At 36.8% G+C, this 113,866-nt stretch overlaps 6 protein-coding genes and 1 long non-coding RNA gene across 13 annotated transcripts; 4 read left to right on the forward strand and 3 right to left on the reverse strand.

The window, feature by feature from the left end:
• Window positions 1-49,735: 49,735 nt before the first annotated feature.
• Window positions 49,736-55,807, forward strand: havcr2 (hepatitis A virus cellular receptor 2). Its single transcript, XM_067376806.1, has 7 exons — window positions 49,736-49,789; window positions 50,266-50,604; window positions 50,702-50,770; window positions 50,904-50,972; window positions 51,063-51,112; window positions 51,671-51,755; window positions 55,393-55,807. The coding sequence occupies exons 1-7, from the start codon at window positions 49,747-49,749 to the stop codon at window positions 55,434-55,436; spliced, it is 699 nt and encodes a 232-aa protein (XP_067232907.1). The 5' UTR covers window positions 49,736-49,746; the 3' UTR covers window positions 55,437-55,807.
• Window positions 55,808-56,145: 338 nt separating this feature from the next.
• On the forward strand, window positions 56,146-62,631 carry havcr1 (hepatitis A virus cellular receptor 1). 7 transcript variants are annotated; one of them, XM_067376027.1, is made up of 9 exons: window positions 56,146-56,269; window positions 56,550-56,891; window positions 57,277-57,363; window positions 57,636-57,722; window positions 57,946-58,041; window positions 58,135-58,187; window positions 58,278-58,353; window positions 58,463-58,499; window positions 61,316-62,630. In XM_067376027.1, exons 1-9 carry the CDS (start codon window positions 56,215-56,217, stop codon window positions 61,443-61,445), a joined length of 963 nt encoding a protein of 320 aa, XP_067232128.1. In that variant the 5' UTR covers window positions 56,146-56,214; the 3' UTR covers window positions 61,446-62,630. The 7 variants fall into 7 exon arrangements, with proteins under 7 accessions (XP_067232128.1, XP_067232129.1, XP_067232131.1 ...); XM_067376028.1 differs by having other exon boundaries at window positions 58,138-58,187; window positions 61,316-62,627; XM_067376030.1 differs by lacking the exon at window positions 57,277-57,363 and having other exon boundaries at window positions 61,316-62,631.
• A 2,853-nt stretch (window positions 62,632-65,484) lies between these two features.
• Window positions 65,485-72,544, forward strand: timd4 (T cell immunoglobulin and mucin domain containing 4). Its single transcript, XM_067376627.1, has 7 exons — window positions 65,485-66,303; window positions 67,892-68,230; window positions 68,319-68,384; window positions 69,556-69,647; window positions 71,877-71,988; window positions 72,066-72,099; window positions 72,180-72,544. The coding sequence occupies exons 1-7, from the start codon at window positions 65,964-65,966 to the stop codon at window positions 72,259-72,261; spliced, it is 1,065 nt and encodes a 354-aa protein (XP_067232728.1). The 5' UTR covers window positions 65,485-65,963; the 3' UTR covers window positions 72,262-72,544.
• Window positions 72,545-74,552: 2,008 nt separating this feature from the next.
• On the reverse strand, window positions 74,553-75,332 carry LOC137013095 (uncharacterized). The gene is made up of 3 exons (XR_010893658.1): window positions 75,199-75,332; window positions 74,924-75,103; window positions 74,553-74,669 (listed from the first exon to the last, which is right to left on the reverse strand). It is a non-coding gene; the product is annotated as an uncharacterized lncRNA (long non-coding RNA).
• Window positions 75,333-84,694: 9,362 nt separating this feature from the next.
• Window positions 84,695-100,510, reverse strand: fam53c (family with sequence similarity 53 member C). Its single transcript, XM_067376407.1, has 5 exons — window positions 100,232-100,510; window positions 92,704-92,908; window positions 92,514-92,571; window positions 89,555-90,399; window positions 84,695-85,591 (listed from the first exon to the last, which is right to left on the reverse strand). The coding sequence occupies exons 3-5, from the start codon at window positions 92,518-92,520 to the stop codon at window positions 85,319-85,321; spliced, it is 1,125 nt and encodes a 374-aa protein (XP_067232508.1). The 5' UTR covers window positions 92,521-92,571; window positions 92,704-92,908; window positions 100,232-100,510; the 3' UTR covers window positions 84,695-85,318.
• A 2,641-nt stretch (window positions 100,511-103,151) lies between these two features.
• On the reverse strand, window positions 103,152-105,349 carry slbp2 (stem-loop binding protein 2). Its single transcript, XM_067376865.1, has 8 exons — window positions 105,298-105,349; window positions 105,063-105,191; window positions 104,881-104,949; window positions 104,703-104,786; window positions 104,385-104,531; window positions 104,126-104,293; window positions 103,901-104,045; window positions 103,152-103,719 (listed from the first exon to the last, which is right to left on the reverse strand). The coding sequence occupies exons 1-8, from the start codon at window positions 105,345-105,347 to the stop codon at window positions 103,543-103,545; spliced, it is 969 nt and encodes a 322-aa protein (XP_067232966.1). The 5' UTR covers window positions 105,348-105,349; the 3' UTR covers window positions 103,152-103,542.
• Window positions 105,350-105,973: 624 nt separating this feature from the next.
• On the forward strand, window positions 105,974-113,596 carry zmat2 (zinc finger, matrin-type 2). The gene is made up of 6 exons (XM_067376318.1): window positions 105,974-106,013; window positions 106,430-106,520; window positions 106,771-106,894; window positions 108,236-108,309; window positions 108,583-108,728; window positions 112,631-113,596. Exons 1-6 carry the CDS (start codon window positions 105,996-105,998, stop codon window positions 112,772-112,774), a joined length of 597 nt encoding a protein of 198 aa, XP_067232419.1. The 5' UTR covers window positions 105,974-105,995; the 3' UTR covers window positions 112,775-113,596.
• Window positions 113,597-113,866: the final 270 nt, after the last annotated feature.

Genomic DNA, 113,866 nt, shown 5'->3' on the forward strand with positions numbered 1-113,866 from the left:
AGCATGTTAACTATTGCCAACTTTTCTGAGACATGGGATAGCACTTGCTGAATTAGCATAACAAAACATTAATCACTACTAAATCTCACATTAATCTTGCATAAAAAAACATTATATAACACTTATTTTTCAACATTTACTCTCCCTTTTGAGTGCCATAGGCAAAGCATGCATGGAAAATAGGAATCCCTGCCCAGTTTCAGTTAAAAGTTTGTCTAAATTAAAATAAATAAGTTTATAAAACTAAAACAATGAAACACCGAACTGGTGAACTGGAAAGAAAAAGAAAGTGCTAAATACTCATAAAAGTTAATTTGACTGAACTAATTTGTTTAATTTAAGTTTGTCCTACTCAAAACCAATTCATTCTTTTGAGTGTTAGGGTTTACAGTGTACACAAAGTTGTTGTTGTTGCTGCTGCTGGATTCCTCTTTATCTTCAGTTGAATCATTTCCAGCTTTACTATACTTTGTAACTATTCAATCTTTGATTTTCCTCTACTGAATAGACTAGTTCCAGTGTATTTACAGTTTATTTGGCAATGGTATTATAATTGTTAGTTACATTTTAATAACATTGAGCTCAAATGAGCCATTTAGCGATTCTATTTTCAAATGACAAGTAAAATAAAATAATTTGTAATGGAGATGAGGAAAGTTGCTGGTTACAATAAAATCTAATCGCAAAAAATTGTGATCTGAGGAATAGTTAGGCATACTTTTCTATGAAGAGAGTAATGATGAATCTAAAAGATCACTACTGAAATAAGTAGTACCTAAAGAATAGTTTGTAGTGAAAAGATGCTAGTCACTACTGCACTGCTTGCAAGATGAAAGACACTAGTCCATTTTAAGGAATAAATGTCACAACAGCTTGTCATAATACATATTTTGTCATAATTCTAACACATGCAAATTAAAATAAAGGGGTCACTAAAGGCCCCACAGCATGCTGTCAGGTAATGTAATACAATGTCAACAGGACAGCATGCCAATGCATACCAACCGCTCTATTCTTAGGATCATTCGCGATTTAAAATATGGAAAACTTGCAAACAATATCAAGGTTGTGATGCATGGTGCTATCTAAGTGCAAATTTAAGTCTCAAGGACTCTGTTACTGTTCATATATACAATACCAAAAATGTCACACATGCCGCTTGTCCACAAGTTTCTTTAAACGTTTATTTTTAGGCTTTAAGTACCACTTTTATTTTCTAAAACACATTTTCTTGTCTCTAGTCCTAGACAAATGAACTGCAGAAAGCACAAAGTCATTCACTGGCAAAGGTCTCCATGCTGTGCCATCTTTAAAGACTGCAGTGAGTGTCCAAATATTTCCACAAATCATCTGTAATTTTGTAAACTAGCCACTAACTCAATCTCTTAACAAATGCCAGCCAAACAGGAATATACTTTGACAGTGATGAAGCACTTAATGGATTGCGCCAAAAAAACAAAAACGGAAAACAGATAACTCAAACAGATGGATGAAAACATCCAAAAGTCAACTAATTTATACAAAACTCAAAGTAAATTACAGCTAGCGAGAGCTGTGTAAGAGGAACCAAGCCTGCTGTCTTGCAGAGGAATATCCTTGTTTTGAAGAAATTAAATAAGCCTTTTCATTTAAAGATCAGAGCACAGACTCTGAGTTTGCAGAGGCATAAATGTGAGTCCAAACCTTAAGGATTGTTCATTACAAATTGATATAGAAAGAGCCGATAGATTATGGAGTCCTAAACTGCACTCTCACCAGAGGCTAATTGGAAACAGCAGAGCATGTGACATGAAGGGGAAAGTTATATCCTTTGTAGATGGGTCGGTAGGCGATGGCATTAAATGTATGGCTGATGCATTTCAACACAGACGCCAGTGCTGATCTCAGGAGAAACAGCAGCCAGACCGCCGTGTGACCAGTGCAATAAATACACACATGCACACATACCCCACAGCACTGTATAGCTCTTGAAAACCATCCAACTTTTAGCTCAAACACACTCCAAGTGAATTAAGGCGATTACATTTAATACCATCTCCGCTTTGAATGATGAATAGCATAAGGTGATGTGAAGTGAAAGGTGAGATTTGAAGGCAGAAAAATGCTGAGCTGTCATCCACACCAAACTAAACTGCGCCATCTTCTCCCAGCGTGCCGGCAAGCGTCTGTCAAATGGCAGAGTGACAGTATATATACTCCATATGAGAGAGAACGCATTTCTTTATGAATAAATCTCTTGAATGAATTTCATTTACATTATAGCCACATATATGTTCTCATTCTTAAATAAAGAATTGCTTTTAAAATAATGAACTTAAAATGTTCATTGTTATGTGAAAAGATAATGAAAAAGAAAAGCTAGAGGTGTTTTGCAATTCTACGCAGTGCGCATAATTAAGTGGGAATAATAAAGCATGGGAAGGAAGTGTAATTAGTTGGCATCCTGTGAAGCTATAATATCACAGATGTCATATTGTTTTTTTTTTTTTTTCATCTTCCATAAGGATGAAAAACACTTTTGTCTATAAAATGGGCTTATTAAAATGCATGTTGAATGACTAGTCTAGTGCGGTCATATATCCTTTTTTATACACGAATGAATAGTCTATACCAGTGGAGCTGATTTTGTTTCAGACCCATATTTTTAAATTGGACATCAAATTGAGGCCCAACACAGTACCAAATAAAATATTATTATTTTTTAGTTTATTAGTTTATTGTACAAAATTAGACAAAAATGTCCTTAGATTCAAACACTTAAGTGTATTAATATTATATCTTGAGTCATTAACAACAAAGACTAAATATAAAATTGGTTTCTAAAATTTTGGTTTCAAACACGTTTTGGGAAGTTTAAGTCTCAAGAGCGGTGTTGAGGAAGGTTTTAAAAAATAATGCATTGCATTACAATATTGTGTTACTCCTTAAAAAAGTAACTAATTGCATTGCTTAGATACTTTTTATGAAAAGTAATGTGTTACATTACTTTTGCTTTACTTTTTCCTCACCTGGGCTGGGCTTGTTTTTTATTTTTTTAATAACAACAAAAAAGTTCTATTTTTTTGGCAAATGTTAAAGTGCCCCTATTATGCTTTTTTGGATATAACCTTTCATGCAATGTGTAATGTACAACCCGAATTCTGGAAATATTGGGACGTTTTTTAAATTTGAATAAAATGAAAACTAAAAGACTTTCAAATTACATGAGCCAATATATTATTTACAATAGAACACAGATAACTTAACAAATGTTTAAACTAAGAAATTTTACACTTTTATGCACAAAATGAGATCATTTCAAATTTGATGCCTGCTACAAGTCTCAAAAAAGTTGGGATGGGGGCAAGTTTACCATAGTGTAGCATCTCCTCTTCTTTTCAAAACAGTGTGAAGACATCTGGGCATCGAGGTTATGAGTTTCTGGAGTTTTGGTGTTGAAATTTGGTCCCATTCATGCCTGATATAGGTTTCCAACTGCTGAAGAGTTTGTGGTCGTCTTTGATGTATTTTTCTCTATAAGTGAAAGATCTGGACTGCAGGCAGGCCAATTCAGCACCCAGACTCTTCTACGATGAGGCCATGCTGTTGTAATAGCTGCAGTATGTGGTTTTGCATTGTCCTGCTAAAAGCAAGGCCTTCCCTGAAATAGACGTCATCTGGAGGGGAGCATACATTGCTCTAAAACCTTTATATAGCTTTCAGCATTCATAGTGCCTTTCAAAACATGCAAGCTGCCCATACCATGTGCACGTATGCACCCCCATACCATCAGAGATGCTGGCTTTTGAACTGAACGCTGATAACACGCTGGAAGGTCTCCCTCCTCTTCAGCCCGGAGGACACGGCGTTCGTGATTTCCAACAAGAATGTCAAATTTGAACTCGTCTGACCATAGAACACTTTTCCACTTTGAAACAGACTCATTTTAAATGAGCCTTGGCCCACAGGACACGACAGCCCTTCTGGACCATGTTCACATATGGCTTCCTTTTTGCATCATAAAGCTTTGGTTGGCATCTGCAGATGGCACGGCGGATTGTGTTTACCGACATGGTTTCTGGAAGTATTCCTGGGCATTGACACAATCATGCCAATGAGTGAAGCCGTGTCATCTGAGGTCCCAAAGAAGCTCTCAAGAAGATTTGCAAAGCCTTTGCAATTTGACGTTGAGGTACATTGTTTTTAAAGTATTTCACAATCTTTTTACAGACTCTTTCACAGCTCTGCCCATCTTTACTTCTAAGGTCTCTGCCTCTCTAAGACATCCTTTTTATAGCTAATCATGTTACAGACCTGACATCAATTAACTTAATTAGTTGCTAGATGTTCTCCAAGCTGAATCTTTTCACAATTTCTTGCTTTTTCAGCCATTTGTTGCCCCCGTGCCAACTTTTCTGAGACCTGTAGCAGGCATCAAATTTGAAATTAGCTCATTTAGTGGATAACAGTTTAAAATTTCTCTGTTTAAACATTTGTTATGATATCTATGTTCTATTGTGAATAAAATATTGGCTAGTGATTTGAAAGTCTTTTAGTTTTCATTTTATTCAAATTTAAAAAACGTCCCAACATTTCCAGACTTCCGGTTTAGATGTCTGTGAATGTAAACAGTAAAAAGATGTGAAGCCGAAAGTGCACAATAAATAAAGTTATTTCCACAAAAAAAGAAAGAATCATCTCTGAACCGTTTAAATGAATTGTTAGGAATTCGAATCCCACTTCTGTGATGGCTACACATCACTGGGTAACACATTTGCCTAATGCCTGCCTATGTTCTTCATTGGCTGCCCATGAACAACGTCTACTTTGACCTGCCCTTAAACGCTGTAGCTGGTTCTTGTTCTATAGATGTGGAGAAGACGCTGTTTTCTGCTCTGCAAAAGCAAATTCTCATTGTAAACACTTCCAAAGGATGAGGATGTCAAGAGTCAGTGGTTAAAGGGTTAGTTCACCCAAAAATGATAATTCTGTCATTTATTACTCACCCTCATGTCGTTCCACACCCGTAAGACCTTCGTTTGTCTTCAGAACACAAATTAAGATATTTAAGTTGAAATCCGATGGCTCCGTGAGGCCTCCATAGGGAGCAATGAACACTTCCTCTCTCAAGATCCATAAAGGTACTAAAAACATTTTTAAATCAGTTCATGTGAGTACAGTGGTTCAATATTAATATTATAAAGCGATGACAATATTTTTGGAGCGCCAAAAAAACAAAATAACGTCTCATTTAGTGATAGCCGATTTCAAAACACTGCTTCAGGAAGCATCGGAGCACAATGAATCAGTGTATCGTACTGATTCATATTAATATTATCACAGCGATACAACAGCAGAATAACTTTTTCACAATTGCTTCTCAAATCTCCATGAGGTCTAAATGGGATTTACAAAATGCTTATTTATTAAAGATGGGACCATACTGACTTTATTTGGACCAACTTGCTCCTCACAGCCTGGAAGTTTGTTTAATTATTGCTGTATATATTTTCTACTGAGTGTTCAAAATGTAGTTTTGTGTATTATAGTGTGCTAGGTCTCTGGCTAACCAGCTAACCCATGTTATTACTGTCTTACTGAAATACTTCTGCAAATCAGCTGTGGCTCACTATTACCTAAAATTGTGTTCATTAATGCAGATGTCTTTGGTTCTTACTACTCTAAGTAATGATAAAAGATGGACTCGCGGTCAGATTGATATGGTAAAATCGACACCATTGTCTTTACAGTGTGTACAATCGCTTAACTCTGGAAACCTCCGGAGCTGAATCAGTTATGGTAAAAGGGCGTTCCAATTCCGCAAGCACTGTAGCAGTAGATCAATCACAACAGACTGGGCCAATCAGAGCAGAGTAGACTCATGGAAAGGAGGGATTTAGAGAAACTGAATCTGATTATTGTACCTAAACCTTTCAGCTGTGCTGCCATTCTGGATTAAAGAAGAATAGGGACAGGAGAAGGAAGTTCAACACTCTTATTTCTAAATCTAATCTAAAGTAATTTTTGCTTATTAGTGTGGTTGAATTAGATCATTGAAAGTCAGCAACAAAGACTTTCAATTGGTTAAGAAAATGAGATTAAATACATAAGGTATATGTGTAATTTAAATATAGTTAATTATTACAGGTTTGCTTAAAAATCTGAGATTGCATTTCACTGTTTTTATTCATTTTGAGGAATATTTTCATGCAAGTGAGATGTTCACTTTTAGTCTAGAACTACAATAACCATCATGTTCACACAGCGCACACAACACCTATGCACTTTATTTCTCTCAACATGTAACTTGTGTTACTTGTTTGAAAAAGTAACGTATATTTTGTTGTAAATTGAAAAAGTAAATTGAAAACTTTACTTTACTATTTACTTGAAAAAGTAACCTGATTACGTAACTCAAGTTACTTGTAATGCATTACCCCCAACACTGCTTATGAGAAAATGCGATTCATGTGAGAAAATTGGCGATTTCATGTGAATTTTTATGATTTGATTCAAACAGAAGCATATGTTTTTTAGAAAAAATAAATAAATAAATACAGGTCCACCCCTAAATATAATCCTCAATGGGGGTGTGAACAAATCATATGAAACGTATGAATAAGATTACACAAATTCATTCGAATTCACCACCATTTCGCCAAAACATGAGAATGTGTTGCTGTCTTTTAACAGAAAGTTGCATGGGAATCCAATTATTAAGCTTTTAGTAGGTATTTTAGTAACCTAAAAGTACCAGTCTAGGCTCATGTAAAAGAAAACGTGCCTCTGCAAAATGATTTAATGTTGTTTCTTAATAAATATGTATATACATTTTTAGAGTTTTGCAAAAATTTAGGTATAGAGGCATGTTTTTCAAATGTGCCTATGTTGCAAAGTACACAAGGGTATTTTTAGGCAAAAACTCATTCTACATATGACTCAAACCATCTACATCATTGCAAATCCTGTAAGCCTGCATGTTTTACCATCTTATGTCCCAAAAACGCACATAGTGCCTGTGAAAGGTTTATTTAGGACTAAATGCTGAAATAATTTCATGTATGAATTAGACAGCTGAGAAAGATGATAATGATATTATTGTATCCATTAGGATTTCAACATTAATCCCCCATCTTCTATGAAGGGCACAGTTATGGAATCCAAGCTTTTCTGAGCGACTCCTGTTATGGAAGAAAGAAAAACTCATCGTAATTCATCTGTCTGGACTGTGGCCAAGGGTACAAGGCATTTAGCTGCAGAGCTGTGAGGCTTTTAGTGAGACAGGCAAACAATATTATGCTCAAATCCTGTGGCTAGCTACACAAATAAATACAAAGGTTTGTTTAATAAAGTAAAAGTGATTGTAAGGTTTTTTTTTTCGCTATGAACATTTTGCCGGTTTAAGCGACAAGCTTAAACTTTAATCATTGACAGTGAATTCCTCTTGAGCATTGCTTACACTCTGTGATGGAGATAATGAAGCTAGACAGTTATGTAACTCAGAGTCACAATATAAAAATGTTTGCTTACATGTGTGGGAACGTTTGAATTTTGCTGTCGTCCTACCATTTCAAAACCCTCCCTTCGCCACTTAAAGGAGTTGTAAAGTGACTGGTGTATAAATATATAGTTATATACATTCAGATGTATATTAACGATTCCCCAGAGGACCATTAATTTACTAGAGGATCTACATATGCCACATATGGTATTTTACTGCAATATACTATTGTTTGTTCTCATGTCTTATTCCCATGGCCTTTTTAAACTGACTATTGAAAATGTTTATTCTAAACTACGGAAGAGGATTAGTTGTTACATTTTGAGAAAAAAACTCGTTAAATTTCGAGAAAAAAGTCGAAATAAAATGTTGAGAATAAACTCATTAAATTACAAAAAAAACCTTGTTAGATTATGAGAACAAATTCATTAAATTATGAGAACAAATTCGTAATTTAACAAATTTGTTCTCGTAATTTAACGACTTTTTTCTTGTAATTTAATGACTTTATTCTCAACATTTTATTTCGACTTTTTTCTTGAAATTTAACGACATTTTTATCATAATTTAACGAATTTGTTCTCGTAATTTAACAACTTTTTTCTTGTAATTTAATGACTTTATTCTCAACATTTTATCTTGACTTTTTTCTCGAAATTTAATGAGTTTTTTTCTCGCAATTTAACGAGTTTATTCTCAACATTTTATTTCGACTTTTTTCTCGAAATTTAACAACTTTCATCTCGAGATGGTTTTATTTTTTTATTATTGCTTGGCCCTAATCCTCTTCCGTACTAAACTTATAGATATTCAAAGGTTTGATTTATTGATTTAGGATTTGTAACAATATTGGAAAATATTAAAGTTTTTACTGTATTTTGATGAAATAATGGCAGCCTCGTGAGACCTTTGTACGAGACTTATTTCAAAAGTATTAAACCAACTCCAAACTTTTGAACGTTAGTGTAGATTTATAATTAAATCATTCATTTATCAAGATATTTTCCAGCATGTCTTGTCTATAGGCTTTCATAATGTCTTTGGTCACAGCAGTCTCAGCAGTCAAATATACTGTTTGTCAAATGGTAATTTTGTAAGATTAATGCGAATACCTGCAAAATTGATATTGCTCTTGACGCCTGTGGAATATGAACATTATTTTAAGACACTGGTTTGGAAATATCACACAGTCTCACAGGCAGAAGAGAATAAAGCCAAGGGTTTATCATGGGACACAAGCCATCAATCCATGAGATTTATCTTAATATTAATATCCTGGATATTATAAGGATAGCATCTCTTACCTTTGCTTTTGTGCTTCACATGCTGGAACATAAAATACCAGACGTCGGTATAATTTACCCATTGCAGGAAGTGGGTCCTTTTGAATTCCATACTAGATATGAGATAGAATGAAAATACATACCCAGACCCTTTGTTGGTAATGTAACAAGCTTTATCTAAAAGTAATGCATAAAAATAAGTAAATTACCATAAACTGCAGAATTGTATTTCTATAAATGTAGGCTATTTTTTCTTTTCCTGCATTTCAGAACCTTTTTCTTCTTCTCGCTTTGGGAAATGTACTTAATCTATCACTCTTTCCCCCAGATTTTAATGTGGGACAGAATGGAGAGATGCGGGATAGAGATTGCAGGAAATTATACAAGGGTCATATTGCCCTGATAAAGGAAAAACTCCAGAAATGGAAGATCACAGTGAGCACACGCATGAATACTAATTCTTTAGACTCATTAGAAAGCATCCACAGCTAAGGAAAAGAGTACTCTAAAGATAAAATTAACAGAAAAGAGTCATCAGATCTGCACTGGATTATACATAATTACATACTGTAGCAGACACTTTTATCCCAAGCGACTTACCTTGAAAATCACAAGCAATCATATGCAATTTCATGAATAATCCAGAGTAAACTGGAGCGTGACTGGAAAAGTTGAGGAAAGAGGGGAGAAAGGAGGCAAAAAAGACATGCCTTTATTTAATATTAGATTTATATTTGTATATGCAAATTAAACAAGTAGGATGGTCATAGATATTCTCAATGCAGTCCATAGACATACTGCCATGTCCATGTATGTGTGTCCACTGATGCATCTGTGTTCAATAAACAAGAGGGACCATGAGGCTCTTTGACTTCCTTTTAGATATTTATATATAGAGCAGTGGCTTTATTGAATAGCATAAAATAAATAGACAGCAGATAACTATCTAAAATGGCAATAAAACACAACATTTATTCTGCATTAGTAAGGTTGCTATTTTCTTCTAACTAATAAGACATTATTTTATAGTGGTAGCACCCGGTGTGTTTTTCTTTCTACTATAACTTGAGACTTCTGCTGCATTACAATGATGTCCAAACACTAGATCCATTTTAAACAACTGTCTCCTTCGTAAATAATAATAACTACTATTTACTTTCTGTTAACATCTGACTTAACCCCTTAGCCCTTTGTCCACATTTGTAGCAGCTGGTTTCACAGTGCTGTCCTCCCTTGTGCTCTAAAACAGAGCTACAAAAATCAGGACAGCAGTCAAACTCTGGCTGCAGCTTATTATTGTTTATGTAGATGTTTTATTTATTTATGGTTATTATTAAGCTCATAAAATGCGAGTTGTAATTGCTGGATATATATATATTTCAATGTTTGTCGCTGCTTGCTGTGGCCAAAGCATTTTTTTTACTTTACTTTAAAATGTAACTTGAGAATTTAACAAAGTGAAAGAATGCACATATGCGTGTCATTTATATTTAATCCACAAATTCCCAGGTAATATTTTGATAAATGTGTCCCGAAAGAGAGCGTACAAAGTTTAAGTAACTTTAGTTTATGACCCGTAGGGACTGAAGAAGATTCTCCATGCTTCCGAGTTTAAATGAGTTTTGCACATTTTCTCAGCTCCTGTGAGACTTTCTGGAAAAACAGCAGAATTTCCCAGTCTGCGACCCTGAAAAGATGTGATTTCACAGTGATTTAGCGTTCTCAGTTTGTATCGCTCAGCAGGTCTCTGTTGTCACTAGACTGGAATGAATGACGCTGGATGTACGTTAGAGCTGGAGGGTCAGCGTGCATCTCAAGTAAATGTGGAGTTGAGTTTCGTCACAGCTCGATGTCCAAAAAAGACAATAATCTATCAAAATCAGCGACTTCGATTGGGTAGCCTGAAAACTGCTAACAGCACAATCATTTAAAATGAAAAATAACCTTATCCTGAATAGACAGGTTTGGCCAAAAGACATGGAAAAGTATTAAAAAAATGGACCTTAAAGCTCTTCCCACTGGAATCGGCACTCTGTATTTTCACACCCAAAATAAAGGCAGGCTAAGAGAAGCCTAAAGCAGTCAATTATAAATTGGCATCATTTTGGTCCAAACTGTACTGTAGAGACAGAACTGTTTCACAGTCAATACTGTATGATCCAAAATAACACACTTCTACTCACCCATTGCTTATACAGTATATTTCTATCATGACAACTCTCTGAAGATTTTTAGTATGGTAATGGATACTATGCTGATGATTATTACCGCTGCTGGTGATGATTATTGCTGGTGCTGCTGATGATGATTATTGCTGCTGCTGCTGTTGTTTATTGTTACTGTCCTTGACATTGTTGCTGCTGTTGATTATTGCTGCTGCTGATGGTGATTATTGCAGCTGCTGTTGATATTGCTGCCGCTAATCATTGCTGCTGCTGATGATTATTGCTGCTGCTGCTGTTGTTTATTGTTACTGTCCTTGACATTGCAGCTGCTGTTGATATTGCTGCCGCTAATCATTGCTGCTGCTGATGATTATTGCTGCTGCCACTAATTATTGCTGCTGCTGTTGATTATTGCTGCTGCTGTTGATTATTGCTGCTGCTGTTGATTATTGCTGCTGCTGATGATGATTATTGCTGCTGCTGTTGATTATTGCTGCTGGTGATGATTATTGCTGGTGCTGCTGATGATGATTATTGCTGCTGCTGCTGTTGTTTATTGTTACTGTCCTTGACATTGTTGCTGCTGTTGATTATTGCTGCTGCTGATGGTGATTATTGCAGCTGCTGTTGATATTGCTGCCGCTAATCATTGCTGCTGCTGATGATTATTGCTGCTGCTGCTGTTGTTTATTGTTACTGTCCTTGACATTGCAGCTGCTGTTGATATTGCTGCCGCTAATCATTGCTGCTGCTGATGATTATTGCTGCTGCCACTAATTATTGCTGCTGCTGTTGATTATTGCTGCTGCTGTTGATTATTGCTGCTGCTGTTGATTATTGCTGCTGCTGATGATGATTATTGCTGCTGCTGTTGATTATTGCTGCTGCTGTTGATTATTGCGGCTGCTGTTGATTATTGCGGCTGCTGTTGATTATTGCTGCTGCTGTTGATTATTGCTGCTGCCACTAATTATTGCTGCTGCTGTTGATTATTGCTGCTGCCACTAATTATTGCTGCTGCTGTTGATTATTGCTGCTGCTGTTGATTATTGCTGCTGCTAATGATTATTGCTGCTGCTGATGATTATTGCTGCTGCTGATGATTATTGCTGCTGCCACTAATTATTGCTGCTGCTGTTGATTATTGCTGCTGCTGTTGATTATTGCTGCTGCCACTAATTATTGCTGCTGCTGTTGATTATTGCTGCTGCTGTTGATTATTGCTGCTGCCACTAATTATTGCTGCTGCCACTAATTATTGCTGCTGCTGTTGATTATTGCTGCTGCTGTTGATTATTGCTGCTGCTGTTGATTATTGCTGCTGCCACTAATTATTGCTGCTGCTGTTGATTATTGCTGCTGCTGTTGATTATTGCTGCTGCTGTTGATTATTGCTGCTGCTGTTGATTATTGCGGCTGCTGTTGATTATTGCGGCTGCTGTTGATTATTGCGGCTGCTGTTGATTATTGCTGCTGCCACTAATTATTGCTGCTGCTGTTGATTATTGCTGCTGCCACTAATTATTGCTGCTGCTGTTGATTATTGCTGCTGCTGTTGATTATTGCTGCTGCCACTAATTATTGCTGCTGCTGTTGATTATTGCTGCTGCTAATGATTATTGCTGCTGCTGATGATTATTGCTGCTGCTGTTGATTATTGCTGCTGCTGTTGATTATTGCTGCTGCTAATGATTATTGCTGCTGCTGTTGATTATTGCTGCTGCTGTTGATTATTGCTGCTGCTGATGATTATTGCTGCTGCCACTAATTATTGCTGCTGCTGTTGATTATTGCTGCTGCTGTTGATTATTGCGGCTGCTGTTGATTATTGCTGCTGCTGTTGATTATTGCTGCTGCTGTTGATTATTGCTGCTGCTGTTGATTATTGCTGCTGCCACTAATTATTGCTGCTGCTGTTGATTATTGCTGCTGCCACTAATTATTGCTGCTGCTGTTGATTATTGCTGCTGCTGTTGATTATTGCTGCTGCCACTAATTATTGCTGCTGCTGTTGATTATTGCTGCTGCTGTTGATTATTGCTGCTGCTGTTGATTATTGCGGCTGCTAATGATTATTGCGGCTGCTAATGATTATTGCTGCTGCTGTTGATTATTGCTGCTGCTGTTGATTATTGCTGCTGCCACTAATTATTGCTGCTGCTGTTGATTATTGCTGCTGCTGTTGATTATTGCTGCTGATGATGATTATTGCTGCTGCCACTAATTATTGCTGCTGCTGTTGATTATTGCTGCTGCTGTTGATTATTGCTGCTGCTGTTGATTATTCCTGCTGCTAATGATTATTGCTGCTGCTGATGATTATTGCTGCTGCTGTTGATTATTGCTGCTGCTGCTGTTGATTATTGCTGCTGCTGATGATTATTGCTGCTGCCACTAATTATTGCTGCTGCTGTTGATTATTGCTGCTGCTGTTGATTATTGCTGCTGCTGTTGATTATTGCTGCTGCTGTTGATTATTGCTGCTGCTAATGATTATTGCTGCTGCTGTTGATTATTGCTGCTGCTGTTGATTATTGCTGCTGCTAATGATTATTGCTGCTGCTGTTGATTATTGCTGCTGCTGTTGATTATTGCTGCTGCTGTTGATTATTGCTGCTGCCGATGATTATTGCTGCTGCCACTAATTATTGCTGCTGCTGTTGATTATTGCTGCTGCTGTTGATTATTGCTGCTGCTGATGATTATTGCTGCTGCTGTTGATTATTGCTGCTGCTGTTGATTATTGCTGCTGCTGTTGATTATTGCTGCTGCTGTTGATTATTGCTGCTGCTGATGATTATTGCTGCTGCTGTTGATTATTGCTGCTGCTGATGATGATTATTGCTGCTGCTGTTGATTATTGCTGCTGCTGATGATGATTATTGCTGCTGATGTTGATTATTGCTGCTGCTGATGATGATTATTGCTGCTGATGTTGATTATTGCTGCTGCTGATGATGATTATTGCTGCTGCTGTTGATTATTGCTGCTGCTGATGATGATTATTGCTGCTGCTGTTGATTATTGCTGCTGCTGATGATGATTATTGCTGCTGCTGATGATTATTGCTGCTGCTTTTGATTATTGTTGTTGCTGCTGTTGTTTATTGTTGCTGCTGATGATGATTATTGCTGCTGCTGTTGATTATTGCTGCTGCTGATGATGATTATTGCTGCTGCTGATGATTATTGCTGCTGCTTTTGATTATTGTTGTTGCTGCTGTTGTTTATTGTTGCTGTCCTTGACATTGTTGCTGCTGTTGATTATTGCAGCTGCTGTTGATATTGCTGCCGCTAATCATTGCTGCTGCTGATGATTATTGCTGCTGCCACTAATTATTGCTGCTGCTGTTGATTATTGCTGCTGCTGTTGATTATTGCTGCTGCTGATGATGATTATTGCTGCTGGTGTTGATTATTGTTGTTTCTGCTGTTGTTTATTGTTGCTGTCCTTGACATTGTTGCTGCTGTTGATTATTGCTGCTGCTGATGGTGATTATTGCAGCTGCTTTTGATATTGCTGTCGCTAATTATTGCTGCTGCTGATGATTATTGCTGCTGCCACTAATTATTGCTGCTGCTGTTGATTATTGCTGCTGCTAATGATTATTGCTGCTGCTGTTGATATTGCTGCCGCTAATTATTGCTGCTGCTGATGATGATTATTGCTGCTGCTGTTGATTATTGCTGCTGCTAATGATTATTGCTGCTGCTGTTGATGATTATTATTACTGCTGCTGCTATTGCTGCTGATGATGATGATTATTGCTGCTGCTGTTGATTATTGCTGCTGCTGTTGATTATTGCTGCTGCTGTTGATTATTGCGGCTGCTGTTGATTATTGCGGCTGCTGTTGATTATTGCTGCTGCTGTTGATTATTGCTGCTGCCGTTGATTATTGCTGCTGCCACTAATTATTGCTGCTGCTGTTGATTATTGCTGCTGCCACTAATTATTGCTGCTGCTGTTGATTATTGCTGCTGCCACTAATTATTGCTGCTGCTGTTGATTATTGCTGCTGCTAATGATTATTGCTGCTGCTGATGATTATTGCTGCTGCTGATGATTATTGCTGCTGCCACTAATTATTGCTGCTGCTGTTGATTATTGCTGCTGCTGTTGATTATTGCTGCTGCCACTAATTATTGCTGCTGCTGTTGATTATTGCTGCTGCTGTTGATTATTGCTGCTGCCACTAATTATTGCTGCTGCTGTTGATTATTGCTGCTGCTGTTGATTATTGCTGCTGCTGTTGATTATTGCTGCTGCCACTAATTATTGCTGCTGCTGTTGATTATTGCTGCTGCTGTTGATTATTGCTGCTGCCACTAATTATTGCTGCTGCTGTTGATTATTGCTGCTGCTGTTGATTATTGCTGCTGCTGTTGATTATTGCGGCTGCTGTTGATTATTGCGGCTGCTGTTGATTATTGCGGCTGCTGTTGATTATTGCTGCTGCTGTTGATTATTGCTGCTGCCACTAATTATTGCTGCTGCTGTTGATTATTGCTGCTGCCACTAATTATTGCTGCTGCTGTTGATTATTGCTGCTGCTGTTGATTATTGCTGCTGCCACTAATTATTGCTGCTGCTGTTGATTATTGCTGCTGCTAATGATTATTGCTGCTGCCACTAATTATTGCTGCTGCTGTTGATTATTGCTGCTGCTGTTGATTATTGCTGCTGCTGTTGATTATTGCTGCTGCTGCTGTTGATTATTGCTGCTGCTAATGATTATTGCTGCTGCTGATGATTATTGCTGCTGCTGTTGATTATTGCTGCTGCTGCTGTTGATTATTGCTGCTGCTAATGATTATTGCTGCTGCCACTAATTATTGCTGCTGCTGTTGATTATTGCTGCTGCTGTTGATTATTGCTGCTGCCACTAATTATTGCTGCTGCTGTTGATTATTGCTGCTGCTGTTGATTATTGCTGCTGCTGTTGATTATTCCTGCTGCTAATGATTATTGCTGCTGCTGATGATTATTGCTGCTGCTGTTGATTATTGCTGCTGCTGCTGTTGATTATTGCTGCTGCTGATGATTATTGCTGCTGCCACTAATTATTGCTGCTGCTGTTGATTATTGCTGCTGCTGTTGATTATTGCTGCTGCTGTTGATTATTGCTGCTGCCACTAATTATTGCTGCTGCTGTTGATTATTGCTGCTGCTGTTGATTATTGCTGCTGCTGTTGATTATTGCTGCTGCTGTTGATTATTGCTGCTGCTGTTGATTATTGCTGCTGCTGTTGATTATTGCTGCTGCTGATGATTATTGCTGCTGCTGTTGATTATTGCTGCTGCTGATGATGATTATTGCTGCTGCTGTTGATTATTGCTGCTGCTGATGATGATTATTGCTGCTGCTGTTGATTATTGCTGCTGCTGATGATGATTATTGCTGCTGCTGTTGATTATTGCTGCTGCTGATGATGATTATTGCTGCTGCTGTTGATTATTGCTGCTGTTGATTATTGCTGCTGCTGATGATGATTATTGCTGCTGCTGATGATTATTGCTGCTTTTGATTATTGTTGTTGCTGCTGTTGTTTATTGTTGCTGTCCTTGACATTGTTGCTGCTGTTGATTATTGCAGCTGCTGTTGATATTGCTGCCGCTAATCATTGCTGCTGCTGATGATTATTGCTGCTGCCACTAATTATTGCTGCTGCTGTTGATTATTGCTGCTGCTGTTGATTATTGCTGCTGCTGTTGATTATTGCTGCTGCTGATGATGATTATTGCTGCTGGTGTTGATTATTGTTGTTTCTGCTGTTGTTTATTGTTGCTGTCCTTGACATTGTTGCTGCTGTTGATTATTGCTGCTGCTGATGGTGATTATTGCAGCTGCTTTTGATATTGCTGTCGCTAATTATTGCTGCTGCTGATGATTATTGCTGCTGCCACTAATTATTGCTGCTGCTGTTGATTATTGCTGCTGCTAATGATTATTGCTGCTGCTGTTGATATTGCTGCCGCTAATTATTGCTGCTGCTGATGATGATTATTGCTGCTGCTGTTGATTATTGCTGCTGCTAATGATTATTGCTGCTGCTGTTGATGATTATTATTACTGCTGCTGCTATTGCTGCTGCTGATGATGATTATTGCTGCTGCTGTTGATTATTGCTGCTTATGATGATGATGATTGCTGCTGCTGCTAATTATTGCTGCTGATGATGATGATTATTGCTGCTGGTGTTGATTATTGCTGCTGGTGTTGATTATTGCTGCTGCTATTTCTACTGATGATGATTATTGCTGCTGCTGTTTGTATTACTGCTGCTGTACATTATTGCTGCTGCTGCTGATATTGCTGATGATGATGATTATTGCTTCTGCTGATGATGATGATTATTGCTAAGACTGTCCTCCAAAAAAAAAAAAAAAAAAAAAAACCCTATAGGTAATTTTTTCAAGCACCTTATTACGATCTATATTTACATTTTAAAGTCATGCGCCCTCTAGCTGGTGTAAAAATAATGACAGTGTCATGTTACGTCTGTCGTCATGAAATGATGTATGACTGTCATTACCAATCAAGATGTGTGTTCATTTAAATGCAATGTGTGGACTTTTTACACCATTTCTCCTGTTTCCAAAAAATGAGCAAAACTCATTTTTTGTATTAACGACTGGATGCTCAGGTCAAAGACCAGTCATATAATTAGCTTAGATAAATATAAACCAATCACCAGAACAAATCACAGTGAAGAAGACATTGATTTTTACTCAACTGTAAGACTTAAATGTGCATGTATCTTTCTATTCAGGAAGACTCTGTTGTTGTGACAAGTGACCTCCCAGCCGTAAATAAAACTTAATTTCTGCAAAGAGCAACTTGGAAGTCAGGTATATGCCTGTGCAGATTAAATGAATCTCCATGACACCTAAAGAGTTGTGGGAAACTGAACAAGGGAACACATGTGACTGAAAATAACAAATTAAAAGTCCATGAAAACAGAAACTAACTGAACATAACATAATACCATGCCATTGCATGGTTCAGCTCATAAGAAGCTATTGTAGTGGGTTTTAAATTTGTTTTACTTAATGGATTCTGTGTACTTTACTACAATCTACACTATCTGGGAGGACATTCTTTGGTAAGTTCCCCACAATGATGAAATAAGGGATGCTGGAGCAATACAATGCATAACAACCAAATCACATTCCAGGAATGAGATAAAATTCAATTTGGGCATTCGGAAATAAATCAGAAGTTACAAAAATAGGCAGGCTAATTTTGTGCCATGTTGCATCCACGTGCTTTCTTCAAGACATTAACAACAGAGATTAGAGGGCTGGGAAAACATTTTTAAGCCACTATTTTAATGGCCATGTTTATTTTGCTAAAAAAAAAATTATATCATATCACTACAAGATAAATGCAGTCATGTCTGGAAATCATGAGACCAGCTTGTGATTGAAGAGTTAAGTGTGGCTGCATTCTGATTCATCACCCAAACAAACCATTGTTTTCTATTTGTAGGAGCGGAGCAGCAGATGTTCATCTGTACATTGGAGACCTCATGTTTTGAAAAAAAAACAAAACATTGTTATTGTTATGCTGTAATGTTAATCCACAGAAGAAAATCAATGACATTTTAAAGGCTTTCAGAGTTTTATATAAAGAGATATTGGATGATATTTTTAAAATTTAGACAATCAGTATTATTCAGCATGGGCATTACTGACCTTAAAGGGATATGTCATCTTTAAAAACATAGTTTAAAAAGTTTAAAATAGTAGTATGTTTCACTTCAGAGGACACTGAATCATCAAATTGAGGTTGTATGGATTACTGTCCACAATGGGATTAGATGGATTTAGATGGATTACTGAATACAACTGTTGGTTTCATGTGGTTTTTGAGCCTGAGATTGTCAGTTTGTGTACAGTATTACTTTTACAAGCTAGCTCAATCTTCTTCCAAACATTTCTTCCCTAAAGGTGAGCATGCAAACCTTCCTTCAAAGTGAAATTTTCCAGGAAGTCAAAAAGTCACCTTTAAAAAGAAAGGAAGACTCTAATATTAATACAATATTCTTTGCCATGATTAATAATATTTTATTAAATTCACTCAGCTCTGCTTGGGCTAAACACCATAATGGTTACTGTGTCTGGCATGACTAATTTACGGTGAAACAAATGACAGAAATGCACAGATTCTAACTGTCTGTATTACCAGACAGGCACGGTTTGTATCTGTGAGGCTGAAGGGGTTCTGGAGTGACTTTGAAACAGGGACAGAGATCAAGCAAAATTAAGGGTTAATCTCCTGAGGATGCTAGACTCATCACACCATACTTCCCTCACTACCTGCGGCTTTTAGCTCTGTGAATGGTCCCCTTTCCCAACATCACCTGTTACCACAGTGCTGAATTGTGGTACCGGTGTTATCATCAGAAAATCAATAGTGGCTGTTAGACAAGTAAACAAGGTCAGGCTGAACCACATCTGATCCTTCCAGGTCTATATAGTCCTAAATGGACTCATTGGAAAATGACAAGTGCTGGGTTTTAGTTAGATTAATAAGCCTAATTCGTCCTCACAATGCCCTGATAGAACTGGTGACGACAATAGCACCCAGTCAATACGGCATGCATGATCTGTTACGTTGGTTGCTTTTTTTAAAAGCAAACTGATTCATATATTTAATTGAATAAAAATCTAAAGATAATTGGTAATATTGGATGCACACAGTTTGCTTGGGAGGACTAACGAAGCTTATCAATGGTTGCATTCAAAATGCATGTAAAATGACTAATTGAATGAATGAAACATGAGGGCTTCTGAATATGCATGAGACATAAGAATAACCCCTTAATTAGCCCTGGACACTGAACAGTCTGAAGTCTGAAGTCTTTTCACAAGCTCTCAAAGCTCTGAATGAGCACTCACATAAAATGACTGCATATGCATATCAGGACTGAATACATTTTTTAAATATATCTTACAGTTTATTATTATTAATACTAATAATAAATTTAATTTAGAATACACTTTAAAAATGTTTTAAATTCAGTCCTGATTATTATTATTAACACTTGCAAGTGCAAGTGACAAAGCCGATTAAAAAATAAATTACTTAAAAAAAAAAAAAAAAAAACATGTGGAAGATCTTGGCCATAATAAACCTCATTCAAAATACATTTTTAAACAAAAAGTTTTAACTCAAATGAATCATTATTAACATTCAAATAATTAAAAAGACTAATAATAAACTTAATTAGATGTATTAATTGAAATTCAATTTCAAAGAATAGATCAACAATACGTTATGAAACATTCAACAATATTTTATGAAATTTTGCTTCTGAAATTTAAATCGATTATACTTCAAGTAAGTCTAAATTCAAACAATGTGAGTGGAGTGTCCTTATATCTGGTGCTGTGGTGATGATGTGATTGATGACAGCTGGTGATGATTGTGAAATGTGTGCAGGTGGTGGACCAGGAAGGATTCTGGGAGATGTAGTGCTGAAGGTATGGTATAACAGGCATGGTATTTGGAGATAGTTGACAAATGAGAACCCATATGCAGTTTTTTTTTTTTTTTTTTTTTTTTTTAACAAAAACAAAAATAAACAGACGTGGCTTGACGATAAACAAAACATGAACTTAAACTTACCAACAGCAGTAACAGGGAACAAAGCAAGACCAAAGAAAAACATGAGGGCTATTTACACAAAGACTAATAAGCAACAAGAAACAACTGAACCTAATGAAACAATGAACCAACCAAGGAACAAAGAACACATGATTTATAAATCGAGTGAACAAAATAGTAAATCGCCATGTCATGTGCGGGACTCCGTAGGAACATAACTGATAATATTATACAAAATAAAAGACATGAAAACATGAAAGTGAATACAAAACCAAATGTGACAGATTGTTCATTGTTAGTTCATGTTATGTAGTTAACTAATGTTAACAAATGAAACCTTATTGTAAAGTGTTACCTACTTAGGTTCCATTAGTTCATGTTAAAAAACCAGGGCTGGGTAAATATAGGACAGAACACATGTTGGGTTAATTTTACCCAGCAAATTGGGTTGTTTATTTGACCCAGCAATGGGTTGATTCATTTTTATTATAATACTAGCTATTTTTTCTTTTACTTCATACATGAATAAATGTTTATGGATTAATTTAAACCCTCTAAACTTTTTTTAAATACTCCACACAACCACTGGCATAACATAGCATATAGCATAACTTGCACACAGCCACTACAAAACTGTTTACAAGCTTCTAGGGATTTGATTTTGGCTGTCTTGTGTGGAAATAAATTGATGAATGTGACCCACACAGGCTATTTATGAACAGAGCAAAACAAAGGGAACTAAAGAGTTAATTAACAAGACACAGGTGAATATAATGACTAATAAGACAACTCTACTATTTCGTTCCCTCAATTTAGTAAAACGTGCGCACAATTTACTATTTCGTACCCTCGATTTACTAAAACGTCTGCACAATTTACTATTTCGTACCCTCGATTTACTATTTCGTTTCCTCGATTTACTAAAACGTGTGTATGATTTACTATTTCATTCCCTCGATTTAGTAAAACGTGCGCAAAATTTACTATTTCATTCCCTCGATTTACTAAAATGTGCGCACAATTTACTATTTCGTTCCCTCTATTTAGTAAAACGTGCGCACAATTTACTATTTCGTACCCTTGATTTACTAAAACGCCTGCACGATTTATAAATCATGCGCATGATTTATAAATCTAGGGAACGAAATAGTAAATCGTGCACACATTTTAGTAAATCGAGGGAAGGAATTAAATCGTGCGCACGATTTAGCCTACTATTTTTCTCCTGCATGTCATGTCCGGGGCACCGTACACACGTCACAAGCAGAGAGCGATTCTCTTAAGATGGAGACGGCTCCCCAGAATGCAAAGCAGAGTGACGTAGCTTCACATTCTCTAATATACTGTATGTAACTAACCCTAAACCAAATCCTAATCTTAAACCTAACCCATAGTAAGTACATGTAGTTAATTAATATTTCCCAGTTCTTGAATGTATAATTGAAGTGTAAAAAAACATTTTATTGAAATTAATTGCAACCATTTTTTTTTTTTTTTTTTTTAATACAGATAATGGATCATATTCAAGTAATACATAGACATAGGTTTGGTTTTAGAGACAGAGTTTAGATTAAGCCAGGATTAGGCTTAGTTCAATAAGGACAACTTCAGACTGCCGCCTTGCATTTCACTCGTAGCCAAAAAATACTGTGACTGACTCCATAACCTGTCCATAAATAATCAGTGTACAATTATGAAAACATATTTTAACATCCTAAGTATTTATATTCTGCATTTTTTTTAATAAAATCATAAAATTTTATGCAAGGCGCCAGGCGTTTCCAGAGACAGACGCAGCACATCACGCCCCTGTATGTTACTATTTCGTACCTTCGATTTACTATTTTGTTCCCTCGATTTAATAAAACGTGCGCACGATTTACTATTTCGTACCCTCGATTTACTATTTCGTACCCTCGATTTAATAAAACGTGCGCACGATTTACTATTTTGTACCCTCGATTTACTATTTCGTTCCCTTGATTTACTACAACGTGCGCACGATTTACTATTTTGTACCCTCGATTTACTATTTCGTTCCCTTGATTTACTACAACGTGCACACAATTTACTATTTCGTACCCTCGATTTACTAAAACGTCTGCACGATTTACTATTTCGTACCCTCGATTTACTATTTTGTTTCCTCGATTTACTAAAACGTGTGCATGATTTACTATTTCATTCCCTCGATTTAGTAAAACGTGCGCAAAATTTACTATTTCATTCCCTCGATTTACTAAAATGTGCGCACAATTTACTATTTCGTTCCCTCTATTTAGTAAAACGTGCGCACAATTTACTATTTCGTTCCCTCTATTTAGTAAAACGTGCGCACAATTTACTATTTCGTTCCCTCTATTTAGTAAAACGTGCGCACAATTTACTATTTCGTTCCCTCTATTTAGTAAAACGTGCGCACAATTTACTATTTCGTTCCCTCTATTTAGTAAAACGTGCGCACAATTTACTATTTCGTTCCCTCTATTTAGTAAAACGTGCGCACAATTTACTATTTCGTTCCCTCTATTTAGTAAAACGTGCGCACAATTTACTATTTCGTTCCCTCTATTTAGTAAAACGTGCGCACAATTTACTATTTCGTTCCCTCTATTTAGTAAAACGTGCGCACAATTTACTATTTCGTTCCCTCTATTTAGTAAAACGTGCGCACAATTTACTATTTCGTTCCCTCTATTTAGTAAAACGTGCGCACAATTTACTATTTCGTTCCCTCTATTTAGTAAAACGTGCGCACAATTTACTATTTCGTTCCCTCTATTTAGTAAAACGTGCGCACAATTTACTATTTCGTTCCCTCTATTTAGTAAAACGTGCGCACAATTTACTATTTCGTACCCTCTATTTAGTAAAACGTGCGCACAATTTACTATTTCGTTCCCTCTATTTAGTAAAACGTGCGCACAATTTACTATTTCGTACCCTTGATTTACTAAAACGCCTGCACGATTTATAAATCATGCGCATGATTTATAAATCTAGGGAACGAAATAGTAAATCGTGCACACATTTTAGTAAATCGAGGGAAGGAATTAAATCGTGCGCACGATTTAGCCTACTATTTTTCTCCTGCATGTCATGTCCGGGGCACCGTACACACGTCACAAGCAGAGAGCGATTCTCTTAAGATGGAGACGGCTCCCCAGAATGCAAAGCAGAGTGACGTAGCTTCACATTCTCTAATATACTGTATGTAACTAACCCTAAACCAAATCCTAATCTTAAACCTAACCCTATAGTAAGTACATGTAGTTAATTAATATTTCCCAGTTCTTGAATGTATAATTGAAGTGTAAAAAAACATTTTATTGAAATTAATTGCAACCATTTTTTTTTTTTTTTTTTAATACAGATAATGGATCATATTCAAGTAATACATAGACATAGGTTTGGTTTTAGAGACAGAGTTTAGATTAAGCCAGGATTAGGCTTAGTTCAATAAGGACAACTTCAGACTGCCGCCTTGCATTTCACTCGTAGCCAAAAAATACTGTGACTGACTCCATAACCTGTCCATAAATAATCAGTGTACAATTATGAAAACATATTTTAACATCCTAAGTATTTATATTCTGCATTTTTTTTAATAAAATCATAAAATTTTATGCAAGGCGCCAGGCGTTTCCAGAGACAGACGCAGCACATCACGCCCCTGTATGTTACTATTTCGTACCTTCGATTTACTATTTTGTTCCCTCGATTTAATAAAACGTGCGCACGATTTACTATTTCGTACCCTCGATTTACTATTTCGTACCCTCGATTTAATAAAACGTGCGCACGATTTACTATTTTGTACCCTCGATTTACTATTTCGTTCCCTCAATTTAGTAAAACTTGCACACAATTTACTATTTCGTACCCTCGATTTACTAAAACGTCTGCACGATTTACTATTTCGTACCCTCGATTTACTATTTTGTTTCCTCGATTTACTAAAACGTGTGCATGATTTACTATTTCATTCCCTCGATTTAGTAAAACGTGCGCAAAATTTACTATTTCATTCCCTCGATTTACTAAAATGTGCGCACGATTTACTATTTCGTTCCCTCTATTTAGTAAAACGTGCGCACAATTTACTATTTCGTACCCTTGATTTACTAAAACGCCTGCACGATTTATAAATCATGCGCATGATTTATAAATCTAGGGAACGAAATAGTAAATCGTGCACACATTTTAGTAAATCGAGGGAAGGAATTAAATCGTGCGCACGATTTAGCCTACTATTTTTCTCCTGCATGTCATGTCCGGGGCACCGTACACACGTCACAAGCAGAGAGCGATTCTCTTAAGATGGAGACGGCTCCCCAGAATGCAAAGCAGAGTGACGTAGCTTCACATTCTCTAATATACTGTATGTAACTAACCCTAAACCAAATCCTAATCTTAAACCTAACCCTATAGTAAGTACATGTAGTTAATTAATATTGCCCAGTTCTTGAATGTATAATTGAAGTGTAAAAAAACATTTTATTGAAATTAATTGCAACCATTTTTTTTTTTTTTTTTTAAACAGATAATGGATCATATTCAAGTAATACATAGACATAGGTTTGGTTTTAGAGACAGAGTTTAGATTAAGCCAGGATTAGGCTTAGTTCAATAAGGACATTTAGTAGCTTTTATAAACATGCCTTAGAAAAAAAAACAATACTGGTGTGCATCTTGAGACAAAACAATGGCACTGACATATTTTAATATATGTCAGTATAAGTTGCTTTCAGTTAAAACAGCTCAAACATGCATTTTAGTCTGGTACTAGCTTAAGCCTTGTCTGTGAAACCAGGGGGTAGTGTGCTTAATTTACTCTCTCCATCCCAAAAACAACATTTACAGAAATTTAGAGTATTAAAAATAAATAAAACGGGCCTAGTCATCAAGCAGAGGGAAAACTGGAATGTTTCATGAGTGCTGACAGCTCTGTATAAACTGCACAATTGTTATGAGTCAGTTTTTCATCAAAGGGATCATCCCACAAGAACTGGATGTGTCCTCTGTCAAGAGCAGCAGATATGGATCAGCTAGGAGGAACACTCAAATGTTGTGCGTCTATGAGAATTAGGCCAGCAGGACCACGTCTTCCCATCGAAACATCTCCCCTCTGAGCTCCAGCAACTCTGCTAATTCCCATGAGATAAATCCCATCATGGCTCCCAGCCAGGTGGAACCACGACCCATCTGTGTGGAAAACACAATTTCTAATTGCTCTGTTTATATTCTCAATAAGCTTTTTAGCTTTGTCCAGCCCATAAATATACTTTCCATTACTGTAACTAAGGACAGATAAGAGTATAGTGCACTGTTTTGGTTCATTTATTTTAAAGATAGAGCATCCCCACGCACTTTCAGATAAGAAATCTTTGGGAATTGTGATGATTAAATCCTTTAAAAATAAATAAGTGGTCTCAAATGAAATGTCAGAGCCTGGCAGATTATAATAATATTTTGTAATGATATAAATGTAGTGTTTTGATCAATTTAACACATTCTTGCTGAATAAAAGTATTGATTTCTATTGAAAAAAATGGTATCAGCATAATGATCTAGCTTTGCTCTTTTAGTAATTTTTTTAACACAGTCCTCAGTTAGAAGCTAATGTTCATATTTCTGTTTGCCCACAGTAAACCAAATTAAAGAGAGACCACACTGAAAACCCACTGCGTTATCTCCATGAACTACATGAAGCACGACTCACCGAAACGGTCTCGAGTTCAGCTCAATTCAACAGATGGAGCCGTTGTGTAACAGGATAGCCATGGCATTTTGTGTTCAGTGGCCATTAGAAGAAATCTTCAAAAGAACTTTTTAAAATCTCGTGTCCTCTTCCCAGAATCCTTTTTATAGTCAAGCACTTACGCTTTGCCCATCATCAAGTGGTGTTTAAAAAACAATGTTACTCCAAGTGTTGACATACACAAGACGAATCACCACTTGAATCTCGATAAGCCCCAAAGTCTTCTGTGTAAACATTAGCCTGTATCTGATCTGCTCGGTTAGGGCTTAATTACTTTGTTTAAATATCAGCATTGTAATGCAGGTGTGTGTTATGGAGTTTAGGGCCACGGCCTCAAGAGCACTGAAGCTCTTCATCAACTGTGGAGATTTTTTGTGCAAGGGGTCGTGAACCTGCAGTGTCATTGTAACTCACAGCACGGGGGAACTGAATCAGCACTCCCTACTGCCAACTTGGCTCGATACCTCCTTTTTCCTTCCCACTCGGGCTGATTTACTTTCATAAGAGGTGTAAAAATCCTAATCGCTGAGGATTCATTTTTATAGACAGCAGGGTGTATGCCACCCCCATGTTGTTCTGGGTTTGCCTGCTGGCTCAATATCTTTCTGTCAGCATTCACACATGAACAGACTTTTACATAATCCACAGAAGTGTGGAAAAATTCATTTTATTTATTAATTTATTTCATGATTCCAATCCAATTATCAAATCAAGTAAACCTAATTATTTTGCTGGCTAAAATAGCTTGGAGACAGCAAGATCTACAAGTTTAGTATGAATATAGTAAGTAACTTTGTTTAGGCGTGAAAAAGAACAGAGAAACTTAAATGCCAGATCATTAAAATTCACTGTGATAAATGAATTTGAGTAAAAAATACATGGATTTGAAAAATATGGAGAGAGAAAAAAACCTTTCTGCCATAATGGTCAAAACAGCAGGAACTTCAATAATTACTACTACTAATACTACTACTACTACTAATAATAATAATAAATAAATAAATAATTGAACTTCATGGAAACAAATTTGCTGGCTCTTTTAACTTTTTATTATTTATTTTTAACCCTTAAATGCATTTCTCGGTTCTTTAGTGTTGGTAAAAGTTACTTTTAAAAGTAAAGCATTACAATATTGCGTTACTCCCTAAAAAAGTAACTAATTGCATTACTTAGTTACTTTTTATGAAAAGTAATGTGTTACACTTTTTTAAGTTCTATTTTTGGCAAATGTAAAGGTCCTTTCACACCAAAACTGAAATGAATAAGCTTCAGGCTGAAGGAAATGCATATTTGTGCCTGTACAGTAGAGGGCGCAGCTCAAACAAACCTTTCAGCTGTGCTGCCATTCTGGATTAAAGAAGAATAGGACACAGGAAAAGGAAGTTCAACAATCTTATTTCTAAATCTAATCTAAAGTAATTTTTGCTTATTAGTATGGTTGAATTGGATCATCGAAGGTCAGCAGCAAAGACATTTGTTAATAAAATGAGATTAAAGTAAAGTATATTTCTGTAATTTAATATAGTTAATTATTATAGTTTGCGTAAAAAAAATATTTTTTATTCATTTTGAGGAATACTGAATTTTTTTGTGCATGTGAGATAAGTAAATGCGTGTTCATATTTAGTCTAGAACTACAATAACTATCATGTTTACACAGCGCACACAACGCCTCAGCACTTTATTTCTCTCAGCATGGGGGCAGAAGAGCTGTGCGTTACTTATTTGAAAAAGTAACTTAGATATTTTGTTGTAAATTGAAAAAGTAATGTGTTACTTTACTAGTTACTTAAAGTAATCTGATTATGTAACTCAAGTTACTTGTAATGCATTACCCCCAACACTGTTTGTGACCCAAGTTATCATTCACTACCCTCCTCCTCATTCATTTGTTAAAGTTAGACATAAACCATCTTAGTATTCCTCAATTAATTATAAACAATATAACAAGAAAAAAAATGTATTATAAAAGAATGCCTGTTTTCCTATTCATTTTTTGTAAAAAATAAATAAATAAATAAATAAATAAATAATGAAAAAATTGAATCGCTAACGACCCAAAGTGTTTAACAGTGTAAGTATATTTTTCTGCACAACAATAATTGAAACTTTGATGACTGAATAAGTGCAATTCACCTTTATTCCACAAGGTGGCAATATCTGATACACAATGATGAAGTGACGTTTCACTTATAGTTACCGCAGGCAGTAAACAAAAGAATAGAAAAGTATCATCAGCAAAACTTGAAATGGCTCAGCATTTACTGCAAAGCAAGTACTGAGCACAATCAGATAATGTTACTGTCACTTGATGGTGGATCTGGTGAAGAAGCTGTCAGCTGTCACATATTGATTTTGAAGATGAAAATGATAGTTTTGAGAATATGTTTGAGATCACGAATATAAGCCAGATTCTGAATATACTGGCAAATGAGCACAGACTGCTCAAACTGAAGGTAACACAATGTGCTTTATTTTATTCTTCTGTAATTGTATCAGGAGAGTTTTATATTATCGCAACATATAGAGATCCATCCGTGTTAGATATAGATCCGGGTCGCTAAAGACCCGAATATGTAAGAATGATTGGCGAAACTTTCATGCATTTAAGGGTTAAATACTTTTATTATTCATTTTATTGTAAAATGTAGGCTATGTTCTGTTTTGGTTTAGTTTCATTGTGTTTTGGTTCTGTTTTCCCTGTTCTGGTTTACCTAGTTAGTCTCATTGGCTGTTAATTAGTTTCTGTTCAGTTGATTACTCTCTCATATATGTAAGCCCTCAGTTTCTTTTGTTTCATTTTCCAGTATTGTTTATGTTAAGTTTGGTTATTTCCTGAGATTCTTCCCTGTGATTCTCCTGAATGTACTATTAAAGACTCCTTTTGTTATCCTTTGTGATTGTACGCTTACTACAGCCTACACAGCGCCTCACGATTTTCTTTTTTTATTATTTTTAATATATTGTTATTTTTGTATTAAATAATATTATTTAATTATTATTTTGAAGCCTTTTCTCCTGAGGTCCATGTTACTTCAGTTATTTTTAATCAAAATTTTTAATGACCATTTACCACCTTCTCTCTGACCTTTAAAATGGTTGCTGCTGTGCCCTTTTAAGAAACCCCTTTACATGTGAAATGAGCAACAGCAAAGACACATGACACAGGGTTGCTGTCGAGTCCAATATAGTTTTTAACTGCCCCATACTTCAATAACAGCCTCTTTGCAAAGCTTGTATCACATTTGTGATAGATTCGTAAAACAATCAGAGTTGAAAAGGAAAATTTGATTTCTCACAATATGACATTTATTTGTTGACAGCTAGTCCCTGTTCACTTTCATCGAGTAAACGGTTTAAAATGACTGCAGTAACTCTTGGGTTTTACCTCAATTATTATGAATTTATGATGTTATAGCTGTTCATGCAGAAATGAGATCTGTCTCACTGTCTATTATTTTGTTTTTTGAAATCTATAAAAACTTGTTCATGTCATGAATTCCTTACAATGCTCACAATGTTGAGACTAAATATATAAGGGTTATTAAAAAAATAAATGCTATTTGAGGTAGCAATGTCCTTAAAATTCAAAATCTGACCAGTGAAAAGAGTAATACATTTCAAAATGAAACTTAGCAATTAAAAAAAGGAATGAAAAAGTGCTGAGTAATTTATTGAAAGGAACTGTTTAAGATGGAGGCTATTTCCAATCAAGGTTTTAGATTTAAAATATTAGCCCGCGAATGAAAGAGAGCGAATCTTGTTGAATTGTACATGGACAAAATTAAGGATAAATTAATTTAATGGACTGAGATCCAAAAAAAGGCACTGAGGAAAAAGTCTGCACAGATGAATCATTCACAATAAGGCCAGGAACGTGTATTAAAAAAATAAATAAGCCTACTAATATTACTTAATATAACAGTAAATTCATTTTGATTTTTGGTTACCCGAAGCCCCTGTGATTCAAGTATTCCACTGATTCAGGTTCGTCTCCTTCAAGATCTCTAACACCCTATGGGAGATAAATCTATGCGAGCGGAGATGGAATGTCATGTCCGCTCGTGTGATGAAATGAGTCACGTGTTCCTCTCCGATGAAGACCTCTAACCACTGACTCATGATGAACGACTTTTGCGAGTCTGGCAGAGTCTTGTTGAGCATACAAAGACTGTAAAAAACAACTCAGCAATCAGCAACAAATCACTATGAGCCATGAAATACATACTATAAATATCCCTGGGTCTGAAGATGGAGCCCACTTTATAATCACACCGCTCAATGACATCACTGGAATGACCGGTTATCGATTTCCACCAAACAGGAGGTTTTGAAGAAAACTGTTGAAATTATTTGGTCATAACGTTCATGTATTTGTGCCATATAAATGTAAGAATGTCTTGTAAGAATATTTTTTCTTGTTCAACCCACTTCAGTTTATTTCCAAACAAGAAGTTTCCCTTACAATCGACTCAATTACACCTTTATTTTAAATATATGAATGATTTTTTTTTTTAAAAAGATACTCCGTTATGAGTATATATATATATATATATATATATATATATATATATATATATATATATATATATATATATATATATATATACCCTCATTTTAAACAGGTTTAACCATAATCAAAACACAAAACACAAACACATAATATAATTAAACTAATGACACACCAATCAGAATCTCAGGATAATATGTGACCCTGAATCACAATACCAGTCATAAGTTGCAAGGGTTTATTTGTAGCAGTAGACAGCAATACACTGTATGGATCAAAATTATAGATTTTTCTTTTATGCCAAAAATCATTAGGATATTAAATAAAGATCATGTTCCAGGTAGATATTTTGTAAATTTCCTACTGTAAATATATCAAACATTTATTTTTGTGAGTGGATATGCATTGCTAAGGACTTCATTTGGACAACTTTAAAGGCGATTTTCTCAATATTTTGATTTTTTTGCACCCTCAGATTTCATATTTTCAAATAATTGTATCTCGACCAAATAACAAAGCATACATCAATGGAAAGCTTATTTATTCAGCTTTCAGATGAAAAAAATTACCCTTATGACTGTTTTTTTGGTCCAGGGTCACATACAGTGGGTACAGAAAGTATTCAGACCCCCTTAAATTTTTCACTCTTTGTTATATTGCAGCCATTTGCTAAAATCATTTAAGTTCATTTTTTTTCCTCAATGTACACACAGCACCCCATATTGACAGAAAAACACAGAATTGTTGACATTTTTGCAGATTTATTAAAAAAAAAGAAAAACTGAAATATCACGTTTTAAGTATTCAGACCCTTTGCTCAATATTTAGTAGAAGCACCCTTTTGATCTAATACAGCCATGAGTCTTTTTGGGAAAGATGCAACAATTTGGGGATCCTCTGCCATTCCTCCTTGCAGATCCTCTCCAGTTCTGTCAGGTTGGATGGTAAACGTTGGTGGACAGCCATTTTTAGGTCTCTCCAGAGATGCTCAATTGGGTTTAAGTCAGGGCTCTGGCTGGGCCATTCAAGAACAGTCACAGAGTTGTTGTGAAGCCACTCCTTCGTTATTTTAGCTGTGTGCTTAGGGTCATTGTCTTGTTGGAAGGTAAACCTTCGGCCCAGTCTGAGGTCCTGAGCACTCTGGAGAAGGTTTTCGTCCAGGATATCCCTGTACTTGGCCGCATTCATCTTTCCCTCGATTGCAACCAATCGTCCTGTCCCTGTAGCTGAAAAACACCCCCACAGCATGATGCTACCACCACCATGCTTCACTGTTGGGACTGTATTGGACAGGTGATGAGCAGTGCCTGGTTTTCTCCACACAAACCGCTTAGAATTAAGGCCAAAATGTTCTATCTTGGTCTCATCAGACCAGAGAATCTTATTTCTCACCATCTTGGCAAACTCCATGCGGGCTTTCATGTGTCTTGCACTGAGGAGAGGCTTCCATCGGGTCACTCTTCCATAAAGCCCCGACTGGTGGAGGGCTGCAGTGATGGTTGAATTTCTACAACTTTCTCCCATCTCCCGACTGCATCTCTGGAGCTCAGCCACAGTGATCTTTGGGTTCTTCTTTACCTCTCTCACCAAGGCTCTTCTCCTCCGAAAGCTCAGTTTGGCCGGACGGCCAGCTCTAGGAAGGGTTCTGGTCATCCCAAACGTCTTCCATTTAAGGATTATGGAGGCCACTGTGCTCTTAGGAACCTTAAGGCCAATTCACACCGCCCCGACGACAGCCAACAAACACCAACAAACGCCAACGAACAAGTTGGCCGTTGGATTTAGAATTCTATGAGAAAAAACTCATGTTCACACCGCCCCAACAAACACTGACCAACGAGTGACGTCTGACTGGGAAAATTCCACAACTACACAAGTAACCATGTTAACAATATGTCAGGTTAGTTTACTATATTAATAATATAGTATCATATATATTTTCATTGTATTAAAGTATTGAGGCAAAACAAAAATACTAACCTGAAATCCGAAGCGCTGTATCGATCTGATCGTAACCTATTGCGCTGCAGTTGGTATAACGTTACCGGTTTTTACATTTTTTTTTAGCGGGACCCTTTTTATTAACGAGACCCATAAGCATATAAAACCATGTAGCTAAACAAGTTATTAAAATTATTAAAAAACGAAACCTGCGTTGCTCTCATGGTGGTTATAACGTTACCTCTCTCTTTCGGTGAAGTGGAGCAGCTGCTCTTGCTGAATGGCACGGATTGCACTATGGACTATTGTACTTTTTGTGTATATATGTATTTTAACTGTATTTTATTTTTTATAACGAACAAGCTGCGATGTCACGTTTCCAGTGCTTTGTTGTGTGTGCGTGAGGCGCGGGCGCGATCAAATAGCTGTCTTTGCAGGGGACTTTCCCTCATCGTCATGGCAACGGTTCGTTAACAGGTCAGATTACGTCAGAGTTGGTTGCCGTCTGTTGGAAAACTGTTCACACCGCGCAGACATTCCACGACCCGACAAACGCCGATTAAACATGTTCAGTCGGGTGAAAACCAACTCTGACCAACAAGGGTATCACACCAAACCAACAAACTCCAACAGACAAGTTTGTTGGCGTTTGTTGGCCGTCGTCGGGGCGTTGTGAATTGGCCTTTAAGTGCAGCAGAAATTTTTTTGTAACCTTGGCCAGATCTGTGCCTTGCCACAATTCTGTCTCTGAGCTCTTCAGGCAGTTCCTTTGACCTCATGATTCTCATTTGCTCTGACATGCACTGTGAGCTGTAAGGTCTTATATAGACAGGTGTGTGGCTTTCCTAATCAAGTCCAATCAGTATAATCAAACACAGCTGGACTCAAATGAAGGTGTAGAACCATCTCAAGGATGATCAGAAGAAATGGACAGCCCCTGAGTTAAATATATGAGTGTCACAGCAAAGGGTCTGAATACTTAGGACCATGTGATATTTCAGTTTTTCTTTAATAAATCTGCAAAAATGTCAACAATTCTGTGTTTTTCTGTCAATATGGGGTGCTGTGTGTACATTTATGAGAAAAAAAAATGAACTTAAATGATTTTAGCAAATGGCTGCAATATAACAGAGTGAAAAATTTAAGGGGGTCTGAATACTTTACGTACCCACTGTATATCTCATAATTTGGCAGCTGCTGTCGCTTTAAGACCTGATGCACAGATCCATTATACTGTTACACATGCGTTTTCTTTCTCAACTGTTTTTGTTCACTTAAAACATAAATGTGTTTACATGAATACTTGCAAAGAATGACATTTTGACATTATTTTGTGTGTATTTGACTGTTTAGGCACAATAAGCAGCGAAAAAGAACTCAATTTAGTACTGAAGGAGGCTTTATGTGAGCACATTTTGGGTGTGAGCGCAAAATCTGCGGGAATGAGTAAAAAATAAAAACACCAATATTCATCCTGAGCAAATGAAACGAGTTAGTGAGGGAAGGCAGGTTTGTGTGTCAACTAGCTGTCAGAGAGATGAAAGAACGAGAAAACACAGCTGGTATTGTGTATCTATTTTGTGCTTTTCATCTACTGTAAGATCACTTTACAGTAGTGTAATAAAAAATAATTTTCCCTAAAGCTCATTCTTGTATTCTGCACTCTTTCATTCATGTTGTATGCTGTGATAGACATTGAGCTGAAAAATCATTCCTGATCCCTAATAAGAAGTTTTTGTTACAGTTTTGTGAATTGAACTAAATAGTATGTGTATTTAGTGTGTATTAGCGTTACCTGTAGATTTCAATTTCTGTACAGTCTAATCTCTAACGTTAATTTGTCATACCATACAATCCACTATCAAAATGGTAAGTTTAATTATTGCAGCTGCTGTGAGAAAAGGCTATAAAGGATTCACTACAAGCAGCATCCTCACATGATATAGTCTAGCTGGGACTCCTTCTTTATGTAAACAGATAAAGAGACGTGACGTAATGATGCAAAGATGAACGGCAGCATGCTTGAATTTCCCACAGAAACTTACCAGTATACCACCTGAATTAGAAAACATTATTACACACTTAACGTTGTGAATCAGGCTAAGGTACACTGGTTATGTACTTTCTCAAAAAATAATTTTGGATCATTTTTAACCTAAAAAAGTTACAGAGAGCAGCTTTAAAATAGCCCCTTATTAGTGTGAAGAAGTTTTTTCCATGGATGTTCTTTATGAAACAATAGATGCCAACAAAGAACCTTTTATTGAGTACTCTTTATGATCTATATGCCATAAGAAAAAAATTTCTGTCATACCGTTAGATTTTTTTTAGATCTTTTTGTTTGTGCCAACTATACGGCCCACCCTGAGAGACTTACACAGATAAAACTCTTGCAGCGCCACATTACTGTCTTTCCTCTTGCTACTGCATCATGTTCTCTTCCCAACACCCACGTCTCAAGGGTTTATGTGTTTGTCCCTAAGTAATCTGTTTCCTCTGCGTGTGGGGACAAGTCTTTGGCACATGGTCATATCTCCAGCAAGGGCCTGCAGACAGAAGCTCTTTCCACTCTCCAGTCATGCTTGGCTGATAAAGGAGGTGGCTATAGGAGCACTGGACACTCCAACTGTACGACGTCAATGATGCTATTAGAAGTGTCCTTAGCGGTGCTAATCCATCTAAAACAGGAGTTCTCCTACAGTATTCTCCTTTTAAGGTCTCTGGCTGAGATTAAACACATCATCTGGGATCAAAATAGAGAGTGGCTTATGTCATCTCAGACAATCCACTGATTTGGTGATGCCCTTTTGTGTTTTTTCTTCTTTTTGCTGTGATCTCTCAATGGTTCGGTGCAAATCGACAACAGAATGTATCTTTTTCAAACACATTCAAGAAGAAAACAGATTTATGGCTAGATTCATAATCTCACAATAGCTGTCAAAGCAGGTTTTCTGTAGCAGCTGTGAGCCTGTTATCAGCCTGGTCCAGGTTGTCCATGTGTCCAAGTTCAGCCGCAGCCAGTTGCCTATTGAGACATTACGAAACGTGCAGGAAGTGACAATTGGCATCGTTTTATGTGAACGCTATAATCACACGTTCAAAAATTTAAATAGAAAAGCACAAAAAATGTCAGAAAAGCACAAAAAAAACCATCCTCATGCATACCAACGATTTAAAAGCTGATGTTTAACTCGTTATTGTATAAAGGAGGTATTTCTGCTTAAAAATCTGTGTTGTATTTACTACCTTAAAGACAACAGAAGACTATATACCTCTGTTCCAACAAGATTATCAGGGAAAACATATTAATATTAATTAATTAAATTCAAATATCAATAATACATTACAACTAACCATATAATGGAATAGTGTATGGTAAAATAAACAGGACTATCACATTTTAAAAGAGAGGTTTATTATTAACATCAAATGCCGATTTTTAGAGCAAACTCTACAGTATTTTGGCACAGATTTATCTGTCACTTGGTACAAGCTAGTCATACTTCATGAAGCTTGGAGACAGTACTTGGAACGAGGATTAACATGATTATGCCAAGAACAATGTGTCAATCGATTACTGTTTCTAACAGTATAAGACAGTGTAAATTATAAATTAATTATAGATTAATCCTTATTGAAGCTACAATTTTCTCTGTTGCCTTTGTTCTTTGATTAACATTAATGACAGACATCACAGCAACTTTATTAGGCTGCTGTGACTTTAAGAGCTGCCGCTGCCGAACATGACGCAGATCTGATGCACACTCATTTTCTCCAAACCATTAAGTTCATTTAAGACATTATTAAACTCATTTAAGACTGCTGTTAGGATACTTGACAAAATGGGCATTTTGGCATAATTTGTGTTATTGTTTGTTCAAGCGTGAAAGAGAACTCGATACTGGCTTGTTGTGGCTTGTTTGGGCGCTGCGCAGACCGATCAGTGTATGACATCAAAGTACCACGAGAGTGATTCAAAAAGCATAAGAAGTTGTATGCTCTCCAATCGCTCTCACGGTACTTTGATGTCATGCGCCGGGCAGTCTGCCTCTCGAACAAACCGCACATTCTCGTTTGTCTTGTGGCGCTTGAATAGTTTAAAAGCATTTGCGTGAATAAGAGCTCGATCATATAATGTAAATATTGCTGAATTATGCATTAATTGATAAATATTTTATCATACTAACTTTGACAGCACTATTAATAATGCCAAAGTCCCTTTAAGACAAGTCATTTCACTCGGCGGCCATCTTTGAAACGCCTCTCGGGCATCCAAGTGCAGCTCCTATCTCATTAAATGGGGAAACATCAAATTTCGTATTTGAAATCACCAATGAAATCTGACAACAACTGTCTCATAAATTTTGTTTCTAAATGATAATGCACTAAAGCGTAGGCGCAGTCCTAAATCCTCATTTTGGAGGCTCGCGTCTGACTGTTTCTATAGAAACCGGAGCTTCAGTGACACGATGACTTTACCAATCAGTGATTGGCTATTATTTAGAAGGCTGGACTTATTCCGCCATATTGCGCATTGCAGTTTCTCCCATTCATAATAATAATAATAATATGAGTGAGGCAACTTGTGTTATTCTATAGTCTTTGATAATACATTGTAAACATTTTCACATTAGAATAAACAATGAAAAAACAGGTAATGGTGAGATCAAATTCAAAATAGTAAATATGTATGTCATATAAAATCTCATTAAGCAAATACATTTGAAATTATGAAATATAGTAAAAATTCAACATTTTTGTATGTTTTTGTACAATAAACAATTTTGGTTCTGTGTTGAGTCAACACTTGAAGTTCAATGTAAAATTTGCGTCCCAAAAGGTAAAACAAACAAGGACCACTGCCCTACAGGCTATATCAGGGGTGTCCAAACTCGGTCCTGGAGGGCCACTGTCCTGAAGAGTTTAGCGAAAGAGCTTAAAACCCAATAGGCGACACTTTGATAGTTTTTGGGTAACAGCTATTAGATGGTGCTCCGGTAGCGCAGCCGCCATTATGGGCTGAAAATACTAACTGGACCATAGAATCCTTCACATCTTACGCACCCAAAATCTGTGAATTTCACTGCCAAATCAGAAGCACAATAGAACAGTTTTTTAAATTAAGTCACCAGTAAATTGTATGGCTACAGTAAATGTTGTATTGTCTTATATATGTTTTATTTTACCAGTTGTGGAATGCAACCATTCAACCTTCTGAGGTAACATAGTTAGCCTACTTTATTGAATATTTCCATTTTATGCAACTTTACACATTTGTTAAAGGTGCCCTAGAATTGAAAATTGAATTTACTTCTGCATAGTTAAATAATTAGAGTTGTGTACATGAAAATGACATACAGTGAGTCTCAAACACCATTGTTTCCTCCTTCTTATGTAAATTTGATTTGTGCAAAAGACCTCTGAAGAACAGGCGAATCTCAGCATAACACCGACTGTGACGCAACAGTTGGGATCATTAATATGTACGCCCCCAATATTTGCATATACCAGCCCATGTTCAAGGCATTAGACAAAGCAGTATTAACATCTGGATCTGTGCACAGCTGAATCATCAGACTTTATACAGGTAAGCAAGCAAGGACAACAGCGAAAAATGGCAGATGGAGCAATAATAACTGACATGATCCATGATAACATGATATTTTTAGTGATATTTGTAAATTGTCTTTCTAAATGTTTCATTAGCATGTTGCTAATGTACTGTTAAATGTGGTTAAAGTTATTATCGTTTCTTACTGTATTCACGGAGACGAGCCATGTTGTTATTTTCATTATTAAACACTTGCAGTCTGTATAATTCATAAACACAACTTCATTCTTCATAAATCTCTCCAACAGTGTGTAATGTTAGCTTTAGCCACGGAGCACTATCAAACTCATTCAGAATCAAATGTAAACATCCAAATAAATCCATACTTACATGATCTGATATGCTGCATGACGAACACTTTGTAAATATCCATTTTGAGGGTTATATTAGCTATGTGAACTTTGTTTATGCACTGTATTATAGAGTTGTAAGCTTGGGGCGGGGAGTGCGAGCATTTAAAGGGGACACGCACTGAATTGGTGCATTTTTAATTATGCCCCAAAATAGGCAGTGTTTATAAGCCTTTTAAAGAATTGTAACCCAAACTGACTGGGTTTCTAGAGAGCAAAGGTTTTGTGAAAAAAGTAGAAGACTTAAACACAAAGTGTGTAAAATAAACTGTTAAAAGGATTTGATGATCACTAGTGATAGTATTTCATTCTGTGTTGTCATCATTCAGGTTGGATTTCTGCTTTAATGTACGTTTTTTTTAACAAAGCAGCTGATATTGCATAGAAACTAGTGGACTGACGACTCACTTTCAACACAAAGTGGCGGAAACGCAGGGCTGCTGCTGGGCGCCGGTGTTGCAATAAAACGTTCTATTGACTGTCGCTTCTTTTTAGTGTATATTCTTTGGTTTAGCTCCAACTTGCCTCAACACACCTGCTTATATAAACAAATTTCTAGCCCAGTAAGACCTTGATTAGTTGGTTCAGGTGTGTTTAATTAGGGTTGGAGCTAAACTCTGCAGGACAGTGGCCCTCCAGGACCAGGAATGGACACCCCTATATCATCCCCTCAGGATATAGTAAATTGAATTATGAGGTCTTCAGTAAGGAGCAATAAGTCAGGCAGATTAGAAGCACATGTTATATGCTAGATCTGCATCCTTTTATTTGTCACATATGCATTCGGTTCAATGGCACAAAACACTCTCTCCTACAAATCCCCTGGAACTTTAACTAAAGTTATGAGAAAGTATCAACATGCTGGAGTCACAAAAGGTCAAAATATGTAGAAGTCTAATACACAAAGTTGTGCAAGTAGGAAGTGAAACTGATGGTGGAGCGTTCAAAAAGTGGCAGATGTATTTTTACCCTTTAATGTGTTTCTAACAGGTCTTTTTGATACAAATCAATGGATAAACCACCTCTGCCCTGCATGGTGCTGCTCCTCTGGCAAAACACAGTGAGAGCTAATTCCCAGGAACAGCATAATTAATTCAGAAGCATGGCAGCATTTAGGAATACAAAATGTTCAAGATTAAGGACAAGAACAGCCTGTTAGACTGAGTTCAATGTTTCATTTAGGATTCTGTTTGGTGAAGCGTATAAGACATGACTGTACAACAACAGGTTTGCTTCAACCAAAATAATTACTCACAATGAGCATACAGAGAATCAGAAAAAGGCCTGTTAAATGAGAAAACGCAAATTGCTCCGGATGGTAATGTCTGTGTTAAATATATCCATTTTAAAAAATGTGGTGGAGTTTCAATTAATATCAAGCACCAATCTGTGTGGTAAAATATGGACGTCCATGCCTGACATTCTCACAAGATGCTGACAGGGCACAAAACACTGTAATCTTTGAACTAAACACCCCTAGATTTATAATATGTATAAAAGTATTAAGTGCACTGCAATTTTTTATCAATATTGTCTGCCATGTTTGGTAATAATGATACTTGTGATCCTCTTGAATGCATCAGTAAGAATGTGCTGAACACCAATCAGTAACATTTTACATCATATGCCATTGTTTTCCAATAAAACTGTGTTTATGAATTTATGGAGTTACATTATCCACCTCATCTTGCAAAGTGGAAGTAAACTATTTTCTGTGAATGTGTGTGAACTGATTCATTAGCCACTATATAACTGGAAGAATAACAAAATGAAGTAAATAGTAAAATAATTTGCACTACAAAACAGTGTGTTTTTGATTACGATAATAAATTAAAATAATATAACAAATAACAGATTGCAATATTAAGCAGCAGACTTAAACAAAGTGGATGAGACTAGAAGTCTTGACACATTGAAGTTACAAATGACCTGCTCCTACATTAAAAGTATGGTGAATAACTGTTATTTCCCAGCTTGCTGCATATTTTCTTTATGTGAAAATAAAATAAAATATTTCTTCAAAATAAAGAAATGCATTGCTTAAAAAAAACATTTTCGCACTAGATCTTTTTTTGTGTGTGTGGGGTAAGTGAAAATGTTGCAGGGGAAGTAATAATCGGAACTACTGGCCAGATTTGACAGTAGAAGAATCAATCCTTACTGTTTAGCCCTGCAAGTGTGCTCTGAAAGGCATGATGTCTATGTAGGGGACTTTAAAGCGAAAACTATCATGGCATCCATGTAGTACACCAGGAATCGTTCCAAAACCAAGTTGCTTAAAATAACCACTTAAAGGATTAGTTCACTTCTGAATGAAAATTTCATGATAATTTACTTACCCCCATGTCATCCAAGATGTTCATGTCCTTGTTTCTTCAGTCGAAAAGAAATTAAGGTTTTTGATGAAAACATTCCAGGATTATTCTCCTTATAGTGGACTTCAATGGACTCCACTGTTGAAGGTCAAAATGACAGTTTCAGTGCAGCTTCAAAGGGCTTTAAACGATACCGGACGAGGAATAAGGGTCTTATCTAGCGAAAAAATTGGCCATTTTTGGTAATTTCAGTTTATATGCTTTATATAAACAAATGATATCCTTCCAACTTATGGAACGAACGCAGCACCAGTTCCATTTCTTTCCGTAAGTAGACTAGGGAAGGCGTAGGACATACAGCGTAAGCTTTGTGAAGAACACAAAAGTGCTGTTTTGGTGGAACCACTTGGAAGGCGATCATTTGTTTATATAATACATTTACATTTTTTCGAAAATGACCAATCGTTTCACAAGATAAGACCCTTATTCCTCGTCTGGTATTGTTTAAAGCCCTTTGAAGCTGCACTGAAACTGTCATTTTGACCTTCAACTGTTTGGTGCCCATTGAAGTCCACTATAAGGAGAATAATCCTGGAATGTTTTCATCAAAAACCTTCATTTCTTTTCGACTGAAGAAAGAAAGACATGAACATCTTGGATGACATGGGTGTGAGTAAATTATCAGGAAATTTTCTTTGAAACTGAACTAATCCTTTAAAAGGTGCAGAAAGTGACAAGTTGATCAGACCGAGCACCACAACAAACTTGTTGCCAATCACCAGTAGAGGGGCGTATCCACCCATGATGGGGGAGGAAAGAGAGTGTGCAAGAGGGAGATTTAAAGAAAGACTGTAGAAAGAGAGATGGCTGAGAGACAAAAGAGCAAAATCACTGGAAAAAGAAGGGTTATGATCAGACAAGAGCTTTAGGGCCCATGTTAATATTTGAAAAGCGCAGGAGAGACACTGTGGTTACATTGTTCCTGCTACATGAGTACAATTGGTTTTGCTACTTTTCACAGAACCAAGGGCCCTTGGAATTTAATGGTTTTTGTGGGGTATAACTGATAGACGCTCTCAGCCGTTAAGCAATTTTTTTAGCATCAAATATTTGCAATGTCAGTATATTAAGTATTCCAGAGGCAGCTAATCATGAAAGTGCAGCTTGCAAAGCTTATAATGCAAAAACTCACCACTAAAATCTGACAGAATGCTATAAACTGCCGTTCCAAAGTCTGGGGTCGATAAGATTTTTAATACTTTTAAAGGTACAATATGTAAAATTTTTGCAGTAAAATATCCAAAAACCACTAGGCTAGTGTTATATATTTTGTCCAGCTGATTATTAACAATATCTCTAATGTTTTCAACTACTTGTAAATCATGAGAAAATTCCCATTGTAAACGGTGACACGGGGCAGTGCAGTCGCCTGTCAATGACGTCAGTTACCTTTGTTACCGCCTTTACTGACGTAGAAACCACATGACAACAGTGCCGTGGACAAAAGCGGAAGTAGAGTTAACGTCCAGCAAACCACTAGCTTGCTTCAAGCAGTTCCTTATTTACTTCTTGCACGTTTTATGGTGGATTGTGTTACTTATTTATGGAACATAACTACTTTTTACCATCTGCCGCTGGTTCGGTCGACAAGGACAGCTCCCGTAAACTCATGACCGGAAAAGCGGAAGCGGCGCCGGCGGCTGTGTCATAATAAAAGTCCCGCTGCTCGTGAGGCGTGTGTTGATCAATCGCTTCAGCTCCCGCAACACTCGGTCCTGCTCTGCTTCATACTACAGTAACGTTAATAATCGCATCCGCAAACATGAGTTCTTCCAGACTCCAATCCCTATTCTTTTGCACCGTCCATTGAGATGGAGACCACATGTCCCAAGTTTCCGCTCTAAAACTTGGCGTCATCAAACTACGCCTTTGTTTTGAATAGGCTTCTAGCGACCTCTAGCGGAAAAAAATATCACAAATTGTACCTTTAAAAGAAGCCTTTTATGCTCACCAAGGCTGCATTTATTTGGTTATTTACACAAATTATGTATTTAATCTCACATTATTAACCATGTCTTTGCTGCTGACCTTCAATAATTTAATTCAACCATACTAAGCAAAAATTAGGCTACTTTATATTAGATTTAGAAATAAAAGTGTTGAACTTCCTCCTCATGTATCCTGGGCTGCGTTCAGCCCCGACAAAACGTTGCAAAACGTTTTTTAAACGGAAACGGCGGTGCGTTGAACACCCTGTTATGATGACGCAGGAGTTCCAACCATGGCAGCTGAGAAGGCCATTCTTTGTGTTATTTTAGAATATTTTTTGGAGCCCGATGAAATCGGTACGTGTTTAATACTGCAAAATATGCTCGATGTTACAGTCACTGCCCTTGCCGTCCAGAATAAAAGAGAACATCCCAGTCGAGTGGAGGGATTTGTGGAACTTCTAATTATTGTGATACAACACTTGCCTTGCATTTCAGCATGAAAAGACAAACATTTCAGACAGGGCCGGCTCTAGCCCTAGGCCCCTCTTGAGGCCCCCACATGTTGTTCATCCCGGAAAACGTAGCAAAACGTTGCGCGCCGGTTTGAGCTTGAACATGCCCCCGTTCTTCTTTAATCCAGAATGGCAGCACAGCTGAAAGATTTGTTTGAGCTGCGCCCTCTACTGTACAGGCATAAATATGCAGTTCCTTCAGCCTAATTTCACTTTTGGTGTGAAAGGGCCTTAACATTTGCCAAAAAAAATTTCTTGTTATTAAAAAAAAAAAACAAGCAAGCCCAGCCCAGGTGAGAAAAAGTAATGCAAAAGTAATGTAACACATTACTTTTCATAAAAAGTAACTAAGTAACACAATTAGTTACTTTTTTTAGGGAGTAACGTGATGCATTACTTTTAAAAGTAACTTTCCCCAACACTGCTGATCTTAAACTTTTGAACGGCAGTGTGAATTGAAAGGCATTACATATTTCACCAATTTTGTATATGCTCCCATCCCTCAGAATTACATTTTATAATATGCACATTTGTATGTAAATATCAATAGGGATATTCACCTGAAGTCTCGTTTGTCTTTCAGCAGATTAGCTGCATATCATAAATATATTGGGGCACATATAGAGCACATTACTGGCATAAACAACACTGATACTATACGATTTTGTATCCCAGTAATGTATTGGGCTTTTAATGGAGACCTAAGTTAATGTTTAAGTATTGATTAATCAACAAAAGAAATGTTGAGGTCAGTTTACATTGACTGCTATTGATTCGTTTAAAGATCCATAAAGCTAATTAATTTTTAACCATTAATTTAATGGGTTTGCTTCGTAATATGTTTTCACACAGAAATCTATAGAGAAATGTTTCTTATGCTTATGTAATACCATTGTGACCCTGTTTCAAGTGTTTAAAACTGCAGCTATATTCTAACAGTATTTTAATCACTGTATTGTAAATACCAACCTACAAAATTCAGCTTACCAATTGGCAAATGTGTTTTTGGCTGATTCTTAAATTATCCCCACCCCTCAAATCTAAAATATTTAGAAGCCCATCTCAACAACATAAAAAAATAAATAAAAAAGAGATAAAGTTTAAAATTAGAAAGTCACATTGTGAGTTTATAATTGCAATTGTGAGGGGGAAAAAGGTCTCTATTGCAAGAAATAAAGTCAAAATTGCCATATATAACATCAAAATGCAAGATATATATAGTCACAATTAAGAAACAAAGTCGCATTTGAGAGATATAGGAGGTCTGAGCATGAGTCTGAACTCAATTTTTAAGTTCCCTCCAGCTGGACATAATTAATTAATAAGTTAATTTATATAAGGGAGATAAGATGTGTATGCAAAATTGTAATCAAAGCAACTTAATTAATCTCCTTTCAGTCTGAGAAGACCCATAATGAGCAAGATGCTAATTACTACAGTATTTCAAAGGTGTAAACACATTTTGTCATTTCTATTTATTGCTAAAAGTGCTTGACGGTGAATGGACGACAAGACAATAGCTAAAGCCTTGAATGCCAAAAACGTGAGTGTGTACAGATGTGGAGTATCCACAAATGAGCAAATGGTGCTTCTCATTTATTATTAAGATAGGATATAAAAAATAATATATGTAAAACGAGTCATATATAAGCCCATGCATCTGCTTATGTTACATGAAAGAGAGAGATGCCTGAAGCCTTGTCCAGCACATGTACCAGAGCATGACCCGTGTGAGCTTTTATATTGCATTTACGTGCGTTTACAACCTCAAATAAACCTCCTGTCCTGTCTTCGGAATGTTCCTCTGAAAAAAAAGTCCAATTACCCAGCAGGTTCGTGTCATTCTGGATGGTGGTCAACCTGCAGTCAACTCAGATAAGAGGTGATCTGAAATTGAATCACACGCCAGAGTGCGCCTGCATTTTAGATTTCCACAGACGTTTTGACTAGGTTGTTTTCTCAGAGGAAAGCAGAAGGTGCATGAAGCATTCAATGTCTACAAGATTAGAAATAAACCTGTTTACTTGCATCTGTTATTACATTAAACAATTACGACATGCTGCCCAGCGAGTCAGCATGTTCAACTTTTCTTAACACAACAGGGTTCAAACTATATGCCTCTGAAATAATACTCTCCCACTGAGATTCTGATCGGTTCATCTTGTTATATTACCTTAAAATGTGATTAATGATTACAAAATTCAAATAGTCCCCCTCATGGTTTTGTGAAGCACTCTCCAGATCTGCTGGCAATTAGAGAAAATGAAAAGAGAGCTCTTAAATGACTGGGGGTTATGCAAAATAATTATCAGTACCATAAAAAATGATCATAATGAATGTCCACCGTGTGTTTTCCCTCCCAGCTGTCACAGTTAAACAGCTGTTTAAGTGCCTTTTTGATTTCACATTATATAGGTTTTTTAGATTGTTTTGACCCCCAGCCAGGCGAATGGCCAAGCTGGCATTATCATTTAGAGGAATTGTCTCCCAAGTAAAATAAAAAGAGTAAGCAGCACCATTACAGTAATGACCTGAAAGAGACAACAGAACAACACTGCCAACTGGGCAGGACAGCAAATAATTAGATTTTGTGAATGTGCAAAGCTTATGTCTCTGTTCAAAAGTAGTGTTTTGGTCTTCTTTTGAATACTGGATTTGATTTGTAGAGTTAGAGAGGATTGTTGTTGTTTTTTTCTCTAAGATAATACTAGCAAACATGCAATAAAGCAGGGCAAAAAAAGAGAATTTTCAATTGTCAGCGGGACCCTTACAAAAAAGAAGTTCATTTTATGATGTATACTTCAAGGGTTAGTTCACCTAAAAATGAAAATTCTGTCATTTATTATTCCCCCTCATGTTGTTCCACACCCGTAAGACCTTCGTTCATCTTCGGAACACAAATTAAGATATTTTTGATTAAATCTGATGGCTCAGCAAAGCCTGCATAGACAGCAATGATATTTCCTCTCTCAAGATCCATAAAGGTACTAAAAACTTAAATCAGTTCATGTGAGTACAGTGGTTCTACCTTAATATTATAAAGCGATGATAATATTTTTTGTGCCCCAAAATAACAAAATAACGACTTTTTAACACTATCTAGTGTTGGTCAATTTCAAAACACTGCTTCATGAAGCTTCGGAGCTTTATGAATTGAATCAGTGGATCAGAGCACCAAAGTCACGTGATTTCAGCAGTTTGATACACGATCCGAATCACTGATTCGACTTAAAAGATTCATAACACTCTGAAGCAGTGTTTTGAAATCGGCCATCATTAGATATTGTTAAAAAGTCATTTTTGGTGCATAAAAAAGAATTCTTATCGCTTTATAATATTAAGGTAGAAACACTGAACTCACATGAACTGATTTAAATATGTTTTTAAGTACATTAATGGATCTTTAGGGAGGAAATGTCATTGCTCCCTATGCAGACCTCACTGAACCATCGGATTTAATCAAATATATCTTAATTTGTGTTCCGAAGATGAACGAAGGTCTTACGGGTGTAGAACGACATAAGGGTGAATAATAAATGACAGAATTTTCATTTTTAGGTGAACTAACCCTTTGAAGGTTTACCACACTTATTCAGATACTCAGAATTAACCCTTTGATGCACAACATGGGTCAAAAATGACCCGGCTGAATTTTTGTTTTCTATATCTTTGCAAGAAATTAATTTCATCATTCAGTATTCCAGGTATTCCTCAATTAACTTGTTTTTGATCATCACAAATCCTCATTTTCATTTTTTTTTTCTCTTTTTTAATAAAAAATCATTTTTGTATCACTACCCTTCTATACACAACATGGGTCAAAAATGACCCGTATTCATTTCCTATGTAATTTCAATCAAGACTGAGTGTTTCTTCGCTGAATCTTTGAAAGAAATGTATTTTGTCATTTATATATTCCAGGTATTCATTAAATATCTTGTTTTTGATTTTCTACAAATAATTGTTTATTTTTTCTTTCTTACTTTATAAACAAACGCAGTTTCTACATCAATTCAGTAGGAATATATTTACTGCAGACAACTGTTCATCTGCCACACATTTCACATCTTAACAAGGCTACTTTTGTATATTTGATGGATTTAAGTCTTATTATATTTAATATATTAGGCTATATGTTTCATAATTTTTTATTTTTTGTCATAAATCAATGCAATTGGTCACCCTTTAAGTCTGTCAGTGTTCCTGAAATGTAAGATTTGGACTTATACAACATGGGTCTAAAGTGACCTGAATTAGTTATTTTCTATATCGCATATATTACAATAAATTAATTTCATCATTCATTATTCCAGGTATTACTCAATAAACAAATCTTATTTTAATCTTTCCTTTCTTTTTGAATGAATTTTTTTTGTGTCAATACCTTTCTAAAGGCCAAAGTATACTTCACTTTTTATGAGGTCAGCATACAGATTTTTGTAACTTTTAAGTAGACAAAGTATACTTTCTTATTTTTAGTTTAAAATAAGTATACTAATAGAACACTTGGAAAAAAAAAATCTTTTTTGTAAGGTGAAGCCCAGGATGTCCAAGAACAAGGGGGTTTTACACATCATGATGTTAATAATTGAGACCCCAGACTCATTCTTCAATAGAACCAAAGTGGATGAATGCTCATTAAGATATTTTGATGAGTTAAAGAAAACCTCATATAACCGTCATAATGTGTCTTAAAAATAATGGCTGCCCACTGTTCGGGGTGTGTTCACAGTATATGTGTTCACTAATGTGTGCTTTTGGATGGGTGAAATGCACAGTACAAATTCCGAGTATGGGACACCATACTTAGCCTCACGTCACGTCACTTAAAAATAAATGCAGAATTGCTTTTGTGTGAAAAACAGAAATTGAAGTCATAATTCTTCCAAATACATGAGAACATCTGTTTGTTAATGCAAGCGCTGCTAATTGAGTGTGGTGTGACACCATATGAAAAAATTGCTCACAAACCACATTTGTTCTCGTAAACGCAGTAGTTTTTAACGAAAATTAGGAAATTCTCTTTTGAGAACCAGCCACAATAACAATCAAGTAATGGTGAAGTGTGTGATATTTAATACTAATGACTCATGTAATTAATTTAATGTTACCCTGTGATTTTTTATTAAAAAACCAGTCTCTGTAAAAACCTACTACTTTGCAGCTATATATCCAATTGATGCCATGGCTTTTTTCCCCTCAGGTCACTGCATTTGTGAGAAGGGTACTTAAAAATGGAAAGATGAACATCAGAAATGAGAACATTTTTTTCAAGCTGGTTGGACACATGCTCTTTTGCTCTAAAGTTTGGGGTCTGTGGTTGTGCCATGTGAAGCACTGACACTGGCACAACCTGTTTGAATGCGATTTGCAATGAAGTTAGCTTTACCAAAAACATTACGTCACCTTTCCTCAAACTGAGCTTCCAGTCTCAAGGAAATATGACTGTCTAGACTCTCATGAACTGTATTGTCAGCAATGGTCAATGTAAAAAAAAAAAAAAAAAAAGAAGAAAGAAATTCCCCCTTTAAAAGGAAGTTGACGAGGATACTTTGTGGCCATTGTGGCATTTCTTGTTAATTTTTATTAAATTAGAGATACTACATTGATGCCCAAGGGAAAATTATGGGATTTTTTTATTTATTTTTTACAATGCTGCCTTCTTGGGAACTGAAATATAAACTTTATACATTCAGTAAAAGCATAACCACTAATCTTCAAACCCATTAATCATTAATAAATCAATACATGCTTTTCATGCATGTACACAAACATGACACATGGAAAAGTTCCCAACAGGTTTTAAATAATACTTGAGTTATTTTATCATTAAAGATTATAATTATTATTTCCTAGTATCTCTCTCATATACGCTATACTATACTTTTTCAATATTTCTCTTTATTTGATCAATCATTTGAAATCTTTTATATATGCCGTTACTTTTGATCAATTTAATTCTTGCTTCTTGAGCCCTTGCCGAACAGGAGTATTAATTTATTTTTTTAAACAACTTTTGAACAATATATATTAAAATACATCACATTAACAATTAAAAGAATACAAATTGTCTCTGTCTGGCTTTGGAACCAATAGCATGTTGAAGTTTTTCCTATTGGAGAACAAACTTGATAAAAAAAGAGAAGTTGTATTTTTAGTATATGAGCCATCTACACGTGAATTAGTGACTTTGTGAGTGTACCACAGCAAAGAAAATGATTGTTTTTCTATTTGTTATCTCAAGTATACATGTAGCAAGTAAGTACAAATAATACTTTTTTCACTAGTGCTATAATATGTATATTTAATTTCTGTGCAGTGCAAAAATAGTATCAGTATTACCTGAGTTTTACCTCTCTTTTACAGTTTTGCTTCTTAAGCATAACTCTAGCAATATTTAATAAAGCTTATGCTTAAATGAAGAAGGGATACAAAAAATACTTAAGATATAATAAGTCAATTTCTTTAAATGTTTCTTGTTTTAAGGATGTTCAGATATTTGACTGTAAAACAAGAAAATGTATTATATTTATTGTTGTGTATCTTTTCCACCAAGTCTCTGTCATGATTCACTTCAGCTTTATTGAATTAGTTTTGATATGTAGCCTGTTGTGAACGTTATGCCTTTATAAGAGGAAAAAATGAGTGAAACGCATGAAGAATCTAATAATTTGGTTCCTTATATATGATGCAACTAACAAGTGTTGAAACTTCTCTCTGTTTCTGTGCTGTAGCCTGCAGCGGATCATCAAAACTGGTGGTTGGACGGGTTGGGGAAACAGTTATTCTTCCATGTAAATACGACATCAGCGCCAATGGCCTATTGAGCATTTGTTGGGGGCGACATCAGTCAGCGTTCAGCTGTGAGAACACTGTTATCTCCTCCGATGGCTTGCAAGTGAACTACAGAGAGTCCCCTAGATTCAGCTTGGCCAGTGGACTCGACCGAGGGGATGTTTCACTTACCATAAGGGCTGCTCAAAACAGGGATGCTGGGATGTACGTGTGCCGTATCGAGATCCCTGGACTTTTCAATGACATTAGTTACAATGTTTATCTGTTCATCAGCAATGGTGAGTAACCACTCAATTTTTCAAAAATCTTTTTTTTTTATCAATGTTGTTATGTTCAGACACGATGATGGATGCTATTCATGCTCTTCCATATAAGGACTGGATCCAAACAGAGTCATCGCAGAAACCCAACTAGTCCCTACAACAGTAAAGCAGGAAAAGCAAGGTATGAAAACCTTTCAGTGCACCTTAAAAAATGCTGGGTTGTTTCAACCCATGTTTGGGTCAAATATGGACAGACCCAACCAATGTAATTTAAAAAATTTAAACAAGACTAACCATTTTTGTTTTACACACAGTCTACTATGTATCAGACCCAACCACACTCATTACTGAGTTTTATGTCATATCAGAAACGAAAACTGCAGGTATAATCATGACCACACTTAATCAATTGAAAGTGATTAAGAAGTATGAACCAGTATCTGACAAGAGTAAATGCAATTGATTTATTTCAGATGTTACTGATATCTACATAGATGAACCCAGTGCAGTGGTCCATACTGAGGTATTGCAAGCATCTGTTTACAAAGACAGAAACATTAGCAGTTCTGCTTTTGATGTCACTATATTTTGGCTTGAATGTGTTGTTCGTTATGTATGTAAATGCATATGCATGTTGATTTTATTAGTTTTGAACATGGTTAAAGGTGCCCTAGAAACAAAAATTGAATTTACCTTTAGCCACGGAGCATAGCCTCAAACTCATTCAGAATCAAATGTAAACATCCAAATAAATACAATACTCACATGATCCGACGCATGCATGCAGCATGCATGACGAACATTTTGTAAAGATCCATTTGAGGGTTATATTAGCTGTGTGAACTTTGTTTATTCACTGTATTATAGTCGAGAGCTTGAGGGGGCAGGGAGCACAAGATTTAAAGGGGCCGCAGCCTGAATTGGTGCATAGTTAATGATGCCCCATAGTTAATGCTTTGAGCTGAAACTTTACAGACACATTCAGGGGACACCTTAGACTTATATTACATCTTGTGAAAGAATGTTCTAGGGCACCTTTAAGGTGTTTCACATGTTACATACATGATGTGTGTCATTTTAGGAAACAATGGAAACATTTGTCTTAAACACTGTAAAAGTGGGGGCCATTGTCTTCATCCCAGGTTTAATCATCGCACTTCTGTTCAGTAAGTATTAGCAAGTAATTAATCTAATGGTCTAGCTCTGGAAAAATATTAAATACTTGTAAGAAGCATATATTTGGGAATCTCACGAAACCTCTACTGAACATGTCCAGATCCCATTTTATTCTAAAATCCAAATAATGAAGATAAGAAATTATATTTTGCATTAAGAAAATTAAGTTTGTTTTGCAATGTGACATTATTTTCCTAATTAAGCATATTTTAGTTTGGAATTCTTATTACTGTAACATTTATTGCTAATTAACATTTTTGTTCTGTCTCAATTGTGAATCTCAATGTAATTAAAACATTAGTGTAATACAATCATTATCTTTTAATTCCACATAAGCTTAAATTAGAGGCAGTACAGCAAACTAGCAACAGTATTGTACAAATGTAAATAATTAATTAATTTTCTTGCAATATATATTGTTGAAGGGTTAGTTCGCACAAAAATGAAAATTCTGTCATTAAGTAGTCACCATGATGTCATTCTACACCCGTAAGACTTTCATTGATCTTCGAAACACAAATTAAGATATTTTTGATGAAATCTGAGTTTTCTGTCCCTCTATTGACAGCTACACAACTATCACCTTCAAGCCCCATAAAGGTAGTAATAAAGATATAATTAAAGTACATCATGTGACTCCAGTGGTTTCTCTATTTTATGAAACAATGCGAGTGCTTTGTTTGCACAAAATAAATAAATAATAATATTGGATTACTTTAACGATGTCTTTACTACCTTTCTGGGGCTTGAAAGTGGTAGTTGCATAGCTGTCAATAGAGGGACAGGAAGCTCTCCAATTAAAACATTTCTTCATTTGTATCCCAAAGATGAATGAAAGTCTTACAGGTTTGAAACAACATGAGGGTGAGTAATTAAAGGATTACTTCACTTTAAAATGAAAATTACTCCAAGCTTTACTCACCCTCAAGCCATCCTAGGTGTATATGACTTTCTTCTTTCTGATGAACACAATTGGAGTTATATTAATAAATATCCTGACGCGTCCAAGCTTTATAATGGCAGTGAACGGGAAACAACAAGTATGAAGCTGAAAAAAGTACATCCATCCATCATAAACGTACACTGTAAAAAAAATCCCATTAAAATTTACAGTAAAAAACCGGCAGCTGTGGTTGCCAGAACTTTACCGTAAAAAATACAGTAGCAACGTAAAAAAAAAAATCTGTAAAATACCGTATTTCATTAACTGATATAATGTTAATTTACCAACCTAATGAAGTACTAATATCTGTTTTGTACCTTTATAATACACTGACAGTCACCAAACACAGTGGTGATAAAAGTCACATGATGAATCAAAGTTCATCACAAGCAGATTTTCCACAAGCTGAGAAGGACAACACTAACATATAGAAGGAGCACACAGTCTCATTCACACACACACTAAACACCATCATGGTAACATGCATGAAATTTTAAAAATGCAATAAACATTAATTTAACAACATTAGATGTAACATAAAACCCTAATGTACATAACTGATTAGAAAAAAATGAGAAAAACTAAGAAGAAACAGAGTTATTTCAACGAAAATATATCAAATGTGAAGTGTCACGCAGGTCACGTTTTTTCACTGTAAATTTTACAATGAATTGTTATTTTTCACTTCCAAAAACTGTGACTTTAGGGGTATTTAACCGTAAAATTACATTAAATGTACTGTTAGATCTATTACAGTTATTCACCGTATATAGTACGGAAACTTTCTGTAAACCAATTGACAGTTTTTCACCGCAGCATTTTTACAGTCTTTTACTGTTAAAATCACGGTCATTTTTTACAGTGTACTTCACACATTAATAATGGCCTTCTGAACTGAAGTGATGCATTTGTGTTGGAAAAAATATCCATATTTAACAAGTTATAATGTAAAATATATACATTCCACCAGACCGCATTCTTTATTCAACTTAGGAAGAAAGCATCACATTGCATCAGTTACACATTTTTCATGTTGAATACGGAAGCCGTAGGATGTAGTGTAAGCATTTTGAACTGAGGATGGATGGACTTTCTTCAGTTTCCGTTCACTGCCATTATAAAGTGTGGACGCGTCAGGATATTTATTAATATAACTTAGATTGTGCTCATCTGAAAGAAGAAAGTCATATACACCTATGATGGCTTGAGGGTGAGTAAAGCTTGGGGTAATTTTCATTTTAAAGTGAACTAATCCTTTAATGACAGAATTTCATTTTTTGGGGGGTGAACTATCCCTTTAATTTTAATATAAGATAGATAAGTTTTATATAACATCTGTTTAACTTATAACATGAAAGTAAGGTTAATAATATAACTTAGAGAACAAAATTTTCAGTTTTACTCAAATTAGGGTGATGCAAAAATGAGTATGCCCCACTGAAAGTTTCTGGAGCAAAGCTAAATTTTGGACTAATTTAACAAGAATTCAACCACAAGTGAGTTTAATTATTCATTACACAGGTGTCCAGCAGACAGACTATTTAAAAGGGTGTTAAACCCCTTCCCATTTCATGCTGTCAGCAATGGCACCACATGGAAGAGAAATGTCACAAGACCTGAGAAAGAACATAATTTCTTTACACCAGAAAGGTGAAGGCTACAAGAAGATCAGCAAAGCTTTACTTATCAGTCAGAAAACTGTAGCAAAAATGGTACAAACATTTGAAAAAGATGGAACTGCAACCATCTCGCAGAGACATCCAGGTCATCCACGGAAGTTAACACCTCGACAGGAGCGTCTTCTGATGAGAAGAGCTGAAGAAAATCGGCATGCAAGTTCACTGCAGTTATCTAAAGAAGTAGAAAGCCAAACTGGGGTGACTATTTTCCCGTGACACAATACGGCGTACATATGCATGTACGGCGAACACCTATGGGGAATTCTGAAGAAACAAGTTGAGCATCACTCTCCATCCAGCATCCAGTCTCTAAAAGAGGTCATTCTTGAAGAATGGGAAAAAGATGGATGCTGTAAAATGTCGCCAACTTGTTCATTTCATGCCTAGAAGACTTGGTGCTGTCATTAAAAATCATGAAGACCATACAAAGTACTAGATGTAGTAGTTTTTGTTGTGGGGTGTACTCATTTTTGCATCACCTTAATTTGAGTAAAACTGAAAAATGTGTAATCTAAGTTTTATCATTAACCTTACTTTCATGTTATGAGTTAAACCGATGTTATATTAAAATTAGTCTTGTCAACATTTTGGAAATTGTTTTTTCACGATCGATAGATAGATAGATAGATAGATAGATAGATAGATAGATAGATAGATAGATAGATAGATAGATAGATAGATAGATAGATAGATAGATAGATAGATAGATAGATAGATAGATAGATAGATAGATAGATAGATAGATAGATAGATAGATAGATAGATAGATAGATAGATAGATAGATAGATAGATAGATAGACTGATAGACAGACAGACAGACAGACAGACAGACAGACAAGAAGCAAACACTTGCTCGTTCCATATGGCTGTGTGGAAACTTCTGCAGATGCTCATGCTGCATAGACATTAAATTTGGCTCTCATTGAGTGGAAGTGAAAGAGGCAACTCATAGCCAGTTCTGCTTACTGTGCATTAACGCATCTCTCTGAACTTTTTGCCCTCAGGACTGCGGCGCTCAAGAAAACGCACCACCAGCAGGGGAAGTTAAAATCTGTCAGGTTCCCCCAACCCTAACAACCACACTTGAATATGGTGTGATAATCAGATTGGAGGTCACTATGACTGTAAATGACACCACATGTAGGCTATGTGGTGGTGTGGACTTGTTGTTCTCAGGGCCTAATATTTATATCACATAAGCCTAATAATTGATTGATTATTAATGTAAATCTGATATAACTTATTTACATTATAGGCTATTGTTGTTGTTTTACTTTTTCACTGTAATGTTTGTTGCCTCTTCATTTGCCAAGTCTTTTTGTAAAAAGCTTACATAATCTAACTCTAATCATATGTCATGCATCTCTTTCTCAGAAATCAATTACTGAATGTTTCTTTGTCCAAACTTCACGTGGGCTTAAAGTTTTGTAACCGTTTGTTTGGAAACGAAATCTATTTTATCACACATCAGCATGGTACATTAGCGGCCTCTAGTGTTCATCAAACACATCAGCCTAAGTTCCAACGATGTACAAACACTTAAATATTAATAAAAACAAATATGTACAACCTCGCATGTTATGTTTTGTAGTCGTGCTTGTTTCTGCTAATATGTTCTCAGTTCTAATAAATCTCTCATTCGGTCATTTGAAGTTGACCACAGATTATATGGAAGTGAAACTTTAAAAAAGAAGTCTGATTGCACATTCAAGCAAAGCTGAGAGGGTGTCATGTGCATGTTGACTTCCGTGTATTGGGCTACAATGTAAGAAGAGAGATGAGGCTTTCTTGAGCATTGCTGTTAGGGAGAGTGAAACCTTTTCATCATGACTGATCTTCACAGCTGGTTCTTTACAGCCTGGATTCTTTGTTTTCTGACAAGTGAGTTTCACGTTTCAATTTAAAAGTGGCTACATTCAGTAATTTGTGTAGAGTAAAATGTAATATATATATTTTTTTAAGTTTTTATTATTGATATTTTAAAATATTATGTTTTATGTAGTATTTAATTTTGCAATAACCCTTAAGATTATTTTATGTGATTAAGCCACATTTTCTATAACAATTTGGACACTGTAATAATATGACATAAGATGTAGGCTATTTTTTTTTTTGTTCTAAATTAAAAAAAAATAAATAAATAACTTTCTCTCTCTCTCAGTTTGTAAATGCAGTGAAGTCATCGTACAGAGTTTCGAAGGTGAAAGTGTCACTTTGCCATGCAAATATGACAGCAAATACCATGGAAAATGTGAAATATGCTGGGTGAGAGGAGACATTCCCAAAATGGGTTGTGGTGATGAAATTATTGGAACTAATGGAGATAAAGTGGTGAGGAGAAAATCAAGAAAGTACCAGATGGTGGGAGAAATACAGCATGGCGACGTGTCTCTGACAATCCTTAACATTGGAAAAACAGACTCTGGCAAATATGGATGCCGTATACATGTTCCCGGGCTGTTTAATGATGAGATGTATTACGTTCACTTGATTGTTGAAGATGGTAAGCAAAGCCATAATGCCAAAACACCCAAAGTCACTACAAATGTATTTTTGTTTGTTTGTTTGTTTGTTTGTTTGTTTGTTTTTGTGGGGGTCAGTAAGATTTTTTTTTTTTTTAAGTAAAGGAATGAAAGTAAAATACTTTGTGATAGTAAAAACATTTCAATTCATACAAAAAATATTGAAAATAAATGCTGTCAAAAATTTCACGATTTTCACACACAAAAAAAAGCATGAACAGCTGTTTTTGAGCATACGAGACTTCTCTCAAAAACATTAAAAAAATCGTACTGACTCAATTTTTGAACAGTAGTGTAGATTATAAAAATACGTAGAGATTTTATAAAAGTAGTACAGTTTCACATTGAAATACACTTTCTTCAAAGCACTTATTCCAACAACATGGGAAACTACATCCCTGTCGAGCAGCACATCTGAAACCACAGGAGTATTCACCACTGCCATGACAGAGGGTACTTGTGTGTTTCTATGTTTCTTTGTGAATCTGTTATGGCTGAATCATGAAAACATACCACACAAAACCAAATCAGTACTGTTAATCAAGTCTAAAAAGTAAGTATTTTTGGTGATGGTGACAATTGTTTGACATTATTTGCCGCCATTCAGTCATCACAGATTAGGTCAGTTCTGTGTGAAGTCAATACTGTCAGCAGTTTTCTGATAGCTCATGCTCATGTGAGATTTTGAACATTAAAAAAGGAAAATTCTACATCCTGTTTCAAAGCACCTGGTCCAACCACACCAGAGCCTTTGGTAACCAGTAGTTCTGGGCTTATAACCCCTGAATCACAGACTACTGAAACATCAGGAGGTATTATGATTTTAACTGGCAGTGAATCTATAATGACTGAAGAAAAAAAAATTACTTGTTTGATTAACTGCAATTTATCATTATTAATAATGATTAAGTGGTGTGATTTTGGCTCTTGCGTGTTTTACAAATATTTAGTCATTAAAGATCTCTGCTTTCTTTCAAGACATTTAAATTGGTAGTGTAAAAAAACATTCTGTGACAATATGCTTTTTTTTATTAGAAACGAACAAAATACAAGAGAATTCTTCATTCGTCAGTTCTTCAAATGCTCCCGAGAGCAGCACTGTTGGACTGCGGACGTCTAATATAACATACGGTATGACACAGCAGATGATCTGTGCCATTTTTAATAGTTTGTAACGTGCAGTATGTATTTGCAAATATGCTGATTGCGTTTTTCATTACAAAGCAGAAACCAGAGTTGAGGATCCTGAATTGTCCCCTGTGGAAAACAAAGAGAGTGTGAGTATTTCACCTCAACATGAAGCCTTACATGTTTTACAGTTTGAAACAATAATGACTTGATATCTTGATTCTGATTTGTTCTTAAAGGTAAATGCATCTGCAGTTATTGTGCCCGTTATCTTCTTACTGCTGGCTTTGATAGTCATTGTTGGCATTCTGATATGTGAGTCCAAACTGAGAACAACTACTGAGAAATTCACACTTTCAAATTTCACTGCAATATCCTCTCGTCACGTTTATTTATAAAATGAAATGGTCTTTTCTATTATCAGGGAAGCAAAAGAAGAAAACAAGAGCTGCATTAGACATGTAAGTCAATCCTTGAAGTGCTACTTAATTATGCTTAATTTAAAATTATTAAAAACAATTCCAATTTCAAGTTATCTTAATTAAAAAACAGATGTATAAAAACAGTCGACTGAAATATGAATTTACATTTTTCATTATGCTGACCAAATGCTAAAACATTTCTATTTAAAACAAAAACATACACAAACACTACTGTCAAAATTTTGGGGTCAGTAAGATTTTTTATTAAATTAATTAATATCAGTATTCAGCAACCAACGCCATCTCAAGACCAATTTGTACGTATTTTATAAGGTGGCTAATTTGTATGAATTCATCCGACCTCACTAGTACTAATTCATATGATTTGTTTAAAGCCCAGTGATGGGTAGGTTTAGGGGCGGGGTTAGGGTCACAAATTCATACGAATTTGGCAACTCCAGAAGAAAGAACTACGAATTGCCGTGACATTCAGGTTGATTAAACTGATCAAAAGTGGCATATCAAAAGTTTTTGCATAGTTTAAAAGAAATTCAAATAATGCTAATTAAATTTAGAATAAATGCTGTTCTTTTAAAGGTGCAGTGTGTAAATTTTAGTGGCATCTAGTGGTGAGGTGGTGAAATGCAACCAACGGCACAGTCCGCCGCTCACCATTCCCTTTCGAAGCACACAGAGAATCTACGGTGGCCGACACAGGACAAAGATTTAGTTGTCTGAGACAGCAGAGAGTAGCCAGTCAAGCAAACACGCTGTGTAGAGCAGTTTGTCCGTTTAAAAGAGCTCAATCTAGGAATGACAGTGGTCGAAATAGGTACTGCAGTCCAAATTCAAAATATTGTTTGCCCCACCCCCTCGTTCAAAGACGTGGCTTGGACACACAACAAGATGGAGTGCAATTGACAATGAAAGTTGAGGAGACTTACACACTGTAAGCTGATGAGTTCATTTATCTGTGTTTTAATATGTTCATAGAGATTTTTAGATGGATTCAGAGGCTTTTTAGGTCAGGCAGAATCTGTGATTCTCTGACCAGTTTGTTTACTGGTTTCCATGGCTGCAATACGCGGTTTTCCGCCAACTGGCAACCTGTGATGTCGAAACACTATTGGATAAACTGGCAGCACATGGTTTTTCACAGACCAAAACACAGACAGACATTCTGACACGGAACGCACATTTTCAAAAGTAGAATATCTGGCTGTAGCAATGTTTTTCTGAGGAACAAGTAGGTGAACTTAGCATGTTTCCTAAATATCTGCAAACATATCGGGTATTTTTATGCTTTATTAAAGTAAAAATCTTACTTATAGCCCCTTTAAGGCAGTGCTGCCAAGTCGGCGGTTTTCCCATGGAATCGGGCTACTTTAACACTGCTGCCGCGGGTTATTTTTCATGTACGCAGGTTGATGCGATATTTAGCCCCTGGAATGCGAATTGTACCGGGGAAACCCAGCTAAAAACTTGGATTTTACCCACCCGGAATGCAATTTTTACCGGTGGACCCCCTCTGACTGGGTAGTTTTGAGTAGGCGGGTTTTGTTGTGAAAACCTGGCAACCCTGGTTTGGGGCTATTGTAGAAACATAGCAGCGCAAAATGGCAAATTCTATGTATGGGGACCCGCTGTGTATGTAGATAGAAATGTCTCATTCTAAGGCAATAAAAACATAATGGTTCATTATGTAAGGTCTTTATACACCACTGAAAACATAGTTATGTATATTATATTGCATTTCTGTCAATAGATCGTACTCAAAGTCTCTTTAAGACAAGTCATTTCAATCGGCGGCCATCTTTGAAATGCCTCTCGGGCATCCTGGGCATCATGCAATCTCTTTGAATGGGATACATCAAATTCTCCAAAACTGTTCGCCAACCTTACGATTAAATTTCATATTTGAAATCACCAATGAAATCTAACAACCAACTCATAAATTTAGTTTCTAAACACTCGAATCATGACAAAAAAAACGACAACTATTTTTTCAGGCTGGATCAAGCTAATGTGCATGCGCAGACCTAAATGCGCGTCTCCTCGGATGCGCGCGTCTGAGTGTTTCTATAGAAACCGGTGATCCTAACGGCCGCTGAAGTGACGCGATGACTTTACAAGTCGGCGATTGGCTCTTATTTAGAAGGCGGGACTTATTCCGCCATATTGCGCGTTACACTTTCTCCCATTCAAAACAATACGAGTGACACGTCTTGTGTTATTCTATAGTCTTTTGTCGTACTATATATTACACACTGGACCTTTAAACTTATTCATAAAAGAATCCTTGGAGCATCAATGGCTTCCACAAAAATATTGCGCAGCACAACTGTTTTCAGCATTGATAATAATAAGAAATGTTTATTAAGCAGCATATCAGCAAATTAGAATGATTTCCGAAGGATCATGTGACACTGAAGACTGGAGTAGGCCTAATGATGCTGAAAATTCAGCTTTGTCATCACAGGAATAAATTACATTTTAAAATATATTCAACTTAAAAACAGTCATTTTAAATTGTAATAATATTTCATAATATTACTGTTTTTGATCAATTAAATGCCTCGATGAACATAGGAGATTTCTTTCAAAATCATTAAAAATTCTTACCGACCCCAGTCATTTTAATGGTAGTTTATCTTTTAATTATTTAGGCAATAATATTGCGCATATTATAAATAAAAAATAAATGATGTAAAGGATGAAACACACATCACAATCAGTATCAAAAAAGAACACAATCCTTCCATTAGGTCATTTTATGTTTGTATTGACACCTGATCATGTCATGGGCATCGCTGGTCATTAAGCAAAATGCTTCTTATAATTTTTTTCTCCTTTAGAGCCCAGAACTCAGTCAACTCGGTCATCTACAGTAACTCTGGCAGCACTGTGGGCCTGTACAACAGAGAGATGGCTGTGGAAAATGTCTATCAAATACAGACTGAAAATGATTATGAACAGTGGCATTAATATCTTGGCAAATTCACATTTACTGTTAACGTTTAAGTTGATCAGTGTGGAGTCTGTTTCTGTATTGTTTGTAATAATGTGACAGCTATTGCTTATCAGAGGAATCCTTTCTCTGGACTATCCTTTCTCTGATGTCTAGAGGCTACCTGCAACACTATATCATTATTAAAACTAATCTGAAGTTAAAGTTTAAATTATTCATTTACCACAAATGTGTTTTGGTAGGTACTACAGCTGTACTTTTTTCATAACCTTCATATGTCCAGGCTACAAGAGTTCATGCCAATTCAGGGCTCTTGAAGTGAAACTAGATTGTAAAGGAGGATATAAAAATGTTCTGTTATCTGTAATTCAAATCATGCTGATTCACACCTTCTATAACACACATAACACTCACACATAGGAAACTTCCTTTCTCCATATAACAACCAAAAAACAAACTCACTCTTATGATTAATAAATCCTGCAGTTTTTCAGATGCATCACAAACATCTTGAAGGGAAACCCCTGACAACAATGCCTTAGAGGAAGTCATACACTTTGTGGGCTCTGATGAATAGGGGCAAATGAAATCACAAGCCTCGAAAGTCACAGAAAATTCCATCTACAACCCATTTGCTTAGACCCTGAGGAACCCCGACTGGGGAACCAAAGCACTTTTTAGTTTTTATCATATTTAGTCAACCTTGTCCTGTTTTTGTTCAGTCAACCAAATGTCTGGGAAATTTAGTCTAGTCAATCATGCTGCATTATGGTTCAATTGGTAATCACAAAATTATTTTGCTCAGAACTATAATCACAATGATCATTGTAATTTTAGTAATTTATTTTTTACATTTCATCAGAATTATTGTACTTTCACCTATAAGCAAAATACAAGAGAATGTCAACTTATACGCATGGTTTACATCATCTAGTTTCCTGATTTGTTATATGCTAGTTATCTTGAACATTATGTCACTCTCTACATTATGAAAACTGGTAAAACAAGAAACTTCTCTCAAATACAACTGTGAGATTCCCATAATTACAATAATTCCAAATTACAGTCATGTTTTCTATTAAAACAAAAGCAAAAAAGACTTTGTATTGTCACACAGAGCTGTGTGCATTTATTCAGCAACCACAATCGTTAGCCTAATCGAGATCCATGTTTGGATTTATTAGTTCATTCTCAACAAACAGTGCAAACGGCTTGAATGACACCTTCATTTAATTTAAATGATTTCACTTTTTTAACTTCAGTTAAAGGCTTTTCACACTGCAATTAACCCTGGGATATCATCGTGCTAAACACCGCTTAACCCCGGGTAAGTTTTTTTTTTTTACCCATTGTTATGAAACCCTGCTCCGTCCGGGTTAGCACTGCTTTTGCGGTGTTACTTAACTTTTCATTGCGGTGCCAAACTTGTACAGTGTGAAACGATGCGGTGTTAGAATGTTACGATGATGCTTAGCAACGGATAACCAATACCGTGCATTATATTCACGTGCTTTAGACAGTCACAGAAACACCTCACATTATATATAGAGAGTAAATTTGGCGTTTGAGAGGAAAAATGTCAAATGCTGACAGAAAACCCGACAATTTCTTACCTTTATAGTCCTAAATGTCCACTCAGTATAAACTCGAGTCAGCAATACAGGGGCCCGTTCTTCCTACTTCGCTAACTCAGTTAGCTGGATTTGATTGTTGACGATTTGGCATGATCTTGGATCGTTTGGTTCTTCGAGGGTGCGTTCACACTTGTAGTTCGGTTCATTTGGTCCGGACCAAAGAAGAAAAAAAACCATTTAGTCCTGGTCCGGTTAGCGTTCACATTGGCAATTTTATCACCGTACCAAAAGATACCGAACCTTAAGGCATAGGGATACATTTACAACGTGATTGGTCGGATTTTATGACGTATTGCCTATTTTGAGACGGAACTTACCGAACATCCAAAACAGTGTTGTTTTCTGAGGTAAATGCGCTCGTTGTGTGTGCGTAGCCTGCATGTGATGGTATTTTGGCCAGCTGGGAACTCGTGAAGAGCTTATAAAATGTGTAAAGGAGTCAAAACACCGGCGGGAATCCATCCGTCACACACACAAATGATCTGCTGCATGGAGACGCGCGTCTGATGCCTGTTATGGGCAAACTCGCGATTATGACAAGAAAAATTGACATGCGTGAGGATTCTGTCCTTTTTAGAGTCTCGTCTTCCTGTTTTTGGCTCGGTTACATGTCTTTGGTCCGTGTTGCGTTCATATATTATTCGAACCGCACCAGAGTTCGTTTGGAAGCGGACCGAGACCCATCTTTTCAGCGGTCTCGGTCCGGTTGTTTGGTGCGCACCAGGGTTCGGATGGCAGCGTTCACATATGTTCAAATGAACCGCACTAACCGAGCAATCGCACCAGGGTTCGTTTTAATCGAACCAAACATGACAAGTGTGAATGCACCCCGAAGCTCATCCTAGACTTGCTGTCATAGCAACAGGTCCGTAAGCTCAAACCTGCTCGGGAGCAGGCTTATTTCATGTAAACAGGATTAGATTGCATCTTTTTAAGCGGAGGTGATGTTTAAAGTCTGTCCCAGCCTCTGCTACTTTCCCACAAGAGTACCCTAATGTAAACCAGGGATAATAATAATGATTTAAAAATTTGCAAATAACACTATAATGCCGTGTAGTGTCATAATATAGACACCGACAGTTTTACTCTGAGAGATTCATTTGTGAGGGAATAATTACGTAATATTTTTTTATTGGAGTTTTACACACATGATGCACAGATGTCTATGCCATACATGCATTTGTGCATTTGAACCGCGACATATATTATGGGAGTGGCTTGATGAAGGGCAGGAGATGCAGATAACTTGATCTTGACCCTTAAGAAACTTTAATTAATGCTATCAAATATGCTTCAAAGGTAAATTAGTTGCTAATTACAACATTGAAATAAAAAAATGAATGTACAAATAATAAAAATTGTGAATATAGCCTAAATAATTGGGTAATCATGTAAAAAAAAAAAAATAGTGCACATTTCATTTATCTAACATTTATGTCGTTCTTCTGTCATTTATTCGCTTGGCTGTTTCCTTATAAATGTCTACAAATTCGTCAGGTGTCTTTTCTCATTCTATGATGTCATTATGTTGCCGTCTTGACTCCAGCCAATCGCTGCATTGCTGATCAATGTTTCTACTATCGATACATATCCCCTTTTAAGCCAACACATGAACGCGCAATTATCTCAGATAACTTAATCCAGCGATACTAATCATACACAACAGGTGTGTTTGAAGAACCCAATTAGCTGTATCATGATTAGCACGATGATATCATCTTGGATGTGTCATTTGATCTCGGATGTAATAAGCGACGTGCGAAGAACGGCCCCTGGATGCGCAATGCTAGAGTTATGTAAACAGGTCGCATGCTGCGTTTATCCAATCAGTGACACTGACATCGCAAATATGCAAATGGAACATTAACCCATGGCTTATGAATGTACAATGTGAAACGTCAGCTTATGAATACCCAGGATTAATTGTTAACCCTGGGTAAATTCTGAGCAGTGTAAAATGTGAAGCAGGATACCGGTTACCCAGGGTTTAGAATGACCCAGGGTTAACTATTTCAAGTGTGAAAAGCCCTTTAGTGTGTATGTTGCTGTTTGAGCATAAACAACATGTGCGAAGTTACAATACTCAAAGTTCAATGCAGGCAGATATTTTCTTTTACAGCAATCATTTTTTTAGGACTACAACAAACGGCTGGTAGGGACTACAACAAGCTTCTTCCTGGGTTGGTGACATCACAAACCCCAAAATTTGCATAAACCCTGCCCTCTGGAACAGGGTGTGAGGCCATGTTGGGCTGCTTTAGAGAAGAGGAAGAGTTGTTGTAGTAGAGTGTTGTTACCATGCCGTCATTTTACACCAGACTGCTTCACAAACAAGGCTCAACGCTGGATTGCTAGTCAATGAGTTGAATCAACTCCACAGCAACTACATAAATTTATCCACTAACCACTCAGAAACATCAAGATGCATTCTGGCTGGTAAAGTTATTTTATTATTATTATTATTTGGAAAAGTTTTTATTTTTAACTACATTTTAGTCTTGTCTTTTTTTTCACATCTCCTTCAGACAAAAAAGTTGGTGTGTATCACAGGATTCAATAGAAAAAATTGTAGAAACTTGAGAAAAAATTGAATGTTTTTTGAATCATTGTAAGCCTGCTGTATCTTTCTAAAGCCATTGTTATAGACTAATGAATAATAAGCTATCCAGTTGTAAAATCACAAAATCATTATATTTAACAATTCAACTATTGTATATAAATACCTGAACAGACTTCTAGCTGTTCCAGCTGAATAGTCTAATACTGTCCATGTTTGTTTAATAATTCAGGCAATTCCTTGAGTCTGATGAAGAATTAGCTGGTTTATTTAATCAGCCAGCTGTGACTGCATGAACACTTGTGCCACTTTGTTTACCAACAATAGCAAACACACGTGCCACCATGGACATGGCGTGTGCTGTGTGCAGGCCCACCGACTCATTCATGAAGCCTGTTTACAGGCACATAAGAGATCCAGATAAAACTCCATCACACAAGAGCCCTATTCTTTGCTCCACGACTCCACCTCCAGATGAGGACTGCAGATGGGTCAGTGGCCCTGTCCTTCTTGGAGATGTCACAGGCACAGAGCTTGAGAACACAGCCACTCTTTCACATGTCCTCCTCTGCATAACCCTGGTGCCGCCCAGCACAAAAGCAGTGTCGCCTGAACATCACACTGGAATGGCTGCTCCTCCCCGGTTATCAGTCCTCCGCTGGATCCTCCTCCTCACCATTTCAGGTAAGAAACACACTATAAAATTAAAAGTTATGTAAGGCATGATAATGTGTTGTGAGAGATTATAACAGAAGTAATGATCTAAAACAACTGAAAATACATGGCAAAAAATTATTTTCATATAATTTTTCAGTAAGAATATTGAAATATACTTTAAACAAGGTAAACTTACAAAATAGCATGAGATATGAAAGGTATTTTTAGCATTAGCAATTTTTGATAGATTGTGTACAGTGTAGGAGAATGACAGGGGAGAGAAGGAATTGTTGAATTATGTTGTTATTTTTGTTTTGTTTTTGCACTCAAAAAGTATTCTCATCACTTCATAACATTAAGGTTGAACCACTGGACTCATGTTGAAAATTTTAACTATGTTTTTACTACTTCTCTGGACCTTGAATGTGGTAATAACATTGCTTTCTATTGGGGATTAAAAAAACCCTCTCAGATTTCATTAAAAATATCTTAATTTGTGTCTTACGGGTGTAGAACAACATGAAGGTGAATAATTAATGACAGAAATTTCATATTTGGGTGAATGCTTAAAATGCTTAAACAAAAAAAATGCTTAAAACAAAAAAAATCGCTAATGAGGCATTATAAATTTATCTTGTTCTAAGGCTATTAAAATATTTTTACTCCAATATTTAACCCAAGGCTTGGCTCAAGCTCAGAGCTCAACCCCCCTATAAAGGTACTATGTAGAGGGAAAATAAGAGAAATAGAGGAGGAGATGAGGAGGTGGTGGGATGCCGGAAGAATAGCTGGGACGGCGCAATGACTGCTGCTTATAAACTTATAATGATGATTAACAGGACTTAATGATTAGGCTCCTCCCGAACCTACGTTTGGAACTTCATTTAAAATATAGCAAAACAAGTGTTAAAACAACTAAACATCAAGATGTTTCTTAGTATTCCCAGACAGCAACATAGTGTTGGCCCAGATCCGGCCCACATCTGGTATGTGTGGATTCCACAAGGGGCCAGATGTGGTCCGGATCTGGGCCGCCAATATGTTGCTGTCTGGGTTTGGTTATTTTTATAATCTTTCTAGACTCTTAAAAAAGATGGTTCTTTGAAGGTTCTTTACATGTAGTAACAGTTCTTTTTAGAACCCTTTACATGCTGAAATGGTTCTATGTGTTAGAGTTTAGGGTTCTTTTTCCCGCCTTTTTGTTTTTCAAATCTGTAACTGTCAAAGCCACATCATTACTAGTTTTCTGGAGTTTTTTAAGATTTCTTTCTTAAAATGTCTACAAATTTTAACTTTCACATTGTAACTGGTTTCCTACCAATGACCTTTATCAGGTCCTGTAGCACTTTCAAAGCATGGTTCTGTGTGGAACCTTATAAAACGGGTTCTATTTAGCACAAAACAGGGTTCTGCTATTGTACAAGCCAAAGAACCCTAATTTGGTTCTGTTTAGAACCATTTTTCTTTAGAGTGTAGTGTATGGGGGATGGCTTTAAACATTGTTGTGGACAATGGAGTGTCCTTGAAGTCAAAGAGGTCCACTGCACTAATACAATTTATCCACATTCGATTCTAAAGGAACCTCTGACATGTTGCTAATTTTTGTGCCACACAGCTGACAGGTGCTCCGTGTTGGCGTTTCACGTGACGGAGGGCAGCACAGTGATTTTGTCATGTCATTACTCAGTGAAGCACCATGGCCTCAGCCACGTCTGCTGGGGACGGGATTGTGGAACGTTCTGGTGCAACGACATCATCGTACAAACAGATGAGTACGGCGTCATCTCCAAAGTCTCCGACAGGTACAGGCTCATTGGAGACGTTCTGTCAGGACAAATGGACCTCGGGATCCAAAGAATACAGAAGTCGGACAGTGGGCCGTATTGCTGTAGAGTGGACATAGAAGGATTTTTCAATGATAAGAAGGTGTCCTACACATTGAGGGTCATGAAAGGCAAGTCATACAGATGCTTTAAATTTGAAGAGCAACATTTGGAGAGCTTCATATTTGAATAAATCTTCATGTATGTTCATTTCTGAAGCCCCAACGACTGTGCCTCCAACAACCACAACCCCGATTACTACAGAACCACAGGAAACGCAGACAGGTGAGAGGCATTTTAATGCAAGACACTACAGGGTATGTCTTAAAGGATTAGTTCACTTCTGAATGAAAATTTCCTGATAATTTACTCACCCCCAATGTCATCCAAGATGTTCATGTCTTTCTTTCTTCAGTCGAAAAGAAATTAAGGTTTTTGAGGAAAACATTCCAGGATTTTTCTCCATATAGTGGACTTCAACAGGCTTCAACAGATTGAAGGTCAAAATTACAGTTTCAGTGCAGCTTCAAAGGGCTCTACACGATCCCAGACGAGGAATAAGGGTCTTATCTAGTGAAAAGAATTAATTTCTTCTTAAACTTAATTTCTTTTCGACTGAAGAAAGAAAGACATCTTGGATGACATGGGGGTGAGTAAATTATCAGGAAATTTTCATTCAGAAGTGAACTAATCCTTTAAGAATGATTTGTATCGAAGTATGTGAAATGTTATGTGTAAATATGCATTATGTAGTTAAATATTGCATAAATCTCCAGAACACAAATATGAACATTAGATGAAGCCAGGTTCAAAATATGTTGACAGAGGTAATTTTGAACATCTTTTTTATCACTCCATAAATCAGAAAATACTGTCAATAGCCAGAAAAAAAAAAAAAAAATCACCCTATTTTAGGAAACAATTATTATAGAAATCACGATGAACACACCCCTCTGTACAAACCTTTCTCAGAGCAGGAAGGGAAAAAAAACTCATTTTGAGAAAATGTATTGTATTGTCATTAAATTCTGACAGATGAGAATAGAACATGTTTAATCAAATAAACACTTAAATGTGCATTTTGGATGTTTTCTTTCAACTAGTCTAAAAGAAGACAAGTTATAGATGCAAACTTGCCCAAAATATCAAAATTGACCAGTGCATGAAAAAACAATGCTTTTGACTGTGACTTTCATCATTTCTGTTAACAGCTAATTCCGTTATACTTGATTTGCAAAGTAAGTGTTATCTAAGTTTTTCCTTAGACAAACCACAATACATGATGAATCACCAGTTGCATTGCAGTTCTTTTTTCTACTCAAAAGAGTTCATCAGAGACCACATAGTGCAGCAACTCAAATGTCACAGACCCTTGTGGGTAGAGATAATGCTTCTCACGCGTCAACTGGCATTAGCAGCAAAGGCGATTTCCTGTGTTTCACTCTGAATTTCTTAGTGTCATCGCAGCCAGATCAGTCCAGAGGAGCAGATTCATCATTCTCTGACATTTCCTGGCAGAATGTCACGCATGTGCATTCTGGGGCTATGGTGAGTTACTGGTGCTCTGGCAAAACATGAACATATTTTATAAGGGTAAATTGTATTAAATAAAATGTATTAAATAATTTTTTCAACAATTATTTACCCTCTACTGCACACATGATGATGGCACAAGAAAAAAAAATATTCCACATCATTTTTTGGTTCATTTGGGAAAATTTTCTCGATTAAAAAAAAAAAATTCCTCCCACCCTCCCCCAACCCCCAAATATTTCCGTTATAGAGAAAATTGTCATCAAAATAATATATATATAAATATATATATATTTTTTTTTTAATTAAAAAAAAAATCATTAAGTAAAAAGGGAAAAACACTTGAAAGACATTGATATATTGAATTTGATACATGCATAGGTCTGTATCATGTAGTGTGCTATGCCATATAATGTACTTCATGTGATAAGATTTCACTCCTGCAGTTCTCTGCTGTGACATAGTGGTGCATGTTACAATTTTTGCACATCACTTTGGGTGTTCCTGCACACCCAGGAACCTTGCATCTTCCCTTCTTATAATACATTGGGGCCAATGAGAGGTACTGTCTAAAACATCCTCGAAAAGTACCCCTTATCGCACAACGTTGCCCTGAGGCAACAAAAAGAAAAACTGAATTTCTGAACATGCAAAATAAAAAAAAACTTCATAAAACCTGACAAAAGGCTTCTCTACACCTTCATACACGCACACATATTTTTTATGTACAGTTCATGTCGTTTTAAATAAAATTACTAAAGCAAATTATATTGCCTTCTTCTCACACCATGTGCTCCTGTGACCATGTGTCAGAACAGGACGTCCCACCTCTTATTGGTGCTTGATATTGACTCCAACACCTTACTGGACTGTTATTTGGTACTTCAACCTTTCTAATTGGTTGCAATCATGTAAAGAAAAATGTACTAAACATAGGGCTTAAGAAAACTTTCTGTTGCCCGAGGGCAATGCTGTGCTGTAGAGGGTTAACATAAAAAATATTTCTTACCATTCCCGAATAGTATTAAAGGGTTAGTTCACCAAAAAATTAAAATTCTGTCATTAATTACTCAGCCTCATGTCATTCCACGCCCGTAAAACCTTCGTTCATCTTCAGAACACAAATTAAGATATTTTTGATGAAATTCGATGGCTCAGTGAGGCCTCCATTGACAGCAATGTTACTGCACCTCTCAAGATCCATAAAGCTACTAAAGACATATTTAAAACAGTTCATGTGACTACAGTGATTTAACCTTAATATTATGAAGCAACGAGAATACTTTTTGTGGGCCAAAAAACAACTTTTCAACAATACCTAGTGATGGCAGATTTCAAAACACTGCATTGCAGCTTCACAAATCTTTTGTACTGAATCACTTATTTATTATTATTATTTAAAGGAACACTCCTCTTTTTTTTTGAAAATAACTCCCCTAGAGTTAAACAGTTGAGTTTTACCGTATTCAAATCCATTTAGCCGATCTCCGGGTCTCCGGTACCACTTTTAGCATAGCTTAGCATAATTCATTGAATCTGATGAGACCGTTAGCATCTCGCTCAAAATTGACCAAAGAGTTTCAATATTTTTCCTATTTAAAACTCAACTCTTCTGTAGTTAAATCGTGTACTAAGACCGACGGAAAATGAAAAGTTGCGATTTTCTAGGCCGATATGGCTAGGAACTATACTCTCATTCCGGCGTAATAATCTTTGAACTTTGCTGCCGTTCCATGGCTGCAGCAGTGCAATGATATTACGCAGCGCCCGTGAGCCCCTGCTTGCACAGGGAACGTGTCTTGCAACCATGGAGACATTTGTGAGAGACGCTGCGTAATATCATTGCACCTGCGGCACCCATGATACGGCAGCAAAGGTTTTTTTTGAGCGAGATGCTAACGGTCTAATCAGATTCAATGAACTATGCTAACTATGCTAAAAGTGGTACCGCCAGACCCGGAGATTGGCTGAATGGATTCAAAAATGGTAAAACTCAACTGTTTAACTCTAGTGGAGTTGGAAAATGAGCCTATTTTCAAAAAAGTGGAGTGTTCCTTTAAGAAATAATATATATGTAAAAATATAAAGAGATATAAAAAGTTGGGTGGAAGTATAACATTTATGTCTTTGAGGAACTGAGACTGTTTTATGACAGCTGCTTTTTTAAACAGTGTGTTTTAGCTGAATTCAAACCTTAAATCACAACTTTAAAGAATCAAACCCTTCTGAATTTGTGATTTAAAGATGGAAGAGCCGATCTCTAGGATCACACTACAGATAAACATCCCAGTGCTGTCTCTGTCTCTCAGTCTGCTACTGCTCCTCCTGGGCGCTCTGGCCCTTTTCACCGTCAAACGTATGTATAACTATGAATCTACTGGACATTTGTTTAATTATATTTTTATAATGAGTAAAATGTATATTCTGATTCAGGTGGCCTTTATGGGAAGGCGTTTGACAGTGGGTGGTAAGTGTGATTCACTTCGAGAATACTATGCTGTTTGAAATGCAGTGTCATCACGATGAGTGCTGTGTTTTGATCCTCAGTTTCTCAAAGGAGCCCCGACACATTATTTATGAAATACGCACAAGAAGACCGGTGGAGGAGAACATCTACACCCTGGAATAGGAAACAAAAACCACCTGATTCTCGTTGTTACTCATATATAGACATTCACGCAACCTGCAAGTCTTTAATATCGTTCAGTTTTTGATTTGAGAAAGGGATAGTTCACTCAAAAATGGGTAGAGCTGGTGATATTCTAAAAAATAAATAAAAAATGTGTATTTTGTAAGATAATGACAAACTTTTCATTTTTTTGTGACCTATCCCTTTAAGTAAAAAAAGAATTATAGAAATGTATATGCCTACACATCTTTTTCTTGTTCCTTACATATAACATTTCATTAAAAAATTATGTTGAAGTGGAATATTTACTATTGATTTTGTTCTTTTGTTGTTGTCACATTTAACTTATTGACTTTGTTCACACAGGGTACAACACCTTCCTCCCTAAAAATTTATATTTTTAATCCCTTTTGGGTGATGGTGACCGGCCTATACAAAAGATTGCTTATAAATCTTTCAATATGCTGTTATTGCCAAATATTGTATTCAATCTTTTTATAAACTTGTTTTCTTTCAATTATGACAATAGATCATACTTTGGTCTGAGCTTCTGCACTTCAGTTTTTTTTAGATGAATAAGCTTTTTTCCTTTAAACACTGATAATCTGCATAAGCTCAGATCAGCTTGAGGCCTGCTATTGTTCTAACAGAAAAAGAAATACAAAACCTGTGCTAATTAAAAGAAATCAAGTTGGCAAAAAGATTGAAATCATTATTTGGTGATATAATAAGAGATTTAAAAAGCTATTTAAAAGGCCTTTCACACAACACAAGGGTAAATTGTACAGTAAACCGCTCTTTCAGTCACTGTGCCACTTCATGATCTGCTGTGTAAGAGCTTTTTTCAGCACAAGATGGCAGACTTTTCTCAATTTCCAATATAACTGCTTTTTTGTTTTTAATGCTGCCTTCACATGCTCTCTGAATTATCGTACATGCGAGTTTCTTAGGAAAAAAATGCCACATGAACGCCCTCCCATTTCGAAACTTGAATGTGAGTACTAGTAGCTCGTATCACGACTTTAGAAGTGGGAATTATCAAATTTCCGATAGCACGTGATATACATAATCACCAGAAACTCCTTCGATTTATTTTTGAGGTGTTCCAGCACAAGATGTCATCTAAAGTAGTCTTTTTTTAGTAGACTACAGTGAACTGGTAGTAATGATGTTTGAATGTGCATATATCTAGTCTGTTTTTGTGTGTTTGTAAGACTTTTCAGTTGTTGGTTGGTTTCAGTAGCGGCTCCTGGCTATACATACATTTAGGTAGAGCAGATTCAGCGCTAGTTTATGATAACCATCTTTGTAAGATTTATATTCTAATCGCAGAACACATAATCTGCAGTGAGCACCACTTGCTACATTTTAAGATATCCTGCTGACTTTACGACTTAAAATGGTCTCGAAAATCTGAAAAATATTTGTTGCATAATTCACTGTTTGGATGGATTCCTATAAGCTTCAAGATTGACCAAAATCTTTCTAATAATAATACAAGAATATCTTCTTTAACCAAAATAATCAATGGGGGTGTCATGCACCAAATTATTATTATTGTCCACAGTCTCTAGTTTCATTTATTGTAGGGTTATGTTTTAGACAGACTCTACACTGCATTGAAGAATACAACCATATAGATTTTTATTTACATATTTACAGTTTTGTTTTTGGGAAACACAAAAATAGGTAATTATATAAGGTACTATATAAATAAAGATGACTTTTAAAAATTGAGCAAAAATGACTTAAAACGAAGCAAATGTGGCTGTGATAACATGATGACTTCTTCCCAGTCTCGCAGTCTCTTGTGTTCTCGTTCAGACGTGGACAGGCTCGGAGTTCCCAGTCAGGGGTACGTTTCCCAAAAGCATAGTTGCTAACCTGTTAGCAACTTAGTTGGTTGGCAATGGGAAATTGTATTGCAACCAACAAAATTGCTAACTTAGTTAGCAACTATGGTTTTGGGAAACGCTCCCCAGGTTGGAGTTGAACGTCAGGCTTCAGGTCAAGTCTCGAGCTCAAGTTGTTTCCTATCCAATACAAAGATTATATGAACAAGTCACCTCATGAATGATATTTTAGAGCTGATTTACAACAGAATTGAATTCTGTTTGCATCACTGATTCTGAATTATAATGAAGGTGACTGGATTTGACTATATCAAGAACATTACAATGAACACACATTTGAAAATCTCACTAAAAATAATCCAGAATTGAGGAGAAATGATAATAATCCTACTCTGTCTGTTACACTTCCTCACACCTGAAATCCCTGATCGAGTGAATCTCCTGAACTTCTTCAATCTAGATCATTCCTAATCCATTTGTGTTGTGACATCTGCTCTAACGTCGGCCGTTTAGTTGGATCCCGGGCTAGGCACTGGCTAATCAGATCACTGCATTCTGTACAAATTTTAATAGGAGAGAGCTGGTTAGTCATGACCATGTGACTTGGCATCTATGAAATCAGCATCTAAAACACGATTAATATAATGTAAAATGTTCCTTATCTTTACTTTAAGAGTGAAGTATGTAGTTTCTTCACTATACGTTGAGCTATATATAATGTCTTCCATACTTCACCTTTAACTGTTTCTGTACAGAGCGTTTGCTTTATGTGTGTGTGTTTATCAATGTTATCAATATTATTCACTCACCTCTGGATAAGCTGGAGCTCTGAAATGTAACCGTGGCTTGTGTGATTTCCCTTCTGTTGCGAAAAGGAGGACAAGCGTTCACCATCTTATACAGCATCACTCCTAGAGCCCAGACATTTGCTGGGACGGCGTGGAATCGAGGATCTGTGAAGACTTCAGGTGGGCAGTGATCCTGTTTTCCTGTAAACAAGACATTTGCATATTGTTGAGCTTTTTTTAAAGCATCAAATTATTAAGTCAATACATTCAGGTTTCCACACTCCCAAAATGCTCACCAACGTATACGTCGCTCTCGTAGCCATCACTACTGAATAGCTGACCGCAGCCAAAGTCTATCAGCTTGATCTCTAACGTGTGCTTCAACAGGAAATTGTCCGCATGAATGTCGTTGTGGAAAACATCGTGCTCGATGCAGTGTTGTGCTGCCAGCACAGCCTGACGCATGAAGACCCGAGCGATTGTTTCATCCAGCTGAGGATTGCGATCGATGAAGTCCAGCAAGCTCTCGCAGGGTTCCGGGTACTCCATGACCAGAGTGAATTTTCGAGGGTGTTCAAACCACTCGTAGAGTTGAATGACGAAGGGGCTTATGGGTTCTCGCCTCATCATTAGCAGCAGCGCCACTTCTGTAATGAGAGGTTCGGGATGCCCAGGCTAGAGAAAAGTAGTAGACAGAAGGTCAGCTGGGTAAAAATCTGAAGAAAACATAATTTTTACACTTACTTTTCTGTGATCTTTTTACAGACGTTCAAAAGAGCCTTTTCAGTTCAAAGTTGTTTGGTGCCTCTAGGCTAATTTGTCAATCACATTTACACCTAATGCTTCCTACACGTGTATCAACTACAGTAATCTGCACTTAAACAACTAAATACATATTCAGGTTTTGGCCAACTTACGATATCAAGATAAAGAAAATTGTCAAACTTCCGCATCCGTTTGATGGCAACCTGGAGAAAAAAAACAAAAACTTAATAACAGTATTCAAACCTTGTATTAAAGTATTAAACCATCTGTACATTTTTAAAAATATGTTTTGATGCATGTAAGAGCATAATGTTTGTACAATTCAGTAAGATTTACCTTTTTGCCATCAAATTTGCGTGTTCCCAGGAACACACTGCCAAATCCTCCGGATCCAATCATCTTTTCCACGTTATAGAGAGACTCAAAGGACTCTGAAAAACAAACAGAAAAATATGAGACAATTATTAGCTTGCTAGATCCATTGTTTTATTTAAAAGAATATCAGTGCTGGTTGTGTCGAGAAAATAACATTAATATTCTGTGAAAACGAGCCTTAACATATTTTAGTGGAAACAAGACATCGGATATTAAGATGTTAAACACTTGAAACAGTTATGCAGGAAATAGTAAAATCTCTCTCTGAACACTTTACACTGTCCAGCCTTATTTCAGCCTCACCTGTGGAGCTCTTGGTCACAGGAGAAGCTTCCCTGGCTCCCGGAGCAGTTCGGCCATGTGACGTCTCTGTTGGCTCAACAGGAACTTGACCTGGCAGTGGAGGACACGTCCACCCTTCGAGGCTGTCGGACCTGGACAAACAGATGCCGCTGCAACTGCCCTGTTCGCTTCGACTATCCGGAACATCACCACTCCACCTCCATTCAACGCTGTACGAGCCTCTGCTGCTGAGGCTGATGGACTCTCTGCTGAACCGCCTCACTAAATTGTCCTCAGAGAGGGAATCTGTGGAAGCAGTTCAACCATTGAATATAGAAACAGAAACTGAACCATAATTTCTTTATTAAAGGCCAATTCTGACCTCTGCGAGAGAGTTTAGATGAAGTGGACGGGTGTCCATCATCTGGCCTCTGCTGGCTGCCGCTCTGCCACTCCCTCCTCCGGTGATCCTGACCTGAGGACACAGAAACAGACAAATCAGAAGACAGAGGTGTTAAATATCCAGGAAGCTCCTAGATCGAGTTTGGCAGTGGATCCTGATCACGATCATCAGAACCGGGTCTGCAAACCACATGTTTTAATAATAATGATCAATAATCAATGTCAGTGGTCAATTACAAATTGTTTCTATAGTTACTCAAATTGAAAAGTTTATTTCATATGCAAGAAACAGGAATCAAATACATGCGATTACTTAGCTGGGAAAATTGGCGGATCAAGTGGTTTACCTGACACAAGTTTCTTCATATTAATTAAGTCAGTCATTTTTGGGGGTAGGATTGTAGCAAAATTCCAAATAAATAGATTATGATCCACAAAAAAATATAAAGATATTCACAAAAAAAAAATCGTATCCACAAATGAATAGAATGAGATCCACAACTATATGTTAGGAGTTTCACAAAAAATAATTGAATTCACAAATAAATAAAATGAGATTTGCTAATAAAAAACATATTCACAAATATGTTTTTATGTCACAAGCACAACTTTTATTTGTGAATCAGCTCCTGTACATTTGTGAATTGCTCTCTGTGCATTTGTGCATCACCTCATGCATTTGTGGATTTTGAAACAATTCTAGCGTCAAGACCTCAGACAAATCCACAAATTGGTCGACTCCACCCACCGACTACTCGAGCCAGTCAGATAACGACCACATGGCGTTGACCAATCACAGCACACTTTCGCTACAACCAATCACGTTTTGCTTTACAATCGGGGCGGGAACAGACTGAAAGGAGCTCCATATTTCACCATGGGCGCTTGTTCGAATTGAGCTGAAGCTGTTTGCGTGATAAAAACAATCCGTTTACAAAACGTAACAGACTTTATTGTGATTGATCTTTAAATTTGTTTTGTACATATGTTTGTTGGTGTAATTATATAAGGTCTGCATTATCCATCTTACAAAGAGGGACTCTCTTATTTTGACGGGTATTATGGTCTGAGTGTTACTGATCACTGCAGTAATGAACAAAAGAACGTGTCGTGCACATTATTAAGGTTCATCTGAGTTTTCTTACGGATAGAAAGTTTACCAGTTTGTTAAGCAACCCAGAAAAGGCATAAGCTCTTACAGTTATTGTACATTAGCTACCATGAAATGTCCGTTTTTAACTCCAGACAATAAAACTTCATGAAACTCATCAGTAAATTTTCAGCCATCATTCGGACGGGGATGATTTTTGGAGTGTATTCTTTATATTGCCATCAGGATCAGTGAATCAGGATAAAGGATATGCATGAATTATGATCATACACAGATCCCCAGCTATAACACCAATACCTGACGCGAGCGAGCGGCGCGGCACAGCGCGAGGCAGCAAATAGAAGGCATTATAAACAAACGGATTTCATTAGTGTCCATGTCCATGCAGCTCTATTGTCTACAAGCGGCACGGTGAGAAACGACGAGTCAGTGGCAGTAAACGGATTTCCCATTTTACACTAGCTATAATACCACACTTGCACGTATAATACCAACTATGAGCCTGAATGAGCTTCAGTGATGTACCAGTATTAGGCTACGAGCCTCGGCATCACTGCACCTATGGTTTGGGATAATGCAAATAAAGAGGTTGCAATGCTGAAAAAAAAAAAAAACTTTTAATCACTTTTTCTAAATTACTTTTACAATAAAAAAAAAAAGTCTGATTCATCTGAAACATTTTCGTGATCAATTGTTTGACTGCATTGACACAGTCAAATGGTCTAACGAAATATACATTTAAACCTCTTTTTACTGTAAAGCCAATGCAGGACGAGACCACCCCGATTGTAAGCAAAACGTGATTGGTTGTAGCGAAAAATAACATGAATATTCTCTGAAAACGAGCTTTAAGATATTTTTAGTGGAAACAAGACATCAATACTGTTTAAAATAGTGCTGGAGAGATTTACCATTATATGGCTTGACGCCGGAGCGATCTGGTGCAGGTGATGACGGCTCAGGATCAATCTCAGACTCCAGATCTGATGGAGGGACAAAAGGCTCCACAACATCCACAGAACTGCAGTGGAAACAGCAGCAGAAAGGACACTTCAGAGCCTTCCATAGCCTCTTCAAGAAGGAACCAAATCCTTTCCTCTTCCTGCATTCTGTAGGTTTTTCTGAAATGAAGAAAAACAATTGAAAACACAAAGATTAGAAACTGATGTCAACATTATTTCTAAATGTTCCCTGAACGTTCAAAACATTTTCAATGTTTCAAAAATGGTTGTTTTTGATTAAAGGAACACTCTATTTTATAATTTTACATTATGGAAATGTTACTTTTGAACGTTCTCTGAATTTTGCTGAGCAGCAGTAAATGTGACCAGATATTAAGATGTTAAACACTTGAAACAGTTATGCATGAAATAGTAAAATCTCCCTCTGAACACTTTACACTGTCCAGCCTTATTTCAGCCTCACCTGTGGAGCTCTTGGTCACAGGAGAAGCTTCCCTGGCTCCCGGAGCAGTTCGGCCATGTGACGTCTCTGTTGGCTCAACAGGAACTTGACCTGGCAGCGGAGGACACGTCCACCCTTCGAGGCTGTCGGACCTGGACAAACAGATGCCGCTGCAACTGCCCTGTTCGCTTCGACTATCCGGAACATCACCACTCCACCTCCATTCGACGCTGTACGAGCTTCTGCTGCTGAGGCTGATGGACTCTCTGCTGAACCGCCTCACTAAATTGTCCTCAGAGAGGGAATCTGTGGAAGCAGTTCAACCATTGAATATAGAAACAGAAATTGAGCCATAATTTCTTTATTAAAGGCCAATTCTGACCTCTGCGAGAGAGTTTAGATGAAGTGGACGGGTGTCCATCATCTGGCCTCTGCTGGCTGCCGCTCTGCCACTCCCTCCTCCGGTGATCCTGACCTGAGGACACAGAAACAGACAAATCAGAAGACAGAGGTGTTAAATATCCAGGAAGCTCCTGGATCAAATCATGCAGCGGATCCTGATCACGGTCATCAGAACCGGGTCTCCAAACCACATGTTTTAATAATAATCAATAATCAATGTCAGTGGTCAATTACAAATTGTTACTATAGTTACTCAAATTGAAAAGTTTATTTCATATGCAAGGAACAGGAATCAAATACATGTGATCACTTATCTGGGAAAATTGGGGGATCAAATGGGTTACCCTACACAAGTTTCTTCATATTAATTTAGTCAGTCATTGTACAACATCATACCATAACATACCATAAACAAATGAAAACCTAAAGCACTCACCTCCTCTTTCACTCATGTGAGCCATCGATATCCTCCTGTGAACTGAAATAAAACAATACAACATACAATACAAAAACAATAAAATGCAATTCTCCTAAGAAATCCCCCCTCCTCCCAAAAAATAAATAGAAAATAAAATAAAAAAATAAAATAAAACTTAAAACTCCTTCTAAAATAAGAAAAGAACAATAAAATAAAACTGTCCTTAGAAATAATATGAACTCCTTCAAAAAATAAACTCCTCCGCTCTCCTTCTATAATAAAAGTCTCCTCTCTGAAATCCTCTGAACAGCTTCAAAATCGCAAGATCAGCACAGAAAATATTCTGCCAAAGTCTCTGAATTCGCCTCGTCTCTCAGTCAACATATAGCGATCGGTTCAAGTGTAAATATGTGCAGTCAGGATTCATAACATGCGTCGCTATAGCGACTAAAATTCAAATCACGCATTCGCACGCGTAAATCTGAATCTGAAATCTGAACACATTATTGAATAGTTACAAACTTCTTTTGGACGTTTTCTTTAATATACATATGAGCAGTAGCGGCTCCTGGCCATACATTTAAGGCAGATTCAGGGTCTCAGCGATAGTTACCATTTTTGTACGATTTATATTCTAATCGCTGAACACATCAGACACACTTTTGGCAGAATTCTCATGTCCTTGCGTTAATTATCCTGAAGGTGGCGCTCTAATGATGATTGACAGATTTCAGTACACCCGACAAACGCATTGAATGCCAGCTTAGATTTGCTTAAAGGTACAATTTGTGATATTTTTTTTCCGCTAGAGGTCGCTAGAAGCCTATTCAAAACAAAGGCCTAGTTTGATGACGTAAAGTTTTAGAGTGGAAACTTGGGACATGTAGTCTCCATCTCAACGGACGGTGCAAAAGAATAGGGATTGGAGTCTGGAAGAACTCATGTTCGTGGATGCGATTATTAACGTTACTGTAGTATGAAGCAGAGCAGGACTGAGTGTTGCGGGAGCTGAACGAGGAGCTGGAGCGATTGACCAACACACGCCTCACGAGCAGCGGGACTTTTATTATGACACAGTCGCCGGCGCCGCTTCCGCTTTTCCGGTCATGAGTTTACGGGAGCTGTCCTTGTCGACCGAACCAGCGGCAGATGGTAAACAGTAATTATGTTCCACAAATAATTAACACAATCCACCATAAAACGTGTAAGAAGTAAATAAGGAACTGCTTGAAGCAAGCTAGTGGTTTGCTGGACGCTAGACTCTACTTCCGCATTTGTCCACGGCACTGTTGTCATGTGATTTCTACGTCAGTAAAGGCGGTAACAAAGGTAACTGACGTCATTGACAGGCGACTGCACTGCCCCGTGTCACTGTTTAGAATGGGAATTTTCTCATGATTTACAAGTAGTTAAAAACATTAGAGATATTGTTAGTAATCAGCTGGACAAAATATATAACACTAGCCTAGTGGTTTTTGGATATTTTACTGCAAAAATTTTACAAATTGTACCTTTAATGTAGTATTTATTGCCTCCGAATGTTGTTTTATAATATTGCAAGTTATGCAGGAATTCCAGAGAGGAAAAAAGTAACGTTAATGTCCATTCTCAAACAAACATGAAACAAACACAACAGAACTACTGTATATAAAAGCTATTCACATGAGCACGTTTAAATTGAAGGTTTATACTCTTATTAATACTCCACATAGGAAGAACAGACATGCCAACTAGTTACTGACCTGAAGCAGACACATATCTGAAGCGGACTGATAACGTCTTGTCTGGAGTTGTGTTTACCAAACGTTAAAAATAAGCAGCGCAACCAGAAATCTGCCCGAGTGGATCTCTGAGAGCGCGCTGCAGTTCCATTTCTCACCACAGATTACATTGGAAACTTGTGGGGCGCTGTAGAGCTAGAGAGGGCTCCGAGACCGTCTGCCCTCTTAGTATCATGAATACATGCCTGCCGAATCCTTGTGCTACATATAATTATATCCTGCTCACTTTAAGACTGAAAATAGTCTAGAAAATCCGTTGTGGCCTAAAGAGAATAGGCTTGTTCGAGATACACCACCATTAAGAGCTTCATGACAGAACCTTTTATTTATTTTAGGTAACTATTCCTATAAACTTTAAATAAGGTTAAAGGTTAAGGTTAAATTTAAAGGATTTGTTGTGGAAATAGCCTAAAATACATGTTTATTGCCTAATGTTTCTAAACGTTTAGTTTTTGTCTGTATTTTTGCTACATTATTTTTTTATGTAATAATAAAATGTGACTGATACACCAATGCGTTTTTTTTTTTTTTTTTTTAATCTCAAAATAAATAAATAAATAAAATAAAACAATTATATTGTGTTTATTTCTCCAACCCAAACCAACTTTCGGTTTACTGTTGAAGACTAATTATTAGGGGTCCTTTGAAAACTTTCTATCTTATAAGTTTGAGAAAGTTTGATTTATATGAAGTATCTGTGATTAACTGTACACCAAATCACAACAATCTTGTGCAATGGGCACTGCCATTGATACAGGCAACGAAAGGTATTTTAGCCTATATTTGCTTCTAAGTATGATAAAGGCACTGATCTGATCAAATATTTCCTACACGTCACGTACAAAATTTGTCGTTTTAAAGATATGTCTCGTTATAATTGAGTGGAAAAAATATCATGTGGCAGCAATGTGCCACTGTAGATAACATAATACTCTTAATTCTAACTTAGAAACATACATTTTCTGTAAAGATGCTTTGAAACAATATGTATTGTAAAAAGCACTATACAAATAAATGTGAATTGGAAAAATATGTGATATAAATGAAACACTAAGAGTAACCGAGTTAAAGGGTTAGTTCACCCAAAAATGAAAATTCTGTCATTTATTACTTACCCTCATGTCGTTCTTCACCCGTAAGACCTTCGTTAATCTTCAGAACACAAATTAAGATACAGGTGCTGGTCGTATAATTAGAATAGAGTGAAAAAAGTTTTTTCACTAAAAAGTGCTTCAGGAAGCTTCAGAGCGTAACGATGAAGCGTATCAAATCATGATTCGGATCGCGTGCCAAATGGCTGAAATCATGTGACTTTGGCGCTCCGAACCACTGATTCAACACGCTAATTCATAACCCTCCGAAGCTTCCTGAAGCAGTGTTTTGAAATCGGCCATCACTATATAAGTCGTTATTTTGGGTTTTTTTGGCACACCCAAAATATTGTCGGCGCTTTATAATATTAATATTGAACCACTGTACTCACACAAACTGATTTAAATATGTTTTTAGTACATTAATGGATCTTGAGAGAGGAAATGTCATTGCTCCCTATGGAGGCCTCACGGAGCCATCGGATTTAAACTAAAATATCTTAATTTGTGTTCTGAAGATTAACGAATTACGGGTGTGCAACGGCATGAGGGCGAGTAATTAATAACAAAATTTTAATTTTTGGGTGAACTAACCCTTTAAAGACTTCCACAAAACGAAATGTGTTTCAACTTGCATGCCATACAACGTACCTCAGTGGGAAATTTACCATCAAAACGCATGTGATATTCCATTTTATAACATCCAGGAGATTGCAGTGAGTCATATATATATATATATATATATATATATATATATATATATATGACTCACTGCAATCTCACTGGCAATATTACATAAATACAACAGTTAAAATATATTTATATATATTTTAACTGTATATATGTATATATATATATATATATATATATATATATATATATATATATATATATATATATATATATATATAGACTCACTGCAATCTCACTGGCAATATTACATAAATACAACAGTTAAAATATATATATATATATATATATATATATATATATATATATATATATATATTTTAACTGTTGTATTTATGTAATATTGCCAGTGAGTCTATATATATTATATATATATATATACATATATACAGTTAAAATATATATAAATATATTTTAACTGTTGTATTTATGTAATATTGCCAGTGAGATTGCAGTGAGTCATATATATATATATATATATATATATATATATAGACTCACTGCAATCTCCTGGATGTTATAAAATGGAATATCACATGCGTTTTGATGGTAAATTTCCCACTGAGGTACGTTGTATGGCATGCAGTGTGCAAACAAACAGCAAAGATTCATTTTAAATGAGGGAGAATGCAACAAAATCTAGGATTTTGAAAAAGGAAATTAGAAAACCCAACAGAATCACTCGTTTGCTTCTATCATTTTGCTATCATGGTGTTAATTATTCCAGATTTACACAACTCATTTGGGTATGTCAACTCGCTGTAATTTCAAATAAACTTTATTTTTACATAAACTGAGTCTGAATTGATCACACATACAATAAAAAAAAAAAAATCTCTAAATGACAGAAATAGCCTGTCTCCAACCTTCAAGCTACCATCTTTACACAACTTATTTGAACAAATACTCGCTGTACAATACAGTATAACAATGTGCCTTCAGAATACAGTGGTTGCTTTCATTGTTTCTTTCTAAATGTCCCAAATACAGTGCATTAATAAATGTATACACATTTCAGTTTTAGAGGAATGCATTGTACAGATAAAAAAAAAAAAAAAAAAAAAAGTCTGCAGAAAAAAAAGAAGAAAAAAAAAAACAGAACAACAGCTACAGTACACAATTAATTTCCTTGAGGAATCTTTTGATTAAGAGGAAGAAAAAAAACAGGCATCTTAAGGCTTATGTTGAATTAGATGGACCTTCGTCAGGAAGTATAAAGGTCTGCAGAGTAAATACTGCTATGTCATACTGCCCTTTTATATTTCAACTGAACAAAACACTGATATTTATAACCATCATCCAAGAAAGTCTATTCTTACTATCAAAACAATTCGAGAGGAAAGACAAGAAAAGAAAGAAGCGGGAAGCTTTTCGCCTCCAGTTCCGTTCTGTCAGTTTGAAGATGAATTCTAAGAGGACGTCCGATACACATAAAACCTTTTTGAAATATTTGCATCCTTCAGACTGTCTTAGCAAACTCATTCTGGAATGTACAATGTTGATGGGTCAGCGTCTGTGACTGCCTGCATATGATAGTAGTCGGCATGTCTTCATTAATGGGCGTCTACGCCTGCGCGCCTCGTGCGAGGGCAGCAGGGTTCCTGAGAGGCCTGCCAGTGTAAGGTAGCAGGTGGTGCAGAGCTGAATGCTGGCGGTGGAGGTGAGGGGGGAAAGGAGATCTTCCCCAGATAACTTTCAGTTCTCCTCAATGAGGGTGAGATCTAGTTCAGTACAATCCCTTTCAAACACGCTAGTTTGTCCTCCGTCACGCTCTTCAGGGTCCTCCTCCTCTCTCTCCTCCTCCTCGTCACTTTCACTTAACGGCCCAATACTTGTCCTACCCAGGCCTTCAGCTGGTGAACATGAGCCTCTGAAGTCTCCAAAAAAAGGCTCAAGGCCCATACAGACATCACCCCCACAGGCCAATCGGCCACGTTCCATATAACTAAGAGGGTCTGTGCTTCGAGTCTGAAAATTAAGGGATAAATAACAATGTTACTTCAGCTTAGTGACAAAAAAGCAATAATTTAAGAGATTTATTAAGTTACTTTTGGGGAACACAATCATATATTTTAAGAGTTTTGTGTTCCATGCATTACATTAGTTTAGCACCCACTTACCTAACTTTTTAATAAGGATCACTGGGCATATGTTACAGCACCTAATTAATATTCATAAGTCAAGCTGATAAGGGTTATCCACCTTATTTCTGAAAAGCCTACTGTCTTTTTTGAATTATGGGTGGCACTTCCGGTTTGGGGAAGTCCCATTCAAAAAGAATCATTTCAAATCATAAGGTTGCCCTACAAATAAAGCTCATCCGTCAGTTTGACTGTCAATTTTCCTTCATGTTTTATTTTCAGATATCATGAAAATAACGTAACGCTTGGTACTTTAACATGACGTGTTTTAACAAGAATATCTATATGGCAAGAGCTCTTTTCAGTCGCTGCTTTCTTTTCCTCATGATTATTTTCTTTTTTCCCTTTGCATTCCACTGTAATAGTATGAAAAAGGACAACATATACTGCACATTTGTGGTATGTTCTCCTGAATTCATTTACGATATATCCCATTAATAACTCATTGGAATCTCTCGTTTTTCTCCTCAAATCTTCACGTCTCTTTACAGGTTTGTTTTCGCAGGTAAATACAATTTGTTATCTGTCAAAATGACGGAAATCCCTTTGAAATAGTGTCAATGCAATGCTAAAGTTAATGAACATTTTTGATTAAAGCGATAGTTCACCCAAAAATGAAAATTTGATGTTTATCTGCTTACCCCCAGTGCATCCAAGATGTAGATGACTTTTTTTCTTCAGTCGAACACAAATGATGATTTTTAACTGCAACCGCTGCCGTCTGTCAGTCAAATAATAGCAGTGATTGGGAACTTGAACAATAAGAGTCGAAAAAACTTCCATAGACAAATCCAAATTAAACCCTGCGGCTCGTGACGGCACATTGATGTCCTAAGACACGAAACGATCGGTTTGTGCGAGAAACCGAACAGTATTTATATCATTTTTACCTCTAATACACCACTATGTCCAACTCCGTTCAGCTTCCGGTTAGTGAGGTCTGATCGCGCTCTGACAACGGAAGTGATGTCTCGCGCTGATTGAAGTATATGGGCGAGACATCACTTCCGTCATCACAACGCGTTTTTTGACCTCACTAACAGGAAGCTGAACGAAGTTGGACATAGTGGTGTATTAGAGGTAAAAAATTATATAAATACTGTTCGGTTTCTCGCACAAACCGATCGTTTCGTGTCTTAGGACATCAATGTGCCGTCACGAGCCGCAGGTTTTAATTTGGATTTGTCTATGGAAGTTTTTTCGACTCTTATTGTTCAAGTTCCCAATCACTGCTATTGTTTGACTGACAGACGGCAGCGGTTGCAGTTAAAAATCATAATTTGCGTTCGACTGAAGAAAAAAAGTCCTCTACATCTTGGATGCCCTGGGGGTAAGCAGATAAACATCAAATTTTCATTTTTGGGTGAACTATCCCTTTAATGTTATGAAGCGACAAGAATAATTTTTGTGTGCAAAAACAAAAAAAAATAAATTTATTCAACAATCTCTTCCCTTCCCTGTCATTATCTATTCGCAGGTAATGAAGTTAGCACAGTGAAGGCTTCCGTGTTTACGTCTAAACGCCAGCTCAGCATTGGCCAAAGCTGATCACATGAGCAGCACGACGCATGTGTGTGATGCTGAAGCAGGAGCCGGCCAATAATGAGCTGGCATTCTGACGTAGAACCTGGAAGCGCTGGATGTAAATATAATGCCATATAATGACAGGGAAGAGAAGACATTGTTATATAAAGTAATTATTTGTGTTTTGTTTTTGCACACAAAAAGTATTCTCGTCGCTTCATAACATTAAGGTTGAACCACTGCAGTCACGTCGACTGTTTTAACAATGTCTTTCTGGACCTTGAAAGTGGTGGTTAAATTTCACCTCTCGGATTTTATCAAAAATATCTTAATTTGTGTTCCGAAGATGAAGGTCTTACAGGTGTGGGAAGACATGAGGATTAGTAATTAATGACAGAATTTTCATTTTTGGGTGAACTAACCCTTTAAAAAACAAATTATTGCGTTCATAGAGCAAGCCTTTCACTGATTGTTTACAGCTTAATGGAAGTTACACCCATAATTCATGCAAAGCGTCATGGGGCGTAGGCAGGTGCACACTGTGATTTTGGCCACGATTTGGTTGTCCGAAACAAATTTTGAGAATCCTAAAAGATTTCTGTAAGTCTTTGATTCTGTAGTCTTTGATTGCTAGTTAGTTTGACATGTTCACAGACAGCCGATTAATAACCGTCGTGATCAAATTTTACCTCTGACGAATTGACGATTTGGCGCACAGTCCTGCTGTGTGACTTCTCCTATGACAAATGTCAAATTGTCTTCGTTTTTCAAGATAAGCCATGATCAAAATGAACGCTAGAGCCACCATTTCAGTCCCACAGCTCACTGTCACCGAACGTGTGTGGGTTGATGATATAAAACTCTGGACAAGTTTTCAAGCGCGCATCCGTTTTTAACGCGTCTTGACTGTCGTGCAGTCTGACATAAATGAAGGCTGAGAGTGACATGAGGATCATGTTTGTACAGGCTGATAAGCAACAATCGTAAAGGACTATTATAAATCGCACAGTGTGTGCCCAGCTTTAGGTGGATAAGTTTTTTTTGGCTACACTTTAATTTAAAGGTGCCATCGAACGTTTTTTTTTTAAAAGATGTAATATAAGTCTAAGGTGTCCCTTGAATGTGTCTGTGAAGTTTCAGGGTTTTTTTATTTATTAATTTTTTTAACTCCCTTTTTTGGGGCATCATTAATGAGCCAATTGATGCTGTGCGGCCCCTTTAAATCTCGTGCTCTCTGCCAACGGAGCTCGCGTTTGTCTTAAACAGTGCCTAAACAAAGTTTACACAGCTAATATAACCCTCAAATGGATCTTTACAAAGTGTTCGTCATGCATGCGGCATGCATGCGTCAGATTATGTGAGTATTGTTATATTGTTTAAATTTGATTCTGAATGAGTTTGAGGCTGTGCTCAGTGGCTAAAGCTAACATTACACACTGTTGGAGAGATTTATAAAGAATGAAGTTGTGTTTATGAATTATACAGACTGCAAGTGTTTAATAATGAAAATAGCGACAGCTCTTGTCTCCGTGAATACAATAAGAAACGATGGTAACTTTAACCACATTTAACAGTACATTAGCAACATGCTAACGAAACATTTAGAAAGACAATTTACTAATATCACTAAAAATATCATGTAATCATGGATCTTGTCAGTTATTATTGCTCCATCTGCCATTTTTCACTATTGTTCTTGCTTGCTTACCTAGTTTGATGATTCGGCTGTGCACAGATCCAGACGTTAATACTGGCTGCCCTTGTCTAATGCCTTTCACCTTTAAGGTGTCAGTATTACAGTGTAATTATACATTTAAGTAGTGAGTAATGACAATTAATTACCTGTACTTACTATAGGGTAAGGGTCATGATGAGGGTTTGGTTTAGGATTAATTGCACGTAATTATGCATAATTTCTAGTTATTACTACAGTAAATACATGTAGCATATGTAACAATGACACTGTAAAATAAAGTGTTACCGATTTAAAACAAAAAAACAAAAAACAATTTGTTGGTTATTTGACGTTACACATTGTTTTGAGGGGGATAATTAAATCTGTAAGGTCTGAATCAAGAGCTTGTGAACAGAAACTTGAATCAGGAAATCTGTAACAATACCCAGCCCTACTTTACATGCTATTTGATGGCACATTTTGTAATGTCTCTTTTTCCTCCTCACAAAAAAAAACATTACTGTCAGATATGCCATTTCAAAGTAAGATATTTTTAGTAACAGTAGCTGTAGTAACTGTACTAACACATACCTGTGTCATTTTGGCGAAGTCTAGCACAGGCCGTGCACATGGTCTGTCCGGGTCCCTGCGGCGTTTTAGGCCAGGTTTGAGCAGAAGAAGGTCGCAGGGCTGAGAATGGCACCGTGGAAGTTGAGGAGGAAGAGCACGGCGCACCGAAGACGGAGTGCTGCAGGCGGACGAGGGCGAGGCGGGCACCGCCGGAGGGTGAGACGTGATTTGTGGGGGCACCGGAGGTGGCGGCAGGAACTGGGCGGCAGCTTCTCGGATGAGGACCGGAGAGAGGGAAAAGCGCCTCTGTGGCGGAGGCGGCGGGTGGAGCGGCGAAGGAGAGGAGGAGCATGAGGATGGCGAGGGGAAGAAGCAGCAGCAGGCGCCGCCTCCGGCACCGTCACTCGGGTCCCAGGGGAAAGTCCATGGCAGTGGGGAATCCGGGGAAAGGGCCAGACTGAAAAAGGTGGGGCTGGAAGAAGAATGCAGCGAGGAGTTTAGCGAGGAGCTGGGGGCACGCAGTGGACACGGCCCCCCCGCGCCCCCTCCACTGTGGCATCGGCGGTTCACTGGTGTCCAGACCTTGGAGGCGCTCGGCCGCCAGGTGTACCGGCAGCGTGAAAGGTCCTCTGGTACAGACAGCGAACGACAGTGGCGTTTGGGGGGTGGCGGGGGGGGAGGGGGCGGCCCGGGAAAAGACAGGTCCGTCACAGAGGTGCTAGGGGCGAGCGGACGGTTCAGGGCATCCCCCTCCGGCAGGTGGCTTTCTGGAGGACCCAGGGGCACTGGGCCGGGGGGGAAGCTGGAGCTGAGCACCCCCTGCAGGCTGGCCTTCGACGGAGGGCAGAGCTGCCAGTAACTGCTCTCTGAAAGAAGTCAGACAGAGTTTTATGAGTTAGTACCCTTCTGTGCTCCTCAACGTCAACTGTGACATTTGGAATACATTACTATGACAAAGTCTTTATAGGGTGCTGCAGAGATGATGTGTTTTTGTAGGCCCAAATCCCAAAATTGAGTTAGCATTTTAACACTTCTGGTTCCATCGTCCTGAAGCAAATTGGTTTTTTGAATGTCTGAAATAAGGTTTGTGCTTACGATCAAGCTATTTTCAGGTGATGACATAAAATACATCAGTAATAACTTCTTGTGATCTTTTGAACACTTTTACTTGTCTTAAAAAAGCAGATTGCTAAAAACAGAGGATGTCCGGGTCATTAAACATCACTACACCAAACAGGTGAACTCATTTACTTACTAGTCTGTTTTTACAGCCTCATTCATGGGCGGTTTCTTCGTTAGAGCAATAGTGTGACACCACCAAAGTGCGAAAGGGAAGGATTTTTTTTATATCACATTCAACCACAGTGTTAAGCTAGCTGTCACTGTTTTAGACTGTTTGTTCCTCCTCTGGATATATATAGTCCAAACAGTATAAAATCACATTCTTTTAAGTACCGCCCCTTTTTGGGCGATTTCACTCTGGCCAAGAATAGTGTTTATGTGTTCTCACAGACTTCCATACAAAGATTTTTTTGTTTTCCAACTGCAGGCGCTGCAATGCAATCTATATGGTTTTTGAGAGGGCTAGCACTAACATGCTTTTGTCATCATATGTAACCTTAACTTGTGCAGCGATTGGTGGGAACAAACTTACCTCTATTAATGAACTTAAAGCTGAAGTGACATCCAATAATGTTTTAAAACAATTTTGAATTTGACAAACAATAAAAAAAAAAAAAAACTACTTTAATATCATTATTAAATGTAAGGAATGAATAAAGAGACAGAGCTGGGACAGCTAGCCAACTATTCAAATTCAGATTATATAGCATGAACCAGCAAAGATGCATATGGACAGTTCCCTAAAATTGGTGGCTTTCAGGATGGTCAACATTGCCACACATTTGTACTACAGCTACCGGATAGCTGTATGTCATCACAATGACGAGGTTAGTAAGAACCGCCACACTCTAGGCCGACTTATCGACTGTGTGAAATTTTGTGGCCCGGTCGAATTACCCTTGAGAGGCAAAGAGGAGAGAGTAAAGGCTCAAGATACACTGGCATTTTTCATGGACTGGTCGACTTGGTCGCGTCGCTAGATGAGGTGTTTGAGAAGCACTTAAAACTGCCAAGTCATTACTTGTTTGGAACACGTTTCAATCTGTAATGTTACTCCATGTTTCTTCACATTACTCTATGTTTCTTCATCACTATCACAAGTAAATAATTTAAAGCAGTCCTTCCCACTGACAGTTGTGCAAAAAAAAAAAAAATAAATATTGCACTGATCACACAATTTTGAATGGTTGAGTAAATTCATACTAGTAAGTTTCTGTTGTAATTACAAGGTTCACCTTTGTTATAACTAGCAGCTATTCTTTAGGAAACCAATTAAAGGGTTAGTTCACCCAAAAATGAAAATTATCCCATAAGCCATCCTAGGTGTATATGACTCTTCTTCTTCTTTCAGACAAACACAATTGGAGTTATATTTAAAAATATCCTGGCTCTTCCAAGCTTTATAATGGGAGTGAATGGTGCCATTTTTTTTTTTTTTAAAGTGCATCCATCCATCATAAAAGTAATCCACACACCTCCAGGGAGTTAATAAAGGCCTTCTTGAGCAAAGCATTGTGTTTTTGTAAGAAAAATATCCATAATTTGGATTGCTTTATAAACTGTAATCACTAGCTTAATTGTAATTACTAATTAGAGCCAGGATATTTTTTAATGTCACTCTGATTGTGTTTGACCAAAAGAAAGTCATATACACCTAGGATGGCTTGAGGGTGCATAAATTATGGGATAATTTTCATTTTTGGGTGAACTATCCCTTTAAGTTGTTAGACTTATGGCGGGTTTTATGCTCACTTGAAACCCAGAATAGCCAAGAAACTCTGTGTTTCAAATTAAGGAGCTATTTCAAGTGATAGATCAATGCTCCAGATACTCAAAAGAGGTCAGATAAGTTACATACCAGGCATCAATCCATCTGTGGGCCGGCTGGTTTCGGGGCTCTGACGATGAAGTAGAGACTGAAAGAAGAAAAAGAAAAGATTAATTGCATTAACAGGCAGATATTCTGGAGATCTTGATTGAGCCTAGACATCTTAAATGGTAAAGTGAATGAAATCATACTGTGCTGGTATCTAAAACACAAGCTTTACCAGTTTGCTGTCCAGTGGTCGTTGCTGATGCTGGGACAATGTTGTTGATTAAGATTTAACGAAACCATGGCATGGCAAATTGGAGGAGAAAGAAAGGTGGGGAAAGAGGCTGATGTACACTAGATAAAACTGAAGTACTGTCCACCAAACATCCAGGACACGCTTCTCGACCGGTCTCACTCAGGAACCATGATGACGTCCTCACCTGGGACACAGATGTCAAAGAAATAAATAATTAGATATTAAACCAATTTTATTATTTTACATATGATTAAAAAAATAACACAATATTATTCAAGTTTATATAGTTAAAAACATTCATATTTTGTTCTAAGATTTTCTCTTACCCTTTAAAATTATTTGGTCTTTTTGAACTCTTCAGATGTTTTTGAATTATTAATTGTCATATGCTTTTGACTGAAGGAAAATGTGATTCCTCATGATTATGACTCCTTTAAATAAATGTACCTAAATGCTAAGTGACACATTTGGTTGTTCTAAATTCAGGACAATTAAGGCTGTGTTGGTAAACTTGCCAACCATCCCACCGTGAGGGTAAAAGCCACCGTTTGTATGTAGGCAATATATAATATATATATATACACACACAACAGTATCTCACAGAAGTGAGTACACCCCTCACATTTTTGTAAATATTTTATTATATCTTTTCATGTGACAACACTGAAGAAATGACACTTTGCTACAATGTAAAGTAGTGTACAGCTTGTAAAACAGTGTAAATTTGCTGTCACACAGCCATTAATGCCTAAACCACTGGCCAAAAGTGAGTACACCCCTAAGTGAAAATGTCCAAATTGGGCCCAATTAAACATTTTCTCACCCTGGTGTCATGTGACTCGTTAGTGTTACAAACTCTCAGGTGTGAATGGGGAGCAGGTGTGTTAAATTAGGTGTTATCGCTCTCACTCTCTCATACTGGTCACTGGAAGTTTAACATGGGAAAGAACTCTGAGGATGCATTGCTGCAGAGGTTGAAGAGGTGGGGGGTCAGCCTGTCAGTGGTGAGACCATACGCCGCACACTGCATCAAATTGGTCTGCATGGCTGTCGTCCCAGAAGGAAGCCTCTTCTAAAGATGATGCACATGAAAGCCTGAAGTTTGCTGAAGACAAGCAGACTAAGGACATTGATTACTGGAACCATGTCCTGTGGTCTGATGAAACCAAGATAAACTTATTTGCTTCAGATGGTGTCAGACATGTGTGGTGGCAACCAGGTGAGGAGTACAAAGACAAGTGTATCTTGCCTACAGTCAAGCATGGTGGTGGGAGTGTCATGGTCTGGGGCTGCATGAGTGCTGCCGGCACTGGGAAACTACAGTTCATTGAGGGAACCATGAATGAGCAGAGCATGATCCCCTCCCTTCAGAGACTGGGCCGCAGGGCAGTATTTCAACATAACGACCCCAAACACACCTCCAAGATGACCACTGCCTTGCTAAAGAAGCTGAGGGTACCTAAACCCTATTGAGGATCTGTGGGGCATCCTCAAACAGAAGGTAGAGGAGCGCAAAGTCTCTAACATCCACCAACTCTGTGATGTCGTCATGGAGGAGTGGAAGAGGACTCCAGTGGCAACCTGTGACGCTCTGGTGAACTCCATGCCCAAGAGGGTTAAGGCAGTGTTGGAAAATAATGGTGGCCACGCAAAATATTGACACTTTGGGCCCAATTTGGACATTTCCACTTATGGGTGTACTCACTTTTGTGGCCAGCGGTTTAGGCATTAATGGCTGTGTGTTGAGTTATTTTGAGGGGACAGAAAATTTACACTGTTATACAAGCTGTACACTCACTACTTTACATTGTAGCAAAGTGTCATTTCTTCAGTGCTGTCACATGAAAAGATATTAAATATTTACAAAAATGTGAGGGGTGTACTCACTTCTGTGAGATACTGTATATATCATTGACAAATAAAGCTTCAAAAAAGGTTTTTTTTTTTAATTCTTTTTTGAAAACTGATGTAATGCATATCTTTGAGTCATGAACAATGTGTTTAAAGAAGTTTCAGTTGTTAAATAACATTTCGAAGAGTTTAAATAAATGTTTTGACTGTTTTTATGTCAGGTGGTATAACCAAATAGTTGCATTTATATACTGTAGTTGTACCAGCTGACATGGAGAGTGTGCCAACCTACCCATACTTGAAATTAGCAGTTTTTTGTAGAGATCTACAAACCTTTTCAATCTGCCACAAGGATCAGTGTGGGTCCTCTGTTTACTGTTATTACATTGTCAATTCATAATAAAAGAGCCATGTTTGCAGTTGTAATTGAGAATATACAAATTGTACAATATGTTAAATGTATTAAAAATGAATTCAAACTAAAAAAGGAATAATAGAATAAAGTGATATATGTCATGAATTATTGTAAAAGGAAATAATGCACTTGGACACAAAAATATTCAAGTCATTTCATTCACCCATACATACACACACACACATTTTTTATATACTTATTCTCTCTCTCTCTCTCTCTCTATATATATATATATATATATATATATATATATATATATATATATATATATATATATATATATATATATATATATATATATATATATATATTTATATTTATATTTATATATATATATATATATATATATATATTTATATTTATATATATATATATGACATGTTTACAAGGAAGAGTATAAATCCTTGATAAGAGCCCTTCCTGTGTAACTAAACTTTGCAAAAGGATGCACAAAAACAAAAAACTGCTTGATCTTTTTAGGTTTCATTTCTGAGTCTTTCCCTGGCTAAATATATTTAAAAGGCTGTACCAACAGCCAAAGACGTTAAATGGAAGAATCAAACAGCACTCGCCATCTCCTTTCTGAAAAATCATTAAACACATCATGAGTCTGGCATAAAATGATAATAAAAACTATAATTTCACTATTACTTTCATAGTACAAACAATCCTCTTTATAAAGCAGGTATGAGCCGTCTTCATTAACTATGCATTGCCTACAGTGCACATATAAAATTCCCTTTGATTAATAAGTCCTTAATACTAAATTGCTGACATCACACTTTCATACTGAAACAAACCAGGAATTTCAGGTGACTTACATGAATGAAACAACACTGGAAAATATGCTTACAAAAGAAATTAGACCAAAAGAACAGGATTTTTCTCTTCAGATTTCTATAGTACTGGCTTTATAGGGCAGTTATTAATGGCAGCTTACATGAACAGAATTTGACCAAATTTTGATCAGTATTTGAATATTCTTGTGCTTAAACTTATATTTCTCTTTTAAAGTGACAAAAGTGATTGAAGTTCTCGCTTTCCAAATGCCACTAAGGACTGTAACCCTGCAGGGCAAAGGCCCAGTCTGCTAGTGGTCTCCCATTACAGCACACATGAATAGGGACTGCTTGGTGACAGGTGTCTGGGAAAGCTGCACAGTCAAGGAACCGGCTGTTCCGCTGGCCTGATGCCACTGTGGGATCTCCTACGAACACATCCTTCCCTGTCTGTGCTCACTGACACACAAAGCATTAAAATCACATCGTTCGACATGACTGTATTGATGTATAGATACTAGTACATGTTATTAATAAGTAGGGCTGGGTAAAAAATATTGATTTCTTGATTTTAATCGATTCTTAATTTTATTAACCACTATCTTAAATCCTAAGATTCAATCTTGCCATTTTCAGTTGATAAATGAACAGACCATTGTAGAGTACATCCCATCCAGTAAATCGCAATAAGCTCTGTGCTTTGATACTTTTGATATAAAAACAAAGTCTCAGATTTCAAATTCTGTCCATTTTATTATGAAATTTAATAAAATAAATACTATTTTGGCACTCTATAACATGAATCAAGCCAAGTGGCAGCGAGGAGCATACATGAACTGATCATCCTTTCCGCTTTACTACTAGTTACAGCATGAAATAATCATGAATGAACATCAAAAGGTATGTGAAATGATACAGTACAACTTACTGAAATTCGTATCATGTCTCATTTAAATAGCTAAATCAGTGTTTCAACCACAGAAAGACGTCAATAAAACAGGTCGTAACAATGTCACAATGTTTTATTTACCTCAGAAAAGCCATTTAGTGACCATAAACTCGTTAGTCAGGTTTAAAAAAAAAACTCTAGAGAGTAGCATTTTTTTCTAAATATATGCACCGTATTACACATTCATTTTACTGTTCTTCAGTAATGTATGTTTTAATAAATCCGTCAAGGTTTAGGACAACCACCGTTTAAATGTTTATATTTATTAAAAAAAAAAGTAGAAACATAATTATTAATTATTAGGGATGCACAATATATCGGCCATCATATCGGTATCGGCCGATATTTGTTCATTTTTTATGTTATCGTTATCGGCCCAATAAGAAAGTCTGGCCGATATATTAAAGCCAATAAATAATGGATTATTATATTGGGACACTTCAGATGCACACTGTCCACCATTATGTTCTTTTTCACCATTATGGTTTTGAATTGCTTGAAATATGATTGAAATCAAAAAGGAAAATACAGTTAAGTACAGCGCAAGTCTGTCATATAGGCTACATAAAATTATAATGAGAACATTATAATTGTGTGCTTGGCACATGGCTTTTAATGGTGAGACTTTTGCTTTTGTAATCAGGCTCTCAAAAATCTAATAAAAATTTGGATTTAGATTTATCAGCCAATATATCAGTTATCGGTTTTCAAATATGAAGAAATATCAGTTATCAGTATCGACCAAAATTTTAATTTAAGTGCATCCCTAATAATAATGTAACTATAAAGTTAGTATTATAACTTTATTATAAAAAAACTTCCTTGTGTGCAATTTAAGTGTTTAACAAAAACAAAGATGTAATACAAGTCTAAGGTGTTCCCTGAATGTGTCTGAAGTTTCAGCTCAAAATACCCCACAGATTTTTTTAAATTCATTTTTTAAACTGCCTATTTTGGGGCATCATTAACTATGCGCCGATTCAGGCTGCATAGCCCCTTTAAATCTCTCGCTCCCTGCCCCCCCGAGCTCTCGACTATAAGTGCAGTTATACAGTGCATAAAGTTCACACAGCTAAAATAACCATCAAATGGATCTTTACAAGATGTTCGTCATGCATACTGCATGCATGGATCGGATCCTGTGAGTATAGTATTTATTTGGATGTTTACATTTGATTCTGAATGAATTTGAGGCTATGCTCTGTGGCTAAAGCTAACATTACACACTGTTGGAGAGATTTATAAAGAATGAAGTTGTGTTTATGAATTATACAGACTGCAAGTGTTTAAAAAGGAAAATAGCGATGGCTCTCTTGTCTCCGTGAATACAATAAGAAACAATGGTAACTTTAACCACATTTAACAGTACATTAGCAACATGCTAACGAAACATTTAGAAAGACAATTTACAAATATCACTAAAAATGTCATGTAATCATGGATCATGTCAGTTATTATTGCCCCATCTGCCATTTTTCGCTATTGTTTTTGCTTGCTTACCTAGCCCGATGATTCAGCTCTGCACATCCAGACGTTTTGCCCTTGTGTAATGCCTTGAACATGGGCTGGCATATGCAAATATTGGGGTCGTATATATTAATGATCCCGACAGTTACGTAACAGTCAGTGTTATGTTGAGATTCGCCTGTTTTCCAGAGTTCTTTTAAACAAATTAGATTTACATAAGGAGGAGGAAGCAATGGAGTTTGAAACTCAATGTATGTCATTTCCATGTACTGAACTCTTGTTATTCAACTATGCCAAGGTAAATTCAATTTTTGATTCTAGGGCACCTTTAATATTAACCTTCAATATTATAGTAATGTAGTACTATAATGTCTCCCTGTAGAGTTTACAGCATTGGTTGAGATTTTTTTCCTTGAGAAAATTTGCCATGTACTGTATCTGATATACAGTCAAACCAAACATTATTCAGACATTTTTGATATTTTTTTTACTAGTGGTTGCAGGACACTATAGTTCGTTTATGTAAATGAAGATAGCAAAATAAAGTAAACTGTGACATATTATACCCAAATATTTTTCATACAGTGGACTACCAGTAAAATTGATAAAAAATTTGGAACCAAAAATTATTCGGACACTTTGACCTGACCATGTTTTGCTTGAGTGTTATCTGACATAATTATGATTATTTTTTCTGACACTCTGAGATCTTGTCATATTCTATTACCATTTTTTAAACTATAGTGAATAAACTTTATTAATGAATGAAATGTTCAAGGTGTCTGAATACATTTTAGTTTGACTGTATATCCAAATTAATCAAAATCGAATTGAAAGCTTGTGAATGTGAATCGAAAAGAATTGTGAAATGTGTCAATACCCAGCCCTATTAATAAGTCCTTAATACTTCTTAAAACTTAATAGAGTTGAAATATTTTCAAAATAATATTTCAGACATTTAAAATATTAATTCACAGCATTTTATTTTTTTTTTAATGTAGGATCGGTGTTTCTCGCACGAGTATAATCATATATGGGGGTCCATGCATCTAAAACCCTGATTTAAGAGGCAGGTGAAGTAAAGAATAATTCACAGATGCTGATTTAAGTGAAAAAATAAAAACGTCGCTAGTAATGACGTATCATGGTGGTCACGAGTAGATTCGGGTTCGGTTCCGCCGTTGCCTTGGTAACGCGCAGAGCGGTCGCGGCTGATGGAGGGGGGAGGGGGAGCCTGCCTGTCATCTCCATTATAAGCACATTAAGCGTGACATGTAGCACAACATATCCTTCGTCTACGCTTCAAATCATTTGCAGAGATAAAGAAAGCATGTGTATATACACATTTCACGATCGCATCGCCATTATTAGAATAAAATAAAATCGCGCTGAAGGTCGGGGTAGGCCACTGGGTTACATTACTGAAGCGTGAGGTTTGCACGGGACATTAGCCAAGTTTTGCCATTCTGAGCATGCATACAGTACACATTAAGAGTATATTGATTTTTGCACGCCGAAGGCAAGCGAATGAATCGAGACTATAAATAAGCACTGGTCGACATTAGGAAACAGAAGCGGTTTCATATCGCGTGCACCGGTTGTACTCTCTATTTGCAGCTTACGCTAGGGGTATAACACATTAAAGCCTAAATCTCTAATTCTATGTTTTGCATTTCATAAAACGCCATTCATTACATGATGATTAAAAATAACAGACTACATGTCAAGCCAATCAGGAACAGCCGACCCGGGCTATAGCTAACGCGGAGCTGTAAACAGGCCTGTTAAAGAAATAAAGGTTTAGAATGTCTTTCTGTTTTATAGGGTACATTCTGTTCGCCAATCTGCAAAAGCAAATTACTGCATCCCTGCCATGTGCTGCAGATTTGTTTACACACGTTTATGAAATGCAATTCTGCCCCACGAGCCAATTTCTAGCTGTTAAGCCATGCACAATGAGCCCGACTGCAGCAAAACTACATGTTATATGAAGAATGCAGCATTTAAACGAGGATGCACTGATGATTTTCGACGATAATGGCTTACCTTGAGTCAACCGAGAGTGGTCGATAAAACCCCAGGCCTTGTATGTTGCTCGTAACCGAGAGATTCAGCAGATTCGGTACAAGAAGCTAAAGCAGGTCGGCTTGCTGTCTAATACACACTGTCCTCGCTTTGGCCTGGAAATATACCTGTATACAATTCTCGCCTGCTAACAAAAACATATCGTTAACATAACATGTTGGGTCATAAGCGAAGACCGATAGAGATTATTTAAATGATCGTGTAAAATTGAGGATTGGTCTGCAATTGCACGCTTGGTCGATACAGACTGCCTTCTCAACGTCGCCCACTAGGGAAAAATAAGTGCGTCCCTTCTATGGAGGAATTTGTAAATAACATTCAGGGCATTCGGTCTCGGGTTCATCTTACAACTGATGTCAAACACACGCCTGGAAGGAGCTGTGTGAGAACTAGTAAACTGGAGCAAATGTTATCAGATGGATAAATGGACGATATAAAGCTCTGAGGTGTCAAACAATACAGTTCAGTGAGAACACTCGACTCTTTGGACTGAGCCGATCCTGAGAATAATACCCAACTCAGAATCATGGGAACTGTAGTGAACTCCATATAGGGGTTTTGGTTATTTTTGTGAACAATTCCTATCTAATTTAGAGCTTATTCTTTTAGGAAAGATATGCAGTATCTTTAAAATAAACTCTAAATTATATTATTCACAAATGGCAAAACAAATTGTAGGCGACTCAAGTCGCCTTTGACTTTTTTCTATATTCTTACAATGTAGTACGAACATACCCCATCACTCATGTCATGGGTGTTCTAATAAAAAGGTACAATTATTTGAGTAAGGATGCTTTACATAAAGTCAAAGTTATGTTGTTCATATGTCTATCTGGTGTTTTTAACATGCTTTTAAAGGATTAGTCCACTTTCAAATAAAATTTTCCTGATAAATTACTCACCCCCCTGTCATCCAAGATGTTCATGTCTTTCTTTCTTCAGTCGAAAAGAAATTAAGGTTTTTGATGAAAACATTCCTTATTCTCCTTATATTGGATTTCAATGGACTCCACTGTTGAAGGTCAAAATGACAGTTTCAGTGCAGCTTCAAAGGGCTTTAAATTATACCAGACAAGGAATAAGGGTCTTATACAGTGAAACGATCGGTCATTTTTGAAAAAATACAACTGTATATGCTTTATAAACACAAATGATCGGCTTGTACGTGCTTACGCTGTATGTCCTACGCCTTCCCTATTCAACTTAGGGAATGAACATGGTGCCAGTTCCATTTTTTTCCTGTAAGTTGAATAGGGAAGGCTTAGGACATACAGCGTAAGTGTTTTGAAGAATACAGAAAGCAGAAGCACATACAAGGCGATCATTTGGGTTTATAAAACATACGGTTGTATTTATTTTTTTCGAAAATGACCGATCGTTTCACTGTATAAGACCCTTATTCCTCGTCTGGTAATCGTTTAAAGGTGCACTGAAACTCATTTTGACCTTACACCGTCTGGAGGCCATTGAAGTCCACTATATGGAGAAAAATCCTGGAATGTTTTCATCAAAAACCTTAATTTCTTTTCGACTGAAGAAAGACAGACATGAACATCTTGGATGACAGTGTTTGACGTCACAAACTACCTTGTAACCAATCACGACGACGTGCCGGTGGGCTTTAGCATATCATTAACTGACCGCGCAAAAAAGTCTCAAAAGGAAGGTTAACCCGGAATATTTTTCTGTTGATATGAAAAATTGGGTAGATTTAGCAATATGCGTTTACCTCAGTAAGTTGACCAAGTGGATTTCTGAGCTTGCTCGAGTGAGTGGAGGTGGGGCTAATTATCATATTCATAAATCAGTGTATATTAAATGAGGCAAGGGTGTAGAGTAACATTCAAGCTATTTTAAGGCTTTAAGAATTTCACAGGAAAAAAAAAAACAAAGTTAATGTAATTTTGGTGTTCAAAGATTAGTTTTAAAAGGTGCTATATGCAAGTTTTTGACTGCTAAAGCATAAAAATACTATGTTTGCAGATATTTATTAAACATGCTGAGGTCACATGGGAACCATTGCTACAGCCAGTAATTTTACTTTGGAAAAAATAAAAAAAAATAAAAAAATAATTGGTATTTCGTCACCCTGGGTTGCCAGTCGGAAAACACATGCAGCGAATTGCAGCCATGGAAGTCAGTGAACAAACTGGGTCAGAGATCAGATTCTACCAGACCTAAAGCCTCAGCATCCAGCTTTAAAAAGAAACTCTACAGGAGCATATTAAAACACGATATTAACACAAATCAACTAATTATCTTACGGTGTGTAAGTCTGCTTGCCTTTAAATGTCAACTGTTCAACAGGACAAATGTTCAACAGGATGTCCTGTTGCGGGTCTTCAAACTGGCAACCCGCGAGAGCATCAAGTCTGAGGAGGGGGCAGGGCAAACAATATTTTCAATTTGGACTGCAGTACCCATTTCAACCACTAGCTGTCATTCTTACATAGAGCCCCTTTAAGGGATGAAATTGACTGCAAGGGGACTTTAAGAGGTAAGATTAGGGGCCGTTTACATGACAAGTTTTATGTTTTTAGTTAAAAGAAAAAAAAAAGTGCATTTCTTTACAAAGTGATGTCACCAACTACTGCTGGCTTGGCATGCATAACGCAGCATTTTTAGTAATTTGTGTGGATCCCTGTGAAAAATGCAAATATATATAAAAAAAAAAAAAAAAATTCACACACAAGTTTTAGAACATTGTCAATGTAAATTTACCATTAAATGGAAAAAAGAAAAAGCAATCACTACCATTCCAACTAGTGGGGTATAATTATTAATTTCCAAACACTGAAAGCATTGTGCAGAATGCATTAAAATAGTCTGTAGAATGTAGCACAACCAGTTAGTGACGTATGCAGAGTCAGCTATAGCCAGTCCACATCTTTATTAGTTTTGCTTTCCATTCATCGAGGTCCACACAAAAATAAAATTAAAACTTCTAAACTTCCTGTTTTTAGAAAAACAGTGACGTGACAAACAAGAGGGAAATGTAGTGTTAAGAATGAACAAAATTAACCTGTGTTTTTGAAGGACAAGATAAAAATAAATAGAAAATTAGAAGGTGAGGAACAAAGTAGCAATAACAGATACCAAGAAGTGTACAACATTCAGAGGATGAAGAGGATGCCTTGATTACAAAATACGGTGCACAACATACGGAACTAGGAGAAAGTGATCCCAAAAGTGTAATTCGAACATCTAACACTGCTGGTAGAACAAGTTTTGCACCTGATCTGTGCAGACCATTCACATGATTTGACGAGACACTATGTATATCTCCAGAAAGGCTCTTCATGCAGCAAAGGCGCCTGGTTTCGGTTGTGGTCAGTCTCGAGGAGAAATCGCAACCATCCTAGGACATTTTCCTGTGCTGTTAGGTGACTACTAAAGGTATAGCCCAATCCAAGCTGAGAGGTTTGGCTCTGGTGGCATGGGACCCCAATCTGGACAGAAGAATCCCAGTTAGCATCGGAAATTACACAGGCTCAAACAGAAAAGGTTTTTATTTCTTACATTTGCAAAGAGGCAGTGTATAAGATGCAGCAGACAAGACGACATTTACACAAGTTTGGATATGGAGTATTCAATTTCAATACAACCATTGACTCAATATTTAGGTCTGACCTGAGAAGCATTATTAGACAGCCAAGGACCATCAGTTGAGAACTCTGGAGGTTGGGAAATTGAGTCTGGCACCATTTCCCACTTTGTGCCCTCCTTTTCGCTGGCTTCGCACAGCTCTGTATTCATCTTCTCAAGCAAGCTCTGCCTAAGAGTTAAAACATACAAATTAATAGAATGTAAAAAAGTTAAAAAAAAACAAAAAAAAAAAAAACAAACTAGACTCACAATTGATCAACAGGGTCTTGTCCTTCCATGTCTCTATGGGAGGCAGATGGTGGGTCCCACGCATGAAGCGCCCTCCGCCAGAGGCGGACTTGCATATCCCAAGATCTGCGGCTATATTTGCGGTATTTGTTTGGAGTGGAAGGGTGAATCCCAGGAACACGCAGACGCCTGAACATTGAGGAGATACAATACCCAGAAAGCTTAGTTATGCATTCACTACAATCAGGAGAACATCCAAAACAATTTCAGCAAATCTCACTTTGGAATCTGCTGCTCGTAGTTCTGGTAGCCACAGGTATTCTTTCCATACTGAATCTGTTTTTGTCTGCGCTTCAGAACTGCCTCATTGGTCTCAAAATGTGATGGGTCAGCATTTTGGGGGCACCACTTTACCCCTGATGGTGACCTATAAAATGAGTTTTGGTCATTTAATCAGCTGGAACAAGGCTAAATAAATGCACTTATTTGTATTAGTAAAAATAGTTTATATAAATTATACTTCGTATTCAGGTCTATTAAAATCAGTGTCTTTAAAATTTCTTTACTTATTCTAACTACACAAAGACATTTGCCAAACCTCTTGATCCCATCTAGGTCTTCCGTTCCAACAGCAACACTAGCTGTAGACATCTTCAGGATGCACCGCTCAAGGATGGAGGACCTGAACAGAGAACATTTAGAAGTTAAGACAAAACTTCCACACAAGAACACTCACCATCATCCCCCACACAACTAAAAATAGTTTAATAACAGACCTGCGAGGCTTCTGAACAGCAGAAGTCTTTTCTCCATTATGTGAAGCGGACTGTGGGGTTTTAGAGCAGCTGCGAGGGGGGGGGGGGAATACACAGTTCACAAAACATTATCAAGTTTGCAATCTGTAGCCAAAACATAAGGGAACTTACCATGTTTTTCTTCAGTCTACATAGATATTTACCTGACAAGACTATCATACACTGTACTGCAGCCTGGAAGAAGCCAAGGCTCTGGGCTACATGGAAGAGAGTGTGTTTTAGTCTTTAAGTCTTGGGCAACGTCTGTTGGCCACAAATGAAGGGGCAGACCTCTGAAATACAAAAGACAAAGTGTCCTACATGAGTAGCTAACACATGAGCCTAATTAGATTTAATAACAAAAATATAGTTAGAAGAAGAAGAATTTTGAAAACATACAACCGCGACTCAAAGGGACTTTGAAGAAGGCTTTCTAAGCGTGTTGTCATGATTTTGGCTACAGCCACACAACACGTTGAGTTTGACAAAGCTTTTTATCAGCGACAGGTGTACTGAGGGCGGGGCTGTACAAATGAGACAGGTAAGGCCAGTAATCATTCAGAAAAAAATAATCAGAATAAATGATTCATGATAAAATAACGCTTTCGCGTTCAGGGAAATAATTGCGCTTTTATTATGAAAATGCCTAGTGAACAGTTTCTGGTCGTTCCCACGGGGACAAAAAGGATCAAGTTGTCAGTTTTTTCAGTGAATTTTTCTCTGATTAGACACATACCTTAAAGTATTTGGTAACATCAAAAACTATTGAAATTTTTCAGCTTTTTCGCAAAAAAAAAAAGAAAAAGAAAAAAACTGTTCCAGTTAGGCTAATTTAACTCATACACTTTTTCTCAGCTGTCACAATGTAAAATTACTAAAATTTTACTGTCAAAATTTAAACAGTAAAACAACTATGAAATAAAAAAAATGAAACCATTTCAAACACGTTAAACGTAACAAAACATAAAACGTTTTTAGCTAACGAATATTGTAATTATTAATATTTTCCCCCACTGTCAGTGACCACTTTCGAAATAGATTAGCAACAGCACTAGTTTACGACAGTCACGCACGCTTTACGACATCACGATAGCAAAATGGCGTCTGGCAGTGGGGTATGAAATTTGCTAAGAGTTGTTTTTGATTTCTTTCTTTGTTTAGAGTTGCGATCTATCCTCGTTCTTAAGACAAACGTTTTGCGCACAATTCGGTTATTAAAATCATATTTTTAAAAGCGTACAACGTTTTATATCGTTGTCGTTGGAAGATCAAAACTATCCGTGACGCCAGATGGTTTTGTTTTGTCATTTACAAGAACGAAAACAGATATGTATTTTAATTATGATTACGATTTGGAGTCTAACTTCTCTAGTATTATTGGCCGACAGTCTTTTTAAACTATTAATATGGTCGTACGGGTTTATATTAATATTCGATCTTGTGCACAGGCTGCTCTATGCAGTTGAATGAATACAGCTGATGTGATCCCCTTGTTTAACATGTTTATAATATCTTCTGCTTGTTTTTGTAGTCCAAGAATGATTTTCGACGCAAGTGGGACAAAGATGAATATGAACAGCTGGCCCAGAAACGAATCACGGAAGAGAGAGAGAAAAAAGATGGTAAGCCTTTCAATATTAATTCAGTTTTAGGTGAATTCAGGTTGATTGGGACATTTTGTCCAAGTTATCTCAATGGCAAAAAGTGTCCCAATAAACCCTGAATTCACCCCTGCATCAAGTGAGTTTTTTTCCCTTCAAGCTTGTCAAGAACAGAATATAATACTGAAATTATCACATTATGATTATATCTAATCCAATTAAATAGTATATGGCAGTATTTCCTATGTCGTCCATTTGTTTCATTCTTCAGGCAAGCCTGTGCCCCCCGTCAAACGGGAGCTTCTCCGCCACAGAGATTATAAAGTGGATCTGGAGTCGAAACTGGGGAAGACTATCGTCATCACAAAGACCACACCACAGGCTGAGATGGGAGGGTGGGTAACTGCTATACAAGTATAACATACGTAGTATAACAATGTCAATATGAGTTCATGAATAAGTGATCACTGGCTATGTTTCCATCCAATATTGTGAATTTAACTTATGCACAACATTGAAATATTGCATAAAACATTAACGAATAAAGCACAGTTTCGATTCGATGTGTTGAAGAGAACAAAATTGTCTCAAACCAACATTTGAGATGCTGAGTGATGCAATTGTTCTGCTTTTTAGTCCAATTATCCAATCACACCCTCTGGTGAGGCAACGTCATATGATTTTTTTAGTTGCACATTGAGTGATTTATTTGGTAAATGTGTTTCCGTCATAGTTTACGCTTGTGAAGGATAAAAAATATCCACCACATATGACTGCACATGTTTTTAATGCACATTTTTCAAATTCATGCACATCTTGGTGTTTCTGTGCAGCGTTTTTAATGGGATATCCCAAAATTTGCATAAAAATAGGATGATGGAAACCTAGCTAGTGCTGTGTTGAAGCATAAGTTGCCCAGAGAGTTTTTTCATGGGCTGCATGTGTTTTAGGTCATTGTGCTATTTCTATTGCTGTAATAGAGTGCAACAGCGCCCATTCACTATTTCGGAGGCCTTGGTTCCGGAAGTGTTATTACATTCATTTCTCCCATAGGGATTTCAAAAAAGTCTTTGCTAAAGCGTTATAAGCCATAATAAACCAAGCCAACCAGCTATGAGGTAAATCACAACATTACACTTAACTTTCATTTTAAGCAAAAAAGGATTTGAAAATCGGACAAAAATATAAAGGCAAAAGACTGTGTACTTAACGGCTTTAGTGAGGGAAAGAACTATAATATCATGAAGCGTTGTGAACAGCAAAAACAATGGAGAAATATAAAACTACATAGATTTTATATAGCCTATATAAACAATATATTTTAAGATTATTGCAAAATATGCATAAAAGTTGAAATATTTAAACATTTTGAGTGTAGGGAGACCGACTTCATTATATCATTTGCAGCACTTCATGGGAGTGGGTGGGGCTAAAGAGATCTTTTGGTGTGATTTGCTTGTTTCGACTGTACAGCATTATGGGTAATGTAGTTTTTCAACACAAATTCTGCTGTTAAACAATTATTTTAAAACTAAGTTGAAATAATGCTGGCTGACAGTTTCAACAGAAGCAAATACTATCGATTAACAACCTCATAGCTCAAGTTAAATTAATTTAATTACATAAATTTTAATTTAATTACATTAAATTAGTTTTTACTTGTGGAACCCTACTGTTGCACTCTATTATGTATTTGTGTCAATTAATAATATTTGTCAACATTTTTTTTCTCTCAGGTACTACTGTAATGTCTGCGATTGTGTAGTAAAAGATTCCATAAACTTCTTAGATCATATTAATGGTAAAAAACGTAAGTATTGAGGTTTGATGCAACATCTTCATTGAATGCAATATGTAAATTCCTATTTATCCACTGTACCTGTACAAATCCTTATATGCAATATTTAAATGAATATTTATACTATCCTTACATACTGTTTCTTTGGATACATACTTTTTTCTTTTTTATTATTATTGTGTATGTTACTCTTGTAATTTCGTGTCTAGCTGTTATATTTCTGTGGAAAAGTCAGTCTTGGCCAGTAGCTTTTTCTAATTCAATACATTTATTTACAATTCATAGATCAGAGAAACCTGGGGATGTCCATGCGAGTAGAGCGCTCTTCACTGGACCAAGTTAAAAAACGTTTTGAAGTGAACAAGAAAAAGCTGGAGGAAAAGCAGAAGGAGTATGATTTTGAGGAACGAATGAAGGAGTTGCGAGAGGAGGTCAGTGTTGAAACTGAAGTTCATTCACACATTTACTGACAGGTGACATGCAAATAACGGCTGTTTCACACCGTAAGCGTGAGCAGTAGGGGTGCAATGGTTCAAATTACTTGCGGTTCGGTTTTTATCTCGGTTTCAGTACGGTTCGGTATGTGCTGTGTTCAGGGAAAATAGGACTACTGTCAAATAAAAATAAAGAAAATAAGCAACAGCATAAATAAATATGGTAGAGCAAAGATATAAATAAATAAAACATGCTTTTCAGGTATCTAGCAGTAGTTTCAGGTACAGAAATTGAATAAAGTAGCTAATCAAATGTAAAACAAATCTTCATTGTATAAATAAAGTAAAGATTAAAGTCCCTGTAAAGTCAATTCTGAGAATTCTTTCTAAACACTTTATAAATGTTACAAATGTATTGCTGAAACACATTACAAAGTGTGTGAATTGAGTAATGCTTAATTGTGAAGTTAGAGCGTTAAACCGTTTTCCACCAAGTCTCTGCTCAGGATTTTTTGGGCGGAGCTAAAACGGGGGTCTAATGACGCACATCGTCCCCCGAGCATAGCCCCTCCCCTAACACTATATAACTGTCGATGACGCACCGAGCGTGGCGCCGCCTCTACAGCGGTTCACTCGCTGTGTCTCGAGTGTCATTACAGTTATACAGCCCTTTGTACATTTAGCTAGTAATGCCTTCGTCACGCAAATGCATATAACATGGTTGTTATAATATACAATACAACTCGGTCTTCTTATTTCCTCCCGTCTCGCGGCACCGTCATTTGTCGACTCGACAACAGTCCGGCAGTAGGCTACGTGCCCACCAATGAGTGTAAGTTACTGAGTTTGTGTATAATTAGTAGGTAGTCCACAGTAACTCTACTAAAATGTGCAACCCTCAAACGTGATTCTTTTGTTTATATGCATCAGTATGTTTGACTCATTAGACAAGTAAGTTGAGACGGCAGCTCTCGCGAGTGGGTGTGGTTTCAGCGCCGACAGCGGACACGCCCCTAGTGTTTGAGAGCAGAGAGCGATGCCTATTTTTTTCGAGATTTTGATAACTTATTTCATTTACTTGCAGATTTTTTTTTAACCATTCAAATTTGGCTGGGTGGTTAATAACACATTTTTCTGTGGTGTGAAAAGCTCAAAACACATACTTTAAAATGACTTTACAGGGACTTTAATCATTATTAATTATTGGCCCGGTTTCACAGACAGGGCTTAGCCTAAACCAGGATTACGCTTAGTTCAATTAGGATATTTAAGTAGTTTTTATAAACGTACCCTAGAAAAAAAAAATACTGTATCTTAAGACAAAACAGTTACACTAACACATTGTAAGATATATCAGTGCAAGTTGCTTTCAGTTAAAACAGCCCAAACATGCATTTTAGTCTAGGACTAGCTTAAGCCTTGTCTGTGAAACCGGTTAAGTTACAAAAGCTATTCAGTCGAGCAATGAGTGATTCCCTTGTCTTTTGTTGTTTGATTAACAACATAAAACACAGACAGCAGGAATATTAGGCTGCTGTAACTTTAAGACCTAATGTATAACACATAACCGACTATGTTTGCTAAGATACTGGCCAAGACGGACATGTTGACATAATTTTTGTGTGAATTTGTCTATTTAAGACCTGAAAGAGAACTCATTATTTATGCGCTTCAGTGTGTGCGCTTCGGATGTGTGCACAAATCTTCTCACAGCGCACGAGTTCTCTTTCGCGTCTTGCGAGCAAATATTAAAATTAGCAAGGCTTAAATGAGTTTAGTTTAAACACAGATAGCAGCGTGTGCTGTTCAGGTCTCACCCTGCCCGCGCGCCATTAACACCCAGCTGATGACGGCGTAAATGACTGGTCAGATAGAGCATATGGCACTCGCATTTAACAAAGTTTAGGGGAAGCCAGAATGCATATCCATTGACAAAATCATACATTAGCCTAATTCTCTGTTTTATTTATTTTCAACAAACCCTATTATAGATGTACAGTATCTCACAGAAGTGAGTACACCCCTCACATTTTTGTAAATATTTAATATCTTTTCATGTGACAGCACTGAAGAAATGACCCTTTGCTACAATGTAAAGTAGTGAGTGTACAGCATGTATAACAGTGTAATTTTTCTGTCCCCTCAAAATAACTCGACACACAGCCATTAATGTCTAAACCGCTGACCACAAAAGTGAGTACACACCTAAGTGAAAATGTCCAAATTGGGCAAAAAGTGTCAATATTTTGTGTGGCCACCATTATTTTCCAGCACTGCCTTGACCCTCTTGGGCATGGAGTTCACCAGAGCGTCACAGGTTGCCACTGGAGTCCTCTTCCACTCCTCCATGACGACATCACAGAGCTGTTGGATGTTAGAGACCTTGCGCTCCTCCACCTTCCCTTTGAGGATGCCCCACAGATGCTCAATAGTGTTTAGGTCTGGAGACATGCTTGGCCAGTCCATCACCTTTACCCTCAGCTTCTTTAGCAAGGCAGTGGTCATTTTGGAGGTGTGTTTGTGGTCGTTATCATGTTGAAATACTGCCCTGCGGCCCAGTCTCTGAAGGGAGGGGATCATGCTCTGCTCATTCATGGTTCCCTCAATGAACTGTAGTTTCCCAGTGCCGACAGCACTCATGCAGCCCCAGACCATGACACTCCCACCACAATGCTTGACTGTAGGCAAGATACATTTGTCTTTGTACTCCTCACCTGGTTGCCGCCACACACTCTTGACACCATCTGAACCAAATACGTTTATCTTGGTCTCATCAGACCACAGGACACTACTTTACATTGTAGCAAAGCGTCAGTTCTTCAGTGTCGCATGAAAAGATGTAATAAAATATTTACAAAATGTGAGGGGTGTACTCACTTCTGTGAGATACTTTATATGCCTCATAAGATCAATCATGGTGCAAGTGCAAGCGAACCATATGTGGAGAACTGTAGGGTTTGATTTTTTTTTTTTTTTTTTTTTTTTTTTTTTTTTTTACACACGGAGAAATGTTACACCCCTAGTGAGCAGCGTGTATTTTTTTACCGTGCATGTTAACTAATGAGTGCATTCACACCGGGAGTGTGAGCATCGCATGAGCAGCAGTTTCGGCGCTGAGTCTATTTTTGCTGCGCTGCTCACGCTTAATTTTCAAGTGACACGCACACTTTTGATTAACAAAATAAATATGAAAAAATGCACAGAATAAGCATGTCTAGTGTGTTTTAAAAGAATTGGAGTATGTCAGAAAAGAAAATTAAGAATCAAAAATATTTATAGAAAATTTACCCATTTAAACTTGTTTTAACTATTCAGTTTGTGTAAAAGTATGGTGTATTATAAAAAACTAAAGTAAACGGCATGTTCTAGATCAAAGTTGGACTGAAACGGCACAATCTGAGATGTTTTCTTTGTTGTGCCGTTTACCATTTACATGCAAATTTTGTATACCTCCCCATGTTAACAAACTTTCAAGACTATCAAGTTTATAAATGACCAACTTCTAAAAACAAATTTCTTTGTAAAGAAATGCTCACTTTACGTGTAGCTTTGGAGTTGCTGCTTTGATGCTGTACAAACGCTTCCGGTGTGAATACTCTCGCGGGTCTATAGCTGCAGTGACGATGTAGTTACGCTGACACGGTTGTCACGCGCCACTCACGCTTGTGGTGTAAAACGGATGTAGTAAGTGTCTTGAAAACCAGTGCATTTTAACTCACTCTTATGAAGTTGCGAATATAAAAAAAAGTGTAATTTCCAATGCATGTTTTCTATAACTTGTGGTGGTAAATTTAAGCCTAAGACAAAATTTCACTTTTTTTTTTTTCTGGAAAGTGTATATCAATACTCTTTATAACTTGTTGCTCTGTGTTGGTTGTTTCTTTCATTCTGTTGTTAAGGAGGAAAAAGCAAAAGCCTACAGGAAAGAGAAGCAAAAGGAAAAGAAAAGAAAGGCAGAAGAAGACCTCAACTTTGAAGATGACGATGAAATGGCTGCTGTGATGGGATTCTCAGGTTTTGGATCCTCCAAAAAAGGCCACTGATCTCTCATTTCAAAAGTTTGCTCACCAAGACCTTTCTGAATAGGTTTCTTTGAACTGTATGAACATTTTCAAGAACTTCAATATTCCTTCACAGGACCACACAGCTTTTTATCGCACAGTCTGTTAAATACTCCCTATTCAACACGTGGTAAAAACCTATAGTAGGTTAACCTGTTTTAGGTCCTTGATCACAGAACATTAGCATAACTCCGTCAATCTAAATTAAACTTCTTGTTATGATTAAGTTTTTGTTATAAGGTGATTGTGTAAATAGGGCTGCATTATGCATATGTTTTTATGAGTTGTGTCTGAAGTAACCCTTTTACCCCTTTCACACTGAAAAAGGAAAAGTTCAAATCTTTTTTTTGAAGACGAAACTTGATGCTTCCATTCCTCAATGTCTTTGTAGATGAGGGGAAGAGCGTTGCTTTTTTTTTTTTAATTATAAGGAGAATGACAGATTGCAATTTGACATTAAAGCATTGTCAACCATCCTTAGACCTAAGAGTTTTCTGCTGTATTTATAAAAATATATATATGTATATGTGTGTATGTGTGCAGGGCCAGCTGACCAGCCACTGTGGCTAGTGGTTTTCCAAAGTTACTAGCCACTCAGCATTTTCACTGGCCACAATTTTGACAACGATACCATGGGGAAAAAAATGCCATATAGATATTTTTTTTTATATTATCTCATAATTTGGCAGCAGGTATATTAGGCTGCTGTCACTTTAAGACCTGTTGCATGGATCCATTATACTGTTAGGACCTGTTTACGCCTGGTCTCTGCATGCATTTTCACTGATCAGATATCTATCTGATTTATCAAAAAGATTCCATTTATATTTGGCCACATAAATGTGTCTCCACAAAACGGAAGTTCACGTCACCACAAGCAACAAATATGAGTTGCATTTTATTGCTCATCAGCTAATTTGCAAAATTAAAGACCAAAATAGGAGAGAGCATGCCAACAGCACTGGTAAGATCAGGGCCGTCCAAATGTTTTTAAAAGGGGGCCAGATTCGATGTTGTGGACCCATCGAAGGGCTGGTTCCTTTTCTATATATATATATATATATATATATATAT

This window comes from Chanodichthys erythropterus, chromosome 22 (genome assembly GCF_024489055.1).
Source record: "Chanodichthys erythropterus isolate Z2021 chromosome 22, ASM2448905v1, whole genome shotgun sequence".
In the NCBI taxonomy this organism is placed as follows: domain Eukaryota; kingdom Metazoa; phylum Chordata; class Actinopteri; order Cypriniformes; family Xenocyprididae; genus Chanodichthys; species Chanodichthys erythropterus.

Excerpts from the sequence above, each read along its gene's own strand:
- slbp2 (XM_067376865.1), bottom strand. The coding sequence starts at position 105,347 with ATGACAACACGCTTAGAAAGCCTTCTTCAAAGTCCCTTTGAGTCGCGG. Across the intron at positions 104,532-104,702 it reads GACCTAGATGGGATCAAGAG|GTCACCATCAGGGGTAAAGT; the intron begins GTTTGGCAAATG and ends CTCATTTTATAG. Across the intron at positions 104,046-104,125 it reads CAAGACCCTGTTGATCAATT|GCAGAGCTTGCTTGAGAAGA; the intron begins GTGAGTCTAGTT and ends TTTAACTCTTAG.
- timd4 (XM_067376627.1), top strand. The coding sequence starts at position 65,964 with ATGGACATGGCGTGTGCTGTGTGCAGGCCCACCGACTCATTCATGAAG. Across the intron at positions 68,385-69,555 it reads ACCACAGGAAACGCAGACAG|TGTCATCGCAGCCAGATCAG; the intron begins GTGAGAGGCATT and ends TGAATTTCTTAG. Across the intron at positions 71,989-72,065 it reads GGCCCTTTTCACCGTCAAAC|GTGGCCTTTATGGGAAGGCG; the intron begins GTATGTATAACT and ends ATTCTGATTCAG.
- havcr2 (XM_067376806.1), top strand. The coding sequence starts at position 49,747 with ATGATTGTTTTTCTATTTGTTATCTCAAGTATACATGTAGCAA. Across the intron at positions 49,790-50,265 it reads CTCAAGTATACATGTAGCAA|CCTGCAGCGGATCATCAAAA; the intron begins GTAAGTACAAAT and ends TCTGTGCTGTAG. Across the intron at positions 51,756-55,392 it reads AATCATCGCACTTCTGTTCA|GACTGCGGCGCTCAAGAAAA; the intron begins GTAAGTATTAGC and ends TTTTGCCCTCAG.
- zmat2 (XM_067376318.1), top strand. Across the intron at positions 106,895-108,235 it reads CCACAGGCTGAGATGGGAGG|GTACTACTGTAATGTCTGCG; the intron begins GTGGGTAACTGC and ends TTTTTCTCTCAG. Across the intron at positions 108,729-112,630 it reads TGAAGGAGTTGCGAGAGGAG|GAGGAAAAAGCAAAAGCCTA; the intron begins GTCAGTGTTGAA and ends TCTGTTGTTAAG.
- fam53c (XM_067376407.1), bottom strand. Across the intron at positions 85,592-89,554 it reads ACTTCGCCAAAATGACACAG|ACTCGAAGCACAGACCCTCT; the intron begins GTATGTGTTAGT and ends CTTAATTTTCAG.
- havcr1 (XM_067376027.1), top strand. The coding sequence starts at position 56,215 with ATGACTGATCTTCACAGCTGGTTCTTTACAGCCTGGATTCTTTGTTTT. Across the intron at positions 58,042-58,134 it reads GACGTCTAATATAACATACG|CAGAAACCAGAGTTGAGGAT; the intron begins GTATGACACAGC and ends TTCATTACAAAG. Across the intron at positions 58,500-61,315 it reads ACAAGAGCTGCATTAGACAT|AGCCCAGAACTCAGTCAACT; the intron begins GTAAGTCAATCC and ends TTTCTCCTTTAG.